General features: G+C 39.4%; 1 protein-coding gene across 1 annotated transcript; it reads right to left on the bottom strand.

The window, feature by feature from the left end:
• Nucleotides 1–31,613: 31,613 nt before the first annotated feature.
• On the bottom strand, nt 31,614–120,122 carry si:dkey-26i13.8 (kinesin-like protein KIF19). The gene is made up of 20 exons (XM_051933626.1): nt 119,293–120,122; nt 108,246–108,326; nt 106,651–106,761; nt 101,098–101,185; nt 99,602–99,738; nt 98,096–98,221; nt 90,249–90,443; nt 85,788–85,940; nt 82,764–82,886; nt 81,586–81,745; nt 77,104–77,278; nt 68,381–68,582; nt 62,526–62,796; nt 62,301–62,422; nt 59,145–59,308; nt 57,005–57,104; nt 54,918–55,439; nt 53,130–53,295; nt 40,241–40,360; nt 31,614–32,531 (listed from the first exon to the last, which is right to left on the bottom strand). The coding sequence occupies exons 1-20, from the start codon at nt 119,332–119,334 to the stop codon at nt 32,395–32,397; spliced, it is 3,195 nt and encodes a 1,064-aa protein (XP_051789586.1). The 5' UTR covers nt 119,335–120,122; the 3' UTR covers nt 31,614–32,394.
• Nucleotides 120,123–144,179: the final 24,057 nt, after the last annotated feature.

Here is a 144,179-nt window from a genome sequence, read left to right on the forward strand (position 1 = left end):
GGACTCCAAATTTCATTCTAAGAGTTATTTTGAGGTTAATACAGCAACGGAAAACTGTTCAGCTTCCGGAAAATTCTCGTCTGTTTTCATCTGGGCCTGTTTCAGGAATGGGCCTAATGCTGCAGCATCAATAGCACCCACCTTAATCTGGCCATATCCAGACTAGTGCACAAATAACACAGCATAGTGGGAGCACATACATATTAAACTGTAGTGGGCCTAGAACTAAGTTTTGCAGCAGGTCCTGGGAAACGGGTACCATAAGGGGTTTCTGAGGAACCAATGCAACCATCAAATGCTTGCCTGAGAATCTTAATCTTAAGAATCTAAACCATTCTAGAACAGTGCCCCCAATATATATATATGCGGCTTCAAGGCAGTACAGCATGACAAACTGTGTGAAATGCAGCTAACGTCACAAGTATGATCGCAGCCCCTAAGTTAACATTTTTCAACAGACCACTAGCCACTTTGACCAGGGATGTCTCTGTGCTGTGACCAAGTTGAAAACCATACTGGAATGGTTCAAAAACATAACTGAAATGCATGTGAGACTGCAGTTATTCAGCCACTACACATTGTAGGTGAGAAATAACCCTGTAAGTAGATACACGTTTGGAGTTAAGGCCAACCTTATTTACAATTAGTTCAACCACAGTCATTTTTGAAATAGATGGTACAAAGAAATTATGCTGTTGACTATATTAACAATAAGAGGAGAGAGCACAGGAAGACAATACTTTATCAGTGATGCACATACAGGATTTATTGGAAAGGAAGTTGCCTTACAACCATTAATCCCCTTGCTAATTTGATTTATATCAACAGGATGAAAAGTAGAAAAAATAATCGCATGCTTATTAACAGACAACAACATCTCAGACAATGAGTTATGAAGTTGGTAGTATTGCCAACTCCTGACTCACTTATTTTCAAATTATGAGCCACATTCCTTCGTGTAAAGAAGAAAAGAAATTTAGAACAAAACTGAGGAATGGAAATAGTAACTACTCTAAGTTTATTAAAAATAGAAAATAAAGTATTTCCTATTACCAGATACAATCACATCTGAAATATAGAAGATTCTTGTAGTGCTTGCAGTGCCTCTCTGCACATTCATTAGTGTGTCCTCAATGTCTGTCAATGTACCTCAAAGTCAGCTGTTTGCTTCGACCAGTGGTTTTCAAACTGGGGGTCACCATGCTGTACTTAGAGTTTATTGCAGCCAAGGTGGATGTTTTTAAAAAAATGTTAAGTCAGATTTTTAAGATTGTCTTTTAATTATCTCACATAGGTGTTAAATAAGTATAACTCACAATTTTATTTATGAACATTAAAATCTCTGAAGGCATCATAAGACAAAGGCTTGCAAGTAACTCAGATAGTTCGGTTAACAAGGAGTAGCACTTAGCATTACAGTAAAGTACAACAAAATAACAGGAGGTGGTCCACAAAGTTTAAAAGCTAGATATTCAGATGAGGTAACAGCATAACCGGGAATTTCCTTAATTAGAACCTTCTTAAGAAATATAACGGCCAAACCACCACCACATGCAGTAGCTTGTGGTTTTCCTACTGAATACAGTAATAACATAGTGGAGTAGTCTGATTAAGCAAGAAAAGTTCATTTGTCTTACCTCAATACCAGAAAGTGTCGGGAAATGTTAAAAGTAAATTACATTTACTTATTTTTCTTCTCTGTAACATCACAGGAGTTTACTTAATTACATAATTGAGAGAAACTTGAATTTGATTGGCTAGCAGTAGATCAGCCTGTCATTTTAAACTTATATTGTCACTAAAAAGCAATAGGAATTGTGAAACATCAGAAAGTAAAGGAGTTGGCTGATGGCACAATGTAAAAAAATACAAAACTTAATATGTTATTTTGAAAGCCATCGATACTGCTGTCTTTCCCTTGTGTGCACTAACAATCTGAATTGAAAAGAAAAAAATTAAATGAAGCAAAGGCATAGTAAGTCACAATTTATTTCAGTACAGTAATCCCTCGCTACTTCGCGGTTCACTTTTCGCGGATTCACGACTTCGCGGGTTTTTAAATACAAGTGATTGCCCGCCTATCACGGAAGTTATGTTCCAGACCCATCAGCAACAGGAGAAAATCCGCGATATAGAAAGACTATATAAATAAACATTTTTTATAGTTTAAGCCTTAAAATACCCATCCCACATGCTTTAAACACATGTAAACTTATAAAACACACTTTGTTAACACATATGATATGTGGATGTCCGGCTAAGGATATGAGTAACATCTCACTATTATAAAACATTTTAACTTCACGCAAGACAAGACAGTGAGACAGGAAAATTGGTGATGTACACCTAAAAGCCTGATTGTACAGGCTTTTAAATTATTGACACGCAGAGCGACAAGCAGCACAAAGCCAGCACAAAGTCCACTTCTCCTTAGCGTTCATTCAGCTCCCCACCCCCTTGACAATGCGAACTGGCAGGAGCTTACTGCGCTTCCAGGGAGGGGGGTTTGAGCGAACGTGCGTTCAGCCCTCACACACCCACACACACACACACACACTCCTCCTCATCCTTCCGAACGCGCAGAGCGACAAGCAGGCATTTTGGCAGAAGCAGCACAAAGTCCATTTCTGCTCTGCTGAGAGTTCAGCTGCCCCCCTTCACAAAGCGAGTGCAGACACATTGACGTCTGATCGCTGCGTGCAGTGTGCAGTGTTGGTCTGCAGTGTTTAAGAATGCAGAAAGTGTTTAAGAGCATAGGAAGTGTTTATTAGAGTGTGGGAAAGGTTAACAAGAGAGTGAGAAAGGTTTATAAGAGTGTGGGAAGGGTTTATAAAACCTTAAAATATGTATAAATAATAAAATAAATATAGGTCGCTACTTCGCGGATTTTCACCTATCGCGGGTGGCTCTGGAACGTAACCCCCGCGATAGGTGAGGGATTACGTATATTGTTTCAATTCAATTCCATGCAGGTATGTGTGCCAGTGTGCAACTTACTGGTTCATCCTTCTTGCCTTGTGCAGAATGCTGCCAGGACAGACTCTAAAGTAATTTGATTAAGTAAATGTAACAATGGATAGATGGACAAAAAACTGCTTTGGAAATATGCTGGTACAGTCATTTTTTACAACATCAAACAATGAGTGAGGCAGGTCCAGAGGAGGCTAGTATGTGCTTACTCAACATCATAAATTCTAAGTATGAAGGGGTGTACTTAAGACTGTCTATGTTTGTTTCAACTCATTTTCACCTTGTAGTCACTTTGATACTGGCTTCTCTTTGTCACATCTGTCCATAATATTTAGTTCCAGAATTAAGCTGGCTCATTGCTGTACTCTTTTTTTTGATGTTCAGTTTATATTTGGCTGTGCAGCCTTCATAATGATACTATTTATGTCTTCTGAATAGCAGATTGTGATAACAGCACCTCCATACTGTGAAGGTAGTGTCACCAATAGCATCTAAATCTAACATTAAAAAAGGTGGTAAAATTATGGAAAGTGAAATGGGATGAGAAATTCCCATTTTTACAAAAGTAGAAGATCTGGTCAATTGTGGATAAGTCACTGGGATTAATTTTTCCTTCTCATTGATCACCCGAGAGAATTATTTTACCTAGGCTATTGAAATAATTTATTTGCAGTGTTGAGTATGGGAAGTTCAGTTCGTTTTATTAACAGAAAGACCAGAGTATTACAACTTACTTTACAGTCTTCGGCTAAGGTCTTGGAGTCCTTATGCAGGAAGTTCCTCACTTCATTAAGGATGTGAGCAACTAGCCTAACTTTGACTGTTGCAAACATGTGTCAAAGTGGAGATGTACAGTTTTACAGTTTCCTCTGCAGAACACAGTAAAGAGTAGGAGAGAGAAACAGAGGATATCAAGTTGGAATTATGCTGTGGCAGAAAGGACTTTCATTGGATGGTAGGAAATTGTAGTACAAGAAAGGGAGAAATGGGAAAAGTGAGGTAGCATGGAAGAAATATGTAATATGGTTTTGGCTTGTAAGGTCTGCAGAGGAGATGTCAGTAAGGACAGTTCCTCGAGAAATAAGCTGATCTGTCTGGCAGCATGAGTAAGAGAGAAAGTGAGTCATTTGACTGGGTCGATTAGAGAAATGGAGTATAAGAATATTCCAAGTCAGAACGGAAGAAGGTAATCGACATGGATGTGGAACTCCTAAAGGGCCAGAATGTTATCTGTGTTGATATACACTACAGGAAGGACTCCTAAATGGTAGATGAAATGTAGCACTGCAGACTACTAGATGGCAGATCTCAGAAAAGGAAAAATACAGAGCAACAAGAAACTTAGAAGAAGCATGTTCAAAACAGCTACATGGTGAGAAAGAGACAAAGAAAAGTAGTTCAATGGAAAAATTTAAAGTAGATAGCAGCTATATCTTCAAGATCATTGGGGCATGAAATAAACACCACCATTTGTTTTGAGGGCTCAAATTACCATGCATGATATCTGACTGATCCTCTCTCATCTCAGTGCTTATTACAATACTTTTCACCAGAGCTAGAGGTGCCCCAGAAAAGATATATACACTTTAATTGTCATCTGCAACAATTAATACGGTGTAAAAGATCAGACTAACAAAGATAAACAGTTGGGGCACCACCTTGGTGAGTCTGTATAATTGAATGATTTGAAAAATAACAAAAGCATGCAACAAGTGCAGAGATGCCTTTTCAGATGCAAGTTCAATGATGAATTGGAAACAAGGTAGCCAGTTTCCAGGTTAAATGGTTGTATGACGGAAGAGGCAGGTACAGGTAGATGGACAACAGAAGTGATGACAGGGATGAAGTGGCTGTCAATATTTCTTTCTAGAGGGAGGAGAAGAGAAGGCAGTAAGTAGAACATAGCTCCAACCCCTGATCAGGCAATTACCATCACCAAAGCATTTAAGCTGTCTCCCATAAGCACAGGAATGACAATGGACAAATGGACGGGTGCCACATTTAGACTTTAGTAGCTACACATTAGGACAAGCAGCATTGATGTGGGAATCCCAAAAGGCCGGTACACACTACAGGAAGTCCTTCTACGGTAGATGAAGGTGCAACAGAAGATGTTAGATATCAGTAAGGGAGAAAGACAAAGCAACAGCATAGAATGATTGATCATGCTGATTAACAGTAGTTTACACCAGTCCTTTGGAGGATACATTCACATCTACACCCACTCACACTGGGCCCATTTGCAGTTGCGAATTAAACTAACTTGTAAGGCTGGAAATGTGGCATGAAATCTAGATAGACAAAAATATTAACATTCCTCACATGTTGTTTAGAACAATAACCTCAATGTCCATCACATCTGTGAAAATGTTTGCAGAATGTACTGTTTTGGTGGAGTGTTTATGTATGACTGCTGACACACTATTGTTCCTTCTCTTTTCTTTCTTTTTAACGAACAAAACACATGACAAAAAACAACCGAAACAGAAAAAACAAAGCAAGTGCTATAGTATGTTCTGAAAACAATCCATAAAACAGAACACAGAATTTACCTTTCACATATCCCAGAAAGCTATGCAATAAGAGGCCCCCATCTAAAGTGATTCTTCACATGAAATGAAACAGCAAAAAAATGAAACAGGGTCAGCACAGGCCTGATGTGATTATTTACATTTATATTAACAAATTCTGTAAATTTTCTGAACAGTTCCTCATAAACAAAATGTGATTTTTTTTTTCTAGTTTGAAATGATATAAGAAAGACTGATTAGGATTCTGACAGTTGAGCAAAATCAATCTTTGTGGAACAAGTACAGTAAAGGATATTACGACAGATTTTTCCCATCTGGTGTTACTCCAAATATTGGTGATAAGGCATTGGGAGGGAATTTAAATTAAATGCTGTGCATGAGCTTTGCAAAAATGTTTGCCCATAATGGACTGAGCGTAGAACATTCCCAAGATATGTGACCTAGTGACATGGCCGCTCTGTGACATCGGTCACAGATTAGATCTTGCCCTGGATTCATTTATTTATATGTGACTGTGGCACTTTTTCTTATTCAGTCTCCCTTCTTTCATTCTTCATTTTCCAGTTTTTGCAGTTCACTTTTAAACAGTCACTTCTGGTTTCACTCCCAGCTAAAGTGCCTAAAACAGGCAAATTCAAATACCCAAAATACATATTCAGAATATTCAAATATTTATAATACATTTTGAAAGAGATCTTTTGATTATGTATTCTTGTCAGAACCTAAGATTTTGTTCCTTGCTGGAAGGCATTACAATCTGCAACCTCTTCAACATTGTATAATGTTGTTCCTCACAGGAAGCAAACTTGAACCCTCAACCCCACCCCAGTTACAGGTTTATGGAGTCATCAACTATTATGTTGCCTGGTTCTTTGCAAAAGTTTCAGATTGTGTACATTTTCAAACAATTTTACTGCATTATTGTTTTAGTGCTTAATTTATAGCAGAATGAAGTGGTTAACATTCTGTCTGAAGATTAATACATTTAGCATTTCCTAACTCTATGCCTAGTTTTAATATTCTTAAAATAATATTTTTGTGTTTTGTATACTGATATAATCTGGCACACATTTAAAGGAATACTCCACACAAAATGATATTTTACGTACATGTTACCCTATGTAGTTACCCTTTGTAATGGTGGCCGAGAATAAATTTTAATCTCATGTTTTCATGCAGAATGGAGATAACAAATTTTAGGATACAGTAGAAACCAATAGTAGTCAATGCTGTACAATGACAAACGATCTGAAAAATATCCTTGGAAAAAAAAAATCTCACATTATATTGTGTTGCATAATCCACATCCAGTCGTATGATGAAAACGTGTAAAATGCGTGCCTTTTTGCTCAAATATTGTTAAGTAGATGCTTACTGAGTGACTCATGCACATCATAAACAGGAAACTAAAATTTTGTGGAAGTCACGTTTTGTATTGGAGACAGGATTCTTGACCAATGAATGAATTGGACAAGGTGGTCTTCAATTCAAAAAATCAAAACTTTTGTCTGCAATGAACCTTTCTTTTCACAATTAGGTTTTTGTGTCTGTCTGCTACAAAGTTGTTATCTGAGTGTAGACTGCTGGTCACAGATGGCACATTTACCTATTTAAAATTATACAGTATCTACAACACAATAAAGTGTACAGAAGCTAGAGAGGTTTGAATACTTTCTGAATCCACTGTTTATTTGTCACTTTTAACAGGTCTCAGTGATGTGCATGATTATACCCAGCAGCCATACCACATGCACTTCAGAAAAGGTAATCTATGGTCAGACTTGAATGGGGAACCAATCAGGAAAAGCTTGGATTGTTGCTAGAAGAAGTGTTGACGAGGCCATCAGGGGGTGCTTACCCTGGGGTCTGAATGTGGTTTCAAATGCCTCAGTGCAGTGTCGGGGACACTGTGCTGTAAAAATGACACCATTCTTCAGGTGAAACATAAAACCGAGGTCCTGACTCTCTGTGGTCATAAAAGATCTCTAGGCATCCTTCGTAAACAGTAGGGTGTATCCCGATGTCCTGGCTAAATTGCCCAACTTAGCCTAGTCTTTCTGGTCCCCTAATCTTCCCCGGTCTCTACTTAGCCAACTATCTTTCACCCTTTCACCACTTAACAGTTAATTGTGTGGTGAGCGTACTGGTGCAAAAATGGCTGCCTTCGCATCATCCAGGTGGATGCTGTACATTAGTGGTGGTTGAAGTGGCCTCCCACTCACTGTGTAAAGCATTCTGAGTGGTGAGAAAAGCACTGTATAAATGTGATTAATTATTATGCTACAAAAATAAATATTATATATTCATCCATTGCATTTAACACATACAAAGTGATTATTCCAGTTATATAAAGCATCACCCAGAGTTTAGCCGTTATTGTTTTCCCCTCCTGGACTTCTTCCAAAACTTTAGCTAAGCTACAGGAAAAAAGATGACGTTGATACCACAGTTTATATCACAAAGTGTGGATAACATAATGGGACAAGCTGGCCCAAATGACTTTATATACGCGCAAACAATAAACATGGAGTTTAAAACCTTCCATGTGTTTCTATCTACGGTGGATTCAGAAAGCATTCAGACCCCTTTACTTTTTTCACATTTTGCTATGTTGCAGCCTTGTGCTAAAATCATTTTAATTCATTTTTCTCTACATCATTACCCAAGAATGACAAAAGATAAACAGAATTTTAAAAAATGTTGCTAATTAATTAAAAATAAAAGAGTGAAATAATCAAATTGACACAGCTATTTAGGCCTTTCACCCTGTACGGAGTTGAAGCCCCAATGGCAGCAATTCCAGTCAGAGGTCTTCTTTGTTCTGCCGTGATAAGCTTTGCATACCTGGATTTGAGGATTTTCTGCCATTCTTCTCTGCAGATCCTCTCGAGCTCTGTCAGGATGAATGGAGACCATTGGTGGGCAGCATATTTTTCAGGTCATTCTAGAGATGTTTGATTTTGTTTAAGTCCTGGCTCTGGCTGATCCTCTCATGGATATTCACAGAATTGTCCTAAGGCCAGTCCTGTGTTGTCTTTGCTTTGTGTTTAGCGTCATTGTCCTGTTGGATGGTGAATCTTTGGCGCAATCTGATATCCAGAACACTATGAAGCAGGTCTTCAAAAAGGATATCTCTGTACTTTGCTCCATTTAATCTTCCTTGAACGCTATCTATTCTCCCAACCCCTGCTGCTGTATAAACAACCCTACATCATTTTGCTGCTACCACAATGCTTCACTGTTGGTATGGTATTGCATAGGTGAATAGCAGTGCCTGGCTTCTTCCAGACATGACTTCAATCTTGATTTCATCAGAGCAGAGAGTGTTGTTTCTTGCAGTCTGAGAGCCCTTTAGGAGCATTTTTGTAAACTCCAAGTGGGCTTCCATATGTCTTTACTGAGGAGAGGCTTCTATCTGGTCACTCTATCATAAAGCCCAGGTCAGTGCAGTGCTACTGTAATAGTTGTTCATCTAGAAGTTTCTCCTGTCTTCACCCAGGTTTAGCAGCTCAGCTAGAGTGACCATCAGGTGTTTCTTCATCACCTCTCTTACCATGGCCCTTCTCAGTTTGGCAGGGCTGTCAGCTCTAAGAAGAGTCATGGCTGTTCCATACATTTCCCATTTAAGAATTACAGAGGCCACTGTGCTCTTGGGATCCTTCAATACTACAAAAAATATTTGTAGTCTTTTCCAGGTCTATGCCTTGACACAGTCCTGTTTCTATGCTCTTCAGGCAGTTCCCTCAATGTTGTGGTTTGTCTTTTTTCTCTGATACACATTGTCAACAATGGGACCTTCTATAGGCCAGTTTGTGCCTTTTCTTATGTGCAATCAAATGAATTGACCACTGCTGGACTCCAAGGAAGGTGTAGAAACATCTTAGTGGTGACCAATAAAATGGGATTCACCTGTGCCGGATTCCAAGTGTCACAGCAAAGGGTCTGAATACTTGTGTCAAAATGAAATTTCAGGTTTTAATTTTTATTACATTTGAAAAAATGTAAAAAAAAAAATCATGTTCTTGCTTTGTTATTCTAAGGTATTGACAGTTATTTGATGAGGGAAAAAAAATAATTTAAATGATTTTAGCACAAGGCTGCAGAATAAATAAAGGGGTCTGAATATTTTCTGAATCTATCCAATATCAAGATTTGAAAGGTTAAACAAATCTACAGCAAATAATTTTCTGTAATATTTGTACACATTCACTGTCACCAGCCCTGCAAGCAGGTCCTCCAACTTACAGGGAAAACTTGGGGGTTGATGGCAGGACTGGCACTCCAGCCACCGTAAAAAAACACACACTGTTTCAATGTGGTGCTGAGGTGTCACTCATGGCACTTGGGTGCCAATCCAGGTGGTTCGCCATGTGGTGGTTGCGGCAATGCGTTATCAGCGTATGCTCCCTACCAAATGTCACACATACAGGGCCACTTTAGGCTCAACAATTAAACTAAATGCCCAAATCATTGATATGCATGGGAAACCCACAGTAACACAGAAAAAAAATACAAACCCACATCAACAGTGACTGAGCCCAAGACTCAAATCCAGTTTCTTTCACCCTTTGTTACCAGAAGAGCCCGTTAGGTAGTTAGAAGTAAAGATCAATGGGAATCACTTTGTAATATTATAATTTTAAAATCCTCGCTAGCCACAGCATTAGTAAATGAATAAAGAAATGAACAATGATTTATGTTGAGGGTGTTTTGTGTTTTGTTTTCCTGGGGACTCGGAGGTGGACTTCCCAATCTCTGGGACTGAGGTCACCGAGGTGGTCAGAAAACTCCTTGGTGGCAGGGCCCCGGGGGTGGATGAGATACGCCCGGAGTTCCTCAAGGCTCTGTATGTTGTAGGACTGTCTTGGTCGACACGTCTCTGCAACATCGCATGGACATCAGGGACAGTGCCTCTGGATTGGCAGACCGGGGTGGTGGTCCCCCTCTTTAAGAAGGGGGACCGGAGGGTGTGTTCCAACTACAGAAGGATCACACTCCTCAGCCTCCCTGGAAAAGTCTATTCGGGGGTTCTGGAGAGGAGGGTCCATCGGATAGTCGAACCTCGGATTCAGGAGGAACAGTGTGGTTTTTGTCCTGGTCGCGGAACAATGGACCAGCTCTACACCCTTAGCAGAGTCCTGGAGTGTGCATGGGAGTTTGCCCAACCAGTCTACATGTGTTTTGTGGACTTGGAAAAGGCGTTCGACCGTGTCCCTCGGGGAATCCTGTGGGGTTGCTCCGGGAGTATGGGGTACTGGACCCCCTGATAAGGGCTGTTCGGTCCCTGTACAACTGGTGTCAGAGCTTGGTCTGCATTGCTGGCAGTAAGTCGAACCCGTTTCCAGTGAGAGTTGGACTCCGCCAGGGCTGCCCTTTGTCAACGATTCTGTTCATAACTTTTATGGACAGAATTTCTGGGCGCAGCCAGGGTGTTGAGGGGGTCCGGCTTGGTGGACTCAGGATTGGGTCACTGCTTTTTGCAGATGATGTTGTCCTGTTTGCTTCATCAGGCTGTGATCTTCAGCTCTCTCTGGATCGGATCGCAGCTGAGTGTGAAGCGGCTGGGATGGGAATCAGCACCTCCAAATCCGAGACCATGGTCCTCAGCCGGAAAAGGGTGGAGTGCCCTCTCAGAGTTGGGAGCGAGATCCTGCCTCAAGTGGAGGAGTTCAAGTATCAACGGGGTCTTGTTCACAAGTGAGGGAAGAATGGAGCGTGAGATCGACAGGCGGATCGGTGCGGTGTCCGCAGTGATGCGGGCTCTGCATCAGTCTGTCGTGGTCAAAAAGGAGCTGAGCCGTAAGGCAAAGCTCTCAATTTACCAGTCGATCTATGTTCCTACCCTCACCTATGGTCATGAGCTATGGGTGGTGACCGGAAGAACGAGATCACGAATACAAGCGGCTGAAATGAGTTTCCTCCGCAGGGTGTCTGGGCTTTCCCTTAAAGATAGGGTGAGAAGCTCAGTCATTCGGGAGGGGCTCAGAGTAGACCTGCTGCTCCTCCGCATCGAGAGGAGTCAGATGAGGTGGCTCGGGCATCTGATCAGGATGCCTCCTGGACTCCTCCCTGGTGAGGTGTTCCGGACACGTTCAACCGGGAGGAGGCCCCGGGGAAGACCCAGGACACGCTGGAGGGACTATGTCTCCCGGCTGGCCTGGGAACACCTCGGGATTCTCCTGGAAGAGCTAGAAGAAGTGGCCGGGGAGAGGGAAGTCTGGGTATCTCTGCTCAAGCTGCTGCCCCAGCGACCCGACCTCGGATAAGCAGAAGAGGATGGATGGATGGATGGATGGATGGATGGATGGATGGATGGATGGATGGATGGATGGTATTTACAACTGTAACTGCTTCTCAGTGCAGTGTGGTGTCTCAATCCCATGGCATTTTTTATTTTTTGTATACTGCATTTTTATTTGTTTTTGAGAAAATCTTCTCTTTAATGACATCATATTCCCATCTGCCACATTGTCAGCAGTTGTTAATGCTTTAAAGGCCTCTTTGGCATGAAGCAATGCTCGTTGTATAATGATGTAAGGTAACCACCTACTATTTATTATTGGTAAAAACTAAGCAGGGCAGATTTCACGTCTTGCAAAGTCAGGTTTTTGGCAGAACAAATAAACACATTGGAGTTAGTTTTTACTTTCCATGTAATTATTTTCAGACCTATTTTGTCTCAGTTATTCATTCTACACTTTAAATTTTATGGTATTTTGTTTTTTTTTACTCAGTTATTCAACACTGATTGCATAATGCCTATTTCTCTTCATATAACACTAACATTTTTGATTTTCTCATATGAAATTTCCAGTGGTCATACTTTGCTGAATGAACGTTAAAATAGATTACATAAATGGTTAGTAATATGGATTGCTGAGTAGAAAGGATGCCGTTATTAGTTACTGACATCAGCTTTACCCATTTCAGAATGACAGGCCCATCATGCAAACGTCAGTGTAGCGTAAGGCAGATGTGCTTTAGCTTTGCTTCAGTTTGTTCCAACAAATGCCATGAAGAAAATTCACATTCTGACTCAGCAAGCAGGTTGAAATTGTTTTTGCAAACTGAACACTTCCTTGATTTTAAATGTATGTTTTCAAAATATTTAATCAGATAAACAGATGACTGAAGAAGGGGTGGTGTCATGGACAGGAAAAAACAAGACATAATCACATTGTGAAATGGAAAGAGAAAGTTCAGCAAAGCTCAAGGAATATACAAACCTCAATTGTTTGAAAGCACTATTTGATTTTTTTTAGCTACTGTCAATCTTAGATGCATACTTGATCACAGCGTTGGAAACTACAGGGGACAGAAACACACATACACACAAACACACACACACTCTGTGATAGTGACACTTAACTTACCGCAGTGTTGGTATTAGTTGTGCTTGAATTTCTAATGGGGAAGCCACAGAGGGTGTGTCACAAATCTCAAAGTTACTGCTACAGTATGAATTCCCTATTTGCATTTCAGTCTTTGTTCGAAAGTGACGAAATACACTACTTTGAATTTGTTCAGCAAAGACTCTAGCCTAGGGGTGGGCAAAGTTGTTCCTGGAGGACAGTAGTTGCTGAGGGTTTTGGCTCCAGCCCAGGTACTTAATAAGAAGCACTTATTGCTCAAGTAACACTTCTGCTTTATTTTAGTTGTCTCACTCGTTAAGATTTTGAACTCTTACTGCTTATTTTAGTTTTAAACAGCTGTATTCTCAGTTTTTAATTGCCCCTTATTAGCAATAATGCAAATGATAAAAGAGACCAGCAGTTCTCCATTTAACTTGTTTCCATTTACACCTGTGTGGATTTATTGTTCACTATTTGATTTAATTAAATACCTGGAAGGAAAGTGAAGAGAGAAAAGTGAAGGACTGAGTATTACTCATTCGTTTTAGATTTCAAATCATTTGGATGATATCCCTAGAAAGGAAAAAAAATCTATGAGAATGACCTGACATAGACAGAGTTAAAGCACTAACAAGTCATGAAATGTAATTATTGGCAAGGATTGTTTTCTAATTAAGCAATTGGGTTAGAACAAAAACCTGCAGCCACTGCAGCCCTCCAGGACTGAGTTTGCCCACCCCTGCTCTAGCCCATACTGTGCTGTATGAAAATGGAAGAGCAAGGTGTAGTGTCCGAGAAGGAATCATGGCATGTTGACATGCAATGACAATTCTACGATGAACTGTCCAAAGTGCAAGCCAATGCTGCAAAAAACAGTGTTTTCTTAACCAAAACTACTTACCAGAAGTTTGTGAGCGATGTGATAAAGGCCAAGATGATTACTAAGTAGGAACCATGGGACTCTTGGCTGCTGAATCGCTATAATGTGATGTTAGTGGAAAACAAAAGTAAACTGATTTATCCTGTTAAAGAAGGAGTTAGTGCTATCCAGTTCTACATCACGGACTCTGAGTTATATAACGTACTTCAAGACGCTCATTTGGCCATTGGCCACGGAGGAAGTGACAGAATTTTGAAAGAACTTTCACCCAAATACAAGAATGCTACTCGTCATGGTAATTAAGCGCAATTTAAAATAACTTTTTTTCCTTCCTTGTTGAAAGAAGTAGGTTCATATTTTATTTTCGCTTGTTTTTCTTTTTCATATACTGTACGTCTTTTCAATAAAAGCCTTTTCATGACTCTCTTTTAATACTTTGCCAAAATAGCATTTGCCATTCCATATAATGCCTAGGTATTACATACAATGCCTAGTGAAAGTATATATAATATTAAAATAATTCGGATATTTCATACTTTGCCCCAAAACGCCAGGAATTCTATATATTGCCTAGGCATTCTATACAATGCCTGCTTTCCATACATTGCCGGTAACATATACGCAAATTTCACAGTATTCCCACTGATTGCCCATTTCAAGAATACACTTTCCTGTAAAATTGTGTTTTGCAATGATAATTAGCAAAACCCAAGTCTCTAGGAAAATTAGGAAATTCATCTAATAAAGCAATGTTTTCTCGTGGGCAATTGCATATAGAACAGAGTAAGGAGCCGCAGCGACCTGAAAATATTACTTATTATTTAACTGGCACCTTTATCCAAGGCAACCTAAAACATTTTGAGAGTCACAACTGGTTACGGACACAGTGTCAGTAGTTAGATTTGAACCCAAAGCCTCAAGGTTTGAAGTCTTAGGTTGAAAGCCGTAACCACAACACACTGCCTGCCAATAAAATTAGCCATTGGTTAAAAAAAATTGCAAATATGGTGTATATAAAAGTAATTACACCTGATTAACAGATGGCACTGTGTATAGCTGAGACCCATGGGCACATGAAATTTACCGGGCAAAGCCAGATAAGACAGGTAGTGGTAAAATAATTTGTAAATTTATATCCAAAAAGTAAAATAACCTTTATATACACTCACCGGCCACTTTATTAGGTACACCTGGGCCCAGTTGTTCAAACTATTTAATCGGGATAAAAATGATCTGGATTTTGAAATCCCTTGTTTTGCTATCCAGGATCTGATAATTCATTTTACTTTCATGCTGGTTTTTCAAAGCAACACTAGACTGGATCACTGTTATCCAGATACAGAATATTCAGGATTACCAAATCCGGTTTACTAGTGCTTTAAATGGAACACACAGTGTGGCCTACTGGCTATGTAAAGAACAACAGGTGGACCAAAAATACCAGTAGCCAAATAGCCATCATGTGTGTTACTTGGAAGAAACAGAAAACACCACAATAAACAAGTATTTTTCCATTTCATTTATAAACAGCCAGATTCCATTTCCATCTCACAAGAATAAATGAATGAATGACTGAAAGAATAAAATATTTCCCCACATATGCACTGTGGTTATTTTTATATAATTGTAAAACAAAAAAGTCCAATAGTCAACAAAATAAGGAACATTTACAGTTCCTCATTGGTACAGAGACCAGCTCTTTCAATTTCTGCTTTTAGGAGTTGGATTTCCATTCTGACTTTAGTTTGTTGTAGTTGGGTAAGGAGGGGTTGTTCCTTTGCCAGAAGAATCTGCACTTCTGCTCTTTCAGTTTTTCTTGTAAGAAGCACCTCGTATGCATCACCATCCAGGTTTGGAGAACGCTTATGCTTTCTTTTTAAAGGTTCTGTGACAGCAGCTGGCACTATCTGTGAGAATCCACCTTCTTCCTCAACCACTTGACTGAGATTGAGGACATATATTTCCTCTTCATTAGGAGGACCAGGCCCACCCTCCTCTGTAACTGTGGGCTCACCATCGACTTCAACACCATCAATTCCATGCAGAGCTTCTGATTTGTCACCACCAATAATGTCAAGGACAATGTCAGTATACTCACCCCTCTTGAAAGGCTTGTTACCCGTTGTGGGGTTTTTGTCCTCAGCAAGGTCCTTTGTTGCCTTGGCTTTAAGGTTCTTCCATCTTAATATGACTTGTTTTGTGGTCCTTTTTCTGACTAGCCCCTATAGCATTCACATTCTTAAGTGATGTCCTCCCAAATGTTCTGTTTGCATTTCTTGGTCACTTCTCTCCCCTTTAATGAACTGAAGTGTCCTACTATGGAGGAATAATGGCACCTAACACCCTCCAACAGTGCATGGTTTTCTGCCACTGTGAAATTGGGCCCTTTTGAGTCCATGGTTCCATCTCTTTTGTGTAGCTAACACTGATTTTATAGGCCCTGTGCTTGATTGGGGTAATTCAACACATGACAAACCAGTCAGCTCGTTGTTGCTTAATTGGTGTGTGACCAAATAAAATCACCAATTTCTTATACACCTCGGTCATAGGTTTACAGAGGCATTGGCATGGCAGGTGTTGTCCACAGGTTGGGAAGGAGAAAATACCGTGAAAGAATGCATGCTGAGCGTGCCAAACCACTTGCGCAATACACTACAGAGGAACTGTAGGCCCGTTTTCGCTTTGGGAGGGATGATATCAAGTACATTGCAGACCTTGTCAGGCCAAAGTTACAGCACAAAACCAAAAGGAGTCATGCTCTGTCTGTGGAGGAACAGTGCCTAATTGCACTGCGCTTTTATGCCTCTGGGACTTTCTACCAGGTTGTTGGTGACAATATGGGAGTGGACTAATCAACTGTTAGTAATGTGGTGAAAGCTGTCTCAGTTGGCCAGTCTGGTCAATGAATTTGTTTCATTTCCCAAGGATGACCAGATGGCACAAACTAAGCGAAGTTTCTTTCTTTTGGGGAACATGCCTAATACTATTGGTGTTATTGATTGTACTCATGTGCACATTCAAGCACCTCATGAAAGGGAGTGGCAGTATGTGAACCGAAAAGGGAGGCACAGCATCAATGTCCAACTTGTGGCCAACGCCACTTCATCATCACAAACTGTGTTGTCAAGTGGCCAGGGTCTGTTCATGATGCACGTATCCTGAGGGAGAGCGCACTATACAGAAAGCTCCAGTCCAACCGACCAAATGGCATAATATTGGGAGACAGTGCTTATCCACTCCTACCATGGCTGATGACCCCTTTTCCAATTGCAAACACACCCGAGCAGGCAGGCTTCAACTCTGCACATTGCAAAACAACGTGCGCAATTGAGCGCTTAAATGGAGTCCTGAAGAGGCACTTTGCATGCCTTAACTATTTGCGGGTGGAACCCAAGGTGGCATGCAATATAATACTAGCCTGTATTGTCTTGTATAACATTGCCACCAGGCGTAATGTTCCTCTTGATGACATATATGATAGACCTGAGCCTGATGAAGTGCAACCAGAGCAACCTCCAATGTTCACTCCAAATGAGGGCCAGACTGGACGTGTGATCAGGGATGCAATTGTAAGACATTACTTCTGACTGATGACTTGAGTAATAGTAATTGTCATTTTCATTAAAATACAATGGACAGTAGAGCTTTTTGAGCTTTGAGATTTTGTTTGAGTATTGATATTTCACAGGGATTTTTTTCCTTTGACTATGCCAAAAGGCTTCATGTCTTATTCCCTACTTTATTTACATTGTCACTGTCCTAGTTCAACAATTGTACAAAATATAAATAGATGTATACATCACCTGCAAACATAGCTTTTTTGATCAATTTTCAAGTTTTATTTTATTGTGTGCCAGAAATCCACACTGAATCCACCTCTGTGTTGGGATCAGGATTATCCTGATTTTTGGGATCAAATGTGTCCCAATTCATACACAAACATTTGAACATCACAAAAGACTGTTTGATCCTGATTAAAACTGAGATTGGATTAGGTGATCTGACCTGATTCCAGAATCCCTCTTTTCCCTTTGAACAACCCATTTTCAAGATTCAATCCACTCTGTTATCCCAAATCCTATTGGATTACTTTTGAACAACTGGGCCCTGTTCAACTGCTTCTAAATGCAAATATCTAATCAGTCAATCACATGGCAGTAACTCAATGCATTTCGACCTGTAGACATTGTCAAGACGACATGCTGAAGTTCAAACTGAGTATCAGAATGGGGAAGAAAGGTGATTTAAGTGCTTTGAATGTGACATGGTTCTTGTTACCTGACACACTGGTCTGAGTATTTCAAAAACTGCTGATCTGCTGGGATTTTCATGTACAACCATCTCTAGGGTTTACAGAGAATTATCTGAGAAAGGGAAAATATCTAGTGAGCAGCAGTTGTCTGGACAAAAATGTCTTGTTGATGCCAGAGTTCAGGCAAGAATGGCCAGACTGGTTCTAGCTAATAGATAGGCAGCACTAACTGAAATAACCAGAACAGCAACTCTGAATTCACGGGGTGCCACTCCTGTCAACTAAGAAAGGGCAACAAGGATACAATTCACACAGGGTCACCCAAATTTGACAATAGAAGATTGGAAAAATGTTGCCTGGTCTGTTTAGTCTCAATTTAACCTCTAGTGTGATGCCTAAAAATGCAATGTGCAAGCTCTGATGAAAAAAATGGATCTAGACCACTCTGTTATGTCTAACTTTAGGCCTATTTCCAAGCTACATTTTTTTGTCCAAACTCTTGGAAAAAGTCATCTACGCCCAACTGAAGTCCTTCCTGGACAAACATGCAATTCTGGAAGTGTTCCAGTCTGGGTTTAAAACTCACCACAGCGCTGAGTCCTCTCTGCTAAGGGTTTTTAATGATATTCTTTTAACAGTGGACTCTGGTGAATGTGTACTACTTATGCTTCTGGATTTGACAGCTGCCTTTGACACTATAGACCATGAGATCCTCATCTCCAGGCTAGAGCAGTGGGTAGGCATCGCAGGTTCAGCTCTCCAATGGTTTAGGTCCTATCTCTCAGATAGACGTTTTTGTGTCAGCATTAATGATTTTACTTCCACCTTTGTTGCCCTCCCCTGGGGAGGGATACCACAGGGCTCCATCCTGGGACCTCTTCTGTTCTCCTTGTACTTGCTGCCACTCAGCGCTATTTTCTGGAAACACAGTATTTCCTTTCATCTTTATGCAGATGACTGTCAGGTTTATTTCCCTCTGAAGCGCCCTGGTCCATGTTCTGTCCAGCCCCTGCTTGATTGCCTTATTGATATAAGGAGTTGGATGGCATGAAATTTTCTAAATTTTAATGAGAACAAGACAGAAGTCATGCTATTTAGACCCAATGGCACCAGCGGGATCCCTGCATCGACCTTTCCACTGTGGCTCAATTTGAGAAATCCATGATCATAAATTTAGGTGTGAAAATGGATTACACATTAAAACTTGACAGCCATGTGAATGAAGTGGTAAAATCTTGCTTTTTCCAGTTGAGGCGGCTGTCAAAAATCAAGCCTGTTTTGTCTTAAAGCAACCTTGAAACAGTGATACATGCTTTTATAACCTCTCGTCTAGATTACTGCAATGCGCTTCTTTTTGGAATTATCCAGGCCTCCGTTGCTCACCTACAGCTGGTGCCAAATGCCGCAGCTCGATTTTTAACAGGCCCAAGAAAGAATGAGCATGTTACCCCGATTTTGGTTTCCCTTCACTGGCTTCCAGTTCGTTTTCAAGTCCATTTTAAGATCCTTGTATTTGTTTTAAAATCCTTTTAATGGTTGTTCCCCATTTTATTTGTCGGAACTGCTGCACCCTTATGTACCGTCTCGCTCTCTCAGGTCAGCAGACAAGATGCTTTTACGTGTTCCTAAGGCACAGGCTTTTTCAGTTGCAACTCCAAAACTCTGGAACGATTTGCTGTTGCATGTTAGGCAGGCTCCGTCACTTGCTGTCTTTAAATCTTATTTAAAAATGCACTTTTACTCCCTGCCCTTTAACCCAGTATAATATGTTGACTATCTGTGTACTTTTTATTATGAATCTTTTCAGCTCTTATGTGTTTCTGTTTCTTTTACCCTTTGGTTATTGTTTGTCTGATATGTTGGGTTTTTATTGTACAGCACTTTGGCCAGCCTTGATGTTGTCTTTAAAGGGCTTTATAAATAAATAAAATAAATAAATACATTTCTGCTGTAACATTCGAATGGTAGGGTCAAAATTTGGCATCAACAACAAGAAAACATGGATCCATCCTGCCTTATATCAACAGTTCAGGCTAGTGGTGGTGGTGTAATGGTGTGGGAGATATTTTCTTGGCACACTTTGGGCCCCTTAGGACCAATTGAGCACTGTTTAAATTCCAAGACCTACCTGAGAATTGTTACTGACAATGTTCATTCCTTTATGACTGCAGCATACCCATCTTCTGATGGCTACTTCCAGCAGGATAATGCGCCATGTAACAAACTTCAAATCATCTTAAACTGGTTTCTTGAACATAACAATGAGTTCACTGCACACAAATGGCCTCCACAGTCACCAGATCTCAATCCAATAGAGCACATTTGGGATGAGGTGGAACAGGAGATTAGCATTGTGCATATGCAGCTGGTAAATCTGCAGAACCTTTGTGATGCTATCATGTCAATATGGACAAAAATCATTGGCAAATGCTTCCAGCACCTTGTTGAATCTGTGCCACGAAGAACTGCAGCAGTTCTGAAGGTAAAAGGTGGTCCACCCCGGTATTAGCAAGGTGTACCTAATAAAGAGGCCAGTGAGTGTATATACTGTATACATATATATATATATATATATATATATATATATATATATATACTGTATACATATCCTCTTTAATAAAATCCCTTTGTGCGTCCAGGTGTCCGTGTGTGTGCGTCTCCTGGTGAAGTGCGCATGCGCGGGGCACGGTGCGATGTGTGATATTAATGTCAGAGAAAGTTAGAGGCGTTTTACGGAAATACAAACCAGTATTACTGCGAGAGGAAATTAAAGGTACACAATACAGTGACGCATATTACAGCCACATACAAGCCAGTATTACTGTCAGAGGAGATTAAAGGCATTTTACCAATGCGCATGCCTGTATTACCGCCAGAGAAAATTAAAGGTATATTACGGATGTACAAGCCAGCGGACATACAAGACGGTATTACTGTCACAGAAAATTAAAGACACACAATACACGGCGGCAGCCCATGAAGAACGCTCAGCTCAGCAAGTAAACATCAACAAAAGAAAGGCTGAAAGAAAGAAAAATACGACCAACAAAAAGAATGAGGTCAAAGTCCCTTGCCATTTAATATAGACTGTTCCTACTAATGTTTATGCACTACTGTTCTAGCGCCCGTTATTGTAACGGGCTAAATGACTAGTATATATATATTCAGTATGTATATATATATATATATATATATATATATATATATATATATATATATATATATATATATATATATATAAATGAATGGAAGAGAAGGTCTGTGATACGGTTTGCATATTTGCAGCTGGAGATCCACGAAGGGAGAAAAAACGAATCACGTATCATAAAATAGTTTTTTTATTCCTGAGCTTTCAGCCCCTATCAGGGGTCTTCATCAGAGGATAATGCTTAGACTTACAAGAATCAAAGGCAATATATAGCAACACATTCAGTGGGGGGGGGGTGGGGGTGGGTGGAGGTGACTAAGTCAGTATGATCAAGGGGGGGGGGGGTTGTATAGTTTAATTATTGTGTACATGTCCTTCTTAAGTTGGCATATGCTGGATTTATGTCCAATATATATATATATATATATATATATATATATATATATATATATATATATATATATATATATATATATATATATATATATATATATATATAATATATATATGATGTGGTAGCTAGGAGGGCTCTTCTCACACATTTCTTAGTTGTCAACGTCTTACTTTGTAAGTTAGCTACTTTTCAAAATGCATAATAGGCATTGTCTGCTTTAATGTGTCATTATGGATTAAAGCTGGTTGTTACAAATTTTAACCACTAACCTTAAAAGCCATCTTCCTAGAAACTTGCTATTGTGATCATAAATTTCTAGGCTGGAAAGAGGATGATGTGTACAGGCTGGAACATATACTTATGTAGTCAGTGTCTGGCAGACTGCCCTAAGTGAGATGGTGTTACAATGGCTGAACTGAATGAATAGGGACTGGGAGGTGGTGATGTTATTTTTCATGTTTTACCAACTGTGTCATTCTTTAACAGAACTTGGAACATTTTGCGAAATTATACAGCTGACTCCTTCATTTTCCTGGATATCACAGCTTCCTTTCAGATCTCAATGATGTCCATGGTAGGTTAATTGGTGACCTACAATTGGCCCAGTTATGAGTGAGTGTGACCTCTAGCAACTTATAAGGCTACTGGACTTAGCTCTGTCCTTAACCTTGCAATGGATAAAGTGACTTCAGAATAAAAGATGGATGGATGATTAGAGTGAAGAGAGCAGTGACAGTTCTGCATTAAGGTCCAGTAGGCACAACAGCCCTACCAGATGTTGCGCAAAAACATCCCTTGGTAATCTTATTACTAAAATGTTTATAATATCTCTCAGCCTTATCTTCTTAAGCATTTTTACAATTTTTGCATTATATGCTCAATGTAATTATTTATCTACAAAAGTATTCCTTCTTGTAGTATGTGAAATTGTCTTTATGACAGATGCAAGGCAAGGCTGAGGGGCTGGCTGGAGCAATTTACCCTACAGTGTTTTCTATACTCTAAGGTGCGTATGCGCATGTCCGACTTGAATTTTCCAGTATGGCGATGGGGTTTGAGGGTCACTGTCTGTAATAAAACAAACAAAAAGTATTGTTTGATTTTTTTTTTTAATTGCGCATTTGCACTTTCTGGTTTGAGCTTTTCCAAGTCAAGACCATGCAGCTCAAGCCAGGGAAGAGGTACAAAAAATCCAACACCATTTGTTTCCTTAAAGATAGCCAAAATAACTTGAAACTAAATGAAGAAGGAATGCATCATTCACAAGACATTATGCTGCATCCTGATTTATACCTGCCAGTAAGGAAGCCCACAATAAATTTGAAAAGGAAGCCTTTGTGTGCTCTTTCCACTTAGTGGAAAAGAAGCCAGCAGTATGATGCTCCTGTTTCAAAGAGGCACAGATTCTTGGTACGGAAATAGCAGGGATGAATGTAAAAAATCATATTTGTAATGGTTTGTTGGCGTTATCTTACCAGCAAATACATGGCTGTACAGTAGTTAGCACTGCTACCAAATTTTCCAGTGTGTGTAGTCTCATATCCATTCCATTTTATTTTGGCTTATCCTGTTTAATTCTAAGCTTGAGATGTTGCAGTTTCAGTCTGAGGATTTAATAGTGAATAGATTTTCCTGAGAAGTGGGTGGTTGTGAGGCTCTCAGTTTATTTAGCGTTTGAATCTATGCAACTGTATTTTGTCAGATCATGATAATGTCATGTAATGTCATATATATTACAATGTGCTGATGCTAATTCAGACAAACCAGGCTCCAGCATCCCAGTGTTTGACTGATATTTTGTGATATAAAAATTGTGTGAACTAGTGTGTAAAACTGATCTATATATACTGTACTAGGGGGCTTACCCCCTGCTCGCTTCGCTCGCCAACCCCCCTGGCCTGCGCTACACGCTAGCCATTTCATGTCTCTGCCGCTCGTGTTGTGAAGAGGGGGGCTGAACGCAGCCCAGGGAGATGTGGTCGCTCTTCCAAAACCCCCTCTTAAACGGTAATACAATGGGAAACAAATACAATTTTTTTTTTAACCTCCTCTTTGCTCAATCACTTGCTGGCTTGCTGCTGCTGCTGCCATGCTGCGTTATCTGCATCTCGCGCAGCACTTCAAACATTTAAAAGCCTGTACAGCAGCTGTCTTTGTCATCTACTCATTGTCTTTTATTTCCAGCCCCAGGCGTGGTTAAATCTGTGGCACAAAGTCTTGTCACGCGAAACCCGAGTTCTTGATATTTTAGTTTATAATTTAAAAAAGTGAATAAGAATCTGAAAATCTAACAACATCACATTAAAGTTCTATAAATTCTGAAAAGAATTATACCAAACATATATATGTAGGTTTTAAAATAAGCCTGATTTAAAGCGTGACAAAAAATGTGACATAAAAACGTCACATGAAATCATTGCACAAAATCGATGCACTTTCAGGCTTAGGATTTTATATACTGTATATATAGAGTAGATATTAAATTGCTAAGCAATGTAGAAGGCAATTAAGTGATGAAAAATGAGAAAGTATAAGAAGACAAGATGGTGAAATACATAGACAAGCAAGAAGTAACCAAGAATATAAAATTTTAAGTACCGGCAAACTGGTGGCCATAAAGGGCGGCAAAGTGACTTCTGGTCATATGTTTATAAAATAAGGCATTTCTTTACAACACCACAATGAATGAGAACTTGTAATGATTCATTAACATTCAAATCAAATGAATGAGAATCGACAGACAGACAGACAGACAGACAGACAGACAGACAGACAGACAGACAGACAGACAGACAGACAGACAGACAGACAGACAGACAGATAGATAGATAGATAGATAGATAGATAGATAGATAGATAGATAGATAGATAGATAGATAGATAGATACTATATTAATCCCCAAAGGGAAATTCACATTAGACTGGTTCTCGGGCAGTAATTCATTTGTGAATCAAACAAATCGAGACTCATGATTCAGGTGGTTCTTGCGCATGCCCTTTAAACATTTACCAGCTAAACCAAAGACTCTAAGGACATCCTGCAGGACACACATGCGCTTTAGCACTTCCATTGCGCTCCATTCAATGAGGTTCATATGATTCAATGAAAAGATTCATTCAAAAAGAATGAATTCTTTCAAATCATCCATCACTAGGCGCACAGGCATGCAAAACAAAATCCAGTATACAGAATGCACGAAAGAGACAGAAATGTATGGTGACAATCGAGAAGATCATTGAATAGTCAAAACCTCTGGCTGTATCAAACCATTGCTTTTATATTCGTGTGTCAGTGTTTCTTTGAAGGCTTCTACTTACTTCTAAGTTACATCAGCAATGTGATAAATATTAAGCTTTATTTTTTAAAGTTGAAAACAAAAGAATGTGTTTCCAAAACAGAAATGTTCCACTTGCTCTAGATAAGTCACCAGATGTAACAAAATAAAATACATTAGGACTTTTTGAGGAACTGAAAAGCATACACAGTATCAACATCTCCTTATCTTTAACTTGATTAACATTTGCACTTTATTTTAGGACCATAGTTCTGTGTGTTTCATTAGTGCTACAAAAAAATTACAACACATATCTAGTTGAAAAAATTCTTGACAGAAAATAAACAAACAAGAGAGCAGCCCCTGAAAGCAACAGAAAGGTCAAAGCCAGATGACTGAGTGAGTAGCTGGCTGAGAGAGCGCGAGGATAACTGTGTGCTCCTGCTGTCAGTCCTCATCAGACTGACTTTAACCACAGCCCAGCAAGAGTCGCAGCTGCTCGGCATCTCCTCCAAGCTCTTTCTGGTAGCAGCCCCTTTATGTAGCGATGCAGGTGTTCAGTCTGTGGCATCACAGTATAGGAATTTTAATTCCTTAATAATCAATAAGACGGCCACCCAGGAGGATACCATAATAATGTGGGATTGATCCAATAATTCATCAAGGCTCCTACTTTATTTACCTTACCTTTCTCTGTTGTAGGAGGTGGGTCTATGGCCTTCCGACATATATCAAGATAACTGAGGCACACTTGTTTTTAAGAAACAGAATAATACAATTTATTGATAAACATAAGAAGCATAGAAATATAATAACTTCATATATATGGTTACATATAAGACTGGACTACACAAACGGACTACACAAACACACATATAACATATAGGCTGACCAAGTCTTTATAGATGATGTCTGATGCTGTGTGGAGTTCAAGTGGAAGATTCTTCATGCATTGGAGGGCAATCATTCTCTTTGCCACATGACCCTTGCCAGTGCTGTGCTGCTGCTTGCCTTGACACTTCATAGGCAAAAAGGCATTGCACATTCTGTCCCAAGAGTTTAGATGCTGAAGTTCCCTTCTTGGAGTCATGACTTCTCAGTCTCATTAGACTACTGACACATAGCTTTGGCTTGACAGACTCGGTTTCAGCTTCTGGTTCACAAAGAGAAGAGTTTCTTGAATTCGGCTCTCCAAGCAAGAGGCTCATAGCTTTTCTGTTCAGAGATCAGATTCTGATGTTTTCAGTGATTTTGGAGAGTTCTCCATACCATAGAGAATCCCAGAACTTCTCTTAACTTGCCATTTTCTTGTCTCCTTTCACTTAATTAAAGTGATGGGGTGCATGTTATTTTAAAGGAAGGCTGAACCTTCTCCTGATTGGATTAAACTCACTTCCAGTTACAAAATTAGTATCTTCTAATAGGTGGGTTCTTCTTTCTATCTTAGTTGTCATCCCTTAAATTATATGTCTTTGTCCTTGCTTGAGTCTGTTTCATGCCTTCTGCCTCAAGAGGTCTTTTGAGAGAAGTCAGGTCACCTCTGATTTACATCTTTGTTGTCAGATGATGTTCAGGCAGATCCTTATACAAGCTGGAGTTCAGGCCCCTAGTCTGGAATGCAAGTAGGGGTTTTGTGAAGTTGGATGCCTATATCCCTGTTAATTCTGATTTTTAACAGGCCTGAGGCCTCATGTATAAACGGTGCGTACGCATAAAAATGTTGCATACTCCCGTTTCCACACTCAAATCGCGATGTATAAAACCTAAACTTGGCATAAAGCCACACACATTTTCACGGTAGCTCAAACCCTGGTGTACGCAAGTTCTCCGCTCGTTTTTGTAAACTGGAGGCACCCAGCGTCAAAGCAGTGCTTTTGCTCCAGTGTGGTTTTTCTTTCTTTTTAGATCCATATCCCTGATGCGGCTATTATATATACACTGAAATTAACCGCATATTGTTCATTAGTATAAGGCATCTGATTGCAATTAACCTGTAACAATATAATGGTCCACGGAATGGCCAAACTATTCCAAATACCATAGCTGCTTTAGCGTTGTTACTATCACTGCACCTTCTTCTACTTTCAACTGCTCCCATTAGGGGTTGCCACAGCGGATCATCTTTTTCCATATTTTTCTCACTGCACCACTCGGAGCAGCTGATCGGAAGGAGAATTATAGGAATACAGCATCAAGCACACGCTGCCTCAGCCATGCTACGTATTTGAACTGCTCTCATGCAACAAATGCTTCTGAGGCTTTCCTGTACGGACCTTGCAGTTCAGAAACAGTTTCATCCCACGAACTATAAACTTAAATTAAATGATTTAAAGATGAAGTTTATGATGTTCTACTTTAATGACAAAATACAGTAAACTATGTGATTGATGTGGAAATTTCGAGATTAAAGTTGTCATTTCGAGATTTTTTCTCACTGTGTCCCTATTTTTTTTTTTTCTCTGTATCCTAATAAGTTTTCATATGACACTCAGACGGTGGGCTACAACTCGCCTTTTCATAGCGATTTTGATATCTGACCGCTTCTTTTTTATTTCGGGCACCGTGCGACTTTGTGAACTTGAACTTTCGAGTTTCTCTGACACTCTGTCACTCGATCAACTTCCTTTTGTTGATTATATCACTGTTTAAACCAACAAATAGTAAGTTTTTCCTTGCCTCCACTTGGTATTCGCTGAAATTCTTCTATTTTCCCCCGTGCTTTTGCCATTGTCTTTTCACAGAAGGCTGCACTTCAGGGCTATTTATATTGATTTGCATATTCAAAGAAGCGTAATTCTGGGAGGAGTTGGGGCGGGACAGCAGGCGCGTGCACGTACGTTACTTTTCACGCTGACCAGGATTTATGGAGCGGAAGAACGTAGAAGTTGGTGAACGCACAGATTTATGCATCTGGATTTTTTTGTGCGTATGAACATTTCCGCATTTGTCCGTACGCCATGTTATAGTATGAATTCTATGCACGCCGTTATGCATGAGGCCCCTGGTGTGCCACAAAACAGAATGGGCAGTGCCAACTTTGTCCTACAACAGCCTTCCCTGATTAACAGCCATAACATCTTATAGCTATTACTTTCATCCAACCTCACCCTACTGAATATATAAATGGTTCATTATTAAACATTTCTCAGGACCACAGGTTGGTTTGTTTGTGGTATCGGTACATGCAAGCTATGAACAGCTTAACTAGTTTAAAGCATTTATTTAATGCAGACCCAGTGGGAACAAATAAACATACCAGACAACAGCATTAGGAACCTGACAGCCATTTTGCAAACAGGAAATTGGCTCATCTCAGTATGTTTAGATAACTCAGCCACTTCTGCTTTCATTCAAACTCTCCAGACCACACGGTAATCACAATGAGGCCTTAATACAGCAGTGCCAGTACAGTTATGGAGCCAGAAGTTATGGTTTTAGAAATTAAGGTCCACAGAAACTAAGCACTAAGCAGCATGTCTGTAGATGCTAAAAATAAAAAAGTCAAACCTGGAAATGTCAGAGCTTGGAATGTTAGATTTCTTGCTAAGTAAAATGCTTTCTTACACTCACAATATGCAGTTTTTAAACTAAATTGTATTCACTTGGTTTGCAATGGAATTTCTACTGTAAGAGAAAAGAAAGAAAGTGCTTGAAACTGCCTGCCTGTTAAACTATGATACCCTGACTTCATTTTTACCAGGATATTTTAGATATAAAAATGAGATAATATATAACATTTAACTTTGGGTTTTGTTCTGTGAAAACAGTTTACATATGAGAGGTTTTGTTTCTTATACATAGGAATTTTAATATATTTAACATGTTTGGGACTTTACATAATACTTATTTCAGAGGTGTGCTTCTGGAGTAACCCATTTATCTTAAGCTGATTGATGAAAATTAAAATATATTCAAATGTGTTATGTAAATTAACCTAACTGATTAAAGAAGCTTTTCTGTTAAGTTTTCAGCCTGCCATGACACATTGAAGAAGGTACAAGGAGGCACAAACTATAGATGCAAATAAAGGACAGCCATGTTTGAATTTCACATATAACGATAGTTCAAGACTCTTCTTTATTTAGTATTTTCCGTAACACTACCTCGTAGTATGCTCAAAACAATCTGTGAATTTAACAGGTGCTTCATATCACTGTACATAAAACCAGAAAAAAGCTGAGACTTTAATCATGCCGATCTGGAGAACAAAGGGTATCAAATGCCTAAGGTCCTTGCCAGGGAGTCAAAAAAAATCTATTGTCAAACCCAAAACAGAGCCAGAGGAGAAAGTCAGAAAACAAAGCAAAGTCAGAACCAAAAAAAAAATACACTAGATTTAAATTGCAAGGGAAAAGGTTTGAAACTGTTTAAAGTTTATTCACAAATTTGGATGATCTGAAGGTCAAGTTCTTAGTCTTTTGTATGTGTAGTGAAGTATGCAGCCCAAGATGTCATTTCATTGAACTGAAGGCCCAACTCTCCCCCTCAACCAATGGTTAAAATTCCTGTCTTCAATTCAAAAGTGCGACCCCATGTGAAGGGACATTGCTGGAGTTTTCAACTTCTTAACTATGAGTTTGTCATTCTCACTTTTGATGCCTCCTGTTTTTTCTCTAGCACTCAAAAGAAAAAGTCTGATCTTGCATTTCTCTGCTGGTGTTCAGTCAAGGGGGCTCCAATCTTTGTTGAGACACTGCCATGTTACCCTTTTCAGGTCTCAGTCTTCTTTGATATTGTTTTCTTTGTATTTTTGGTTCTTGATTGTGTTCGTCTGAATCATGTTTCAGCCAGGGGTTCAGCATCATGTTTGAGGTTTCTTTTGTACATTTTTCATTCTTTAATTTATGTGCATTATTTTTGTTTTTGACTTTGTTTATATACATAAGATGCTTGTTATGTTCCATGTGTTTTGTGGATGGCCCTGCCCGCTATAAATCCAGAGGGTCCACCATACTGTAGTTCCTAGCGATTCATTATGAATGCATTCTGGGAGTTCTTGTGCTTTTTCCATAATTTGATATTTTATTGGGATTTTGACCTACTTGCTCAGTTTTTGAGTATGTTTCTGTATCACTATAGTGGAACTTTGAATGCATTGGGTTGCCTTAGTATTTCTGGGCAATTCCTTTGCTCCTTGGGCTCTGCAGAGCTTCATTGTATTGAAGAGCATTTTGTGAAGAATAAATATTTTAATTTATAAAGATTCTTCGAGGCCCATTTGAATCTAGCTGGGGATCTAGTGGGCATTATTGGAAGTGCTTTTGATACCTTTGGGACTTATAGACAGACACTTGTCTGTAACGGAATTTCATTTCTTCATATGTGACATCAAGATACATTCAAATATAAAAAACTTTATGCTCCACCCAATATTGTGGAATTCAGAGTTACAAATAATTTAAATATCAAACATGTATAAAATATATGATTTTACATATGGGTGGCTCCAGCTGGCTTGTAAGTAAAAGGGAAGATTAAGATTAATTACTAAATACCTCACATTACAGGATAACCTGGGAAGATGATGGATTCAGACCTGTCTAAAATCAGGACACCTTCTTACCCAATGGACCAAAATCAAGCCCGTTATCCCGACCCTAAGATAAATCTCACAAGCCTTTCTGCCATATCCTTCTTCTCACATCTGAAATGCTGAGAATATGAGTACCAGAAAACACGCCATTGATATTGTGTAAGAATCCTGTAAAAATGAAAGGAAAAAGAATTAACAAGAAAAAAGAGCAGCAACCCCTTTATAATGGAAAACATGTTGAAATTACCAATGTCGCATCTTTAATTAAAGGTTTTAATATATGGATTGCATAAGTGTGCAATAACATTGGTTACAAGATCTTATTAAAAGTAAAAAAAAAAAAAACCTGACTTGAGCTTTAAATCAACAAAATCTAAAATTTCAATAAGCACTTCTAGACTTTTGGTGTGCATTGAATTCAAAGATATTCAATACTAGCCATGTACCCAAAGTGGAATAAAGTGAGGGTATGGTCACTAAATAAAGTTCCCAAAAGGAAAATGATCCGAACAAAAGCTAGCCTACAGACGTCTACTGTACAAATTAGGGATCTGCTCAACATTTGGTGGAGAGTAACTGCAGGTTCAGTTGTGGATTTGCATACCAGGCAAATACACATTCAGATTTATACAGCATATTACATGACTATTATTATTATAGAAGAAAGAATTCAATCTAGTAAATTACATTTATTCAAATTAACCCCTGTATTCATGGTTCTGGCTATTCACAGTATTTATAATGTTTCAATAGCTGCCCCAATTCAGTTTGTTATTTTATTTCCTAATGTACAGTATTTGTACTTTCATATTTGTAAATGTATGTACTGTATGTGCATCGAGCCTCCACAGCCAACTAAGGCCATCTAGAATCACCAACTAACCCAACACACACACACACACACATCTTTCAGAACATAATGACAAAATCCCATGCAGACACAGAGAGAACACAAAAATACAACACAGACAACAACCAAGCATTGGACTTGAACCGAGGACAGTGGATCCATGACACCACGTCATTTTCCACAAATGTAAGATCTTTTCCCAGGGAGCTCTCAGGGATTATTAATTTTGAGCAGACACCTTTGAATATTTCACTTTATTTTTTATTTAGTGATGTTAACTAAAAGAGTAACACAAGCATGGCACTACTGTACTTCCCAGTAAAATGTTAGGATCAATGGAAACAAAGAAATGAAGTTTATATAAATCTTTCTATAGTGCCTTTCATATCTATCTGTCTTTCCAGCATTGAAATTATGACAGTGAGCATGGAGTATTTCATTGTGTTTATTCAGTAAGTGCATGTTTCTTTTTTTACATTTTAAGAGTGTTATTTATACATATTATACAAATCTTAAAATATATATATTAAAAATGTACAGACATAGAAAAAGATGCATCATAATAGAAAACCAATATAGTACATTACAGTTTCTATAGAATAGTGCAGGCTGAATAACAGATCCATTCCTATATTTACATACAGTATCTTTATAAAATATTGTAAATGTCTGTAGCAGTAAATTAGCAGCATACATATGCTTTCTGTACTGAAAAGATTTCCAATTCAATTCTAACAACTGACGCATTATACCCCCTGTTATTAAAAATATAAAACCGACAATCATTAATAGTTCTTTTCAGTTACATTTTCATAAAGGGTGTCTTTTAAATAATAGAGCATTGGTGTTGCATTTTTAAAATTTGAATTCTTAAATGATTGCAGTACTATGGACTTGAATCAGTTTGTGTGCAACTACTCTGTAGAAGAGAGGAGTTAAATAATGTGCTGAAGTGAATGGACAGCATTTTAAACAAAGGTTTGTATCTAAGTTTGGCAAATAAAAATTGTAGTGACAAGTGAATGTAACACTAGTAATAAGAAATAACAAGAACTGCATAATGATTACTGATTATATGACTAACTGCCCTACGTCTGAGACACCCTATGTACAGCATTAGTTTATAAGATGCAGGAGTTAAACCTTTCAAAATAAACTTACAAAATGGTCATTCCTTTAATTACGCTGTTTGTGTGCAGTTGGGACAGCTCACTTCTTGTTCTTGGTGTGAAGTTTACTGTTGTGTTCGGGTCCTGCTCTGCGGTTTCTCATCAGTTCGTTGTGTGGTCTTTTTGAATTTCCAGGGTTTGGCAACAGATGGTTTGTGTTGTAGGCTTCTGTGGGTCCTAATCAATATTAAGAACAATTAAATAAATAGTAACACAGGCACGACCAGCATAAGTCTACAAGGTAGTTTAAATTCATTATCGTGAAGTTATTTTCTCCATAGCATTTTAACTCTTCATCTCATAGATGGTCTTGGAAATAGCTGATGAGACCTTTAAAATAACATTTCACTGAAGAGGTTGCACTGCACGATTCTCAGTTGAAGATGTGTACTGTTCACACAAATGAATCACTAAAAGCCAAAAAAATGTAAAGAGAATAAAGTGTCCAAAAGTTGTGGTTTTGGTTTGATTGGTGGAACAGCACTTGCCACTAAACATGATATTTAAACTGGCAGTGCTACCCTGTTTGAGTACAGACACCTTTCATATTACTGCTTTGAATCATTTTGTCACAGTTAGGGAACAGTGTGTTGATGACTTTAAAAATATCTGGAGAATAATAACAGCAAAATCTCAGCTAATAATCTATTGCAATATGTCACGTATACTGTATATCACAGAAGGACCACTGGTTAATATTTGAAGATGTGCGTAAATTGATAGACTGCAAGTAGTAACAAGCCATCTAATTTAATAATTTGTCTTGTCTTTAATAAGCAGTTTGATGTGTGCCAAGCACGTATTTTTCCAAAAACAAAGATGCAATATTAGCAGTAAAATGTTGCAGACTAAAATTTAATTAATTTCAATTCAACTTACTATCATTGAGGATATTTCCTCTTATGAGGCCAGCACGCTATAAAATAATTCCAAACCTATTATAAAAAAATACTTGGTATGTGCAAAATAAACACGTTATGTTGAAACATCAGCAGAGAGTCCCGCTAGCTAAAACCAGGGTGGGGCTCCTTACCACACACAGGGCTTCTCTTTCATGTGTCACCCTATATTATTTATATATATATATATATATGCTACCGGCAACGTATGAAAGGTAGGCATTGTAGAGAATGCCTAGGCAATATATAGAATGCCTGGCGTTTTTGGGCAAAGTATGAAATATCTGAATTATTTTAATATTATATATACTTTCCCGAGGCATTGTATGTAATACCCAGGCATTATATAGAATGACAAATGCTATTTAGGCAAAGTATTAAAAGAGAGTCATGAAAAGGCTTTTATTGAAAAGACGTATATGAAAATGAAAGACATACAAAATAAAGTATAGGACTTTCTTATTGAGGAAAACAAGAGAAAATAAAATATGAACCTACTTGATGCAACAAGGAAGGAAAGAGTTTTATTTTAAATTGCACTTAATTGTCTTTCTTACAAAAACATTAGAAATGTCATTAGCTGGAGTATTTTATACTTTGCCGGTTTGTCTTTTGGCATTGCATAGAATGCCTAGGAAATGTGTGACATATTAATCGTTTCATACTTTAACGTCCAATTTTTGGCATTCTATATATTGCCTAGGCATTCTATACAATTCCTGCCTTTCATACATTGCCGGTAACATCCATCCATCCATCCATCCATTTTCCAACCCGCTGAATCCGAACACAGGGTCACAGGGGTCTGCTGGAGCCAATCCCAGCCAACACAGGGCACAAGGCAGGGAACCAATCCTGGGCAGGGTGCCAACCCACCGCAGGGCACACACACACACACACACCCACACACCAAGCACACATTAGGGCCAATTTAGAATCACCAATCCACCTAACCAGCATGTCTTTGGACTGTGGGAGGAAACCCACGCAGACACGGGGAGAACATGCAAACTCCACGCAGGGAGGACCTGGGAAGCGAACGGGTCTCCTAACTGCGAGGCAGCAGCGCTACCACTGTGCCACCGTGCCGCCCGCCGGTAACACATATATATATATATATATATATATATATATATATATATATTGTCACACACGTGCGCATGAGAGGCAGCTAAAGGGCTCGAGGGAAGGAAGTTCTGAGGCATGCCGGGATGTGGCAGAGTGCACTGATACTTTTTTTCCCTTGCCTGTAGACCATTCCCGGGAGATCTCACCTGGCTCTCATGACGTCATTTCCGGGACCGAGCCAATGGAAGAAGACCTTACCGGCTCCGGCCCCTGTGATGTCACCTCCGGGCTTGAACCAATGACCGATGATCCTGAGCCAGACCCATACGACCTCACTTCCTGTCTTCCCCTTTAAAAGTCTAACCGTTTCCCTTATGAATCAGTCTTGTTGTTGACTCTGTTGTATGCACATCAGTGCTCTATATTTGCATTTTCAACGTTGCAGCCAGGATACCATATTATACGGGTGGCTGCCCCAATCCTTTATCAGTGTGTGATGTCTCATTCTTGTGACACTGGCGTAGTCGGCAGGATGGAGAAGTCCCGGGAGAGAAGGGGACAGGATGTGCAACATACCCAGGTGGGAGCGTACTGGGACCGAGTTTTCAGGCGGGGAGGGTGTTCCACGTTTCGGTGTGACCCGGTACAGGCTCTGCCCGCAGCATGCTCCACTAGGCAACCTAGGCAGGTTGGCGGGTGTGCAGGAGGGGCTCACAGACATGGGCTGCTTCGGAAGGGCGAGGCCGGGGGCACTGTTTATGCTCTCTTGGAGGAGAGTGCCCGCCTCCCTGTGAAGCCAGAACCCCATTTCCCACCTAGGGATGCCCCAGACTGGCAGGTGAGTGACCTGGAAAACTGGAGGTTCGACCCTGAGAGGCCGACCTCACAACAAGCCTGGTCCCTATGAGCAAAGGTAAGGCAGTGGCTACGGCCACAGGAACTGAAGCCTTGGCAGGTGATAGAGAAGGTGGCCTGCTTCATATTATTACAAACGCTACCCCAGGATTTCACCCAGCCGGTCTGGGGTAGACAATATAAAAATATGATAGAGCTCATAGAAAGATGTAGGGGGGCCTCACAATCTGGGGGAGCTGAACCGTCACCTAGGTCAAACTCAACCGGAGTGTGTCCCGAGACCTAGCCCCTCCCTGTACAAACCAGAGCTTGTGCCGACGTCCCCGGAGCGGCGGACACGCAAACCGCTTGGGAACGAGGTGGACTGCAGGTGGAGGGGGAAGAGGGCTTGGTGTGCTCTGACAAACCTGTTGACGCTCCCACACACTGACGTGGTGATCGTTAACGGCTTTAAAACGACAGCTCTATTCGATACCGGCAGCAACATTTCCATTGTGGCTCACCGTTTTGTGCTACCGCGACAGTGGTTGAAAGCTAAGGCCGGTATAACCAGTGTCCACGGGGAAACCCGCTGGTACAAGACTGCCGCTTGTGTCATCAGCTACGGAGGATCAGTACAGAAAGTGACCGTGGCAATCCTTCCCGATCCTCCGTTCCCAGTGGTACTTGGGCATGACTGGCCTAACATTAAAAGCGGTAAGACACATACCACTCCCGGGGTTCACTTGGGCCTAGTTGTGGATGGGGATGAGCCATCTCAAGCTGCCTCCACGCCGTGTAATCAGCCGGCAGAGAGAGATGAAGCGGCCGGCCTGAGTGACGTGGCAACCCCCAGGCCATCGCGTGCTGATACGTCTTCCACACACGCCGCGATGGAGCGGGTGGAAACCACGCCCCTTGAGGTCGACTCAGACCCTCTCTCCATGCTACGGTTTCAATTTAGAGAGACGCCGGCCTCTTTTAAAAGAGAGCAGTGGAATGATGATTCCCTGAAGTTTGCAAAAAATGCAGTGGTGCTAGTCAACGGCCCGCGCACTAATCAGTCCATGCCACAGGGTCCTTACTTTGTTGTAGAAAATGACCTTCTTTATCGGGTAGCGATGCATGAGGGGCAGGAGAGACGGCTACTGCTAATCCCACGAACCATCCGGCGGCAGGTCTGCGAGTTAGCATACGCCCATCTCCTAGGTGGCCACTTGGGCACCGAAAAAACCCTGGAGTGGATTAAGCTCCGTTTCTACTGGCCGGGAATCAATGAGGAAGTTCGTCGCTTTTGCACTTCCTGCCCGGAGTGTCAATTGCGACAAATTCCAAGAAGGGACCGTGCTCCTCTCGTTCCTATTCCCCTGATTGATGTTCCCTTCCATCGAATTGGGGTCGATATAGTCGGACCCTTAGAGCCCTCAGCCCGAGGACACAAATACATCCTGGTCCTCGTGGATTACGCTACCAAATACCCCAAAGCTGTTCCGTTGCGCTCAGCTACCTCTAAAGCCATTGCACAGGAGTTACTAGGGGTCTTTTCGCGCGTGGGTATCCCCAAGGAAGTCTTGACGGGCCAGGGGACACCATTCACCTCGGAGACGTTCAAGGAGAATGCAAAGTTACTGAAAATAAAGCACTTAAAGACCGCGGTGTATCATCCTCAAACCGACGGTCTAGTGGAGAGATTTAATCAGACTCTCAAACAGATGCTACGTAAGGTGGTCAGCGAGGATGGAAGGAACTGGGATCAGCTCCTCCCCCTCGTCCTTTTTGCCTATCGGGAAGTCCCACAAGCCTCCACGGGGTTCTCCCCTTTTGAGTTACTGTATGGGCGACAACCCCGGGGCATATTAGATATTCTAAAGGAAGGATGAGAAGAAGAGGCTCTTCCCACTACAAATATATTGGAATAAATCGCGCAGTTACGCGATAGATTTGGAAAGATTAGACCCCTCCTTAAAAGTCACATGGAAGCGGCACAAGCAGCACAGGTCCGTTGTTACAACCGTGGCATGTCTCTCCGGGAGTTCCAACCGGGAGATCGAGTCATGGTTCTAGTGCCTACCTCCCACTCTAAGTTGCTTGCCCATTGGCAAGGCCCCTACGAAGTTAAGGAGAGGAAGGGCCTCGTCGACTATTTGGTGAGTCAACCCAATCGTCGGCCGAGGGAGCGGGTTTATCATATCAACCTGCTGAAACCGTGGAAGGACAGGGAGCCCGATCCCTCCTCCGGCCAGCACCGCTCACTCTTCGCTCACACTACTAACCTTAACTTTGGTACGGATTTAAGTCCTAGACAACGGCAGGAGCTGGAAACAGTTATCCGGGCCGTTCGGGAGGTAGTCAGTGAAAACCCTGGAAGGACCTCTCTGATTGAACACAACATAGTGACAGAGCCCGGGGTTATTGTCTGAGAACGCCCGTATCGTCTTCCTGAGGCAAAAAGGGCTGAAATGGAGCTTGAGATTAAGCGCATGCTGGATCTAGGTGTGATTGAGGAAAGTTATAGTCCCTGGTCCAGTCCCATTGTGCTAGTCGGGAAGCCTGACGGAAGTTGGAGGTTTTGCAATGACTTCCGTCGGCTTAATCAAGTCTCCCGATTTGATGCCTATCCAATGCCGCGAGTGGACGACCTCCTCGAGAGGCTTGGGCAGGCTCGATACTTGACCACACTTGACATGACAAAGGGGTACTGGCAGGTTCCTTTAATGGACTCCGCGAAGGAAAAAACCGCGTTTAGCACCCCTAGCGGACACTGGCAGTATCGTGTCCTTCCATTTGGGTTACACGGGGCTCCAGCAACCTTCCAGCATCTGGTGGACAAAGTGCTCCGACCTCACAACTCATACAGTGCTGCCTACCTCGATGACGTAGTCATCTATTCCAGCACATGGAAGGAGCACGTACAGCAGGTTCGAGCGGTATTGCGGGCACTTGGTGAGGCCGGGCTCCGGATTAACCCCAAGAAATGTTTCTTTGGATTAAGCGAAGCCAAATATTTAGGCTACCTGGTGGGTCGGGGTACCGTGAGGTCACAGTGCTCAAAAGTAGATGCCATTTTGAAATGGCCCCGTCCGCGAACCAAGCGGCAAGTCCAAGCCTTTCTCGGGTTAGCGGGGTACTACCGCCGGTTCGTACCCCGATTCTCGGAGAGAGCGGCGCCCTTGACGGATTTAACAAAGAAGAGGGCCCCGAACATAGTGGTATGGACTGAAAAGACTGGCGCTGCATTTAGTGACTTGAAGCAGGCCCTTACGTCCGCACCCATTCTGAAAGCACCTAACTTTTCTCTGCCTTTCATCCTCCAGACGGACGCTTTGGACACAGGCCTGGGGGCTGTGCTGAGCCAAAGCGTCGAACACCCCGTCATGTTCCTGAGCCGGAAACTGTTGGACCAGGAGACCAGGTATGCAGCGGTGGAAAGGGAGGCCTTGGCGATTAAGTGGGCGATTACTCAGCTTAGGTACTACCTGTTGGGCCGGGAATTCACCCTTGTCACGGACCATGCACCCCTACAGTGGATGGCCCTGCACAAGGAGTCGAATCCGCGGGTCACCAGGTGGTTTCTTGACCTACAGCCGTACAAGTTTTCGCTCATCCATCGTCGGGGTCATCTCCATGCCAACACTGATGCTCTTTCTCGGGTTCACGACCTCTCGGTTGGGTCTGCCCGACCCGATGGGTCTGGGCTAAGGGGGGGCCTTGTCACACACGTGCGCATGGGAGGCAGCTAAAGGGCTCGAGGGAAGGAAGTTCTGAGGCATGCTGGGATGTGGCAGAGTGCACTGATTCTTTTTTTCCCTTGCCTGTAGACCATTCCCGGGAGATCTCACCTGGCTCTCATGACGTCACTTCCGGGACCGAGCCAATGGAAGAAGACCTTACCGGCTCCAGCCCCTGTGATGTCACCTCCGGGCTTGAACCAATGACCGATGATCCTGAGCCAGACCCATACGACCTCACTTCCTGTCTTCCCCTTTAAAAGTCTAACCGTTTCCCTTATGAATCAGTCTTGTTGTTGACTCTGTTGTATGCACATCAGTGCTCTATATTTGCATTTTCAACGTTGCAGCCAGGATACCATATTATACGGGTGGCTGCCCCAATCCTTTATCAGTGTGTGATGTCTCATTCTTGTGACAATATATATATATATATATATAATTTATTATGAAGAAAATGAAGAATATCTTGTTCAAAGATGTAAATTCCCATTCCAGAACTAGGCAAAAAATAGGCCAGAAATGTGCACAATAAACATAAAATTATCCACTCTGTAGAGCAAAATTTCTGGAATACATTTGCTCAAAATCAAAATTTATCATTTTCCAATGCTAATAACTGAGGTGAGGTGTTTTTGAATTATGGTTTCCACAGACTTCTATCCCAACAAGAAAGACAGATCTCACTGAGAAGACAGTCAAACTCTGTTCAAGGATACCTAAACTGTGTAGTTTTATTAAAGTCCTGACTCCATCAATAAGCTACATATACTTAGGGTATGTGTGAGGAAGAGTAAAAACAGCAGGTCTGGAGCACCCTAATACCATCACAAGAAAGAATGCCCTACGCTATAGTCCTGAAATCCTTAGAATCACATGGCACACTTTCAAAAATTGAAGGCTTTGTACAAGTAGCATTGCATAAATAATAAAATAAAAACTAAGATTCAAACTTCATACAGACAGCAGCAGAGCTGGAAACTCAGCTCAAGTCCCTTATATTCTGAGACAATTTCACTTCCATTCTACAATATCAAACATAATTTCCTTATACAATATAACAGCTCATAATGTTTTGTTTGTTTAAGCAGTGTGGATATAATTAAAATAAGAACCTATAATTAATCTAAAGTAAAACTAGGGTAGTTAGTTATGTTAGATGACATAATATTTAAGATATATTTAATATTTAATTATTTCTGGCATCATTCAAGGATAAGGGTCTGCTTAAGTTATTTTTAAATTATGAATCAAGCTTAAAAAAACAACAATTCTTCTAAAATAGAAAAGATTGGAATTTCAAATGTGAAACATTCAGAAGCCAGGCAAAGTATTTTGGAAATAATAAAATACACACCTTTGTTAATACCTCTGAATCGCTTTTGGACAATGTGTCCTTTTTTTCCTTCCGCATTATTCTGATAGATATTGGATGGAGGCGTATCTCTTACTTGAAGGATCTGCAAATGAGATTCACCTAAAAAAAAAACAACAACTACTCACAATAATTCATTTAAGCACTCAAGCAGGGCAATGATTTGGCTGTTTCACAATACTTGCGCCCCAGACTGTTTAAATAATGTAACCTGTAGGGCTACCATTCCTTCCACATTCCAAAGAGATTTTGACAAGTCACTTGGCTCATCTACTGTAAATAGCAAGCGTGGGTGTGCCCTGTAAGGGACTGGCATCTCAGCCACAGCAACAAATTGTGCTGCTAGGAAAAACTTTGGATTCCATTAACTTTAAAATGGCCCTGACATGTTGGTGGGTGGGGGATTGGGCAGCAGGGGGTCAATGGATGGGTGAATATTAAAAATATACTTTCATAATGGGCATTAAAAAAAAAAAAATATATATATATATATATATATATATATATATATATATATATATATATATATATATATATATATATATATAAAAGGCAATTAAGGAAAAATATTATCAAATAATGCCTAAGTAGGCACATATCACTGCCCCCCAAAGGTCACGTGAAAAGACAATTTCCTCTTGGAAATTAACAAAGTATATCAAATCAAAATCAAAAATATGATGACTATATATTGTGCAGTAAGAACAGTATGGTACTTTGTTCAACTACATTCAGCAAAAATTGATTTATCTAAGGTAATCATTTTTCAAATAATTGCCATTTATCCCAGTGGTAACTCAGTGATTCGTAGCACAGCACGACACTTGAGGTGTTTCACTAATGCAGAGATTGAGTAGCCAATTCCAAATTAAGCCTCGATGTTCATCTACTGCTAAATTCTCTCAATTTTCAAGAGTGCCTGCCCAACTTGACCACTAAAGCAGCAGGGACCACATATACAATGTTTATATCTTTATTATATCTTAATTAATGAAAGTTAATATACTATTCAGACTCGAAATATTCAAACACATGCAGATCTAGTGAAAGTAGTATTAGCTATCCTATATTAAAATCTGTTGATAAATCCATACATTGGGGGAGTTGAGGTGTGAGTCATTTTTATTTTATTTTTTTTATAGCAGCTGAATAGAACAGCAAAAGACTGAGCAACCTATGCAGCTGGCTGACAATCTATTCCTTTACCCCCCAAGGCACTTAGAATGGCATTTCTTCAGACTTTTAATCTATCAGAATATACTTTTTAATAATCACATTTTATAGGTTTAAAAAATAAATGGTCAGGACCAGTCATATGCTATCTGGGTGTCATTAAACACAAGGCAAGAACCAGCCATGGTCCATTAATATGAACATTTACAACAGCATTTACAGTATATACCACATTTTCTTTTTCCAGAAAAAAATAATTAGTGGCATCATTTCTAATAACTGGAAGTAAAATAATTTGAATTAACAAAAATACTGTATTCCAGTTATTTTTGTTATTGATTGCTATTCACTACACTGGCATGTGTGATCTTCTGACTCCATCCTTATCACTGACTCTTAGACCTGCTACAACATCTCTCAGAGAACACACATTCACTTTTGTGCCCTCCAGCACAGTGGGACTGTGTTCCTGGGCTAATCTTTCAGGCTTCATTAATCTTCACATTCACTCTCACATGTATACCAACTCTGATGCATTGCTTTTTGGATGTGTTATTCGCACATTTAATTCTTATAGAAATGGCTCTGCTATAATACAGATACTGAAGCTATGATGTTGTCTGCTAGTTCTACATGTCAATTAATTCCTATAAACACTAGGATTATATATTATTACGGGCGGAGTGGTGGCTCTGAGGCTAAGGATCTGCGCTGGTATCCCGAAGGTTGCCGGTTCGAATCCCCGTCACTGCCAAAAGAGATCCTACTCTGCTGGGCCCTTGAGCAAGGCCTTTAACCTGTAATTGCTCCAGGGGGCGCTGTACAATGGCTGACCCTGCGCTCTGACCCCAAGGGGTATGCGAAAAAAACTAACAAACACTGTTGTAAGTCGCTCTGGATAAGAGCGTCTGCTAAATGATGTAAATGTATTATATTCTGATTTGATGTTGTGACTTAGCTTGCTTTTCAAGAGTCTTATAATTTTGTTACAAAGTTACTTACATTGTATTTTTGTTCTTCATTTTTATAACATCTTTTAATGGTGCTCACTGTGAATGGCACTCAGGTATAGGATTTAAAATTGTTTAATTGATTATGGACGTGTAATGGTCCCACAATAATACGGGACTTCAATTACAATTTACTTTAATAGCATTTTTACTGTCTTTGTATTTACATAGTATTTTCGTATGGTTTATTATGACAAACATAAAATCAGGGATACTATTCTGCCCATTTATCTTTTAAGTCATATTACTACTACATATTATGTATTATTATATTTCAGAAACAGAATCGACATGCCTCATGTACTACAGTAGTAGCCCTGCAGGGGAGGGCAGCTAAACTTTGACTCTAAATATTGTATATACTTGCAGATAAGTTCTCCCACGGATAAGTCGGGACTTGATTTGATCGTATAATTTCTGGTATTTTGTAATGTCAGGCGTATAATTTGAATGCGGAAAACTCACGCTATTAGATTATGATATGCTAACACCCACCTAAAAGAGTAACCATGGAGCACACTGCCTTTTTCTTCTATGTATTGTGTCTACATGACCACACAGTAATACCCGAACTATTCTGAAGCAAATAGTTTGAACTGATTTGTGTTTTTTGTATCTCACACCTTCATACACCTTTATCGTAAGAGAATCCCTTATCTACGATGGAGCATTCGATCAGAAGAAAATATGAAGCTGGTTTCTTTTATTGCAGTAGCGAAAGAAATTGGTAACTGCGCTGTTGCGACAAAATTCGATGTGTCTGAAAAACTGATGCGAGATTGGAGGAGGCAGGAAGATGTTAAAAAAAAAAAATTAAGTGTTGCTTTTTTGAGCTGATGTATAAGTCGGGTAGGATTTTATAATCGATTTTTCCGGTTTCAAGATCCAACTTATACATGAGTATATACGGTAATCCAAAGGACTTCAGCTCCCACTGAGGTTTATTTTCTCCAATAATATTATCATTTTTTATTGGCCAAAGATTTTATTTGATTAATTTTCTGTTATGGTGATTTTTCCTACATTTCTTTCATATTTTTTAATTATTGTTTCACTGTAAATAGTAGAATGTAATTTATCTCAATATTACTGTTCATTTCTCCATTCTGTTTTATATCTATGTGGGTGATCTAAGCCAGTTTTAAGTACAGATCACTAGGTCACAGTAAATTGAACCAAACTGAAATATCAGAACTCTGCACTGCCTTGTATGACCAGGTACAAACATGTGAGGGTGACCTGTATTAGTCTGGCATCCTGTTCAAGTGACCCAGAACTGGATTAAAAAAGGGATGGATTGTTGGAGAATTTGTTGTGACTTTTAAAGAAACAATGGATGGCACAAGTACATTACAAAATAGCAAAGCCTTACCATGCCAGTTGATAGAAATCTAGGCAACAAGCAAAGGAAGTGATAAAGCATCTTCTATTTTTGCAACACACTGTAATCTGTGGGTCTGATCTTGACAAAGGAGCATATTCACAGAGAAAGAAAAACAATATTTATTTTTATTTTCTTACTTGGTGTTCTGCAACAATAGTTAAATTACACAATCATACATTTTTTTTTTTGGATTTAGGGCTGAATTCTAAATCTTTTTTTGTTTTTGTTTCTACAGAGAAGTTTCAGAGTTTCAGATTATCTGTAAGCATCTTGAAGTAAGTTGAGTGCTCAGCAGTGAGCTCTAAACTTCATGGTTGCCAGTTCATTTTCTACCTCCAAGTTAATGTGTGACTCTAAATGATTGTGTTCTTGCCTTTGCTCTATTTTTAGAATCAGCATATAAAGAATTATGCTATAACTATGTACTTGTACCTGTGAATTATACAGTATGTATTATAGGAATGAGCCATACAGCATTACGTTTATTTGTATTGAAACTGTGCAGTATATTGGCAAGAAAAAAATCGGCTTTCTGACTCATGAAATCTCATGACATCTGGTACAAAGATCAGTAATAGCCAATCATGACTTAAGGGTATTGACAGTTTGCTAATAAGCAGATGTTGTATTTTAGTCATCAACTGGGAACAAAAGAAAGCAATTTCTGCAAAAACCAATCAATGTGTCTGTACTGGAAAAGTAGGTCATATTGACCTACTTCTAATGTGCTCAGATTAACATATAAAGACAGAGGCTTCATTAGCAGAGGCAATCAGAAGCTGTTATGGGAAAGTAGGTCACCTTAATTTTGGATCTGCTAACATTTTATGCTATGGAATGTCAGAAACATTCTTTGCTGTTTTATACTGCTGAATACTGCTACGCATTTAACATTCTATTATAATCAAATTTCTTGTTTCCTGCCTTGTACACAATTGCTGTCCCGGTCAGCTCTAGCTGCCTGTAACCCTGACTTGGCAAACTGAATTTGGCAGAATTGAGAATGCTAGGTTACGTTAGGCAGTAATAGGCTATATTATGCTATGTTAGGCCACACTGTATTATACTAGGCTGTGGTAGGCTCTATTTGTGAATGTTAGGCTATGCTATGGAGATGCCGTTGTAAACTGTGTTCTGAGATTTTTCAGGTAAGGAGGACAGACGTTTCAAAGTACCAGAGAGTGCACCAGAAAGTGGCAACATGTTGCATGTTCATTAGCACATGTAAGTAAAAACTTAACTGTATTCTATACATGTGACAATGATGAACCACTAAACCAGTGTTATGTTATGTTAGAAATGCTGGATATATATCAAGTTAATCCAGCATTTGGGACTGCCAACATTGTTGGCCAAATCAAGATTAGGAAGAACAATGAAACAGCAGACAAAATACAAGGGAGAGAAAAAAAACACACCAACGGATAAGGTAGAAAATAGCAAACCTATGCCCGTTGGGGGCCTTCTCGTCTACTTTTAACATTGCTTTTAGAGAATATAATCAATACTATCATTTCTCCTCCTCCACTACATTACCAGCTCCAACTTTGTCTGACTTTGGAGTTGGAGGCCCTCTTAAGTTATGCTTTAGAGTACCTCTGGCACAGAGAAGACTTCAGAGTCACAATCCTTTCCACAGAGACTGAGGCAAATGATAAACTTCTACTAAGCCTGTGTAGCAGGGAAATGTTTCTTCCCACTAGTGGTCATGAAGAATACAACACCTCTAGGGCTTACCCTGAGTCAAACACCTGCCTGTGCGGCACCCAAGTTGGGAAAGAGTCTGTCTGCCAGGATGTTTACTGCCATAGCCTTTTTTCTATCCACCTGTTTCCCATAAAATCACATTCCTAAAAAGTGAAATAAGGGCTGAATGGTATTTCACAGAATTATTCCAAAGGAAAAACACAGCCAAGTCTAAACTTCATGAAGCTGATTACTTTTACTTGGGCTTGTTCCCTACCTTTAACATAATGCTGTCCGGATGGGCACAAACTCCCCATTAAAACCAGTCTTTCTGATACTCATTATTTTCATCTTGAGCCATAAACAAGTAGAAATTAGTAACAGACTTTGAAAAAAAATGGTAATGGGACATTTTAGTAGTTTTCTATTAAATGTGAGTACACGATTATCAATTACTGGAATGAATGCATACAAAATACTATCATAATCCACACATCTGGTTGCATTCGGCATGCTTCTTGGATTAGATGGTCTCACAAATACATTAGCAGACATTAAAGCATTATACTAGAGCTTTACTCCATCCTTTGTTTTCTGAGAAAAAACTGAGTAATCAAACAAGAATCTGTCATTGGTAAAAAGTAAACAAGTACAGCGGGGGAAATAAGTATTAAACACATCAACATTTTATTTCAGTGAACATTGGTAATAACTCAAGAAATCCACAAATATGAAGAATCCAGCAGACCCCTATGACCCTGTCTTAGGATATAGTGGGTTGGGAAATGACTGACTGACTGACTGACTGACTGACTGACTGACTGACTGACTGACTAAAGAATTCACAACATTAAAGGCCATAAATAAAGGAATGTGAAATAAAGTGGAATGACACAGGCAAAAAGAATTGCACACACTAAGGAAAAGCAGTACATCAAGGCAAGGAACCGGCTGAAAACTACAAGTAGTTACAAAGTAATTCTACCTCCTATCTGCGCAAATTGATATCAGTTGGGTTAGTACATATTGATGGGTTGTAAAAAGGTGTTTTGCTACCAAGGTGTCACCCAAGAAACATCTCTTGATGGGTAAAAGCAAAGAGCTCTCCCAAGATCTTCACAACCTGATTGTTGCAAACCATATCAATGGAACTGGTTACAGACTTACTGCATTTCAGAACTTCCGAATTTTCTAGTAAGCACCATTGGGGTCATTATCTGCAACTGCGAGAAACATCACTCCACCATCAACCACCACTCACAGCAGCTCCTTGCAAGATTTCTGACCAGAGACTCAGAAGGATGGTCAGAAGAGTAGCCCAAGATCCAAGGTCCACTCAGAAAGAGCTCCAGAAAGACTTGGAGGCAGCAGGTACAATTTTTGCAGAGAAAACAAAAGGAAATATGGGCACTCACCCTGCAAGACTCCATTACTGGAGAAAAGGCCAGTTGAAGCTCATTTAAAGTTTTCTACACAACATTTGGACAGGTCTATAAAATACTGGGAGAATGTAGCCTGGTCAGATGAGACCAAAGTTGAACTTTTTGGCTGTCATACTACACATTAAGTTTGATGGAGAAATAGCACTTCACATCACCGGAAAAACACTATACAGTTTGGGGGTGGAAGCATTTACATTTGCTCATTTGGCTGATGCCTTTATCCAAGGAGATTTACAACATTTATGACACAATTGGTTATATTTTTTCAGTTGGAGCACAGGCAGATTAAGTGACTTGTTCATGGTCACACAATGTCATTAGCAGGATTTGAACCCACAACATCAGGGTTTAAAATCCAAAGCCTTAACTACTACACCACACTGACTGCCCTAAGCATCATGGTGTGGGTCTGTTTCTCATCTCATGGTACTAGAGGTCAGGTCAGGTCCAGGTTGGGAAGCATACACGGGTACAGTGTGTTACCACACCATCCACATGACAAAACAGCTTGGGATCCTGGTTGGCAACCCCCCAGGGAGACACGCGGTCCAGTCCCACCCTCTGGAAATGACCCTCTATCAGCTGCAGCCAAGTGTTACATGGGAGTCCCCTTGGCCTGGTCCAGCCACTTGGGTCCTCAACAGTGAGGATCCTGTGAGTCGGATCACGCGCGGGGAATCACACCCCATGGCCTTAGTGCTGTAACTGACGCTCCCTCACAATGCAGGCAAAGTGCCTCATTCAGGAATCCATAATCAACTGCTCATTCGACACAAAGTCAAACCAGCGGTGTCCAAGGATTTAAAGAGACACAGTACGAAAGGAGTCCAGTCTTCGTTTCAGGTCACTGGATAGCATCCATGTCTCACAATCATATAGCAAGACAGGAAGCACCAGGACTCAAAAAACTTGGACCTTCATCCTTTTGCATAGATATCGGGACTGTCACACACCACTTTCCAGCGACCTCATGACCCCCCCATGCTCTCCCAATCCATCTACTGACTTCATAAAATGAGTCACCAGAGACATGAATGTCACTGCTGATGTAAGTAAACCTTTCGACAAGGTCGACAATCTCTCCGCAGACACACACACTGCTGATGGCTTTGCCTAAGAGGTCATTAAAGGCCTGGATCTTGGTTTTTATCCAGGACAATTGCAAGCCCAGACACTCAGACTCCTCAATCATTCTCTTGAGAGCCCTGATCTGAGCCTCCATTGACTCCGCGAAGATCACAGCATCGTCGGCAAAGTCAAGATCAGTGAATCTTTCTTTGCCAACAGATTCCCCACAGCTGCTGGACCCCATGATCTTGCCCAACAACCAGTCCATGCAAGCACTGAAGAAAGTAGGAGCAAGAACACACCCCTGACGAACCCCAGAATAAACTGGGAAAAACACAGAGGTTCTTCCTCCACTCTGCACAGCACTCACAGTACCAGTGTACAGGCCAGCCATGATATGGTACCAAGAGTTTATTGAAATGAATCTGCTGCCATCCACCAGGATGATGAGGATGAGTCATGGATGGACCTTCCAGCAGGACAACAATCCAAAACATACAGCAAGGGAAACTCTCAATTGGTTTAAGAGAAAGAAAATAAAGTTGTTAGAATGGCCTGGTCAGTCAACTGACTAAAGTCCAATTAAACATTTGTGGAAAGAACTAAAGTTCGGGGTTCACAAGATGGCCCCCCAGGATCTTCATGATTTAAAGACAATCACTTTAGAAGAATGGGTCAAAAGCACACCTGAGCACTGTAGGTGATTGGCTTCTTCATACAGTAAGTGCCTTGAAAATGTTATTACAAAGGCTTCTACACTTCTTCTTCTTCTTCTTTCGGCTGCTCCCGTTAGAGGTTGCCACAGCGGATCATCTTTTTCCGTATCTTTCTGTCCTCTGCATCTTGTTCTGTTACACCCATCACCTGCATGTCCTCTCTCACCACATCCATAAACCTTCACTTAGGCCTTCCTCTTTTCCTCTTCCTTGGCAGCTCCATCTTTAACATCCTTCTTCCAATATACCCAGCATCTCTCCTCTGCACATGTCCAAACCAATGCAATCTCGCCTCTCTGACTTTGTCTCCCAGCCGTCCAACTTGAGCTGACCCTCTAATGTACTCATTTATAATCCTATCCATCCTCGTCACACCCAATGCAAATCTTAGCATCTTTAACTCTGCAACCTCCAGCTCTGTCTCCTGCTTTATGGTCAGTGCCACCGTCTCTAACCCACATAATATAGCTGGTCTCACTACCGTCCTGTAGACCTTCCCTTTCACTCTTGCTGATACCCGTCTGTCACAAATTACTCCTGACACTCTTCTCCACCCATTCCACCCTGCCTGCACTCTCTTTTTCACCTCTCTTCCACAATCCCCATTACTCTGTACTGTTGATACCAAGTATTTAAACTCACCCACATTCGCCAGCTCTACTCCCTGCATCCTCACCATATCTCTGACCTCCCTCTCATTCACACACATGTATTCTGTCTTGGTTCATAGTCCATGGGGACTCCGGTCTAATCTCGTCTGTCAACCTGTCCATCACCACTGCAAATAAGAAAGGGCTCAGAACTGATCCCTGATGTAATCCCACTTCCACGTTGAATACATCTGTTGCTCCTACTGCAGACCTCACCACTGTCACACTTCCCTCGTATGTATACTGTACAACTCTTACATACTTCTCTGCTTCTCCCGACTTCCTCATACAATACCACAGCTCCTCTCGAGGCACCCTGTCATATGCTTTCTCCAGGTTCACAAAGACGCAATGCAACTCCTTCTGGCCTTCTCTAAACTTCACCATCAACATCCTCAGAGCAAACATTGCATCTGTGGTGCTCTTTCTTGGCATGAAACCATATTGCTGTTCGCTAATCATCACCTCACTTCTTAACCTAGCTTCCACTACTCTTTCCAATAACTTCATGCTGTAGCTCATCAATTTTATTCCCCTGTAGTTACTGCAGTCCTGCACATCCCCCTTATTCTTAAATATCGGCACCAGTTCACTTCTTCTCCAGGTATCCTCTCACTTTCCAAGATTCCATTAAACAATCTGGTTAAAAACTCCACTGCCATCTCTTCTAAACACCTCCATGCTTCCATAGGTATGTCATCTGGGCCAACAGCCTTTCCATTTTTCATCCTCTTCATAGCTGTCCTTACTTCCTCCTTGCTAATCCGTTGCACTTCCTGATTCACTATCTTCACATAATCCAACCTTTTCTCTCTCTCATTCTCTTCATTCATCAGCATCTCAAAGTACTCTTTCCATCTGCTTAACACGCTCTCCTCGCTTGTGAGTACGTCTTGTGAGTACATCTTTATCCTTTATCACCCTAACCTGCTGCACATCTTTCTCAGCTCTGTCCCTCTGTCTAGCCAATTGGTACAGGTCCTTTTCTCCCTCCTTAGTGTCCAACCTCTCATACAACTCATCATACTCCTTTTCTTTAGCCTTCACCACCTCTCTCTTCACCTTGCGCCTTATCTCCTTGTACTCTTGTCTACTTTATGCATCTCTCTGACTATCCCATTTCTTCTTTGCCATCCTCTTCCTCTGTATACTCTCCTGCATTTCCTCATTCCACCACCAGGTCTCCTTTTCCTCCTTCCTCTATCCAGATGTCACGACAAGCACCCTTCTTGCTGTCACCCTTACTACATCTGCTGTAGTTTCCCAGCTGTCTGGTAACTCTTCACTGCCACCCAGTGCCTGTGTCGCCTCCTCCCTAAACTCAACCTTGCAGTCTTCCTTTTTCAACTTTCACCATTTGATCCTTGGCTCTGCCCTCACTCTCTTCCTCTTCTTGATCTCCAACGTCATCCTACAGACCATCATCCTATGCTGCTTAACTACACTTTCCCCTGCCACCACTTTGCAGTCTTCAATCTCCTTCAGACTACTTACTCTTGTACGTAACCCTATGTTCCTCCCTCTTCTTAAAATATGTATTCACCACAGCCATGTCCATCCTTTTGGCAAAATCCACTATCCTCTGACCTTCTTCATTCCTCTCCTTGACACCATACCTACCCATCACCTCCTTGTCTCCACTGTTCCCTTCACCAACATGCTCATTGAAATCCGCTCCGATCAACACTTTCTGTCCCTTGGGAACACTGTTCATCACTTCATCCAACTCACTCCAAAAATCTTCTTTCTCACCCATTGCACACCCAACTTGCGGTGCATATGCACTAACAACATTTATCATCACACCTACAATTTCCAGCTTCATAATCATTACTCTGCCTGACACTCTTTTCACCTCAAAAACACTCTTGACATACTGTTCCTTCAGAATAACTCCTACCCCATTTCTCCTCCCATCCACACCATGATAGAACAATTTGAATCCACCTCCAATACACCTGGCCTTATTCCCCTTCCATTTAGTCTCTTGCACGCACAATATATCAACCTTCATCATATCTGCTAACTCTCTCCCCTTACCAGTCATACTGCCAACATTTAAAGTTCCTACCCTCAGTTCCACTCTCTTTACTTTCCTCCTCTCCTCCTGCCTCAGGACAAAGGCTTCTACACTAAGTATTAAATTAGTGTGTTCAATACTTTTTCCCTGTGCCATTCCACTTTATCATGCATAGCTTTATTTGTGGTCTTTAATGTTGTGAATTCTTTATATTTATCTATTTCTTGAGTTAATACCAATATCTGGTGAGAATTTCATGTGAATAGCCTCAATGCAAATATACAGTATTTACTGAAAAAATGTTGACACATTCAATAATTATTTCCCCAACCATATCCAAAGGCATGATTGTGCTTGTTGTGTATATTATTGATAAGACTACAAAAAATGAGATGATATTGTGCTGTTTTCAGGCTCATTTGCTTATATACTCGTGGATAAGTTCTCCTGTAGATAAGTCGGACTTGATTTTATCATATAATTTCTGGTATTTTATAATGTCGGTCGTATAAGTCGAATGCGAGAAAACTCACACTATTGGTCCAATAGATTATGATATGCTAATGCCCACCTGAGAGAGTAACCACAGAGTACACTGCCTCATTTTTTATGTGGGTGTGGCAATGCTCTGTATCAGCACGGGCTCCTAACCTCTCTCTCTCTCTCTCTCGTGCCTACGTGACCACACAGTAATACCCAAACTATTCCGAAGCAACGCTTGTATTTATTTGTGTTTTTTTTATCTCACACCCTCATACACCTTTATCATATCTCCGATGGAGCGTTTGATCAGAAGAAAATATGAAGCTGATTTTAAATTGAATGTTGTTGAAGCAGCGAAAGAAATTGGTAACTGCACTGCTGCAACAAAATTCGATGTATCTGAGAAATTAATGTGAGATTAGAGGAGGCAGGAAGATTTTAAGAAGAAAAATTTAAGTGTCGCATTTTTGAACGGGCGTATAAGTCGGGTTCTGATTTTATGATAGATTTTTCAGGTTTCAAGACCCGACTTATATGCGAGCATATACGGTAAGTAATGGATAAGTTGCCTTATTGTCTCTTCCACAAATTTTTTAAAAGTCTACAGGGTTTTCTTTTAGTATTTTGACCAGATTCTGAAGGCACCATCTTGTGCGAAGACATGTTTTTTGATTTTTTACTGAGTGCACTTAATAAGTAAGAAAGTTTCTGTTGGATCAACTATATTGATACCTTCAAGAATTTGAAGACATAGATTAGGCCTGCATGTAGCCTCTCTCCTCTAGACTAAAGAGGTTCAGTTCCCTTAGCATGAAAGAAGAGGGCAACTTATAGAGCGGGCATACCCATAACTGCTCTTAAATGTCCAGCTTCTAGTGTTCTTATGTCTTATCTTTAGCATAATAACCACAAGTTTGCATGTGTATCATTACAGCATCATTCAGTTAACTGCTTAGTAAGTGGGAACAAGATTTATGAGAACAAAGAGATTTTAATTCTTTAGCAGAAATCCCCATCAAGGGAGAGGAAACAGTATGTACAAAATTTACATCTATCAAAATCCCAATGGACTGTCGTGAAAATGTACCAAGGTCACTAGATGAAACCAGAGTTTACCTTGTTGAAGTTTAACGATTGCATGTTACATTATCATTCCTCCAAAAATATCACAAAATATACTGAAAGTAACAAGAGCATTTGGTACTACTGGACAAAACAACATGTAATTTTCTTACATACCTGAATGCTGGTTGTTTGGATTACTGGACTTTCCACTGGGTGAGGCTGTTGGCACACCAATGAGTTTTGATGGCAGATAGGGACTGTTGTTTTGCAAAGTCTGCAGAAGTTTATTGTTAGAAGTGATCTCTTGAATGTGAGGTCCAGAGGAGTGCCTCTTTGGTTTCTAAAGATGTGGCAATAAGAAAATATATGCTTTATTACCAATAGAATTTCCTTATCTCATGAGTTTTTTTAATTAATAATTTACGCACTTTAACTTTCTCTACCAACTAGAAATAACAATCACTAATTATGCATAAATGCTTTTCTCTCATGCTTTCAATTTTGTGATTGCGTATATAATAAAATACACTATAGTGCACTGCTGAGGCTTACTGTCAAACAACGTTTGGACCGCTGCCGTTCACATCATGCATATATGCTGCCCTAATTCTGAACCCTCTGTATAAGGACAGCATCAAAATGAAACTATCTAATAGATTAGCTGTTATCACTGCTGCTTTATGGATTCCAAGCTCTGGCCTTAAATTCTGCACCTGGTTGTTGTCTGTGTAGACTTTATACCTGCTTTCTGCACCTGCGTGTGTTTTAGTCCCACATCCCTAAAAAATGCAGGTCATGTCAACTTGTGACGCTATGCTGACCTTGTGTGAGTGTAATGAAGGCTTCACAACCTTAGGACCCTAAGTTGGATTAAGGGAGTTTGAAGAATGTGATGTTCTGTTACAGTAAAATAAATGGCAGATATTGTCAGAATGCTTGTATTATATTTCTTTCAGGAAAACAGTAAGACACAAAATAAAAATACGGTTTTTAAATAAGAATAAAATGTAAAATAGCTGACATGAACTCTGAGACAAAGGTTACATCATGAATATCATAACCAGATCTGTCCCAAAATATTTTTTTTGTTTGAATGTTTTTCCATAACTATAACTGATTTCAAATCCTTGTTAAAAAAATTAAAAAGAAAGCATTTATTCAATTTCATGAAAATTGGCCATCTGGTAAAAGAAGATATTACTTCATTGAGATCTTAAGACAGGAATTTAGACTGTATTGATCACATAATATATTAGGACATTCAGGGATGTGGGGGGAAAGCTAGGAAATAATCTTAAATAAGATGCTAGTCCATTACAAGGCCCACTTTGGATCACTCAAATGGGGTCAGGTCAGTTCAGTAGTTGTGTTGGTATTGTCACATGTACAGAGTTCAACTTGAGTCATCAATGAATCTAACATGTATGCTGTTGGGAACACAGGAAAAAATACCAGGATATTCTTGGACAAACCCACAGAGAAAAGGGGGGCATCCAAACTCTGAGCAGAAAAAGGCTTGGAATAGGATCCACAAGGCAGCAGTGCAATCCACTCCACCACAATGAGTAGCAGTCAGATTATTCAAGATAGTGTCTTGTCAAGCCATTATAAATTTTATAAAGAAACTGAAGATAGAGTGATGGACTTGAGAGTATGGTGTTATCAAGATAGGCTCTGCTATTCTCACTCTTATAGTCGACTACAGAGTTAAAGAAAAGGAGTTAATAGATGAATAAAAAATACTTTTTGAAATAAATTAATAACATTTCTTCTCTGCCAGAAAGCATTAAATTAAAATATACAAGTCAAATCTTTTGTACTAACATGCTAAATGTTATGTCCCAAATAAGCTTACACTTTGAGTTATCACTAATAAAGAAGGCACAAGGCAGTTGAGTTTTGTCATCTAAACAAATGTTTTGCCTTAGTGACCAAGCTCATGACATCTTTAATTACACTTACCCTTTGCACATTGACTTCAAAAGATGTTGAGCGTTTTTTCCATGGCTTTCTTTCAACAGTCTCGCCCTTGTTATATGCTTTCCTTCTTTCTTTCTTAATGTTTGACTGTGAGCTGGCAATGGGCCGGATGAAAGTTTTTCTGGTGTCAAGATCCTTTGAGTACCCAACAGTAAGATTTTCAGCGCTGACTGATGGCTTTATTGCGGTGCTGGGAATTCTGTTGGGCTCAGACACGGCTCTCTCCAGGGATTCTTCCTCTACGCCTTCTAGAGAATACATGGATATTAGGCTTTTGCCGTGCCTTACAGGGACTCCAACTGTTGAGTCAATGGACTGGATGAGGGATCGTCTTTTTGCTGCGATAACGGAAATGCTTTTAGTGTCAGTGACAATGTCTTTCATTGTTTCCGGACTCATATATTGACCTTTCAAAATGAGATCCAGTTGGCTATTTGTTGTGTCCAATGGAATTTTAAGCTGTCGACTCCCACTGTGCTCCTTTATGTTTAAAGAATGTTTTTTCTAGAATATAAAAAGACAGATTTTTTTTTTATCTGTTAAAGATCCTAACTTTTTAACTTTAATTTTTAAGAAACGTTACACTCGCATCAGAGCATTAACAAGCAAAAAGCCAAAGTTAGCTCATGAAGTCAACAGTTACCAAGCAAACAAAATACTGCTTATTATACATGTTTTTGAGAAATCAGTATTTTTGCCGAATATTGTTATTATTGTAGATGGGTGAACAAATTCAGTCCTGTAGGGCCACAGTGCCTGCAGGTGTTTGTTTACAGCCAATTTCTGCTGCTGAAGCAGTTAAGGCTCACACAACAGTTTAGTTAAACCCCGTTTTAAGATTCCCAACTCTGAATTGTTTCTTTTAATGCCAAATGGTTACGTTCTTCATTTTTTATTACCTATGATTTTCTTAACCAGCTGTCGATTAACAATAAGATTCTAACAGCAAAGGAACCAGCAGCTCACCATCTACCCTGGTCCCATTTATGACTGCATGTTTCTTATGAAGCATCTGTTTTAAAAAACTACTCATAAAGAAATAGAGGAGAAAAAAAAAGTTTGGTCATCAAATGATTTGGATGATATAATTTTAGGACAATCTACAATTTAAGAAAGTGATGAATTACCGTATATACTTGTGGATAAGTTCTCCCGCAGATAAGTCAGGACTTGATTTTACAGTATAATTTCTGGTATTTTATAATGTTGCTCGTATAAGTCGAATGCGGAAAACTCACACTATTGGTACAAGGGACTATGATATGCTAACACCCACCCGAGAGAGTAACCACAGAGCACACGGCCTTTTTTTTTCCTGTAGCAATGCGTGCTCCTAACCTCTCTCTCTCTGTCTCTATTGTGCCTACGTGACCACACAGTAACACCCAAACTATTCCGAAGCGACGTTTGCACTGTTTTGTGTTTTTTGTATCTCATACCCTCATACACTTTTATCGTAAGAGCATCCCTTATCTGCAATGAAGCGTTTGGTCAGAAGAAACTATGAAGCTGGTTTTAAATTAAACGTTGTCGAAGTAGTGCTAGAAATTGGTAACTGCGCTGCTGCAACAAAATTCGATGTGTCTGAGAAACTGAAGTGAGATTGGAGAAGGCAAGAAGATGATAAAAAAAACAAGTGTCGCATTTTGTGATTTTATGATTAATTTTTCAGGTTTCAAGACCTAACTTATATGTGAGTATATATGGTACCTGCTTCTAATTAACCAACTGGGCTGAGACAAAAACCTGCAGCCACTGTATCTCTCTAGGACAGAAGTTGAGGACCCTGGTTGAAAATTATTGTTATCTTCATTACATGCTTCTAAGCAGCTACTGTTGCATACACAGGCACTGTGGCACATTGGCTACAGTACTGGACTTTAAATCACCAAGGCTTGCTGGTTTCAGTCCTCATGTCTGACTCACATATAACGTTTATGTCAGTTATATGGCAATTATTAAAAAAAACAAAACAATTGTGTCCTGATTTTGTAAGTTACCTTGGAGAAAGGCATCTGCATGTAATACATAAGGTTCTAGGATCATAACAAGAAAATGATAATAACAACCTGTAATATTGGAACTCTTGGCATTGTTGTAGAAGGAGGAGTGACAATCTGTCCACGTCGTATTTTATGTGACTTGGAGGTGGATTTAAAAAGTTTCTCACTGGAGGGTGAAAAAACAAATCAGCTGTGTAACACAAATCAAATTTATAAATAAAGTTTAACAGGAAAACACATAAATAACCTACTAAGGTTTAACAATAAAAAGTTACATTGATGGCTTATGGCAGGGCTCATACATCCATCTTATTTTCTTATCTAGATTATTTGTTTAGATAAATATTCCTAATTAATTTACCGTCACTGAATTATACTTCTATTTTAGATTGCACCAAGTTGAAAATATATTTGAATCAAAAACAGTGAATACCATAACATTTTTCAACCTGTTTACTACAATTCAGAGTCATATGGTGGTCAGAGCCTATCCTGGCATACTGGACATAAGGCAGGAAATAGGATTGGGCGAGGTGCCAGAGCTTCACTGGGTACATTTAGAGCTTCCAGTTAGCCTAACCTGCACATCAGGGATATTAAAATTAGAGAACCCAGAGGTAAACCCATGCAGACACTGGGGAAACATGCAAACTCAGTAAATAAAATATATAATGTGAAAGTAAATTATCCCATAGTTGTGTGTAATTCAATTCAGGATTGTAGGGGCCTTCGCCTATCTTGGAAACATTAGGCACAAGGCAGAAAATGACACTGGACAAGGTGTCAGTCCATTGCAGTGCCCAGTCATCTAGTCGCCCACATTTTCACATACACTTAGGGCCTAACACGCATGTTTTTGGAGAAGTGGGAGGAGAACACACACACACATGGCACATGCACACACAGGGTAAATGTATGAAGTATAAAAATGTAGGCAGTTTTAATAAATCTTGACTCATAGGAGACTCTGTCTGTAGTTAAAGGGCCTACAGAGTGCAGAAGACACACTAAAGTTCCAGGGGATGTCTTATTTGAGAGAGGTACATGCTAATGAAATGAGAGACCTTCTGTAATCAGTGTGCATTACAGTATAAAGGCACCTCAGAATAGGTGCCACCACAAAGGGGGAGGATGGCTTTATTCTCTTCTATCTTCAGAAGACAAGTCCGAACTGAAATGTGGTGGTTCTGTTAACCCTATAAATGGCTTCTGGCATCTTCAGAGGACAAGTCCGATCTGAAATGTGATGGTTCTGTTAACCCTATAAATGGCTTCTGGCTGGAAAGGAGGTAACCATTAGATAACAAACCAATGCCATTTAGTAGCTTCACACTTCATTAACTTAAGTGTTACGTATGTGGCTAATAACACAACCACATAGATGTAACATGTCTTTAAGTGAAGTCCAATTAAGTCTTATTTGGGGGCTAAGAACAGGAGGTAGCTCACCGACATGAGGATAATACAAGAATTAGAAAGAGCAGAGGCTGAGTTGTGGCCATTCTACCCAGTCTGAAAGTTAAGCAAGGCCTAGTGGAAAATATTAAATGTGCTTGCTTATTTTGATTAGATTTTAGGGTCTCTTCTCAATGTCATTCCATAAATCCATCCAACCATATGTGCTTTTAGAAACACAACGAAGAAAAACATAAAAGTTAGAGTTTTCTTTCCCCTGCTATCTGGAGTGTTTTGAAGGCTGTCATACTTGCAAGGAGGTAGTTTATCTTTTTAAACAGGTGAAATGATAATACTGGTCCTCATAAAGAATATTAATCTTTTTTGATGAAAGTTGTCTTATAAAGCAATCTTTGATAATGCAATATTGTATTGTAAATTATGTTCTGAGATTTTTCAGGTAAGGAAGGCAGAATTCTTCAAGATAAGGATATTACCCGCACTAATTATTGTGGCAAACACCAGAAAGACATTGCATGTAGATTAGCATATGCACATGAAAATATGCTAATCAATATCACCATGCATGAGAATGATGACCTTATAAAACTTATAAACTTATATTTGAATGCAGTAATTTATTTAAGAGAAAACCAAAATATCTGGCTTGAATGAATGGAGACCAGATTTATACATTTAAATATAACTGAATTCTAATGCTGTCAGAATAAACAGTAAAAGCTAATATTCAAGTAATACAGGTATAATGGAAGTATACAAAATGGACCATCCTAACTTTTCTTGTAGTTACCTTTCTTGATCAGGAGTTATTGCAGGCAGAAAGCTCTTATATTGTGGATGAAGCAACTTTCTGTTATCATGCACAGCTGACCTGGGTGTGAAATCTTCCTTATTTAGTTCCACAAGAAAATCAGACAGATTTAATTGTCTTGCCACATTAAGAATTGAGCCATCCTAAAGAAAGAAACATTTGAGAATTTGCAGTTAAGTCATTTCCAAATGTGATTTTCAGTATTTTGAAATCTGTCTAATTTAATACATGGTTGCCGGGCTAGAGCCTATCCTGAATGGATAGGGTGCAAGACAAGGAATAGCCCACTCTTCAGGATCTACTCACATGCAGTCTCACACATACAAATACTCTGTCGTAAACTAACATAACACTAATATCTTTATAGTAGTATGCAGGAGACAGACATTAGGAGAACATGCAAATTTCACACAGACTGCAACTGGAGGAAGGATTTGAACCCTGGAGGTTTGCTCTGTGAGCCAGCACTACTAATCAAAAAAATCTATGGTAGAAAACATGAAGAATGTTACATAACAGAAAAAAAGAAATTTAAACTTAAAAATGCAGTATGATAACTAAAAAGTTGCAACTCCCTCTATGCAGTCGATCAAATATATGAACTACTAAAACTAGCAAAATGCTGACTGTGTTAATTTACAGATGACAAACCATGTACTGTATATGCTTGCCCAGTACACCCTAGTATTGCAGGTCCCATCTGTCCTATAAAGCACTACAATGTCCCACAGCTTTGTCTCTCTCCATCAGGCTTCTGCTGTTCCTAGAGCAACATTAAAGCTGTTGTGCATCTTAAACAAATTAGCTTTAAAGTCAGCCTCCGACATCAAGAAACAGGAAGTACACGAAAAGATATGCAAAATATCTCATCTGAAAGAAAAACACTTTTCATTCATTGTTCAAAAAATTGTGAGCAAAATTTGTTATTATTTAAATTTCTAATGTGAGCAGGCTTTTAAAACTGCCATTAAAGGTGCTTTGTGATATCAGGGGCTGAATGGTTGATGGCAAATGATGGACCTGGAATGACAATTTGAGGATGATCCAGAAACAATAGTAGCCCAACAGTATTAGATCAACCTCCATTGTCTGCATGGAGTTTACAGATTTCCACTGTGACTGCGTGGATGTTCTCATTTTCCTGCCACATCCTCATAGATACGCAAATGAGGTTAACTGGTGACTCTAAAATGACCTCAGTGTGAGTGAGTGTGGGTCTGTGTATATACAGTATATACAGAAAATATCTTTATATATATCTTTATATATAATACGCTACCGTGGATGTTCGTTTGTCTGTCCAGGATTTTAAATCACCTGTAGCTCGCAACCCGTTTGACCTATTGACCTGAAATCTGGTACACATATAGTATGTGACCTCTACTGTCTGCTTTCAGGGTGATGATTGACCTCCAAGGTTATTCCTCTTTATATTTTTATTTTATTTTATTGTAGAATCAACTCTCAGCAGCGTGCAGCAGGGCGGCCGTGCGTTCTCATCCCTACCACCTTCGCTGTCACTTCCTCTACCTCTTCATATCTTAAATCATTCTTGAGGCAGATTGAAGACTTAAGTGCCAGCTTAAGTGAAAAATTAAGGAAAATGTACTAAGTAACTGCAACACAAACACTGACTTAATCAGTTTTAATGCGAAAAGATTCAGACAAATGAAGGGAAGAAGCGGGCCGCTAGGGTGAAGAAAAGAAGAGCTGCTCACAAAACATCAAGCGCATCAACCTCTGAGCAAACAAATGCTAAACGTACAGAGAGAGAAGATGAAAACTAGGAATGCTCAAGTCAAGTGTATTCACTGCATAGTGCACCATTACTGTTACCAATATAATAGGCGTCCCCCAAAAACATGAGACACCAAACTGAACTTAGTATGTTAAAGGGTGCATGTACTTTAAAAATAATAACACTACTAATAATAATGAGAATAAAGCTAAACAGACACATGAAATACATAGGCAACATACTAGTGGAGAGAGAGAGCGAAGAAGATAGATAGATAGATAGATAGATAGATAGATAGATAGATAGATAGATAGATAGATAGATAGATAGATAGATAGATAGATAGATAGATAGATAGATAGATAGATAGATAGATAGATAGATAGATAGATAGATAGATAGATAGATAGTGTACTTTATTTGTCCCTGTGGGAAATTTAATGAATATCACCCTTCTGCAACTGTAAAACTCTCCCAAAATCAAGAATGTAACTCATCCCAAACTAACCGTGAGGAATAACTAGGCCACACCCTCTACTCTTCTGGGTTTATCCAATCAGTTCATCGGCTTTTGTTCTGACAGGGTGATGAATTTTCAAAAACACTTGTCTTCAGACCAGATGAAATGCATTAAAAAGTAAAAGTACTCTTCTGCCATACTGTGATTAATTCGAAATATTTGTCTGATTAACTCAGAAAATGTTCTTTCCTAACGTTATTTGTTCCCCAAGGAAAATTTGGTATCTTTGCGTTTCATTACCCAAAGGAGTCCAGTTTGACACCGAAGAGCAATATCTGGCCAACAATACCACAGAGCAAGTATCCTGATTGAAACACCTTGAAGACACATTTATGCATTGTAATTCTGGCTGAGAGCCTGTTGGTTGTCAGCTCTTGCACACACAGGAGCCCATACCGACTTCAGATAAAATCAAACTGGAATGATTTTGTCATGTTTTGTTGCAAAGAGCTATCGCTGAGTCATGAAAGATATCGCATTACATCATGCGGCAACACTTTTCACAACTTGCTAAGATTTTGTAATTGAAGACTACAGCTGAAAATCACCAGAAAAGTTATGTAGTATGACAGGAGTGAATTTTTGAATTGAAACTGATCTCCAATGCATGACCATGCTGTGTAGAGGCCTGGAGTCTTGTGTGGGGCTGTTTCCTCCCTTGCAATGCAATGCTGCCATCAGACTATTTCAGGATTGTTAGATTCACAGTTTCTAATGTGGAGTCATACAATGGGTATACTGGAAAAGTGTGTGATTTCTCTGTGATTTAATACAAATTAAGTTGCTGTGCAATACTCAAAGAAAGGCATGCATGGGTGGGGTTGGGTAGGGTAGAAGGGGTAAGATGAAACAAATATTTTAAATAAATGGAAATTACTCTCAAGGCACTGGATCTGACATTATGAAGAGTCAACATTCGATCAAGATTCCTTTCATCCATTTCTCGAAAATATAACACATAAAGGTCCTTCAGTTGTTGAGGCACATCCATATGATGCTCTATAAATACAAAAGATAAAAGTTTATTTTGCATGAACCATTAAGTGAAAGCAGGTAATTGACTAAGAGCTCAGATGCTAGACATATCATTCAGTCACCTTACCCTCAATCAGAGTTTTTTGCTGTTGTATAATTTCATCGCATAGTGTCCTGTGCTGATCATAGAGCTGAATAACAAAGTCTTTTTGTCCCAAGACGTTTTCTTTGTACAGCACTAAAGACTTTATCTCAGTATTTTCCACTTCAAGTTCATGAACTTTACAGAGCAAGGTAAGAATTTCTCTCTGCTCTTCACTGCTTATTTGTCTTGGCAGTAGCTCTTCCATTTTTGAGGCCTTCAGTTTTGTGTTTGCCAGTTTTTCCTCCAAATCCATCTGTAGAAGATAATTTTAATAAAAATAAATTGCATTAAGGAGTACTGTAATCATACTAGTTCACAATGTCAATTTTTCTAATGTATAATTAAATGAATTACAAATGACATATACATGTTTAACCTAAAGATTTTTATCAAAGAGCCAACTTAAAGGAATTCCTCATTCAAAATTAAAATTTGACTTAAGATGGGGATGTTTGGATTATATTCATTTCAGGCCAGAAATCTATTTTTTGTTTATTTTTGTTCTTTTGGAGATGCTCAGTTGATTGAAATGTGCCCATGTGATTGACTCCCCATTTTAGGGTAAGCTGCTGCCTTGTGTTGTACTATTAATTTGGGTTTGACCCTTTTGGTTAGGTGTTCAAACAAAAAAACAACAGAATTGGGAAAGACGCTGAATTTGTTTTGGCCAAAAGACACCGGGACCTCATCTGCATCCCAGTCCTCTGTCTAGTCTGCATTCCTGAGTGGACGAAAGATATGAGTATGGTTTGAGTTGATAAATTGAACTAAGGTCAGTCTATAGCCTGAAACATCTGAAGGCCTGCATTCAGCTAGTCTAATGAATAGCAGTGGTGTTAATCAATTTGAAGTTTCTTTACTTTGCAGACCAAGAGGCACCTAGAAGGACATCACAAGCCGACCTCTTACCTATTCTTATGGGCACACTCAGGTACTTATGAGGTTAAATGAGGTAAGTGTTGTGGTTTGGTTGACCTGCTAGAAAAGTGTGGATTAGAAAGAAATATAAAACCCAGAAACTATGTTGAGAATCTTAAAAATCTTAAAAAACCATTTTCTTTTTTCTCAGGTAGGGAGCATAAGCCAGAATAACCCAGCCATTCCAAAGGGAGACACATGAAGTACGGGCAAGAGTGGATACCACTGGACCAACCCCTTCCGATTACTTGATCTAGAGAGATGACTTCTGGTCACTCTACACAGAGGTTATTTTATGCATACACACTAGGCACCAGCCCCACATAACCCACGGAAAAAAAGATCAAGTACAAATTTTGATTTCCCCCATCCAGCGAGGGTAGCGTGACATACTAGCCTCAAAAAATGAATAAAAACAGGGACTTGAATAAGAAATGTCTTTATTTATCATAAGCATGGAATAGCTGAGGAGTGAATTTTCTTGATGGTGTTCCGTGGATCCTAAAGCTATCAAACAGACTATAAACTATACCGGGAAATAAACCCTGATCCAAATAGCAGAAGCTCCACCTTCTCTTCAACCTAGCACAGCTATATTCCACATTAGCCGAGTGGCACAATGATTCATACTTTTCCCAATTAATTTTGCAGAGGAAACAGCAATCTGAGAAAGACTACAACAAGAACTCAGGCAAAAAAGTATGTAACAAAAAAAAAAAAAGAAAAGAAGTGCAAAGTTTTATCTCCTGAATACAGTGCAAAAGCAAGGTCAGTTCACACTCGCCATCTTATTGAAGGCATGGTATGGGTAAACAGCTTGTTGTGGTAAAGTGAGGTCTGTGGCTGATTGGTGTCTTCTAAATAAATAATTTCCAGACTTGCGTCTTCAGGTGGGGGAGTGGTAGCATGGCGGAAGTGGATCACGTGCGCGATACGGGACCGAACGGCCCTGAACTTAATGCACAGCTGCAGGATCACTGCCACAGCTGTGCCACATCCACATTTTAAAAGAGAAGAGCGAGTGCGAGGGAGGAGAATCGAGAGGAATAGGCTGAAGAGAGGAGAAAGGAGGTTAAAAGATGGAGAAAGACAAAAGGCAGGAGCTAGGATGAGATCCAGAGCAAGTGAGCGCAAGACAGCCAGGAGGAAGTCTCTCGGAACTTGTTGACAGTGCTTGGGGCTTGATGGCCAATTCAGCTTAGTGACCTGGGTAGCTGGAGTGGCTGAAATGCTGCTTGGCTGTAGCGACTCGCCGGAGGGAGGCAACACGGCTGCAGAGGAAGGAGAAGCTGAGACAGATGTTCTGCGGGTGATGACTTGGACCACAAGGAAACAAGCCTGGCAGCGGGAGTTAGATGGGGTGCCTTGTGGGAAGCTGTTTAGGCACCTCCTTGGTTGCAAGGACCCACTTTGGGATAAGCCAAGGAGACATCTGTTTTAATAGAATACACTAGGACTCTTTCCTGACGTTTCCTGCCTGAGTTTTAACGTTGTTTTTAATGGATTTTCTACTTATTGGATTTTAATCTCCACAGACAGTTTCTTTTAATTAGATCATTTATTTATTTAGAACGTTGCACACCACTCTGGGACACTGTTTTGTTTAGCTGGCTTTTAAAAAAAGCACTGTTCACCCTTTCACCATCCCTTTGCTTTTGGTGTGTTTGTCCTCATCTGCCACACTCATCTGGTTACGTTATCGACAGCCATATTCAAGAGGCTCCCAAAATGGCAGAAACAGCATGGAGCCGAACCGCACCGTCACACTTGTCCTTTGCCAAACTAAATTACAACTCTCCTGTACATAGCTAGTAAGCTGTCACTCAAAATACTTTCTGTTTTGTTCAACTGTTACTGTGTAAAAAGATCAATAATAACTGGCATGTAAACATCTAGTTTGAGAACTGAAAATTTTCTAAACAGAAACCAAGAGTACCTTGTGTCACAGCATAACATCTAATTTCTGTCAAACAGACACAGCAGTGTACTACAGCAAGAGAGGGAGCAGTAATGTCACACAAAAAAAAATGAAGGAGCTTGCAACACCAAGAAAATAAACCCCAAGTTTTCGAGAACATTTTTTAATGAATGTACAGTACATCAGCCTCATCTATATTATGTTTTCCTGTCTACTTCACAACTCATTTGAACATATTCAAATACATAATAAATGTATTGCCATTTGTAATAATAGTACAATGTGATTGCTAATATTACTCACACAGATGAGTAACACTTCTATAAATACAACCATAGTCAGTGAACACACCATCACGCTTAAAACTAAACATCAGACAATATATACAGCATGTGAGAAACAATCATGCAGTTGTCGTAGTTGTTGAGTAGCCTTATAATCCGTGAATAACAACTGGTCCTGAATCTGATATGCACTAATGACCCTGAGGAGTGACTGTGCAGAATACCTGAGGCTTTTAATAATACACACAGCTTGTTTTTCTAAGGCAGCATGTGATATACAACATATGTCATGAAGCTGCACTTCAGTAATATTCTAGGCTGACATCCAAACACTCTGCACTGCTTTACAATCTTGAACCAAGCAGGTGCCATGTAGCCAGAGAGGATGGACTCCGCTATCACAAGTTGGTGAGCATAAACGGAGACATCCACACTTCGAAATGTGCTGTATCTGTTATGATTTCCCAGAATCAGAATGTCAAAACCATTAAAAGTCTTCCAAACCCAAAGAACACATACTAAACAACTGAATCTATGTATTTAAATAGAAATTAAATTTAAGAACAAACACAACTAAACATAATATGATTTCAAGTAACTAATTTAAAGCAAAACTTCAAAAAGAAAAAAAAAGTGTCAATGAAACCAAAGATAATACCCAGAAAATCTAAAATCTTCTGACATAAGAACATCAAACTATTACTAAACGTCTCATCTGAGATGAGCAAGGGGTAACAGAATAAACAATATGTCTCTCTATTATAAAAGGAAATCCTGGGACAAGACTTTGTCAGAGATAATTTCAACTGCCGCGAGAGATAATTTCAGGTCCCACGAGACAAGACTTTTTACAAAGAGATTTTGACAAGTCCCGCCTTCCTCTCAAACATTTACAACCACATCCACGGTCCAATCACTTCTCATCTGTGTGAATGCTATTGTCAGACACAGTTCCTGTGCTCTCAGCTCCAAGCGGGGTTGGAAATAAAAGACAAACAGTAGAAGACAAAGTAGAAGTCGTAAAGAGGTTCAAAAGCATTGGCGCGATACACATGCAGAGCCTAAAATTCAAAAGTCTCAAAAAACTGATAGTAAAGATCGCATTAGTGCTAACAAACGAAAATTATTACTCCGTGAAATAACGGAACAGCGAAAAGAGATAGAATATATTGACATAGGTGATATGACAGAAGTATGTGAGTGCGGCTTTGACATCATGGACCATAAGGTGCACATTAATTCAGTGTAAGCAGGAACACTCAATAAAACGGAATAAAAAAAATCAAGTGACAATGAGATAGGAAGAAGGCAGATTCACCAGCATTTGTGTGTCAGGTTTTATCCATCCAGATCAGACATTTTCCAGTTCCATTGTCTCAAAACACCACTCACATCTAAATGTTATTCCCAGTTTCAAATAAAAACTAACAGCGTCAGATCCCTGGAGGGGCGGTAGTATGTATCGTGACTAAGAGAATAAAAGTGAAAAAAAAAAAGCTAACTTTTACAAGTACTATAAATTTACACTGGCTGTTACAGACGCAAATCAAATGTATGTGTTTATTGTTATAATATTAACAATAAGAGCAGCTCACTACTCAAAACGGTAAACATACGAGGCAGTCTGGATCGAACCAGAGGATTCTTGATTACAAGTCAGCAATTCTTACCGCTGCACCACGAAAACTACTGTGTCATCCTTGAACCTTTTATGAAAGTGTTTATTTGATCTTTGGACTTCAGGCTTCACACATTATATAGTTTATGTCTACATTTTGTCATTTATTACTAAAATATGAAAAACTTTTCTGTTTTAACGATGTGTTTACACAGATTATTGTAGAAACGGAATACACATGAAATGCATGTGCTCCAAATAACGATCTATTATTTCCCTATACACTTCTAGGTACTTGACTGCCAGATAATCAAGGCTGGAACTGGGAGAACTTTGTGCCCATTCTATGAAACTGGGTTGATGGAATAGTAGGCTGCTTGCTGCTTGTCTTGATTGGCACATTTGTAAGACAAAAGAAGCTGACAGAGAGGTGCAAAGGGATTTAAGGTGGGACGGATTTACGAGTTTTTTCGCTGGATTTGGTAATTCTAGTGTTAATGCACCCTATAAACTGCAGCACCTGAGTGTCCTTCTCCAAGATGTGGCTGCAGCCACTGCACTCCGGCGTGTGAACACAATGAAGGGTTAGGTATTAGGGAGACGATCTCCCTTACTAGCAGTAAATGTCTTTTCAGGATGGGGAATCTTTTTATGAGTATAATATTTATAAGTCTCACAAGTACAAAATGCTTACATTGAAATTATAGTAGTTAGTTAATAGCTGGATGAGTTACTTTTATGTCTGTTTTGTAGACCATGCGTAAAAGAAGTGTTATACAAAAGTACTGATAATGAAAAGTACAGGTTATGTCAAAAACAAAGTATGAATAAACCAGGGTCCACATAAAATGTTTTTTGGAACAAAATTAAATATGCTTTTTGTAATGCATCTTACAAGGCCATTATTATATTGAAATGTCCTGTATATGCGACATAATGTGTTCTAGTAGGCTACTGTGTGTGCTGGGCGTGTGAACTGCAAAGTAATCCAATAAAGATGAAGAAAATCAGTGTATTCCCTGTTATCAGCTGTGTTATTGAATGTTAAAACTGTAATAACATTGTTCATTTTTTAAATGTTAAGGAGCCCACTTTTTACCTTTAATGCTGTAGTCTTTCTTTGCTCTGCCAGGAGCATTGAAATTTCTTCTCTCGCTGCTGTTACTTCTTGCGGTTCTGTTTGCTCAGATTCCTTTTCAGCTATGCCTTCGTTTTCTAGAACCTCCTTGTCCTTCTCTGCCTTTTGGCTTCCTCTGTCCTCCCGCCATTTCCGGGCTCTGTGGGCCTTCTCTCGCTCCCAGCTGCACACGAAAAACATAATGTGGCATTACGTGATAGGATTTTAAATGTGATTTAAGATTAACAAGCCTTAACTCATTAAGCAACATATGGGATTGATTTGGTTTCTGATTGGACTGACTTTTTTGCTTTAATTTTAAACTTTGTTTAAAGTAATCTGTCCTCGATTGTTAGCAACTATTTTTTTGTAATGCATGCTTTTGAAAGTGAATGACACCAAAACAAAAACATATCATGAAAGGAGTTTTATCGAGATGTCATAAAACAGTTCTTGTATTTGTCCAGTTAATATAAGAAAAAATACTTTAGATGCCAAATGGTAATCACCTGAAGACATAAAACAATTACATCTGAAAATAAGTCACTGCCATATCAGTCTGAACTTTTGCTTTGCAACACCTTCCACATTAGTTCATTTATGACAGAGCTAAGCAGCCAAGAAAAATAAACGTAAAGAACAGTTGCAAACTCTGAACGTTTAGTAGTTTGGCTTCAACTTATTGTATTACAAGACTGTGTGATTCATGTTTTCATCATTCTTCCCACATTCCAAAAACATCCTTGTTTGTTCGATTGGCTTTTGTTCAGTTGGCCCAGTATGAGTGAGTGTGGGAGCGTGATGGCTTCATACCACATCATGATTAGTGTCGGTCTTGTGCCCAATATAGCCAAGATGGACCCTTTATTAGATCAAGAGGGTTAGAAAAATAAACGAATAATTAATGCCACAAATAAACATTTTTTATGGTGCCCTGAATCCGTGAGGAATTTGCTTGCCTACAAATATATAGTCTGGCGTGCAGCTTTAAACCACAGTATCTGGGAACATGAGAGTTGAATCGGAGTGAAAGCCAATGACTGAGTACACAAGTCAGCAGTTAAAACACTTCAGTCAATTCACAAAAATTCCTGCTGTACTTCTTAAAAAATGGCAGTTTACATTTTGCTGTTATTTTATCATTTTCACGCACATTTTGATTTTGCTACAAAGAGATTTTTCATCTTAGACTTAAAATAATCAACAACGTAAATGGCCACAGTTCGATAGATAGATAGATAGATAGATAGATAGATAGATAGATAGATAGATAGATAGATAGGTAGGTAGGTAGGTAGGTAGGTAGGTAGGTAGGTAGGTAGGTAGGTAGGTAGGTAGGTAGGTAGGTAGGTAGGTAGATAGATAGATAGATAGATAGATAGATAGATAGATAGATAGATAGATAGATAGATAGATAGATAGATAGATAGATAGATAGATAGATAGATAGATAGATACTTTATTAATCCCAATGGGAAATTCACAGCTTTATTTTTTCACAGCTTTTTAATTCATTAGCTTAGTTATCTCTGATATGAACTCGCAGCCATTTCACAAGTGAGTGGCCGCTGCCATCTAGTGTACATGTAACAATCTGTAAAAAACTTAGGGTGTTTATCACCACCAAGGACACAGAAATGCCTACAATCAAAGGTGAGGGGCTAGTAGCACACAGATTCAGGCAATGAAAAGTGTCAGGACTGACAGATTATGGAAGAAAATATTACTCATTAATGGAAGAAAATATTACTCAGAGGATCTTTTAAAACAACTCAGAAAAGATGAGCTTTACTTTTCTTTCTCTTGCTAATCATACTGGATGGGGGACATATTAACATGATTATGGACACTACTTTATGTTAGATCTGCAGGGGTTCTCTCAATATTTTACTGGGAAATTAGCCTTTAGACAGCCTCATTTTAAATAAACTGTTATTACTTTATATAGCATTAACATAAATTTTGAAAAATAGTCACCCTTGGAAAAGTTTTCTAAAGTAACATGACTGGGCAGAAAAGGATACACTGCACAACTGTAGTCATGTGTGTTTGTTTCTACCCTCTGGTTTTTATCATTTTTCATTTCCAGATATCTGGTCTTCAGTTATTTTAAACGTATTGTTTTGACGTCACTTTGGGAACAGCTTTTCCACAAGCACTACCATTTTGCTTTCATTCTCGTGGTCATGTTGTTTTTGCCAACAGCACTAAGCGTTGTGATGTGTTATTATTCAGTCTCTATAAAAGACAAATAGTTGGCGATATATAATTAATTCAAGGTAGTATAAGGACCTTTTGCCTAAGCTGTCATCACTTCATGTTTGGTTACTGTTTCTAACTTCACCATTTGCTTTCAGTCTGTTTTTCTTGGTAATTTGACCTGACCCTAGAATAGAATACTCACTTACCTTGTCCCTATTCAGTTTCATTTTCTGGTTGTACTGCTTTGTCTCTAGACATCTTATCTCAAAGATTATAATGATCATTTTGTTGATTCAGAAGTTTGTTTTCAACATTTTTACCTTTATGATTCTGAATTATTAATAATGTTATCTCATTTGACACCGTTTTGCTTACCACTTCTTCTTACTATGGCCATCATTTTGTGGTTGTTTTTCATGGCCGCAGCTATACTGTTTATAAATATTATAAAACTAGCTGTGTGTGGTCAAAAACAACCTGAAGAACCCCTAGCAGTTTTACTACATTGGTGAACTTGCAGAGGCGTCAGCTTTGTGGGCCGGGACAGGTCACATCTTGTCTGAGATGGACGTGTAGTCGAGTGACAAAAATTGAGCGGGACAGAATGAAACCTGTCTCAGGCAAATGTATGGTAGCTCATGTGAACGTACAACGTGCATGTACCACAAAGCGGAGTTTGTCAGCTTGGGTTGAATGAAAAGTGAGGTTCATGCAATTGCCGAAAAAATGTAAAAGTGCATGCATTTGCTATCTCACCAAGTGCAAGTCAAACTTGTATAAACTTCTACAACTTCCGTAAAATTCACACCAACTCTCGTGGCTGTGGTTGAGCATGAGCAGAGCAGACTGCTCCATACACAAACACACAAACATGCACACACACACACGTCTTTCATAGTGAGAACTTAGGCAAACACCGAAAAAATGTAAAAGTGCATTCAGGCGCCATCTAGTGGATGTGGCTAAGCATGAGCAGCGCGGATTGCTACTTACACACACACATATACACAAAGGTCTTTCATTTATATGTCTAATATGATAGCAGCATGGAGCAGACATCTTTGTCCAAGTCTTTGGATAAAAACAAACCAAGAGCTGTATGATTCTTTGATTTTTGTCACTGAAACTTTTATTCTGCTGAAGAAGGAAAACATGGCAGGCTTAAACAATAAGGGGCCAGGATAGGAAGATGTAGCCAGGAAATAAGCCAGTTGTCTAAATGAGGAAATCAATGGAATGGCATGCCAAAGCCAAAACATTACATTATTTAAAGTCAGAAGCTAAAGAACAAGAACCAAAAAATGATGATGACATATACCATGAGTTCTACTGTGAATCTACTAATGAGTATTCACATCTTAACTGTTGAAACTCAAAATGGTGTCACAGGAAAAATATAAACAAATGATTAAATTAAATAACAAGAGAAATAACAAAATAATACAAAAAATAACAAGATGACTTAAAACAAACAGAATAGGGGAAACAAATTATTACAAGGAAGAAAAATTTCTAAAGCCAAATAGAGATTATAAAAAAAACAGAATCATAACAGATTCTAACTTTTTGTTTTTGCCTTAGATTTTGAGTTTGGACATTTTTGGCATGAATTTTGGCAGGTTTTCTATGCTGTTCTTTTTTATCTTGCAACTTTTGAATTACCCTAGTTCATTGGCCTGTCCTTTTAAAGAGAAGCCTTTATGTTATTTTGTCACAATAATAATAATGTACTGTGAGACATTAAACAGCCTTGGACAGAGAGGTCATTCATACATATACTCATACTGGTTAACAGCAAAAGCGCTGTGAAAAGGCTGTCTGTTGTTATGGCCCTGCCTTTGTCCAGTCTGATAGCGGTCACTGGACATCATATCTTTGATTGCCGGTACAACACATAGTTCTGAGCAGGCATCAGCCACAGCGCTGCTCTTGTCAAAAAGAAAGGAGATAAATGCCATCAACTCAGAGAGGGAGAGACAAGTTTGTTGTACCACGTGAACATCACTGAGAGAATAAAACTGAATAATAAAAGATCAAGCGCTACCTTTTACAAGTAGCTAAAATTTACACCAAGTGTTACAGACTCAAATGTATGTTTTTATTATATTATAGTAACTAGCAAAATACCCGCACTTCACAGCGGAGAAGTAGTGTGTTAAAGAGGTTATGTAAACATATATATACATATACATATATATATATATATATATATACATATCTACATATACACATATCTACATATACATATATATACATATACATATATATACATATATACATATATATATATATATATATATACACATCCACATATATATACATATATACAGTATATATACACATATCAACATATATATACACACACATATACACATATACATATATACATGCATACTGTACATAGTGCGTTGTAACACGGGCTGTGATTGTTACATGGGAGGGAGACGACAAATCAAAGCTTCCCGCTTTCTAATCGGGCCTGTGATTGGTGCTTTGACTGATGCCCAGATCCCACAGTATTTCCCCTTAGGAGAGGCGTTAGGCAAGTGTAATTGAATAGTGATGCTGCAAGTTTAGCTTTACACCTGTTTTTAAGGCTTATTGACTGAAAGGGGCTTTCATGAAAAAACTTAGGTCTTTGATACAGGATACACCCTCCACAAGTTAAGGAAGTAAAAATAAAGGTATATATTTCTGTTTTATTTAAACCTTTTAAGTTTGTATGCGGGCGGCATGGTGGCGCAGTGAAAGGTGCCAGTTAGGAGACCCGGGTTCGCTTCCCTGCGTGGAGTTTGAATGTTCTCCTCGTGTCTGTCTGGGTTTCCTCCGGATACTCCGGTTTCCTCCCACAGTCCAAAGACATGCAGGTTAGGTGCATTTGCGATTCTAAATTGTCCCTGGTGTGTGGGTGTGTGCACCCTGCGGTGGGCTGGCACCTTTCCCGGGGTTTATTTCCTGCCTTGTGCCCTGTGTTGGCAGGGATTGGCTCCTGTATTTAGGATATAGCGGGTTGGATAATGGATGGATGGACATTTGTATGCATAGCCCCATTTGCCCATTTTCGTTTTTTTTCTTTCTTCAGTAATATTTCAGCAAACCCGGAGCTTGTCAGTTCAAATCCTGGTACTGACACCACTGTGTGACCCTGAGGAAGTCACTTCACCTGCCTGTGCTGCAAAAAACAAAAGTAATGTAACAAATTGTACCTCAGATGTTGCAAGTTGCTGGAATAAAGGCATAAGTAAAATAGATAAATATGGATTATACACATAGGAACTATTCATTTATTTTCAGTTAAGTCATCTGCAGCAAACCTTTATAAATGAGGGTTTCTCCTTTTTAGATAGTGCAAACTGTGTCTTCTTCATTGAGGTTTTCTCTTGGAGAGCTTTTTTCATTTCATTGAAAATTAAAGCAGCAGCTGCCAAAATATGTAGCTTTCTTATTAATTTTTCAACATTGTGTAAAATAACTTTATAAAGTAACATAAAAGGTTTAAATACTGGTTATCCTTTTACACTAAAATATTACTAAAGAGATACAAAAAAAGTAAAATGCATATGTTCTTTTTCTTTAAGGAGATTAAATATTACTGAAGAAAGAAAAAAAAAACTAAAACAGCCAAATGGGGCTATGCATACAAACTTAAAAGGTTTAAATAAAACAGAAATATATAACCTTATTTTTACTTCCTTAACTTGTGGAGGGTGTATCCTGTAGCAAAGCCCTAACTTTTTTCGTGAAAGCCCGTTTCAGTCAATAAGTCTTAAAAACAGGTGTAAAGATATTGACAATAAGCTACGCAAACCCACCAAGACATGGAATCATTTAAATCAAGTATCATTACATCTTCCTTTCTTAAAGAGAAGTAAGGCAGTACTTATAAGCTTAGTAATGTTATACATTTCAAATGCTACTTTGATAAACTTTATCACTTCAAACAACTGAACAATCCAGAACATTTCAGGCATACATCCAGCATTCAAACTATATATAAAAAGCACAACTGTTAAAGGAATTCAGCATTTCTTAATTGAAAATGTTCCTGTAATCCTCAACATGTCTCAATGAGTCGTTCTGGTGGTTTTACTTGACGTTTTGATCTTCTGGTTAATTGTGTTTGCAGTTGAGATGTTCTTTCCTGATTTATACTTGTTTTCTCGTTAATATTTGTTTCACTGGTGTTAGTGTTCTGATTAGAGGTTATTGGTCCTTTGATGTCTCGACGGTTTCTTCTTAGAACAGCTCCTATTACGCAATTCCGTCACATACTGGTCTATTGTTTCGCCGCTTTTCTGGAAACATGTAAAAAACTTGTGCCGCTCAAACGTCACATTGCGCTTTGGGTTGCAATACGCTTCGAATTTTTCAACTATTTTGTTCAATTTCATATTGTCTCCATCTTCTTCAAACTGAAAATTGTTATAAACCTCTAGCGCCTCTTTGCCAATTACATGTAGAAGCATAGATGCTTTCATTTTTTCACTTTTCCTATCTGCTTCAATCACAGCAAGATACAACTCGAATCTCTGTTTAAATCTTTTCCAATTTTCAGCTACATTTCCCTTTAACTGGAGATTTGGTGGGGGCTGTAATCCTTCCATATTTTTTTTCTCTTTTGCTAGAACGTCTTAGCGCTTTCTGACCACATTTTCGGATTACTCACAGACACGAGACTCGTTCAAAAGCTGAACCTCTTCTTCACATTCCTCTTCCAATCCGCCACTTCTGACATCATGTAGTGATCTTGTTAGGTTCGTAGTTTAATCAATACACAGGATTGAAAGATATAATAACTTTTTAATAGACAGACCTTAGAGACATTTACTGTACATGTTACTACTCGTTCTTTAGTTCACGCCCATTCTCCTACTTGCATCGGCATTCACAGGCATTACTAATCATTCTGTAAGTATCCCTTAATAGACGTTACTAATCAACTATCATTACAAAATCCAACATGGTTTGTGCCCTTCAGAATGAAAACAGTTTGCATTTACTTTTTTAATAAAAGGTGAGCTTTTAAGCCTGAGAAATCACCCCGTAAATGCACACATTTAATTGCACATGTGTTAATATGTATGCTTACACAGTATTAAACCCACCAAGACATGGAATCGTTTAAATCAAGGCACTGCGCTACCTTCTTCCAGATCGGCCCCAAGGCGTTTCACGTGATTACGTAGGAGGTGTGATGACGCGATACGCGACTCCGCCCCTGTCCATTACAGTATATGGACAAAAAAAAGAGGTTCCAGTTATGACCGTTATGCTTTGAATTTCGAAATGAAACCTGCCTAACTTTTGTAAGTAAGCTGTAAGGAATGAGCCTGCCAAATTTCAGCCTTCCACCTACACGGGAAGTTGGAGAATTAGTGATGAGTGAGTGAATGAGTGAGTGAGTCAGTCAGTCAGTCAGTCAGTCAGTCAGTCAGTCAGTCAGTCAGTCAGTCAGTCAGTCAGTCAGTCAGTCAGTCAGTCAGTCAGTGAGGGCTTTGCCTTTTATTAGTATAGATAATAATAATAATAGCAGCTCACTACTCAAAACACAGAGTGCCCAGTCTCGAACCCGGGACCTTCGGGTTATAAGGCAGCAGTTCTTACCTCTGCAGCATTCAAGAATACATGTAAACTCCCTGTCGATTGACGTTCGAGATTGGGTTTTTAACTCATTGACAGCCATATCAAATGTTTTTTTTTTTCTTTGATTATATTCTTGATTAAAAGCGCACGTGTTTATTTGATATTTGGACTAAAGTCTTTACACAATATACACTTCACATCATTAGTATAACATGGAAAAAGTTTCTGCTTTAGTTATGTGTTCAGCATTTCTTGTCTGGCATTTCCTTTCATCCTACACTTGTCCAGATCTTTGTAGACATGGAATACACATGAAATGCATGTATTCCAACTAACGATATACTGTATTATTTACCCTATACAACTCCAGGCACCCCACACGCAGATAAGGAGCTTTGGCTTGAGCTGGGAGAGTTAAGCTCCGTCAAAGGGGGGATTGGATAGCAGGCTGCTTGCTGCTTGTGCTGATCGACACATTTACAAAACAAAAGACACTGATGGAGAGTTGCGAAGGGATTTAAGGTGGGCCGAGATTACAAGTTTTTTCATAGGCTTCAGGAATTCTAGTGTTAAATATTTTTAAGAGTTTATACATTAAAGCAGTTCTTTTCATCAAGTTCTCAGATAGATGGCTGTGTTTCACAGTTTCTATGACAGAATTTTGATTTCAACCTCACTCACTGACTTTATGTAGGTACATATTCTCCCAGGTCTGCATAGGGTTTTTCAAAGGTATTCCAGTCACTGCCTAAAAATATATTTAGATTAAGTGGCAAATTCCATTGTGAGCCATTGTGTTCCATTGACCCATTGTGAGCGAGTATAAGCTCCTACCTTTCCCTCTGGCTGTTCCTGAACATTTGTCTACAAAAAACACATGCCAACAATGGATTCCAAAAAAGCTTTTAACATCCACTTACTCTGCAATTGTTAAAAGGTGCCTAGATGTGTCAATGTGTAGCTGCATGTTCGAGTTCTCCAACTCCATGAGACTGCGGCGAATTTCCATCTGCTCTCTGAACGCATTTATCAGTTGTTCCTTTACTCGACCCATCTCCTTACGGCTGTACTGGTCTGAGTCCTGCTGCACTTCAGCTATAAGAAAAACAGTCTGTTAATGGAAATAAAGACATTTATTGTACTTTAGAACACTTTATACTGGAAAATCTACTAAATAGCTAGAAACAGGCAGTTAGTCTTAAACAGCTGAATGTCAGTCTCGTACATTAGAAAGCTTTGTCATATTTACAAGCAAAACAAATTATGATGTAGAAGAAACACCTACATATAACTGCATGTTTGACATGGACACACAAAATGTACTCAAGAACAAATCAGGCAATATGAATCTTTTTCTAGTAAGTGTGTCTTATTTAGACATCACTTGGTACATGCAGGTTTATGTCACTTGGTATAGTGTGTGTGCTCAGGGTTGTGGTGAATATTGTCTGTGTGCTTGCTCGTTTTTGAAATGTAACATGACTGATGAAATACCAAAGCTGAAAAGTGTTTTCATAAAAAAATGTAACACTTGTACACAGTGATAGTTCTCAACTGCCTGACTCTACTTAAAGCAGTAATGGTGGTTAGTGATGCTGACTCACAGAACTGAAATCCTGGGTTCAAACCACCTGATCATTGTCTGTGTATAATGTCTGGGTGGGCTATACTGCAGGTTTGTCAGTTTTTCCCCTGTATCCAGGTCACTTAAATCGGTAATTGTAAAAAGATGATGTGTGGGTGTTTGTATGAGTGGGCCGTGAGACACACTGTCACCTTGTCTAGGGCTGCTTCCTGCCTTGTGCCCAATGTTGCCAGAATAGGCTGAGGCCTTCCTATGAATCTATATTGGATTATCAGGTTTCAAAATGGTATGATATGAGCTATGATTACTGCTTATATAAAATATTTTATTTTGTAAATTTGTAACTTAGATACTCAATGCTTTGTCAAATAACATTTTTGTGTTTGTGTTTACAGTGTAAAGTGCTTTTCTGAGTCTGCTCTCTATACTATACAGTAAGTCTCTTATTGGTTATCCAAGGGCTGAGATAGCTACCTAATGATTTACAGCAATGGACAAATCCTACTATATAATGTGTTTGAGACAAGCCCCTAATGGGACAAAATGTGTACTGGAATGTGCTAGATGGCTACTTTACTCGATCAGGAACAGAAATCCTCAAAACAGATTCACAAACAACGGACCTCAGATGTTTCATTGTGACCATGGAAAAGGGAAATCATTCTTGATATAGAACTAGGAAACTCACAGCTTAACTTTATTTAAATGTGCTATATAAATAAAATGTTATTATTATTTATTAACTAAAGGAGGAGTCATTTGAGGTGGTTCGGGCATCTGGTTAGGATGCTCCCTGGACGCCTCCCTGGGGAGGTGTTCCGGGCATGCCCCACAGGGAGAAGGCCACGGGGCAGACCCAGGACACGCTGGAGGGATTATATCTCCCGGCTGGCCTGGGAACACCTCGGGGTCCTCCCAGAGGAGCTGGAGGAGGTGGCCGGGGAGAGGGAGGTCTGGGTTTCCCTGCTTAGGCTGCTGCCCCCGCGACCCAACCTCAGACAAGTGATGGATGGATGGATGGATGGATGGATGGATGGATGGATGGATGGATGGATGGATGGATGGATGGATGGATGGATAAATGAACATTCTGTGACAGGAGATGCCTGGCCCAGTGCCAATATGATCCAGAACGAACAGTGCTAAAATCCAAGTTGTTATAAAAGAAATACAATCTTGTGAGACATACAAGGGAGGAATAATCAAAAGGAAAATATATGTTATCAAAAGAAGCAGAAGACAAAACCAGCCCTACCTGTCTCAATATATAAGTTGGGACAGTTTGCTCATTTGCCTGCCATTTAAGCCAAAGTACCCTGAGTATAAGACTGCCAAACTGACCTCCTATTCTTCCCCAGATCTACTGTATTACATCACAGCAACTTGAACCTTTGCTCCATTTCACCAACTCCAAAGACAATGGAACACCAGCAAGGCTTACCTCTAAATATCACCTTAACGTCACATAGGCAGCAAAATCCTGGAATCAAACCGAGGGTCAGAAGCATCATCTGAAAATCCTTACAACTGTCCTTCTTGAGCTTCTTCTAACAGATACTGGCATCTCTGAGCTCCAGTTTATAAATAAAGAGCCAGGTGTTCTTGTGGCACTAACCTTGCCTAACATCTGAAAAATTCTACAGAACCCCAACTATTCCACATGTGAACTCCAACTACTGCCTGAATGTTTCAAGAATCTCTACTATCCTTCTGTCCATTCTCCATGAACTTTCTCTTGTTTCACTGTGCATGGAGAAATTACTTCTGCAGTCCTTGTTGAAAACAAGTAGCATATCCCCCTCTGGTGGTGTTTTACCGCCAGATATTTATCAACTGCAGTAGGTGCAAAATGCACAGTACTCTAATTTGTTTTTAATGCTCTGAACAATTTTCTCCTTCTTATATTTTGGAGAGTTTGTCCTCACAGATTTCTATTTGTAATCTTAGATCCTCTAACACTGGAATGCTTTTATTATTATTATTATTATTATTATTATTATTATTATTATTATTATTATTATTATTGTTCTGATTGAGGAAACTGCAGGGGGATAACACTGCTCTTGTTGCCTGGTAAGGTCCTTGCTAGGGTCATCCTCAATAGGATCCATGATCATTTCCTTGCCTACCAGTGACTGGAGCTGTCTTGTTTTATGCCTAAGAAGTCTACCATTGACCACATCCTGGTACTGAAGATTCTCATCTAGTGCAAATGCATCTCTGCTTTTCTCAATTTTCTACTTAATCTACTTTTGTTGATTTTCATAAAGCATTCGATTCAGTTAACTGAGCTGCCCTATGGGACATCCTGAGACTTTGTGGGATCCCCCAAAGTCGCTGGAAATCATTGCTGGCCTGTACAATGATACTGTGAGTTCTGTGCAGAGTGGAGACAGAACCTCTGCGTTTTTCCCAGTTGATTCTGGGGTTCGTCAAGGGTGTGTTTTGCTCTTACTCTCTTCAGTGCTTGCATGGACTGAGAGTTGGGCAGGGTTCTGGGGTCCAGCAGCTATGGGGAAAGATGCAATGATCTTGACTTTGCCGATGATGCTGTGATCTTTGCGGAGTCAATGGAGGCTCTGATTGGGGAATCTCGAGAGACTGAGTGAGGAATCTGAGTATCTGGGCTTGTGAGTGTCCTGGATAAAAACCAGGATCCAGGCCTTTAATGACCTCTTATGCACAGCCATCAGCAGTGTATCTGTCTGCAGAGAGAGTGTCAACCTCGGCAGTAACAATTCACGTCTCTGGTGACTCTTCCTGTAGAGTCAGCAGATGGATTGGGAGAGCATGGGGGGTCATGAGGTTGCAGGAAAGCAGTGTGTGGCACTCCCAATATCTCCGCAAAAGGACGAAGGTCCAAGTCTTTACAGTGTTGGTGCTCCCTGTTCTGCTATATGGTTGTGAGACATGGACGCTATCCAATGACCTAAGATGAAGACTGGACTCCTTCAGTATTGTGTCCCTTCAGAGAATCCTTGAGTACCACTGGTTTCACTTTGTGTTGATCGAGCGGTTGCTCGTGGAGTCCCAAATGAGGCACATCACCTGCATTGTGAGGGAGCGTCAGTTACAGCACTACGGCTATGTGGCATGACTCCTCAAGGGTGATCCGGCTCACAGGATCCTCAATATTGAGGACCCAAGTGACTGGACAGGGCCAAGGGGATGCCCACATAACATAGAGATGGTAATTTACGGATGGTGGGACTGGACCAAATGTCTGCCTGGAGTCTACCAACCGGGATCCCAAGCTGTTTCGTCATGTGGTGGGTGCGGCAATGTGCTGTACCAGTGCATGCTCCCCATCCTGACTATTGTTCTGAGAGCCAAGAAGGAAAGAACTGGTGTTATGTTTTACCGACAGATACATACCCTGGTTCAGAGTTGCATATTAATAGGAATGCTTGCTTGTATTTAAAAGTAAGATTTGAATTAACTGCACCAATTATTTGTTTAATTAAATATTTCATTTTCTTCTAAAGTTAATTGCTTAAACTTTTGTAAGCTCTCATTGGACATGATTAATGTAATTATGTGGCCTCCAGAAACTATTTTTAATTAATCTCCTGGATTCACCACATAATTACTGAAATTGCAGCTCTCCAGGGATCACATCTGCTACTCAGGCCTTACTGAATACAGCCGTATGAAAGTTCTGTCAATAATGACAGCTACCCCTGAACACAAATACATAATTTGAAAGTATGTAATAATTTCTTGTTGATTTTAAAACATTTGTTTGCACTTCGTATTTGCTTGGACTCAGTACCTATTAATCACATGTACTTGAAAAATACAAATTCATAGGATGCACCTTGTATATCTCTAATATTTGCCTTTTCCCCTTTTTTCATCTGGTTCTGTCCCTGCTCATCAATCTTGGCTTTTAGTCTCTCAATCTCTTTTCGAAGGTCTGCAATGATGCTGGTGTACTGGGCAATGTGGTAAGAGACATTTAACAAATTGCGTTTCACCTGTTATAAAAACATAAACAAAAGGGAAAACTGAAGCAAAAATGTGTTAACCCAAGTTATTTTACATCAAGTTACATTAGATAATATGAAGGCGCAGTGCTTAGTGCTGCTGTCTCACTGATCCATTATTCGGGGTTCAGATTCTGTGCCTTGTTTCTGCTTGTGTAGAGTTTCAACATTCTTCCATGTCTGTGCGGGTTTTCCTGTGGATACTCTGGTTTTCCTCTCTATCCAGAAACACAGGTTAGATTAACTGGCAGCTGTAATTTGACCCCATGATGTTGTTTGGTGTGTGGAAGGGACTCTGTATTGAACTAATGCCTTTTTAAAGGGCTGATTCCTCTCTTGTGCCTATTGCTGCCAGAACTGGCATCGGTGCCCTGTGACCCTAAATTGGATTACACAAATTTAATTATATACAATTTAGTTTTGTAGAAATCATTCAGTCTCATTTAAAATGTCATTTTATGTGTATGTTGTAACTGTAATTGCTAAATGTTAATGTAAAATGCAATATTGGTATGAACATACTATATGAGAAGACTTATAATATAGTAAGAATGAAATTTCCATTTGCATAACATAACTCAATATTCTCAAAGCCACTTAACCTAAACTAGGGATGTGGGGAGCTGGAGCCTATCTCAGGAATATCGGGCTCCAGGCAGGGACCACTGCAGCGCCCATTTGTGTACAGCCACATTGGGCCAACATCGCCAAGTTAACCAAACACATACTATATGTCTTAGAAATTATGGGAGGAAAACCAGCACAAACACAGGAACAACTTGCCAACTCAATACAGAAAAGAACAAGATTTGAACCCAGGATGCTGGATCCATGACATGACAATGCTATTATTTGCATGTATTTATACACATCATTAGTGCGTTAGAGAAAGGGCAATGAATTATGAAAAGAAACTATAAACAAATATAGTTATTCTTCCTTTAGTGGTCAAAATTTGCCACAATGTAAAATTAATGAATTATTAGAAACAAAATCAGCTTTTGCTTACCCTTGTTTTGATGTTTTTTGCACGGTCTGCATAGATAAGGGTAGTTCTAGATTCTTCAAAATATGAACTAGCAGGGCTTATATGGGCAATCATGACAGTTCTGCTGTTCCCACCTAAAGAATCCTACAGAGCATATAGAAAATGCATAATATAAGCCAGACATTCAATGTTTATACTATATAACTTCTTTCATACTGAAAATTTTAGAAAATTAACAGTTGCTGTTATTCTTTCCTTTTTTATTCACCTTCCCTTGATCTTTATATAACTTTGATATATAAGTGCTTTGGATATGTGTCTTTAAAAGTAAGAAAAGTGAATACAAGGCATATAAAAAATTGTTCTTAACATTAGATCATAAAATTTTGCACATTGTCTCTTGGCAAGTTAATACAGGCACATCTTAGAACTTTCTCAGTGGACTTCTTAAGTCTGAATATCAGGTGTCAGAAAAGTTGCCATTTGAGAGTATAGGTTATTCATATGTACAGATGACAGATAAAATAACAAACACTTATCCATATATTACAGTCAAGTATCTAATACGGAGTAAGGTCCCTCTTTGTGTTCAGTAAAGCTAAAGTTCATCTTAGACTTCTGTTACACAAGTCCTGAGGTCCGACTAGTGAGATATTTTACCATTCCAGGAGATGAAAAGCCTCCAGGTCTTTCAGGGAATGAAAGAGGTGTAAATCTACTTCAAAATCTATGCTAGCAAACTTAACATAAAGGTTCAATAATCTGGTGATTAGGAAGGCGTTTGAGTACACCCTGGTATTCAATGAAACCACTCTTGAATAATTTTAGAGGTGTGATTGGGGGGGTACCATCAACATGGAATAGGAAGACATTATAAAGGAATAGAATTTGCATGATAGGTTGTGAAAGCAGAGGTGGATGAATAAAGTAAAAGAAGACTGTGTAACGGTCGTCTGGAATATGTGTGTATCACTGTGAGTTTGTACCTTTCCCCATTCCTGTAATTAATGGAAAGGCTTAATTTGTAAGGCCGGCCAATGGTACAGGGGGAGGGGAGGCACCTGACTTGGAGGGCCAACAGACTGTAAGGGGAGGAGCCAAGAGTATGTACATAAATGGGTGGCGGGAAAAAGGAGAAGGGAAGCGCAGAGCCAAGAGAGAAGTGGAGGCCATCACAGGAAAAGGCAAGAGGGAAAGGACTGACACAGCATGGAAATGTCAGGTGAACCCTGGTTCATTTCAAGATGAATTATTTTTACTTTCTGGTGAAAGGTATTCGGGAGAGGACCTGACGGGCAAGCACAGGAACTGTTAATCTATATGTTTCCCAGAAATGGAGATATGGTCAGCGCCTCACTCCCCACCGCAGACTGAGCTAGACATTCCGTACAGATAATATTTAAAAGACTACGAAAACCCTTTTTTTTTTCTTTTGCTCAAATATCTGTATTAGTAGCGTATGTATTTAAGTGTTTTGTGCCATGATTTGTGTTGGGTGAGAAGCGCTGCAGCGCGATATTATGTATATAGGGGTTTTTTGTTACAGTAAGTATGTGTATCATCTTCCAATAATCATTTTTTACTTAACCCTGCTTTCACTGGTGTGTCTCTATACTTGGGGTGGTATAGTAGGAAAGTAGTGTTGGTCACTCGCGCCCCGGATTATTTTTTATCTTTTTCATTTGCTGCCGCTCTAGGAAGGCAGCGCATATTATAATCGTGCCAGTTCTAAGAGTGGTACAACTGGAGGCAACAGGGTGTGGCTGCTGAGGAGATGCAGGACCAAGCTATACAGAGAGAGTTGATCAGGCACATAGACGATATCTAGAAGTGTGAAGAGATGATGAAGAAGAAGAAGAAGATGACAGGTTACACATTTATATGACCATGCAGAACAATCATCAGACCTAATAAGTCCAATGGATGCCCATAACATTATGGGTCCTGTACCATGTTTAACTGTTGGCAATGGGCATTGTGAGTTGAAGGTCATTTCACCAAACAAACCTCATCTGAATGTATGGAAACATCCAAGAAATGACACACATTACTTGTCCCATTGCTCTGGGTCCAGGGGTTTTGTTATTCTTAAACCAGTTTATAAATTGTGGCATAGCCCTGGAGACATGCCCTGCCATAAATTCCAGCTTTGTGAAGTTCCTGATTTTGTTGAGACTGGATTACAGGGCCACAGATTTCATTCTTTTGTAAGTTCTGAGGCTTTACTTTTGTGGAATTTATCTACCATCCTGTGACATGCCTATCAGTAAGCTTCTTCTTGCAAACAATGTTTCCCTTCGTTGGTGGACTTTGCCCACATTGGCACATGCAGTCGTTATTTTTTGACTGTTCTCCTTAACATAGTTTTGCAATTTTTGTGACACCTGTAATTTTTTGTACTGACTATTTACACTCTTTAGGACTCTGTTGTTCACCTCGTGTTGCTTTGAACACTTACATATCAAGCTACTAATTGAGAGATCCCTTTAATGGCTAACATTTATAGCTAATTGGAAATCAACCTAATAACACTGATCTTGGCAGCTGCATTTGGAATAGGGACTCAGTTACTTCAAAGTAAGCCCCTTTCACATGCGGTCTTTTTGTTATTGATGTGAACTGCCGTTCAGAACCTATTGTGCTTATACTTGTAACTGTTGGAATCAGCTCAGGCTTCTTTGAATGGTATAAGCAGTTTATGTAAAGGATAAAAGTTTATAAATGATAGAATTTATCTGTTCAAATAATAACCTGGAGTAAATAATATTTAACACTGCTTGGAAAACATCTGGCAATCTATGCTGTGTTGATAAAGCATAAACCAGTGAGAAACATCTAATGAAAGAACAATTTAACAATATTTAGTGGGCTCTATGGAAGAGGTGGTTTATTATAACTGTCAGGTATCAGACAAGACTGGTGCTTGACATGCCACTTAATAATAGTATTCACCTTCAGATACAAGTAGTGATCAGTGTACCTGCTGGACAGTGAAAGTTAAATTTGTAGCAGCATCTGCACACATGAGAATAAAAAATTATTTACCTTGAGTAGTCGAGTAAGCTTGCTGTCTCTGTAGTTTACATAGTGCACTCGGTTACTTCCTTTCTCACTAAGAGCATTGATACAGTTCCCCAAAGCAAGCAGTGAACGGTTGATGTGTGCACCTTCCTTCATCCTTTTTCCTCGATTTTGAGTCTATAAATGAAGAGTGCCAACATCACACTGTTAGGTGTGATCACTGCTAACACAGAATAATAATGAAAGTAACAGTTTGAATAAAAAAATGACCTTAAAAACAACCTTAATAAAATAAGTGGTTGATAAGCAGAACAGATTATGATGTCACAGTGGCATCCATGAAGGAAGAATGTAAATATTACAATATGTTTATGTTACATTTGTTTAATTAGAAGAAGGTTTTTTTTCTGAAGCAGTGTACACCTCACAATCTCACTTGTAATTGTACTTCATGTACTGGTGCTCAGATTAACAATCTTGTTCAGGGGTCACATGGTACGTCAGCAGTTCAGACTAAACCAGCATCCTGCTCTGCAGTCTCATGCCTTCATCATTACGTCACTCTACGTTATTGAGGAGAAAACTGTAGAACTGGAAATCAATAGCAGCAAATCGTACAACCTGATTTTAGCAGCATTGCGAAAGATTCAACAGTTATTTGACTGACAGTGCTAAGCATTAAGCAAACAATTATCCAACAAGGTGAGATAGCTTATGCTCTTTCTTAGAATTTTACATACAGTGGAACCTCGGGTCATGAATGTCTCGGACCTCGTACAAATCGGGTTACGACCAAAAAGTTCGCCAGACTTTTGCATCTGTTCACGACCACACACTCGGGTGACGAACAAGCCTGTTTCCCTTCCGGTTCGTACGCACCAATGATTTCCGCACGTGTTCAGTCTCTCCCTGTGCATTCGCTGTGAACTCTTTGTGCTCTATTTCATTTCCCTTCCAGTTCGTATGCGCCGGTGATTTACGCACATGTTCAGTCTCTCCCTGTACAGTAGTACATTGTTCTCGGTCAGACGTGCATCGCACAGAGGGACTTTACCTCAAAACTGTAATCTCCTCTCCACCCAGTTCCTCCTCACTTCCTTCATGCCAGAACTCGACTCATGCAAGGTCAGATTTGTAGAAATTATGGATTTTTCAAATGTTCTTTTTTTTTACTGTGCTTAAAACTCATTAAAAAAAGTGTTTACAGCGATCGGTTCATAAGGCTATTAGCGTGAATTCCAGCAATGTTACTTTCTTGGTTGTTTATGGTTGGTTTTTAAATAAAGTTTGGATTTGTTCAAATGTTCTTTTTTTTCCTGTGCTTAAAACTCATTAAAAAAAAGTGTTTACAGTGAACGGTTCGTAAGGCTGTAGCGTGAACTCTTACAATGTTAGTTTTCTCTGTTCAAGGTTTTCTCAGTGTTATTCAATGTTTTTACATTTAGTTTACTATTGCATTGTGCATTCTATGGTATAATTAACTATTTTTGTGCTTAAAAATCTTTAAAAAAATATATATTTACATTCAGCTTGTACGGTCCGGAACGGATTAATTGTATTTACATACAATCCTATGGGGGAAACTGCTTCGGGTCATGACCAAATCGGGTTGCGAACAGAGTTTTGGAACGAATTACGGTCGTGACCTGAAGTTCCACTGTATTCTGAAAACACAGTTTTTCTGCTACTCTCCTTGCTGAAAACACAGGCTAAGGCTACAATTGCAATTTGAACTTCAGTCCAAACAAGAGGGTCACTGCAGCATATCTTTTTTTTTTTTTAAGGGAATAATTTGCTAATTTAAAAGTTATTTTGAGTCATCTCTTCTATGAAGAGCAAAATCTGCTTTAATTAGCATGAATCAATTTTTAAAAATTGCCTTAATATATAGCAAAAACAGCAACTTCCCAGAGCTGGGGTCTCAAACTCGGTTCCTGAAGCACTGAAAGTTTTCATTTCAGCCACTTTCTTAATTAGTAGCCAGCTATTGCTGCTAATGGGACGTACTTTATTTAATTGGTTTAAATTGAATTGTTTTTAACATGCCAATCCTCCAATTACCATGTATGCTCGTGTATAAGTCGGGTCTTGAAATCTGAAAAATCCATCATAAAATCAGACCCCCACTTATACGCCAATCACGCACCAGTTTCTCAGACACATCGAATTTTGTTGCAGCAGTGCAGTTACCAATTTCTTTTGCCACTTCAATGACTTTTAATTTAAAACCAGCTTCATATTTTCTTCTGATCGAACACTCCATCGTAGATAAGGGATGCTCTTACGATAAAAGTGTATGAGGGTGTGAGATACAAAAAACATAAAACAGTGCAAACGTCGCTTCAGAATAGTTTGGGTATTACTGTGTGGTCATGTAGACACAATACATAGAAAAAAGGCCGTTTGCTCTGTGGTTATTCTCTCAGGCGGGTGTTAGTATATCATAATCTCTTGGACCAACAGCGTGAGCGTTCCACATTCAACTTATACGACCGACATTATAAAATACCAGAAATTATACTGTAAAATAAAGACCCGACTTATCTGCGGGAGAACTTAAATGCGAGCTTATACGGTATTTATTTATTTTTTTAACCAGCTGCAATGAATGAATACTGGGATGCTCTATGTGGAAAGTAGAAAAATATTTAAATGATTTTAGAAAATAGAATAGTATGAGAAACATCTGATTAACATCAAGAAGTGGCTTCAAATGATACAACTAAATGCACAGAAAAGTCACTGTGGCCCTCCAGGACCTGAGTTTGAGACAGAAGCCTAAAATGCATCCATTAGCCATAGACTGTTATGTAAATACCTGACCAAAGATTTGATTTCTCTTATTAGACCTGGCACAGTTCAGAAGATATTTTTAAATCATACTGACATTGAATATCTGAAAGACCTCACACATAATGACAGATTTCACTAAGCATTTTACTACATATTTTACTGCAACTATAATTTGCATGTGGCCAAAAAATTGACCATATTATTTCCCATCTGTCTTCAGTTAGTAGAAAACACACACTATAAAAGATTAACGCATGTCCACGAAGAATATAACATGTTAACTGATTCACAGTCTCATTTTGGAGAGCCCTTATTCTCCAAATATGGTTCCTCACAAAATTCCTCAAGAGCAAAAACATGACTTCAAAACAAGCGCGCTGGACCACAGGCACATTAAAATTGCCAGGACAGTCTGTGTATCTGAGTTAAAAAGCAAAAGCAAAAATCAATAGTCCATCTTGTTCAGGAGAAAGAAGCTCACTTCTTTACCTCCATGGTGATTTAACTTCTTCCATCTCTCTCTCATTGGCTATTAGCTTTTTACACATCACATCATACAATATAATGCAAATAAAAATGTAATTGTTCAAACCCATATTACAGGATTTGGAGTCATAAATATTTAACATATTCAGTATTTACAATTTTAAATTATGGTGGCTCTGACTGGCTTGTGAGTAAAGATTAATCTCTACGCACCTCACATTATAAGAGAATCTAGCAAGATAATTATTTTGGACCTGCCTGAACTAGGACACCCTTTGTAAAAGCTGGAAGGGCTGAATCAGAGCCCAGATCATGAGTAGAATTATAATATATCCAATACAGTCATCACTTTAGGAGCTGCTTATATGCCAGCACAGTAATGCAAGACGTTTATCTGGCCTTACTATATATCATATTATCTGAGGATTTACAGACCTTATGCTGAAATAGGGACCATTGAGAGGCATACTGTGCCCACTTATGCCACTTTTGACCATTTAACAATGAAGCTGAGTAAATAAATGGCCTACTATAGTATGTGTTTGTTCATTACTTGACTGTAACGCTTACATGGATGTTTAGGGTTATTTATCTGCATTCACTATTAGAAAAGGGCATATACTGTAGATTATGAAGAAAATTTTTAATTAGTCTTTTTTAGCATATGTTTGACACTTCTAATCTGTTTCATATCAGTCACAGTAAACTGAATTCTTACTATTAAAAATGAATCACGATAAATGGAGATTTGTGCCCAAGAAATGCAAAACAAGTATGCTGTTGAAAGTTACAAGGACAACAGCATACTTTCTGTAGCCAGTATTCTGAAAAGAAGCCTAATTTCAGTTCACTGTGAATTAATTAGAAGCACTGCAGAAAAAGATGAATAACCACTTTGTTGTTGCTCTCTAAGTCTCATTAAGATCAAATAAAGGGTATGTTACATTTTTTCCACATAGTATAATGGGATAGTGTTACAAACAGAATGTTGTGCATGGAAATACTTAAATCTAAGCAATAAAAAAGAAAGGCATTTTAGTATTGTCTTTGCTCATTTTTAAGAACCAAAATAGGTGCCCGCATTAAAATGTTACTTCATAGCTTTTCCACGCTAGATTTATCCAGTCATCTTTACTAACCATATTATAAAGAGTAATAGTACAAGTCAGCATGCTGCAAGCATCACTAATGATTAACTTTTCTAACCTGAGACGCTCTTTCAGTTCCTGCCAGGTCAATCATGAAGAGTCTTCCTATCCGCACTTCTTCATTAATATTTTTTATCCGACTCTTCTGCTTTACAGTGACTTGCAACACAGCATGGGAGCGAGATGACGTTTTATTAGCAGCAGTTGGCTCCTGCGTCCGTTCCCTGTTTCCTTTGGTCAAGAGTTCCATAATCTGAAAGAAAAAGATTTTTAATAACCATCAGTGCCCACAAATAAAAAGGTAAAGGATCAGGTTAATACATTGTATTCAGGCAGTTTTATACATAGGTGCTATTTATGGTAATGGGGGATATTGGGTCAATTATATCCCTTTAGCAGCCCTAAAGGAAAGATGCTAGAGAAAAATTGTGATGATAGAATTGAGTTGAAAATCCATGGCAGATACATCTGCAACTATAAATTGCTCCTGGCTGCTAAAGGATGATAAATTAGACTGGACTGCCAATACTGATGCTCTGTGTAAGAAAGGACAGAGCCGGTTATACTTCCTGAGAAGGCTGGCGTCCTTCAACATCTGCAATAAGATGCTGCAGATGTTCTATCAGAAGGTTGTGGCGAGCGCCCTCTTCTATGCAGTGGTGTGCTGGGGAGGCAGCATAAAGAAGAAGGACGCCTCACGCCTGGACAAACTGGTGAGGAAGGCAGGCTCTATTGTTGGCATGGAGCTGGATAGCTTGACATCTGTGGCAGAGCAATGGGCACTCAGCAGGCTCCTATCAATTATGGAGAATCCACTGCATCCACTAAACAGTGTTATCTCCAGACAGAGGAGCAGCTTCAGCGACAGACTGCTGTCACTGACCTGCTCCACTGACAGACTGAGGAGATCATTCCTCCCCCAAACTATGCGACTCTTCAGTTCCACCCGGGGGGGTAAACGTTAACATTATACAAAGTTATTGTCTGTTTTTACCTGCATTGTTAACACTCTTTAATTTAATATTGTTTTTTTTGTATCAGTATGCTGCTGCTGGAGTAAATGTGTGAATTTCCCCTTGGGATTAATAAAGTATCTATCTATCTATCTATCTATCTATCTATCTATCTATCTATCTATCTATCTATCTATCTATCTATCTATCTAAAGTCAGATCTGTACTTAACCTGTCAGAATAACAGGTAACATACTGGTAACAGCAAAATCATAATCTTATTGAAGAAGGGCCACAAACAGCTTCAGCACTTTAAAGTAAATCCAAGAAATAAACTGACTATCCCAACATAATCACAGAATCCAAAGCAACTGAATTGTAATATTCATCTTTAATCACTGAGCTTTTTTAAATAAACCCAATATCATCATCTTCTCCACGCACAATGTCAGAATGTATTTCAGACTGAAAGCTGACCATTGAGAAAAGCCAAGAGTGAACGTGAAGACCATCAATGAATCAATTAATAGATGGTAGTGAACAACAGGTTAGGATACCACATTTATACATCAAATGAAAATGTTGGTAAGCAAAGAAAACGCTGGAGGCACTGGCACTATTTGTCATGGAAAGGCACCTGACATCTCATTACAATCACTAATTAAATATACACTGGTAGAAACTGGGGTAATAGACGGTCACTGGGGTTTACCACTGCAGCCGCATTACAAGCACCCTGATAGCATTGACCGGTTATGGCTTATTCATGTTGAGTCCCAAGTGGTTGATAATGTGTAAAGATAAACATTTGCATACTTGAACATGTTGACCTTCCGGGTAAGTTTTCAGGCAAATTGGGTCTAATTTTTTTTTTTTTGTGGATATTACTCATTTTAATTTTCTAAATATTTTAAAATCATTTTGAAGGCTGATTTTAAAGAAACCTAGGAATTGACCTGGAATATTTACCCTCATGGCAAAATACAATTTCTTAATTTAGTAGCAACCTAAAGCATATCCTTACATAATGAAAAACTAATGTAGCATTTGAGAATAATGGTGCAAATTGAAACTATATGTATAAATTCATCCATTCATACGTCTATCTATTTTCTAACCTAGATGGGATGCCACGTCCAGCACTGGGCACACTCATCTGCTTGCCCACACTGGACCAGTTTAGAATTACCAATTAACTTAACATCTATGGCACCTGGACGGGGCTCATGCCCAGCCGGGACACCCAGGAAGACAGGAGGAGGGCTCATTCCTTCTCCAGACCGTGAGGAGGCGTCTGCCCTGGTTGTATTGGGGACCACGGGTACAGGGTTTGGAAGCTCAACCCTGTAGGGGCCCGTGGTCACCGCCAGGGGGCGTCCCCCTGCCTGAAGGACCCTGGACCCTAGTACTTCCACCACACCAGGAAGTGCTGGGAGGAAGAAGAGAGGGAACACCCGGAGTGCTTCCGGGAGGACAGCCGGCATTCCGCCACACTGGGGCGTGTCAGCAGTATTGCCGGTGCAAACCTGGAACACATCCGGGTACGGATAAAAGGGGCCGCCTCCCTTCATTCGAGGCTGGAGTCAGGTGGAAGCAGGACAAGGTGCAAGAAAGAGAGAAGGAGGCGGTCCGAAGAGGCAGAGTGGTTGGCCCGGACTTTGGGGAAGATTGGGGTTTGTGGCATTTATGGACATTAGTAAATAATAGGTATTGTAAATAAACGTGTGTTGGGTGACATGAGTGTGTCTGCCTGTCTGTGTCCGAGCCAGTCTCCACACATCCATCCATAATCCAACCTGCTATATCTTAACTACAGGGTCATGGGGGTCTGCTGGAGCCAATCCCAGCCAACACAGGGCACAAGGCAGGAAGCAAACCCCGGGCAGGGCGCCAGCCCACACCCCCACACACCAAGCACAATTTAGGATCGCCAATGCACCTAACCTGCATGTCTTTGCACTGAGGGAAGGAAACCGGAGTACCCAGAGGAAACCCACATAGACATGGGGAGAACATGCAAACTCCACGCAGTTCGGGAAGCGAACCCAGGTCTCCTTACTGCAAGGCAGCAGCATTACCCACTGTGCCACTGTGCTGCCCTAACTTAACATGACATTCAAATCAATCAGATGAATGAAGAAGCCCATCTACAGGCAGGGAGAATGTTAAACTCTACAAGAATTGCCCAAGCCAGGATTTCAACTGAGAGTTTTGAACCTGTAAAACAGCTCTAGTAAAGCCAACAGCTCTTATTGTAACATTCAATTTGTGAAGGTGTGACTCTATGGTAAGTAATTTTACATGCAATTTTAAAAAAATGGCTCATGAGATAATTCTATACCATATGTAAATATGATAAATGTGTTCCTTTACAGCATAACAGCACAATGACACATGCTGAGCAGCGATTACTAATGTGAGGAGGGCTGGGTGGGGCAGATACAGCAGCAACTGTCGTATGTCATGTGGCCAAGATATTTACTCAGCAGAATTCTGTGCTGAAAGCAATTCATGGATGGGGACCATATGTTGGTGCTATGCATTTTCCATCATTCCTTAACCCCTGCATTCATATTGCAATGACTGGTGACCTCTAAACAAATATATTTTTTCTGTATTGCTCTATCCTTATTATAATAATGTTCAATAGCTCATCTCATTCTCAAAACTGCTTAATCCATTTAAGAAATATAGGGCATTGGAGCCTTGACAGCACTGGGCGCCAGGCAGAAAACAGCCCTTGACAGTTTGCCAGGCTGCCAAGTCCACTCACACACAAACACACACCCACACCCACACTCAGCCAGTTTGGAATCACTAAATAGGTTGAAGTGCACATTTATGGAGGTTGTGGAGAGTAAACCAAACTACCCAGCAGAAAAAACTCACACACACAGGGAGAACAAAGAAACTTCACAAAGAAAATGACAGAAAGCACAACTCCTTGGATGCAGAATGTTTAACCGGGTTTTCAGAATCAGACCCTTTGTGTTATCAGATTAAATTACCGGTATTAATTTTGAGATTTTAATTGATAGTTGACTCCTAAGCCTTTCTAAATATTTAGATATTGAGGCCACCAAAAATGAACGAATGATATAATACCACTCTGCACTTCTGGCTAATTCGCATCTGTGCATTAAGTGGTGTACAGAGTACAGATGATAGCCTTCAGAACAGCAGGAATGTATGATATGGGCTGATCTTCTTTCATGACAAGGTAATGCCAACCCTTAAAAAACTGAACTACTGTGAGTACTGGGCTGCAATGGTGAATAACAACAACATTTATTTATATAGCACATTTTCATTCAACAATGACAAAGAAAAAGTTACAAGTCTCTCGCCAAGCCCCGTGTTTGGTTTTCCAGATGCACACTCAGATTTTTTTTTCTTTGCATTGTTGCTATTTCATTAGTTTCACTTTTATTTCAGAACTTCTGTAAAAACAATATTTGGAATTTTGTAGTCCCAATATGCTGAATCTTTTAAATGAGGTCAGTGAGACATGTGTGTAATGACTTTGTACCATAATTCAGGATAGGTTTCTCTGTTTGGAATTTCAGCACAGACAAATCGGTCTACATCATCAGTAGTTAATAACTTTTTTTGCAAAGTAACCAATAAATGCATGTGAGGTAAACCCTGTTTATGAAATTCTCTGACTTAAACTTCAAAGCCTTACAATATTTACATACTTCTGACATATCACCTGTGTCCATATATTCGATCTCTATTCTCTTTTTTTTTTGCGCTAATGCGATGTTTACTTTCATTTTTTGACACTGTCGTTTTTTTCTGCTTTCATATTCTGTATCTTGCTCCGCATGCGTTTGGCCCTTTTGTTTTGTAACCTCTTTATGATGTTTTACTTTGTTTTCTATCTGTCTTTTATTTCTGACCTCGCTTTGTCCTGCTTTTTTTTCAATGACACCTGGTCCGTGGTGATTATTTTCCCTTTTTCGAGTAATAATTTCCATTTGTTTGTGCTACTGCGATCTTCACTTTCTTATTTTTATACTTTCTAATTTTCCTACTTTCATAGGACGTGCTTTGTTTCAATTCCACTTGTTACGGGCTGATAATTACTTTCCTTATTTTCTGAATTTATACCTAGATTATTTTTTCTTTTTTGCTCTTTTTTCTCTCCAACACTTTTGAGTCTCTTTTCTCCACGCTGCTTTCTTCTTCGCTTAGTCGTCGACGTTTCATTTATAACATATTTTCCTTATACTCTTTATATGCGCTGAGACCCTGGATCTGTGTGTGCTCAAATCCTTCACACGACTGAATATTTTGCTGCCCCATTGTCTTATTTGATATTGATTGTAAGTAGGGCGTGTCTTGCAAGAATCTCATGTTCTACGTCATCGCAAGACTGTCCTGAGTCAATGTCTTGGCACAAAGTCTCATGTTTAAGGTCCTCGCGGGTCTTTTAAGTGTCTTCCGTGATCTTAATATGAAGATCACGTCTGGACACCCTACTGTTTCTCTGCAGGATTTTTTCTTTATAATAGAAACACAAGTAACAATAAGTTACTAATAAGAATAAGTAAATGAAGACTTCTAAAAGCTCTGTTCTGTGTTTTTTTTTTGCATTTTTCTAGAATGGTCTAAATGCGCTTCAGCACTATCAGTGAAAAACAATACTTAGTGATATTTTTGTGATCGTCTTTATCTTATGCTGTTGCAATTCTTTCTTTGCTAGGAGAAGTGTCTCTCATAATGAAGATGTCCTTACCCACAGACCATGTATAGTAACTCTGAAGTAGGTAGACAACGACATTCACATACCACTGACTTTTCTACCTGTTTTATCATTGCATTAGTTAATATATTTTTGTCTGAAATGATTTAACCAGGAATAAAAACACTGTACATTTTTAATATTTATGTATTTATATCTTAATTTATCTGTCCATTTTCTAGAGTGCTTGTTGTATGAAAGTCATGGTGCAACATGCTACACAGGGCAGAAAAGAATGGCCTGGTTCTGCCTAGGTCTGTTTTCAGGGGATTGAGCATCGAATCCTTCCAACAGGCAAGCATATTCAGACCACCTCAGCCAGCTTTTTCTGATACAAAATGGTAGTGGTTGTACTTGGAGGACCTCGTGGACTATCAAGCTTCTCCACTTGTAAGCTTATGGAGCAACGTCAATCTGAAATATGCACCCAACTATCATACCCCTTTGGTCACAGCCAATAAATAAAGACTGGACATGATAAACTAATCCAGTACAGTGAATGATAAACTGAAGCATCAGCTTCAGTCCAACAGCCCTCTAACAAGGGGTAGTGGTAGGCCCATATCTGAAAAGAAGAACCAATGCTTATTTGTGAGAGGTATCTGAATTAGAGGTGCAGATTGTTATCCTGACCAAGTCATGCTTCTCAAGGAGACAAATGAAACCTCAGTTAGATGGGGCAAGTAATACACAATAATATTCATTCTGCAGATACCGCCCTCAAGGAGCAAAATGATAGCATCTCCAAGGTTTATGTGCAGCTTGGTACTTTATCCATAAAAACTGTCACTAAAAACAACACTCACCCTTTTTTTTTTCTTTTGTTTTACATATGCATTTATGCGTCAACCCTTGAGATTAATTTAAAAGCCTTGATACATTAAAATAACATAAAGCAAAATTACTGCAAGATTCCAGAATTTACGGTCTTGATCTTTCTCTGGGTCACTCCTTTTTATCAGAACTGAACTCATCTGCTCTCCTGCTCTGACCTTATCTAATCGTATCTGATGCAATCTGCATCCCTTCTCAATTTGTGCAGGATTGAGTTGTTAATGTAACAATAGCAGAGACACCTGTGACGCTTCTCGGCAGAAACTTTCATTTTAAAATAAATGTGTCAGGATGGCTGTCTTGGTAAAACCAAAATAGTATGCACTCACTGCAATGAACAGCTGGCCATGCTAACCTCTGCAGAGTTCGATAAATATCCTGAGCTTCCAAACCTCTGCTAATGTATCATAGCATTGTTGTTTTGTAATTATTGTAGTGATGATAAAGTGCTACGTCATTAAGCTAACTATGAATACTGAAAGGGCATATCCTTGTGTGTGTGTTATTTGCAAGGAGATCAGTTTCTGAGATTTTTAATTCCTGTGTTTTTAATGCTGTTTTTAGGGTTATTTGATGTAATTGATCACTTCTCCAAGCCATGCATTAAAAAGGCTGAGAACGCTGTGCTGCCTAAACCTGTAATATAACAACAGTTGCCTCAACAACAAAGGTCCTTCTTTTTCTAGGCATTCTAGAGCTCCTGCAACGATAATCGTTCAAAATACCCATGACGAGTAATCACACAGGCATTTCAATGTTGTGCTACGCAATGTTATTTATTTCATAAAATAGAAACCAAATATTAAAAATAAAAAAACAACCAAACTTATTTTCTTACAACCTGACAATAGACTTGGAATGTTGTAATTCAGCTGGTTTGTTATTTATGCAAACATTTCAAAACCAGTCTGTCATGTTCTTGTTCCATGCTGTATTGTGCAGCTGCCTTTTTCCTTTTTCATATTCGGCACAGAAAGAGATCTACTCTGGCATCTGAAAATGTGAACAAACTTGTGTGCCTTAGCAACTGGTTGAATGTTAAGAAGGAAAAATAATGATGACAGTGGCCTTAAGCAATGTTACAGACATGTCCAAAATATTGTGTTTTGTTTTTGATAATTTTGACAATAAATGGAATTTCTGAAATCCTCAGAGAATTATTTCAAGTACATCATGCTACTGACATTATTATACAGTATTTACTGTACAGTTGATTTGATGATGTAGTTCAAAGGATATAATAATGAACCTTGTGAAATATGCACCGTAATGTGTGATTAAACATGTTTAATTTCATGACCAAAGTGTGATTAATTGTGATTAAAAAATATAATCTATTGACAGCCCTACATACAATACATTTAATTTTACCTCTTCAGCATTATTTGTGGAGACTTCTGTGATTCCTGCTATTTGGATTCCACCTTTAGCATCTTCTCTTAAATCCAGGAAACCAGATGCAGGGTTCAGTAAGTCACGAATTACTTCATTATAAATCTTAAAAAAGGGACACAAGGTGCAATATTAAGAGATGTTCTCCTTGATTTATTAAACACATAGTGATTGGATTTTCAAGTAGAACTGTCAAGAGGTGATCCAGACAAAAGCTTATGTCCAAACCTGACAGCTGACCGGGAGAAGAAAGGAACATTACCCTTGTAAGAGGGAGACAGAGAGATCTGGATAACACAGTGAGTAACCTAGAGGATCATAAGGGGGTGGACACCATGTTGGACTATTTGGACTAATATGGCTAAATCAGGGGAATTGATCAAACTTCTCAAATGCAGTAAATATTAGGGACATCAAGCCAGGCCTTGATGCATCCTCCATACCATTCAATGGCTGTGACATTTCTCCAAAAAAGAATCATTTGGGTCCTCTTTCCTACTGGCAAAGACAGATAGCCCAGAATAGGCATGGCAGCTTTGCCATTTATTATGACTTCAGAGGCAATATCATGTGCCAGAGGGTGCTATGACCTGATTTCCACTATCCTACGGTTAATGTAAACTACTCCACCATAAAAATTATTCTACAGCTTGATCTAATAGATTTAACAGTAGCTCTGGATCAGAGGTTAGTGAGATGAGTTGGTTGGTGGACTGAAAACTCAGTGCTGCGAAGGAAGAGAGCAGAGTTGGGACATAAATTGAACAAGAGTTCAGACATTACATTTTAAGGAGACGAGAAACTGAAAGGCAAACACAGTCGTCTTGGCAACTCCTATGTAGCAAGACCCAGTGGGGCTGCAGGATTTACTTTGTTTTATTGCTCATCCATCTGTTACATTTTTTCTCCCTATATTTAGGGGCAGGCAGGAATTGGCCTAGAATAGGGCACCGGTCCACCGCAGCGCCCAGTTAAACATGCACGCAAGATCAATTTATGGCCTACAATTAACCTAATTAGCATGTCTTTGGTGAAGAGGGAAGAAAGTCAAGATACCTGAAGGAAAACCCACACAAGGATAAGGAGAACATGTAAACTCCACACTGACATCATCTAGGCACAGGAGTCAAAGCCAGATACTGGATCAATGAGGGAGCAGTGCTATCCACTTCACCATCCAAAGCTGTACATACATTTGTCATTACCGCACTTTTTTTGATAACGTTTAAGTTTTTTGAAATGAATCTGGGTGGGAGGGATGCCTACACAGTGGATGGAGGAATGGAAGACTAATTACGATAAGATGTCACCTTTATCAGTCAGTCAGTCATTACCCAACCCGCTACATCCTAACATAGGGTCACGGAGGTCTTCTGCAGCCTGTCACCTTTATAATAACCCATATTCAGAATTACAATTAGATGAACATTTCATATTCAGCATGTGATTTGCTATACAGTATAATTCACAAGAAAGTATTTTTACCTCTAAGTAGGACATTGAAACGTCATAAGCCATGTGATCACTGCTGGCTTCGATAGAGTTAAAGAGATCATTTAAGGTACGCACATAGATGCCAGGTTCAGAGTCTATTCCTAACATGGTGTAAGTCTTTCCTGCACCTGTTTAAGAAAACAGATCAAAATGTATTAGTGAGTTTAAATTTTGAAAAGAGGTTGAAGGACCTCCAAAAAATAATGTTTGAAAAACTGAGCCTATGTCACCAAAACTAAGGCTAAGAGAGATTTGTTGAGCTCTCTTTTTCCATTACTGTAACAGGGAGAAAGAGTCAGCCATGGCATAGTCCTGTGCAAAGCAAAAAGTACCCCTGAACTACAGGCACACCAAAGTACAGTACACTTTACTCTTATCACTGTATATCTGGCTGACATCGTAATCCAAGGTGACTTATAAGGTCAGGATTCAGTGCAAGCGTTTATACACTTTTTGCTTTACCATTAAAGCCCAGTAGAGTTTATTGTGCTTTGAAGTCCTTTATACCATACTGCTCGCCTGACTTTCTTATATCAGGTACTGCTATGCACACCTTTGGGATGTGGAAGAAAACCCAAGCATCCTGAGAAATCCCACCCAGAAACTGAGGGAATGCAGGAAACTTAGTTGTAAGGAGCTGCAAGGAACTAGCATTATGAATGTGCCACTCTGCCACCCTGCTCTAATATCTATTTCAGATAAGTAAAATTTTAATTTATTCTGAATTATTGTGCAAATGTGCAATGCATATTATAAATATTTGTCAGGGTCATGCAGGTCTCTTTCACTGCAGAAATTTAAGGATACACCAGGAAAGAATTTTGTGATTATACAGCCTTTTACCCATTTGATTTTACGCCCTTAGTTTTGAAGAGCTGTAAACAGAAAATATCCCTGCCTACACCTCTCACTCTCCGTCCATTCCACCTTAACTAGTTGAATTCACTGCAAGACAACTAGAGGTTGCTATTTGTTAGCGAGTCAGCATAAGAATAATTACTCCATCCTGGGAGTGCCTTTACTAACTCTTGTATAAAAGACAAATGTGAGCCTCTTTATGGCGATTAAACAAGGTTACCCACTTCTACCCCAACCTTTTATGCTATGTTGTCTTTGCTTATTTTTATATTTATTACACATACACAGTATGTACTACATTTACACTAAAGGTTAAAAGATTTACAAAAACTTCATTTTTTCCTGTTTTTATTAAAATTTTTCTGGTTCAAGTAAACTGCATTTTGATATCTGTAAACGTTTATGTGGCTGGCCATTTGTCCCTTTTAAATTGATTTCTGATTGTAAATTTGTCCATTATAATCAACTATGCATATGTTTGAAAATGTGCCATGGGATACCCACAATTGGATACTGCTGTGATCACAATATTACCAGCATATTCTCTGACTCCATACAATACAATAATGGACTAAACGAGTTCAACAAATGGATGGGTAGGTAGAGTTATGGCATAAATAATGGCCTACCTGTTGGTCCATAGGCAAAAACGGTTGCATTGTAACCAGACAACACTCCTTCAATGAGGTTTTTAGTGGTAGCAACATAAACATCATCCTGTAGAAATATAAACCATATGACTTGTTAATATATGTTAACTTGTTTCAATCTAAACGTACATATATCACTGCTATAGTCATATGAAAAAGTTTGGGAACCCCTCTTAATTCTTTGGATTTTTATTTATCATTGCCTGAGCTTTCAAAGTAGCAACTTCCTTTTAATATATGACATGCCTTATGGAAACAGTCGTATTTCAGCAGTGACATTAAGTTTATTGGATTAACACAGAATTTGCAATATGCATCATAACAAAATTAGACAGGTGCATAAATTTGGGCACCCCAACAGAGATATGACATCAATACTTAGTTGAGCCTCCTTTTGCAAATATAACAACCTCTAGATGCCTCCTATAGCCTTTGAGGAGTGTCTGGATTCTAGATGGTGGTATTTTTGACCATTCTTCCATACAAAATCTCTCCAGTTCAGTTAAATTTAATGACTACCGAGCATGGACAGCCTGCTTCAAATCATCCCATAGATTTTCAGTGATATTCAAGTCAGGGGACTGTGACGGCCATTCCAGAACATTGTATTTCTCCTCTGCATGAATGCCTTTGTAGATTTCAAACTAGATTTTGGGTCATTGTCTTGTTGGAATAGCCAACCCCTGCAGAACTTCAACTTTGTCACTGATGCTTGAACATTATCCTGTCCATTGTCTTTTGAGTGCCTGGCTCTTAAACTAATAACGGAATCAGGTCCTGTCTCACTCATTGTTCTTTATCGTCCCCCAAAATACAATGCATCCTTCTTATCCGATCTGATTGAACTTTTGACCCACCTAAGCTCTTACTCTCAGAGAATTATCCTTCTTGGTGATTTCAACATCCATATTGACACCCCCACATCTAAACTGAGAAATGAATTCCTGTCCTTACTGGACTGTTTTGACTTGACACAACATGTTGGTTTTCCAACCCATTCTGGCGGTCATATATTGGACCTGATCTGCACTTCTGGACTATCTGTTGCCAACATTTACAGCACTGATTTGGGACTCTCTGACCATAAAGCAGTATTTTTCACTGTCTCATTACCTTTCCCACCTCTTACCTGTAAACGACAAATTTCTTACAGAAACCTTAAAAATATCTGTCCCTCTATCCTTTCTGGATCCATTTCTGATCTTTTACTGTCTGCACCTATTCCACCAACACTAGATAGTTTTGTTGATCACTATAACTCAGCCCTTCATTCAGCATTAGATAAAACAGCTCCTTTAAAACATAAGGAGGTTTCCTTTAAACGCTCAGCTCCTTGGTATAACTCAGAATTGCGATCTATGAAAGCAGCTGGCCGACGCCTTGAGAGAATGTCACATAAGACTGGCCTCACCGTGCACATCCAGGCTTTCTCTGACCCCCAAAGAGTTTACAGAGAAGCACTAACTTCTGCCAAGAACACCCATTATGGCAGAATAATAGAAAGTGGCCATGATAACCCAAGGGTTTTGTTCTCTGTAGTTAATAAACTACTCGAACCAGCATCTGGTCCAACTACCTCTTCTACTGAAGTCTGTGAGGAATTCCTCCACTTTTTCCGTAACATAATTAAAGATCTAAATAATTCAACTAACATAAATATATCATCTGTTTATATCTCTCCCTGTTTTCCCACTCCATCCAGCTCCTTCTCTAAGTTCTCACCAGTCACTTCTACGTTTGTTAATAACCTGCTTTGTAAGATGAGGCTGACTACTTGTGTACTGGACCCCATCCCCAGCACACTACTTAAATCCTGCCTTCATGCCATAATCCCGACTGTTACAACAATAATAAACTCATCCCTTGACACTGGCTCCGTGCCACTCACTTTTAAAATTGCTTCTGTAACCACAATGTTAAAAAAGTCTGGCCTTGATGCTGACAATCTTAACAATTTCCGGCCTATTTCCCACTTACCTTTCCTGTCAAAAGTTCTTGAGCGTGTTGTAGCTTCCCAACTCACCAATTACCTAACTTCTAATAATTTGATGGAACCCTTTCAGTCTGGTTTCAGGGCGCGGCACAGCTGTGAAACTGCTCTGCTACGGGTAACCAATGATTTGCTTATGGCAGCAGACTCTGGACAAACTAGCATATTAATTCTGTTAGACCTCAGTGCAGCATTTGACACTGTTAGACATGACATCCTACTGTCCAGAATGGAGAACATGCTGGGTATCTCTGGCACTGCCCTCCAGTGGTTCAAGTCATATCTGACTGATAGGCAAGAGTTTGTTAGTCTTGGCAACAGCAGATCCAACTCCGTGCCAGTCACACAAGGAGTTCCTCAGGGCTCTGTCCTTGGTCCTCTGCTTTTCTGTATTTATATGCTTCCCCTTGGCCATATTATCCGTAGTTATGGACTGGGTTATCATTTTTATGCAGATGATACTCAGCTCTACTTCAATGTTAAAAGTGGAACTTCATCAGAGCTTTCTCAGCTTACAACCTGCCTTAGTGAAATTAAAACCTGGATGGAGCAGAACTCTTTAAAATTAAATTGCAATAAAACTGAACTCCTGCAAATAGGGACTAAAATGCAACTTAATAAAATGAGCTCCTTCCCAGTCTGCCTCTACTGTAAAGAATCTTGGTGTCATTTTTGATTCCTCCCTCACTTATTCCGCCCACATAAATCACATTAAGAAACTTTCTTACTTTCACCTCCATAACATATCCCGTGTTCGCTCCTTCCTCTCCTTCTCTAATGCTGAGAAACTTGTCCATGCTTTTATCACATCCCGCATCGATTATTGTAGTTCCCTACTGGCAGGTGCCCCTTCTAATCTTATATCACAGCTCCAGCTTATTCAAAACTCAGCTGCAAGAGTCCTTACTCGAACCAGCAGCAGCGAGCACATAACACCCATCCTGCTCCGTCTTCACTGGCTCCCTGTGTCTTACAGAATCGAATATAAAATCCTACTAATAACCTACAAAGCTTTAATAACCTCGCACCAAACTACATCAGTGACCTTCTCCATCACTATGTGCCTGCCCGCCCACTAAGGTCCTCTGATTCTGGTAATCTTGTTGTGCCCCTCACTAATCTACACTCTATGGGTGACAGGGCCTTCAGCTGTATAACGCCCAGACTCTGGAATGACCTACCAAAATTAATCAGGTCAGCTGACTCCATGAATTCTTTTAAAAAACAACTCAAAACTCATCTGTTCAGAAGGCTTTTAGCTCTACTTGACTTTATTACCCTTCTCTCAGTTTACTTCTCTGTCAAGTTGCTAATGTAACCTGTATGTGTGTGTGCTAGACCATCAATTATGTTGTCTGTTTTTTCAGAATTTACTGTCTTAATCTTCTTTATTTATTTATCTGGTTTGTACAATGCTATATACTGTATATTCTGCCGTTCTTTATTATATTCTGCAAGTGCCTTGAGCATGGGAAAGGCGCTATATAAATAAAATGTATTATTATTATTATTATTAAGAAATTGTTGATATTGGGTTGAATTCATCCGACCCTTGACTTTAACAAGGTCCCCAGTCCCTGAACTAGCCGCACAGCCCCACAGCATGATGGAACCTCCACCAAATTTAAAAGTAAGCAGCAGGTGTTTAACTTGGAATGTGGTGTTCTTCTTCCACCATGCGAAGTGCTTTTTGTTACAACCACATAACTCAATTTTTGTCTCATCAGTCCAAAGCACTTTGTTCCAAAATGAATCTGGTTTGTCTGTGGCGTAAGTGCAGAAAGGGCTTCTTTCTCATCACCCTGCCATACAGATGGTCTTTGTGCAAATTGCGCTGAATTGTAGAACGATGTACAGATACACCATCTGCAGCAAGATGTTCTTGCAGGTCTTTGGAGGCGATCTGTGGGTTGTCTGTAACCATTCTCACAATCCTGAGCATATGCCACTCCTGTATTTTTCTTGGCCTGCCAGACCTGCTGGGTTTAACAGCAACTGTGCCTGTGGCCTTCCATTTCCTAATTACATTCCTTACAGTTGAAACTGACAGTTTAAACCTCTGAGATAGCTTTTTGTAGCCTTTCCCTAAACCATGATACTGAACAATCTTTGTTTTCAGATCTTTTGAGAGTTGCTTTGAGGATCCCATGCTGTCACTCTTCAGAGGAGAGTCAAAGGGAAGCACAACTTGCAATTGACCACCTTAAATACCTTTTCTCATGATTGGACACACCTGTCTATGAAGTTCAAGGCTTAACGAGCTAATCCAACCAATTTGGTGTTGCAAGTAATCAGCATTGAGCAGTGACAGGCATTCAAGTCAGCAAAATTACAAGGGGACCCACATTTTTGCACAGCCAGTTTTTCACATTTGATTTAATTTCATACAACTAAATACTGCTTCACTAAAAATCTTTGTTCAGAAAACACCCCAGTACTCAGATGTTCCTAGGAAATGAAAGACATACCTCTGTTATCTTTTTTTGTTGAAAGTAGAGTCAATTATTATGCAGGCTGAGAGGGGTTCCCAAACTTTTTCATATGACTGTATTTATTTTTGAATGTCTGAATGGGCAGTTACAATGTCTGCTTGGTAGGTCACTTTGACCAAATTATAGCATATAGTTGCACAATTATTTGCTCCATGCCACTTCAGTCTGTCTGTCATGCTTCACATTTCAAAGAAAAATGCAAAGCTTGTCTGGGACCATATGCTGTACCATGTTATTTAGGAGGTCCTCTATACTCTTCCCAGCCTCCATTTTCTTAGTTTGCCTCAACAACAAAAACTGGGCAACCCTGGCACCTGCTGGCATATATCATTTGTCGATGCCACTATCTACAGTCCATCCAGGGGTTCCAGTATAACATGGCTTAACACTGTTTGGCAGTGTCCTTCATTTTCTGGTAGTGTGATATAGTGCATTCATATTATGAACCCATCATTTACTTTCTATCCCTTGCTGGGCTCTTTTCTTGCTTTATGCAATTCACTGCTACCTAACAATCCCTGCCCAGCAGGCTTCCCAGCACAGTATCCAGTGTCTGACTCAACTGGAATGAATTTCACATAAATTTAATCTTTTAAATTGAATTTATCACCAAATGTAACTTTCTCTGAAATGTTAGTGCAGGATTTCCACTCCTATTTTTGAAAATGAATATATTCACCTGTCAAACTTGCCTTATCCAGTTCAGGGTTTTTAAGGTGCCAGAGGTGCAAAACAAGAACAAATGATGGACAGGCCGGACACATTCACTCACATACGGTCAATTTAGATGCACTAATCAACCAAACCCTCACATCTTTGGGACGTGATAGGAAAACCAATTTACTCAAAGAAAAGACTCAAAGACCCCCAGAGACAATGATCTGACAGAGAATAAGAACCCAGGACTCGAGCTGTGAGGCAGCAGTACTAACCACTATGCCAAAAAAGCAGTCCATTCCAAGCAATTGTGAAATATCTAGACATTTTCTGCTTTCTAGTAATACCATATTCAGGTTTTTTTCCTTGACCGAATAACATTGAGCTAGTTACCTGTGTTGCAGTATGATCAAAGGCCACATCAAACACAAATGTTTTCTCCCGGGACCTGTTTGCTCTAAGTATGTCATCAGGGTCTTCTGAAGGATCCAAAATAACTACCATCTGTAAGCAGAGTTTATAGTTCATAAGCCTGATTTCAGAAACACAGTCAGCATTAACAGACATGGCTGAATTACACAACTCAGAATGAAGGTAGAAGGATGAACCCCTGATGGAACAGTGATCTGCAGTACCCAAGAAGTGACCTTAAAGATTGGTTTGCAAAGGGCTGCGCCGAGTCTTTCTAAGAAAATTTACTCAATAATGTTTTTCTTTCCGTTGTTTTCCTTTTCTTTAGATTGCTTATTGCTCCCAGTAGAATAAGACCTCACATTTCTAAATCCATGACATACAATGTGCCTCACAGGACTCCCTGGAAAAAACTCTTTCTTTTTGCCTTAGGTGTCCTTCGCTGAGTTTGGCTTGTTTAGTGAATGTGTATGCTTAGAAGGCATTAGGCCTCTTTGTTTGAATTTTTTCCTTCTATAGCGAGTCTAATTTGTAAGTGGAATTTTTGGCAGTCATTTCAATTCATGCAGGGGTTTATCCCTTTTATTGGGTTTAAAAGAATTTCTGAGTTTTCTTCATGTGTTTCTGCTTGGTTTTTGATACATGTTTTAATTCTTCACTTTGTTATTTGGCTCTCATTTTTCGCTTGTGATGTCATTGTAACTTATTACCATATTTTATTTAATTTTTTTGTATTCTTTCTGCAGGAGTAGATTGGCTTCTGCCATGTTTCTGTTCCCTTTGCTGAGTATTAATTTGTGGAGTTTAATTCTCTATTTGGTTTTGGTATATATTTGGAGTTTTTTTTGTTTTTTCTGTCCTCCCTGGCCATCGGACCTTACTTTTATTCTATGTTAATTAGTGTTCCCTTATTTTAATTCTTATTTGTTTTGTCTTTTTTTCTCTTTCTTCATCGTGTAAAGCACTTTGAGCTGCATTATTTGTATGAAAATGTGCTATATAAATAAATGTTGTTGCTGTGCATTTAATTTACAATTTAGTAGGATAAATATTATCAACTAGCCATGTGCGCCCAACTACATTGTGCGTGTTAAAGTTGTCTATGAAGGGCTCCCTGTTTAAAGGTGGCTGCCAGTCGTGAACTGGGCCCTTCATCGCACAGCATTATGATTTTTTATAAGGGAAACAAAATTAGAAAACAAAACCCTTGGACATTGATTCGATAGGAACGGACTACTCGGAATCACTGTCCGAACAGTAATTATGTGGTGGTGAAGGAGCATTTCTGCTTCTCTCCGTTCACAGTCCGTCTCGTTTTCATGACCCTGTCGTTTCCTGTCACAATCTCGATCCTACCTGGTACTACATAGGTGGACCTAATAAAGTAGCCACTGAAGTATAAACAAGCACCTACAACAAAACACCAACAACACTGACATTGCAGTTGTTCAGTTTAAGACTGGTGTATGGCTGGCTATTATGTGGATATTTTCCTATTCCAGTTCCAACATTCAGTATCCCTTAAATGCAATGGCCAGTTGATACATAAATCAGGACATGTATGCACATCTGTATACCTGGTCATCCACTTTGTGGGCTACAATAGAGGCACCCTCTTCTATTTCAGCATCATTGATAGGACGAATTCGAAGAGCCACCTAGGAATTAAAAAAAAAACAAAGAAAGAATAAACTTTTCTGAGCTTGGGTCATTAAGCAATGTAGCCCAGTGAGTAAGGTGCTGAGCATGGAGACAGAGTTATACTTGAAACTCTCAAAAGTGCTCAGGTAACCAAATCTTATGGGTCTTGTTTGTTTGTTGCTATTCTTATGCATTTAAACTGGAGAAATCAAAAACAGAATTCATATTATTCCCCCATGCCATCTCAAACCCAATGTAAAGGTAGAGTTGCAGACTCTTACCAATACTTCTGCCTATCCATCCATTTACTAATTCATTTAATCCAATTTTAAGGACTTGGATAACCAGAACATATCCTAACAGCAACCAGCACAAGGCAAGAACCAACTGTGAACTGAACTGTCCATCACAGGGAACACTCACATACTCTCCACACACAGCCAATTAATATAAATCAAAATGCACAGTGTGTGTGTGTGTGTGTGTGTGTGTGTATGTGATGTTGGTGTCATCCATCCATTTTCTAAACTTGCTTATCCAGTTGCAGGGAAGCTGGACTCTATCCCAGAAAACATCAAGCTAAAGGCAGGTACAATCCCAGTCTATTACAGGGTGAACACCCAAAAACACACTACAGACAATTCAGCTGTAATAATCTTTTAAAGTAATAAAAGTATTGAAAAAAAATCTGACAAAATGAGGCAACACGGCGGCACACTTGCATCAATTATTTCAGTTTATTTTTGTACTGTGCTCTGCTTAGAGTATGAGCAAAACATCCATCCATCCATCCATTTTCCAACCCACTGAATCCGAACACAGGGTCACAGGGGTCTGCTGGAGCCAATCCCAGTCAACACAGGGCACAAGGCAGGAACCAATCCCGGGCAGGGTGCCAACCCACTGCAGGACACATACAAACACACCCACCCACACACCAAGCACACACTAGGGCCAATTTAGAATCACCAATCCACCTAACCAGCATGTCTTAGGACTGTGGGAGGAAACCCACGCAGACACGGGGAGAACATGCAAACTCCACGCAGGGAGGACCCGGGAAGCGAACCCAGGTCCCCAGGTCTCCTTACTGCGAGGCAGCAGCGCTACCCACTGCGCCACCGTGCCGCCCTGAGCAAAACATTCAAGTACTATATCACTCAGTATATACTGTACAAACATGGATGCTAAAAGTACATTAAACACACTAAAACAGAGCAGTTTAAAAGTGATTAACATAACCAAACCACAACATTATAAAGCTCAACAGTCCCGGAACAGCATCTCCACATGTGCATGGTCTGTGTGGCAGTAGCATATTCTTTTCATTCCATGTGGGTATTTCTCCAATTCCACTGGACTTTCTACAATAGCAGGCATCTCCATATTTGGTCCAGATAAAAATGAGAATGCCCTTCATTGAACTGGCACCCGACCAAGGACTGGTTCCTCTCTTGCTGTCAAACTGGACTCTGACTTTTGTCATAGCAACTATTATTGACTTTAAAACTACCTATAGCTAACAGTAATGTAATTTTGCTTAATTCTGGTAATGACTGTTCTATTATTTAATGTATTATCTTTGTGCTTCTAGTGTTGTCTTTTATTTTTTTGTAAAACGCTTTGAGCTACACTGTATAAAAATTTGCTGTATAAAAAAGGGTGTTGCACCATGTTAGTCATTATGAATGTAATGAGAAGTCAAGTGCTTCGAAGTGCTTCAAGGACAACAAGAACCGCATCCCCCTTGTTGTCACCTATAACCCACATTTTGAAGCACTTCAAAAAATCATTAAAGAACTTCAGCCAATGCTACACAATGACGAAACACTGAAAAACCTGCAGCAGCTCATTGTCCGAAGCTCCCTAAGTGAACCAACAGAAAACGGCACAACTCCCTGCCTACAGAAAAGATGCAAAACGTGTGCTCACATTTATAATACAGACCGTGGAGTTATACCACACTGCCAACTAGAACATTGCATAAAGGGATCATTTTCCTGAAGATCATCTAATGTGGTGTACCTCATTCTCTGTATGAAATGTCCTGACCCTGCACTCTATGTGGGAGAAACTGGACAAACACTCCGTCAGAGAATGAATTTACACTGGCTCCACATCAGGCATGGCCACACGGATGTTCCTGTTGCAGCTCACTTCAACAGCCATGGACACTGTGCCCACAGTGCTTATGGGCAACTTCAGAACACAGCAAGAGACAAAAGACTGAGAAGTGAAACTCATGCTAAAATTTAACACATTACAACATGGTTTGAATAGAGACAAGAGTTTTATAACAAGATATGAGGATTGTTTGCATCTCTCAGACTGACATTGACAACCTGTCTACAGACCCACATTGTATTGAAAAACTCATCAGAAACCCCAAATGACTTTTCTGGACAGTTATCTTATCCAAATATCTTGACCATACATTGTTCTCCTCTCTTGGTAAATGAATCTTAGGCTGAATAACTCTATTAATTTTTTACATTTAAGATGTCTCACTTAAAGGTTTTCCAATGTTGTTTCTTGTCCTGGTGTCTATATAAACACTGGGAACTCCAGTTTCTGTATTATATCTTACCTGAAGAAGGGACCTGAGTTGTCTCGAAAGCTTGCATATTGTAATCATTTTTAGTTAGCCAATAAAACTTCTCACTATATAAAAAAAAATATTGTTGCTGTTGTTGCATTTTTGAACCAAATGAAGCAGGTCAACGTAATGGTTGGACAGACAGGCATGTAAAAATGTCCCTGTCGTAGAACGATGGGTCTGTGTATACTGGACATACAGTCATGTGAAAAGTTGCCATAAGTACTGTACACTCCATGAAATGTGTCGTTCTTTTTTAATATCTGTGGACATATCAAGATTTGATCTCCATTTAAAACACTAAGGGGCTCCGCTCCCTGCTCGCTTCGCTCAACCACCCCTGGGTTTGCTTAACCGGATATACAATTTAAAGAGATTGTTATTTTCATGGGAATTGTTACATACTCTTTCGATTCTATGTTGCATTGCTTCTCCATGATCATAAATATACACCTGACCGAATTGTGGTTTCTTCTAAATTAAACTTGTCGTAGCTTTAATTGTTGCGGGACCACAGATTCTCATGGCGTATGGTCCATTATTGTGTAAATCTACGTTTTGAGCATTGAATGATGCGAACGCGAAAAGATTATTGTAGACTTGGATATTTTGCCTGTAGTGTTTGTGGATTTCATTTTTACCAAACAACAAAACTTTTAATTCTCGCAGATAGGCCTCTTCATTTGGAGGCAACACTACTTTTCCCTGATGGCAACACGAATTAGACGATCTACAAGTCTCCAACTTAAACTTTAAAGCCTTACAATATCTATACTTCTGACATATCACCTAAGAGCATATATTCGATCTCTTCTGTTGTTCCGTTATTTCACTGAGTAATAATTTCCGTTTGTTTGTGCTAATGTGATCTTTACTTTCTTTTTTTTGATACTTTCGAATTTTACTACTTTCATATTCTTAAGCTTGCTTTGCATGAGTATCATGGCAATGTTTTTGAACGTCTTTATGAAGTCTTTTATTTCTGACCCCGATTGGACCTACGAGGTTTTCAATTCCACTTGGTCCAGGCTGATTATTACTTTCCTAATTTTCAGAATTTGCACATAGATTATTATTGTTCTTTTTTGCATTGTTTTCTCTCCAGAGCTTTTGGGTCTCTTTTAGATGTGCTGCTCTTTCTTCTTTGCTTAGATGTTGACGTGCCATCTAGAACGTATAAAAGTTTTAAGAGCTGAGAGCGCATGAAGTGTGTCTGCCAAAATCATTCCAACAACTGAGACGTTTGATGTCCGTGATCTTGTTTTAAATTGGTTGTTCTCGCCGGACGTCAAAGTGTCTTTCCGAGAAGGTCATGTCTCGACCCAAGATTTTTTTTTATATAATAGAGAGATATCTATAGATAAAGGGGATATGACATAACAAACATCATGCCATATTCACATTTTGTACTCTTTTTGTCTGCATTGCATATTATAAATTATAAATTCATTTTAATAAACAAAAAGGCAAATTTTGCATGTGGAAAAAGTAAATGCACCACTAGATTAATCACTGTTTCAAATGCCTAAAATTAGACTCGGGTGCATCAGATCAGATGTAAATGATTAGAGCAACATTAGTTGTCTAACAAAGACTTATTTAAATTTCAGACATTTAGTTTGGTTTACTCTTTGTTGTTGAAGCATGTGCTATCACCAGGCTTAGATCTAAAGAGCTCTCAGAGACCTTTAGAAAGGAGGTTACAGATGATGTCTGGAAAGGGAATTTTTAATATCAACCATTCTACTGTCTGAAGATTATCTACCAGTATAAAAAATGTAAACGGCTGTCAACCTGTCCAGGGCGGGCCACCTCAGCAAGAACAGAATGCAAGATGTTGAAAGACATCTCCAAGAAGCTCAGAATCTAGATCTAGGATCTAGAGGTAGCTCTAGCACTGTTGATGTCAAAGTGCATGTGTCTACCATTAGAAAGACCCTGCACAAATTACATCTACACGAGAGGTTTGCCAGGCGGAAACCTTTGCCGTCCAGAAAAAACATCAGGGCAAAACAAAAGTTTGCCCATTGTTGTGATGTGAAATTTTGCATACAAGTTGACGAATATTTTGTATGTCCTTATTTGTAACTTTGGCAAAGCAATGTAATATTAGTGTTACATTAGTGAGAAGCATTCTTGTTTACCCCTCCTTTTAGGAATGAGTGTCTTTGAATTTTACGATAGGATTTGGGGGGAAGTGCCTCAAACAAGTTTGGTAAGTGTTTCTCTGCAGGACTCTCTCTCAGCTCCCACAAGAAATGCCAGGCTGCCTAACTGCCAAGCTTTACCTTAACATATGGTTTTGGGGGGTGGCAGGTGCTAAGATGTTCTCTGCCCCATTGGTCTGAAGTATGGCTGTTTGGAATTGGCTTGTATCAAAAGCTTTTAAGTACCATGGCGCCCTATTGGCTGTAGGGTTTGGACAGTAAAACCTAGAAATTTGCTTGCTTTACCTCACTCTCTCTCTCTCTTACCAAACTGATGAAAGACCATCTCACACCATGAACTGAAAAAGACAACACAATGAAGAGCACGGCTGGGCAGCCATATTGAGACAGGCATGTGGCCTGTTCTGGAGAAAGCTGACCACAAAATGAGAACTTAACTAGAGACATTTAAAGTAACTAACAAGTCTGTGTGCCACCTAAAACTACACCTCAACATTTATCAGGTTGTATAACTTAACTCCTGCTTGTCTTTTACTACACCTAATTGCCTGAAGTTATAGATGTAGAAGGGAAGGTGGGTAGAAGTAATGAAGTTCAATACCTTATAAACAGTGCTAAGTCTGGGAGATTTGAGGCATTCTGACAACGGCTACATATTAATAATACAAAAGGGGAAAGTAGAGTAAAATATTACCCTACCAAGACAAAACACCCATGAACACCTAGGTAAAGATCAGGATGTTTGGAAAACGTGCCCTGGACAGATGAGACAAAGATAGAGTTTTTTGTCCATAGTGAAGTTTGTTTTTCTTTTTTCACTTTATCTAAAGACACTGTTTTTTTGAAGACTGAATCTTCAATCTTGAAGAAAATCTTAAGAGAAGACTTTTGCCAAGAGATTTTTTTCAAGTTCCACCCTCCTCTCAACCATTTTCAACCACGGACACAGTTCCTGCGCTCTCAGCTCTTATACATTTTACTGTTTTCCTCACTTTAAGTTCCCAATAAAAGAAGACGTATTATGTCCAAATCTTATTGAAGAATTGCATCCCGAAGGGTTATCAACAGAAGAAATGAGTACATGGGCAATCCTAGCACCGAGAAATGATGAAGTAACACGGAAATTGTCGATCGGCTACACGGCAAATTGGTTAAATGCATACCAATAGACTATGCTGAAACAGTTGGTGGTGATGATGCGGAAGATGAAAACATCAATTTGCAATATCCCGAAGAATATCTACAACTGTTAACACCGTCCGGTCTTCCACCACACAAATTACTGTTGAAAGAAGGATGTATCATAATGTTATTGCGTAATTTATGTCTGAGTGATGGGCTATGCAATAGGACAAGATTAATTGTATTCAAAATTGGTCGAACAATTCTGACATGTCAAATTTTAACAGGCGACAAGAAAGGTAATGTAGTACATCATCCGCGGATAACATTAGACACCAAAGGAGATCTTGATATGCCATTTGTATTAAAACGTTTGCAGTTTCCCCGTTAGAATAGCTTTTGCTATAACAATTAACAAATCACAGGGACAAACATTCGAAAGAGTCGGTTTATTTATTAGAGAGAAAGAAACGATATTCACTCACGGGCAGTTATATATTGCATTGTCACGATGTAAGTCCAAACACGGAATCAAAATTCAATGCGATATTGATGAGAAGTAAATTTAAAAAATTGTTTTTACTGAAGTTTAACAGTACTAGGGTGTTGTACCGTGTTAGCTAGTATGAATGTAGAGAAAAGCCAAGCAAAATGACACCTTTTATTGGCTAACTAAAAAGATTACAATATGCAAGCTTTCGAGAGAACTCAGGCCCCTTGTTCTCCATCTTGCCTGAAGAAGGTCCTGAGTTGCCTCGAAAGCTTGCATATTGTAATCTTTGTGGTTAGCCAATAAAAGGTGTCATTTTGCTTGGCTTTTCTCTGAAGTTTTACAGTAAAAGTGTAACTTTAAAAAGTATTTGTGTGTTAATTTCAAAGCCAAACAGAACGAAAATGTATAAAGCAACGAATACCTGTAACGCAACATGAAACATAGTTTTCTTTCAATTTATTACGTTCCACTATTTTTTACTATGGTTAATTACTCGCTGTAATGTAAAATAGTTCTATTATGCATATGTAACAATTCTCACGAAAATAACAATCTGTTTCAATTGTACACCCGCATCCCCATACGTGAGCGGCAGATCCGTGAAGTGGCTAGCACGTCGCGCCCGCCCAGGGTTTGGTGAGCGAAGTGAGCAGGGGGGATAGCCCCCAAGTTAAAAAAAGACAAAAAAAAAATTCATGAGGTGCATTTACTTTTTCACATGAATGTAAATTTCGAAGGCGGCACGGTGGCGCAGTGGTAGCGCTGCTGCCTCGCAGGTAGGAGACCAGGGTTCGCTTCCCGGGTCCTCCCTGCGTGGAGTTTGCATGTCCTCCTCGTGTCTGCGTGGGTTTCCTCCCACAGTCTAAAGACATGCAGGTTAGGTGGATTGGTGATTCTAAATTGGCCCAAGTGTGTGCTTGGTGTGTGGGTATCCTGCGGTGGGTTGGCACCCTGCCCGGGATTGGTTCCTGCCCTGTGTTGGCTGGGATTGTCTCCAGCAGACCCCCGTGACCCTGTGTTCGGATTCAACGGGTTGGAAAATGGATGGATGTAAATTTCCAAATAATGTGACACACTGCACAGACAAAACAGGAAGGGTTAAACCGAAATTAGGGGAAAACCCTGAAAAGAACTGTTATTTGTGGAGCTAAAAGAACTTTCTCATTTTTTAAATTTTCTTGAAAAACTAAAATGTACTGTATTTCTGCTCAGAAGGGCTGTCAGGAAGCTAGGCAATATGTAAATGTTTGAGTGAGCTTTTTATGTACATGATGTGATACAACTGCTAAACAGAGTGACTCTCAAATGTCAGGCACTTTATTATAGGCGACAATGAGTAGGCATAAATTCATGCAATAAAGCAGTCTCACGGGAGCCATTAGATTTATGTGTGTGTATAATCTCATAGGTAAACCCCCGTGATTAAGCAGCTGCTCACAAGACATGTATGTCCCCATGGCACATCATGAGCCAAGACTTTGAACACAAACAGAAAAGGCTTCAAGAACTTGTAATGACTGTTAAAGAGGTGGCTTCATGTATGTTTTTAAGTAGAAAATTGTATATTTCCCGTCACCATACAGGATATACAGTATACTATGTTGCAAAAAACCACCCAAACAGGCCGTTGATATTAATAGTGCCATCAGATTGCATTTCTCAGGCAAACTGCACACATTTAGAAAAGGCCGTAACATGAATCTCAAAACACTATGTGTTATCTATACCCTTTTCTATATATTTACAAGGGACAATAGTCCATCACAGAACACACTCACAAACAAAATCATACTGAAACAATCTAGACATGTCAGTCATCATGACACACACATTTTTTTGATATGGAGGACAAATTAAAAAACAAAAAGACATACAGACACTGGACAGACTCCAAAGAGACAGTAATCGGGTTCAGTTTTGAACCTGTGTCCTTAAAGAAGTAGAAGTAGCATTGCACTGTAGTGGGGCACAGCTGTAGAACATCAGGTTCAAATCCTGCTGAACAGAAGCTGCAAGTTCTCTCATCCCAAAGATGTGAAGGTTGGGACTCTAAACTGGCCCTTTGGTAGTCGGTTCCTGCCTTGAACTAGATGATGCCGGAGGTGATCATGACCCTGAAACTGGACTAAGTGGGTTAAGTAAATGGACAGATGTATAAGATTTACATTATTTCAAAGTTTCAGGAGTCTATTAGTCCTAGAGTTTGACAGTAACAGATCCTGTCTTTGTCACAGCTCAGGATTCAATACTACAACAAATTACATTATTCATCATAATCAAAAGCAACACATACAGTGGTGTGAAAAACTATTTGCCCCCTTCCTGATTTCTTATTCTTTTGCATGTTTGTCACACAAAATGTTTCTGATCATCAAACACATTTAACCATTAGTCAAATATAACACAAGTAAACACAAAATGCAGTTTGTAAATGGTGGTTTTTATTATTTAGGGAGAAAAAAAAAATCCAAACCTACATGGCCCTGTGTGAAAAAGTAATTGCCCCCTTGTTAAAAAATAACCTAACTGTGGTGTATCACACCTGAGTTCAATTTCCGTAGCCACCCCCAGGCCTGATTACTGCCACACCTGTTTCAATCAAGAAATCACTTAAATAGGAGCTGCCTGACACAGAGAAGTAGACCAAAAGCACCTCAAAAGCTAGACATCATGCCAAGATCCAAAGAAATTCAGGAACAAATGAGAACAGAAGTAATTGAGATCTATCAGTCTGGTAAAGGTTATAAAGCCATTTCTAAAGCTTTGGGACTCCAGCGAACCACAGTGAGAGCCATTATCCACAAATGGCAAAAACATGGAACAGTGGTGAACCTTCCCAGGAGTGGCCGGCCGACCAAAATTACCCCAAGAACGCAGAGACGACTCATCCGAGAGGTCACAAAAGACCCCAGGACAACGTCTAAAGAACTGCAGGCCTCACTTGCCTCAATTAAGGTCAGTGTTCACGACTCCACCATAAGAAAGAGACTGGGCAAAAACGGCCTGCATGGCAGATGTCCAAGACGCAAACCACTGTTAAGCAAAAAGAACATTAGGGCTCGTCTCAATTTTGCTAAGAAACATCTCAGTGATTGCCAAGACTTTTGGGAAAATACCTTGTGGACTGATGAGACAAAAGTTGAACTTTTTGGAAGGCAAATGTCCCGTTACATCTGGCGTAAAAGGAACACAGCATTTCAGAAAAAGAACATCATACCAACAGTAAAATATGGTGGTGGTAGTGTGATGGTCTGGGGTTGTTTTGCTGCTTCAGGACCTGGAAGGCTTGCTGTGATAGATGGAACCATGAATTCTACTGTCTACCAAAAAATCCTGAAGGAGAATGTCCGGCCATCTGTTCGTCAACTCAAGCTGAAGCGATCTTGGGTGCTGCAACAGGACAATGACCCAAAACACACCAGCAAATCCACCTCCTGAATGGCTGAAGAAAAACAAAATGAAGACTTTGGAGTGGCCTAGTCAAAGTCCTGACCTGAATCCAATTGAGATGCTATGGCATGACCTTAAAAAGGCGGTTCATGCTAGAAAACCCTCAAATAAAGCTGAATTACAACCATTTTGCAAAGATGAGTGGGCCAAAATTCCTCCAGAGCGCTGTAAAAGACTCATTGCAAGTTATCGCAAACGCTTGATTGCAGTTATTGCTGCTAAGGGTGGCCCAACCAGTTATTAGGTTCAGGGGGCAATTACTTTTTCACACAGGGCCATGTAGGTTTGGATTTTTTTTTTCTCCCTAAATAATAAAAACCACCATTTAAAAACTGCATTTTGTGTTTACTTGTGTTATATTTGACTAATGGTTAAATGTGTTTGATGATCAGAAACATTTTGTGTGACAAACATGCAAAAGAATAAGAAATCAGGAAGGGGGCAAATAGTTTTTCACACCACTGTATTAAGCTAGATAACATGGCAAAACTGCCAAACAACCATGTAATCTTTTTGGGAGGAAAAAAAAAACGACTTAGCAAGAAATTATACAAGTTTCAAGCAGGCAGTCCAGTCAAAGACAGCACGAATGCTACTCTTTATTTGTTTTTGACCAGTTTTCCAAGAGTCTGAAGTCAAAGATGGCCCCCAATTGGGTAGGCGACAAGGGCTTACAACTGTCAGGTCTTTGCAAGTATCCTTCATGACATGTAACTACAGCGTGGTTTCTTCCATCCAGATTCCAGATCAAAAAGCAAAGCTTTAATGTGGTAGTCTTTTCTCATTCGTTCCAAGAATGTGTCTCTGCCATCACGGGGGGCGAAATTAAGACACCGTGTCTTGCAAGGTCCTTGTCTTTCCTCTCCACTAACTCACTAACTCAACCTCAACTAAAAAACTTCCATGATTTTTGAGAGAATACCCACAGACAGAGAGAACATGCAAATAAACACAGATAACATTTAGCTCTTAAAACTAAAGTTAAAAGCAAGGGGAAATGGAGTCATGATAGGACTGAAGATAATTAGAACAGAACTTCTGACAGGGATCAAATTTGAATTATCTTTTAATTTCCATACATTGCTATACACAACATTTCTACACACTCATTCTGACAACATCATAAAATATCTGCAAGATGTAGGCTTTCTTACCATGAGCTGGTGGCCCTTCGCCTCTGCCACAAGATCCTTCATGACCTCCGTGTCACTGCATGTGCCTTCTGCAGGTGTTCACTCTTTGTTTGTTTCTCCACGTATGCCCACATGCACATGCTCGCGGTAAGGGCGTGGGTTCCCTATGGTCCAGTTACCCAATCCTAACATCTCAAGGGAGAAATGCCTTCATTGAAATGATGTTATTATCATTTTTACATGTTTTACGTATTATTCCTATTAAAAATAAAGCCCTACTCTGTGTCAACACGGACGGCTACGTCTGGTCAGCGGATACCGTTGTTTTTTGTCCTGTTGCCCAGCGTACGAGTAATTTTATTCTTGCTGTTTGTTTAGACACTGATGAGATCACTCCTTTTCCCTGAAGGATTTGTAACCAGGCTACCGAACAACAGCGTCACTAAATATATCAAATTAAAAAATGTGCACCAGCTCTTACTTCGCTGGAATATTAGCGTAAGGCTCGAATATATGTCTGGAGTGCCCTGCCCAGCCCCTGACACATACCAGCCGTAGTGCCATGTCGTGAAGCGTTTTTACTTAATTCTGTACAAACCGTATAGTGCATTACGGACTCACATTTGAACGCGTGATTAAGACAGTAATGCAAAAAAAATAAAATAAAAATAACACCCTCCCCTTACACTTTTCTTTGAACTATATGCGATTTAAAACCACGGATCTGCTGTGCATAACAACCCAAACCAAAAGAAGACAAAGGCGCTTACGTCTGGCTAATGTATAGCACGGCTAAAAACTGGTTCTTTGGGTGAACTTTTCTGGGATCCGTCCTTGAATTCACACGGATTACCTTCAAGGTGCAGGAGTGCATCCATGGAGACGGGAACGCCGCGGCGCAGAGGAACTGGGATATCACTCTGCCAAGGGCCTTATGGGAATTGAAGTCCGGGAATGGTTAGCGCGCTGTTCTGCCATTTTCGCTACACTATCAAAAACTGCGCATCCAAAGCCGGAAAAGCATTGCAGGCGAATGCGGTTCCCTTTTAGATTTTGCTGCCTTCAAAAGCAGAAATGAAAAATGTGTCGAGTTAGAAATCAAAATATAAAAACGGTTTAATTAATGAAGTTAATACTAGGAAAAAAGAGATTAAAATCTACATTTTTAAACTGTGTTTGAAATATTCACATTTTATTATAGGATATTATCCTCAAACCTGCTTAATTAAATTCATTGCAGTGTAAGGATGGAGCCTACCCGGCAGCATGGCAAGCAAAGTAGGAATCGGCGCAGAACAAGGATACCTGTCCATCACAACACCAGCTCCTGTACACATCCACAGGGGGGTCCATTTAGAATCCCAAAACATCTTAGGAGGAAAATTTATACAGACACAGAGAACATGAAGTCTTCCGTGGGCAACATCTGGGCCCGAGATTCGAACACTGAAGCTGTAAGACTGCTGTGATACCCACTACTCCACCATGCGACTCTGGTGCCTATCTACAACACCAACAACTGGAAAATCCTGCAACTGCAAGAGACCGGAATTGCACTGGTAACAGAAGCAGAAAAGGCTGCAGATGTGAAGGATATTTAGGACTAGCTATAATGAAGAAATGTCCATGGAAAAAAGAACGTGGCCAACACGAAAGTTACTGTATGGTAATTCAACAAACGTGACAAAATGAACAAGTAAGAAAATGTACAAATGGTGTAGCATTCAGGGACTTGGTTAGCTGGTTTAAAAGTGGGAACATTCCAAAAATTTCAAGTCACTTCCTCAGTCTGTACCCATTTTTGTAGCATCCATCCATCCATCTTCGTAACCCGCTTATTAAGGGTGGGCCGTTGGGCACCTGGAGCCTACGGGTGCAAGACCATCATAGGGTGAATGCACACAGGGAGAACAGACTGCACGTAGCTCTAGTTATTACAAGGCAGAAATGTTAACACTGTGCCAGCATATTTTTCCAACAGTGAATCATATTGAAAAAAATAATGTAAATAACTGCCTCGCAGTTAGGAGACTCGGGGTTGCTTCGTGGGTCCTCCCTGCGTGGAGTCTGCATGTTCTCCCCGTGTCTGCGTGGGTTTCCTCCCACAGTCCAGAGACATGTAGGTTAGGTGCATTGGCGATCCTAAATTGTGCTTGGTGTGTGTGCCCTGTGCGTACGTACGTACGTACACACGTACGTACGTACACACACACACACGTACGTACGTACGTACACACACACACGTACGTACACACACACACGTACATACGTACGTACCTACACACACGTTCGTATACACACACACACGTATGTACGTACGTACGTACACACACGTACGTACACACACACACACGTACGTACACACACACGTACGTACGTACGTACACACACACGTACGTACACACACATATACACACGTACACACACACGTACGTACGTACGTACACACACACGTACGTACGTACAGACACACACACGTACGTACACACACACACACGTACGTACACACACATATACACACGTACACACACACATACGTACGTACACACACACGTACGTACACACACACATGTACGTACACACACACACGTACGTACGTACACACACACGTACGTACACACACACACACGTACACATACACACACATACGTACGTACGTACACACACACATACGTACGTGCGTACGTACACACACACGTACACACACACACACGTACGTACGTACACACACACACGTACGTACGTACACACACAACCACGTACGTACACACACGTACACACACACGTACGTACGTACGTACGTACACACACACGTACGTACGTACGTACACACACACGTACGTACGTACACACACACACACGTACACATACACACACGTACGTACGTATGTACACACACACATACGTACGTGCGTACGTACACACACACGTACGTACACACACGTACGTACACACACACACGTACGTACACACACACACGTACGTACACACACATATACACACGTACACACACACGTATGTACGTACGTACACACACACGTACATACGTACACACATGCACGTACGTACGTACGTACACACACACACGTACGTACACAAACACGTACGTACGTACGTTCGTACACACACGTACGTACACACACACACACGTACGTACGTACACACACACACACGTACGTACGTACGTACGTACACACACACACGTACGTACACACACACGTACGTACACACACACACACGTACGTACACACACACGTACGTACGTACGTACACACACACGTACGTACGTACACACACACACGTACGTACACACACACGTACGTACGTACGTACGTACACACACACACGTACACATACACACACGTACGTACGTACACACACACATACGTACGTACGTACACACACACGTACGTACACACACACACGTACGTACGTACGTACACACACACATACGTAAGTACGTACACACACACGTACGTACACACACGTACACACACACACGTACGTATGTACGTACACACACGTACGTACAAACACACACGTTCGTACGTACACACACACATACGTACGTACGTACACACACACGTACGTACACACACGTACACACACACACGTACGTATGTACGTACACACACGTACGTACACACACACACACGTACGTACACACACACACGTATGTACGTACGTACGTACACACACACACGTACGTACACACACATATACACACTTACACACACGTACACATACACACACACACGTACGTACGTACGTACACACACACGTACGTACACACACGTACGTACATACGTACGTACACACACACATATGTACGTACACACACACACACGTACGTACGTACGTACGTACACACACACACACGTATGTACACACACACACGTACACATACACACACACGTACGTACGTACGTACACACACACGTACGTACGTACGGACACACACACGTACGTACGTACGGACACACACACATACGTACACACACATATACACACTTACACACACACACACGTACACATACACACACACGTACGTACGTACACACACACACACGTATGTACACACACACACGTACATACGTAATTGTTGGATTATTTTGGTTATGAGGAGGACAGTAGTCCAAAGAAATTTGTTGAACCGTCATATTGGGTGCCGGCAGAGCATAAGATTTCTGAGCAGACATTACAGCTAATCGAGAAAGATAAGAAGAGTTTGAATTGGAATCGGGCTCTTAGGGAGGAATCAGATAATCTTACAAAAGATGAAAGAGATTCATTGAAGTACTTGAGGAGTAATCAGAACATTGTAATAAAGCCCGTTGATAAAGGTTCAGTAGAGGTGATTATGGATAGGACTCAATATTTACGAGAGGCTCGACGTCAGCTGAGTAATAGATTTTATTATCGACCGATTGAAAAGTCTATTCAGGATAAAAATTAAAAACAAATACAGAAAATAGTAACCGCACTGTATACAGATGGCTTTATCACAGGGAAACAAAAGAAATATTTGAATGGACCAGAGGATCCATCGGTGCGTAAATTCTATCTGTTACCCAAAGTTCATAAGCAATCACAATTATGGACGGTGCCACATATGATTCCTCCGGGTAGACCAATTGTCTCGGATTGTTCCTCTGAGTCCTATCGAGTAGCGGAGTATATTGACCACTATATTAATCCGTTGTCCCAAAGGCATAACAGTTTTGTAAAAGATACCTACCATTTTTTGGACTTGATTCGGAGTCAGATATTCCCAACTAGAGCATTCCTGTTTACAATGGATGTAGAATCCTTGTATACAAATATTGAAACAGGATTGGGATTAAGGGCGGTTAGGGCAGTTTTTCAGAAATGGCCAGATGGCAACAGGCCCGATGAATACCTGATAAAATTACTGCAGCTAAGTCTTCTGAACAATGATTTTGAGTTCAATGGGAGATTTTATTTGCAGATATATGGTACAGCCATGGGGAAGAAGTTCGCCCCGGCTTATGCAAATATTTATATGTCCGAATGGGAACAAGAAGCATTTGGCAAATGCCATAGGCTTCCAGTCCTATACTTACGATTCTTGGACGATATATTTGGTGTATGGACACATACAAGGCAGGAATTTGATCAATTCCTCTATGTGTTGAATAGTACCCACCCTGCAATAAAACTAAAAGCTGAGGTTAGTTTTGACAAGGTCGTGTTTTTGGACACACAGATTTACTTCCAGCAACGGTCAGTAGAGGAGAAAATATTGGCCTCTAGAGTCCACTTTAAGACTACAAACACTCACGCACTGTTATATAAATCTAGTTTTCACCCACGGCATACTTTCAAGGGTATTATCAAGTCACAGCTTATTAGGTTTTTCAGGATTAATACGGAGGTACAATATGCTTTGCAAGCCACACATATTTTGTTTAGAGCTCTTAGAAAGAGAGGGTACACAAGGCGGTACCTCAGGGAGATTAAGATGGAAGTGATGGCGGAATATAAAAGATATATTAGACGGCCAAATAATTACTCGAATAAAAATACTGGTAGGCCGCAACTCCCGAGTAATTTTTCAGGAGAAATAAGTGATTGTTCTTGGCTTACCGAAATAGGGTCAGACATTACAATAGAGCAATATAATAACAATGGGAATATTAATCGAAGGTGTAGTGGAGGGAAGGACTCATTGTGGATGGAGGAATTTTGTTCATATCTTGGCCAATTTCGACATAGGAGTGGAATAATAGGAATTTGGCAGAAAATTGATTCTCTTTTTCTCTTTCGGCCTCTCTCCTTTTCACCTTATTTGCCTCTCTGGGATGCCTTTCTGTTGCAAAATAAAACTGAAAATAGGGATAACTATTTTCAGTCTTTGGGTATAATAAATAAAAGCTTTTCTGGTGTGGGTGTATTGGATTTGGAGATATATCCGAGTGAAGGTTATACTGTAATGGAAGGAGCATTGGGTGGATTTGGATTAAGTGGAGGTGGTGGACAGTTTGTTAAACCCCTGGATATATTTTTAATGCCGGTTGAAATCAGGGAATCACAAATTACGGTCCAGATCGAGTGGCAGGTATTACAACAAAATCTAGGAAACTACCCTAGGTGGCAGATAGGGGAGCTTTTTCCACTATGAGAGATGGAATTTAGTAGAGAGCAGGAGGTGATTACCATGGGATTACACAATTTCAATGAGTGGAATGTAGGACAAACAATTTCACACTTGCGTGAGGAACAATCGTTGGCGGGGCAGTGGGTTATAGAGCAGTGCATCAGTTTTGACCCTAATTTTGGGGAGGGTCATTCTCGGGATTGGAGATGGAACGGTAGGCCTGATCCACACACAGACTCTAATCTTAACAATCGGGGGGATAGGCAGAGGATGGAGGGTCAGGAGGGGGACTACATGGATGATCCGGTCTCACAATCAGACCTGGAGTTTAACCTTAATCCTAATCCAGAATTTGGCCCTAACCCTAATCCCAATCTTAACCTATGGGATGGGGACCCCTACACTAACCCTAATCCTAACTTTAACCCTGAGGAATTGGACCCCTATACTTACCCTAATCCTAATCTTAACCCTAGGGAATGGGGCCCCTATATTAACCCTAATCCTAATTTTAATCCTGAGAAATTGAACCCCTATACTTACCCTTATCCTAATCTTAACCCTGAGGAATTGGACCCCTATACTAACCCTAATCCTAATCTTAACCCTGAGAAATTAGGCCCCTATTCCAACCCTAATCCTAAATTTAACCCTGGGGAATTGGACCCCTATACTAACCCTAATCTTAACCCTGAGGAATTGTACCTCTATACTAACCCTAAGACTAATTTTAACCCTGAAGAATTGGACCCCTATACTAACCCTAATCCTAATCTTAACCCTGAGGAATTTGACCCCCATACTAACCCGATATATAGCCCGGTTTTGAACCCTAGCTCTAAAACTAACCCTAATCAAGGAATACATAGTATAAGTACACAGAGACTAGGGTCCCTTCAATTCCCGTTATTGATTGTTTTGGAATAACAGTGGAAATAAAACTGGAAGGGATCTTAATAGTCAAGCAAAAGATGAGGGGGTGGTTGGACGAAACATCAGGAGTATCTGGAGCTCAGAACGGGAATTGTATAAGATGCAGATGGAGGGGAATAGGTTGGGATTGATGTTCAACGGAAGGGGAAAATGGATGGAGAGGCAGGGTTGTCCAGTGGAGATATGGCAGAGGAGGATGACAGTGATGACAGGGGGTGAGAGGTGTAATTGGGAAGAGGAGCTTCAATATTTACAGTTGAATTGGGAACAGGTGGTAGCAGTGATTTTTGCTGATATTGAGTTTTGGTGGCAGCAGAGTAAATTGAGACAGGAGGAGGGTGAATATGAGAGAGAAGGGGATGTGGAAAAAGAACATGAGAGTAGGCGACTGATTCCAGTAGTGATGACATTTTCAAGGAAGGCACAGCAGGTATTTAAAGTGGTAAGGAGTAATTTTGAGCAGGCACAACAGGAAGACGATGACTTGAGGGGCTGCAAATTGGTGGCGGCTTTCCGGAAGAATGGGAATTTAAAAGATCTGTTAGTGAGAGCATCATGCACGGTTAAAAAAAGAAATAAATGTGCATGGCGGGTTCCGTGGAAAAATAAAAAAATGGTTGGAAATCCGATCTCAGGGAAAGAGAGACCCATTTTTCAGGTATTGTCCCTTACCACCAAAAATTGTATTTATGGAATTCAGTGTGGAAATTGTGGGCTATTGTATATTGGTGAAACAAAGAATACGGTTAGGGCCAGGTTTGTTCAACATCTACGGTTCATAGATAACCAACAGAAACCGACAGTCCTATATACACATTTTGCCCAACGTGGACATAGTCCGGTCATGTTTCCAATAGCTCATGAAGTATATTGGAATAAGACTCGTAGATTAAAAATTGAGAAAGACTGGATTGATTTTTTACAAACAAGGGCACCTGAAGGGTTAAATGAAAAATAGAATAAATAAACAGTATTCATTAGGGAATAGACTAAATTAAAATCTAATTTAATATACATAGGTTAGTGAACCAGTGCGTGCCAGCAAGGCTGGCAGTCCCCTACCCTAACGCCTAAGGTTTAGGAGTTGATCGATACTGATACCTCCGAAATGAAAATTAGTCATTGTGACGACTTGGCCTTCATCCCTGTTGACTTTGACAGAGAGACTCTCATTTTAGCTGATAATACACTTGCCAATTTCCAGCATGGGACACATAATAATGTCCATTTGATCACTGTCAATAAAATGACTTTGACTTCTTTATTACGACATCTCAATAAAAGCCCAAATACTCTGCGGGTAAAGAGAGTCGTGGTCCTAGCTGGGTATTGGGATGTCGTGCAGGCCGCAACTGCGGCCAAATTACAAATTCAGTGGGCTAAAGTGCTCCCTACTTTGAGGAGCATTTTTACTTATGCTCAAGTTTTTTTGGCTCAGGTTCCACTCACGGCTGATCCTGTGGTGAACAGAAAAATATTCAACTTTAATGAGCAGCTCTTGAGGTGTGACATGACGAGAGTGATCCTCACTCCCAGATTTAAACTGTATAGGGAGGTGGATCGCCCGGATCGCCTAGGCTCAGAGTCTGCTCATGAATTAGTGAGTTATTGGTTGAATAAAACTTTGGGCGACTTTTAGTGTGCTGTCTGGAGGGGGTGTGGGAATTTGTCTGTTTTTTATGTGTATATAGGCATAGGATTCGGCTTATTTACCCTTGATTAAGGAATAGCGTGGATCGTATGATTTTATCTTGAGTTGTATTTAGTGTGGTTTCCATTGTTTAGAATAGTATGCCTTCTCTGGAATTTGGTTTTTTTTGGTGAGGGCTGTGAAGAGGGTCCTGCCCTCGCCCAAATCCTTACCTTAACCCCAGGGGGGAGGGGTCCCTAACCTTAAGATAGTGGTGTGGGGGCCCTAACTTTAAGATAGTGGAGTTGGGGCCTAAGCTTAAGAGAGTGTGGGGGGACCTTAAACCTAGAATAGGGAGGTAGCCCTCGCCTAAACCCTTATCTTAACCGTGGGGGGTGGGAGCCCTAACCTTAAAATAGTGAGGTGGGGCCCTAACCTTAAGATAGTGGGGCTAGACCCTAAACTTAAGATAGTGGGGGGGGCCCTAAGTCTAAAATAGTGGGGGAGCCCTAACCCTTATTTTAACCCCAAGGGGGGTGGGAACCCTAAGCTTAAGAAGGTGAGGTGGGGCCCGGACCCTAAGATAGTGGGGTGGGGCCCTTACTCTAAGACAGTAGGGGGCATTTTTATTTTGTAATATAGTAGATGGGGATTGGATTGTGATTTAGTAATTTAGGACAGAGAGTGATGAAGGGCAGAATGGTGGAAGGTTAAATGGACAGAATTTATAGGTCAGTATATTTTGAGATTTAATGTTCATTGAAGAGTTTGAGGTGATCTTGGGTAAACGGGTTATGATGTTCCTGGTATATCTAGTTTAACTACTAAATTTTAAATTAGGTCATTTGTATTGAAGTTTGATCTAAGATGATCAATGACCCAGAGCAGATGGAGGGTCATTGGATAAAAATAAGAATTTTAAAAACATATTTTACAAATACAACATTTTTTTGTTAGTAGTGTGGATTGGATAATGATGGAATTGATTACAAACGACCAGGGATTACTTTTAGACTTTAGATTGAATAAGGGTCCCCTACGAAATGAATATATTATTCATGTCCATACTAAGTGTACCCATGCATTTTTCTGGCCTTCGGGCTTCTATCCCCTACCATAAACCTAACCCTAACCCTAACCCTAATTAACAACAGATTCTATTGATCTTTTTAGGAAGAAGGTGTTCCAACAGGTGTTGCAGCAAAATGCATTGCAGAGTCCTTCCAATCCAAGTGCACGGGAACAACAGGAGGTGCACTCGACTATACAGCCGGAGGGTTTAGTAACAGTGCAGGATTCTCCATCGGCTGGACAGGGGATAGACGTCAGGGACAGGACTCCTGTGAGGGGTAAGTGCTCTTCTCTTCCAGACACTGGCATAATACGGGGCACATCTTCACGGGACAGCATAGATTGTTCTTCTCCTGTTCTTTCAACAGGAATAACTGTGAGGCCCAGATCAAAACTTTCACTTAAATCAAAATCCAAAAAGAAACAGGTGGTGCAAATGATGAATGATAATAGTTTTGTCATATCTGATGCACACATTCAAACTAGGTCAAAAACTAAAATTACAGATCAGATAATAATTGATGATCAGAAAGAAGGGGCACTCAAAAGTCCCTATGTTGTCCTGGGGGATGTCACTCTGGCTCAAAGGAGTTGGGAAATAAGAAGAGGGTGGCAGTTTATTGGCTCTCGGGAATGGAAAATTGAAAATTTATCAAGTTGTCTTGAAAAAATAGGGGTCCAGAAACGCGTAGAAAGATTGTCGTTCTGGCGGGTTTGTTGACCCTGTTGCAAAACCCTGTAGATGAGTTTGACAAGTTTGTCACTCAAATGATTAGGGTGATCAAGACATTTTTCCCGGAGGCACGCTGCTACATCTCTTTGATTCCCCCGGCTCCTAAAGATAAGTGTAATCCCTTGATTAGGCATTTTAATGCGGTCTTATGTAAGCATAAACAGGATGTCGATGGCATATTGCCAAACGGCTCCTTGGGATTATATTGGCATTTGAGTGAGCCTGGCTGTCTGGAGGAGATCAGCATCACCCGTTTACATGACTCTTGGTGAAGTAAAATTTAGACTGTCCTGCCCCTCACCCCTAATACTAAACTTAAGGTGGGTGGGGGTGGGCAGTAGTTATAGAGTAGATATCCCTGATGTTAATCAGTGATTGAGCATCTAATCTTAAATTGTATAAGGGGTGCCTAATCTTAAGATTGTCTGTCTTAGAGTTTGTTCTTTTGTTACTTGGCATTTGGAGGAGGCTCCGATTTTGGACTGGCCTGCCCCTCACCCCTAGGACTAAACTTAAAGTGAGTGGGGGTAGGCAGTTGAGTTTGATTGGGGTCCCTAATGTTAAGTTTGTAACTGGGTGCCTAAGCCTAAGATAGTGTAGGGGCACGCAGTGTTAACAATAGTAAATCTCTAGTTGGGGGCATTTCATTTTGGTGGCATTCACTAACTTAAAATTAAGGTGGAGCCATTTAAGGTGAGGTCTGTGAGTCCATATTTTATTAAGATCTAAGATTTGATAGAGAAGGTTTCTCCTAAGGGTGCTAGTTTTGAGATTTGTTTTGATATAGCTCGATAGATATACTAGAATATTTATTATTAAATACCGGAGACAAAGGCTTGTATTGAGTGTGCCATAGTAAGTCTGTTTAAGTTTATTGTTACAAGCGAGGGCTCCAATTCTGGACACATAACTGAATCAATCAGGTGTGCACAGATTTTTGGAATCTTTTTTTAACTTTATATGGTATAGAGGAATATAACAGACTAGAGGCATGAGTAAGAGCCATTTGGGACAAGGTATGTTTTAATAGATTTAAGTTTAAAATATGTGCTCCTCTAGTAAATTTAAAGTGTGTAGACACGACTGTATGAAGTGTACCAGTGCTCATTTACCCTTTGGGGTAAATATAATCTCTATTAACCCTAACCCTAACCCTAACCCTTGGAGTTTTATGATGATATCGGGTCGTGGCGGCCGCAGTTTGAGCATCCACTGGTAATAATTTCCGATAGTACACTGGCTAATTTAAATAGTAACCCATTTAAAAATGTCCAGATTATTTCTATTTATAATTTGACCTTATCCCAACTAGCAAAAAGATTAAAAGACATTCCACCATTTGTAGGTTTGTCGAAGGTCATTATGATGGTGGGTTACTGGGATGTGGTTCGGCAGAGGGTACCCAAATCCAAATGTCCCACATTATCAAATATTTTCAACGGAAATATGGTACAATCCAAATTTATTTTCCTCAGATCCTACTCACATGAGATCCAGATTTTAATAAAAAGATTATTGCCTTTAATAGCCTAGTTCTGGGAGCAGATATGAAGAGAGCATTGTTGGCCCCTTCCAGTCCTATTTTTAGAGACTCGGAATATCCGGAGCGTCTGACTACTTCTGCTGCCCGGGAGCTGGTACATTATTGGCTGGACAAATTAAATGAATAGGATTGGATTGCTGTTCCGAAAGGTTGACTGGTTATGTTGTCTTAGTGAGTATGTTATTGTTATAGTCTACCCTTATTCCCTCCCTTATCTTAACCCCTTTGACTCAGGCCCTGAGGTTAAAAACTATTGAGTTGCCCAGGTCCCTGATGTTAAAGTATGTGTTTCTCTGTTTAGATAGTCTACCCCTACCCCACCCCTTACCTTAACCCCTTTGACTCGGGCCCTGAGGTTAAAAACTGTCTAGTTGCCCAGGTCCCTGATGTTAAAGTGTGTGTGGCTGTGTTTTGATAGTTTACCCCTATCCCACCCCTTATCTTAACCCCTTTAAACAGGGGCCTGAGGTTAAGGATGGATTCATTGCTCAGGTCCCTGATGTTAAAGGTTTGTTTCCAGTCTATTGTGTATGGTTGATTTGTTGTATGTTTAGTGTTTTTTATAGTTTCTTTTGGACAGGGAATACATGATGGCCAACAGGGAGTAAGAAAGAGATACATATTTATTTATTTATTTAAATATTTATCTATTTATTTGGATATTTATTTATTTATCTATTCTATTTAATATCTATTTAATTTTAGTGTAAAGGGTTTTAGGAAAAATTGTTTTTTTAGGTATATTTATATAATCTGTTCTTTTTATATCTATTTTTAAATAAATTTTAGGAGTCCATATTTATTACTAATTTTTAAACATTGTATTTTTGATTAATGGGGGGAATTATTTATGGTTTTAACCCTCTTTTAATAAACAAAAAAATTTTTCAAATGATGACTTGGTAATGTTATTGGACAGTTTCTGAATTAATGGATAGATGGTTTAGAACGGATTCTTTAAGATTTTATTTATAAAAATAATGTTACAATTGTTACGATGGAGGAGGATTATAAAATAAAAAATTTATAAATGAGATGAGTGTGCCCATGCGTACGATATAGCCTTAGGGCTAATATCCCCTACCCTAATCCTGACCTGGCTAGTGCCCCGTCTCATATTTGATCCTCACCCATTTAGTCTCTCTTTCTTTATTTTTTAACGTGACGATAAAATTTATCGAGCTAAAGGCATAGGGGAGGGGGAGGTTGATTAACTTCCTCGGGCCTGGTTAGTCTGTGTAATTGAAATTAGGGAGTTTACTTATATTTATTGCACATTTAACCGAGTTAGGGAATGGAAGGAGGGACCTATTCAATTGAGAATTTTTTTAAATACTATTTAACCCACACTATTTTAATTTATTAGTGTCTTATTATCCTGAGGTTAGGCTATTATTTAATTCTTTTTTAAGTATTTATTAATGGGCCTAGTTGAGAAATTACCTACACAATGAGCTTACTCTAATTTACATGATTGATTAGATCATGTAGTTAGGGTGGATAATTACCACCTGTTGCCACAGGGTGGGGTATAAAGCCTACTTTTTTTCCAGTTAGTTAGTACTCCTCTGAAGAAAAGATGGTAGTCCTGAAATGTCAGGAGATTCATCTATTTCAAATTTATTTCCTAGGAAAAGTAGAGAAGTCTGTTTCAAAAAAGTTTTTTTGTACTTACCTTTTAACTTTTTCATGTTTTTTAATTTTAAATTTTCAATTAAAGATATTTTTTAACAGTGTTTTTAGGTAAGATAATCTACCTATTTTTTTTCTAGCATGATCCTGGCTAGTAAGTATTTTTGAAGGTTTTTTCCCTTTTTATCAGTGCACTTTAATATCTGTTTTATTTGATATGTTTGTTTGTTCACATTTTTACACAATATATTTTATAGTTCACATTTACTATCTCAAATAAAATAACAATTGCACATTTAGTACTTGCCTTCTAGCAGTGTGGGTCCTCCTGGATGTTCCATAAAAGTACCTGGTAAGGAAAAAGCAAAATATATTTTTTCATACTTACCTGTTCCATTTTTTTATGATTTCTGGGCTTTTGTTGTGTTAACCTGTGGCAGGGTGATTTAATATTGCTCATTGTTTGTCTCATTGTGGAAGTTTGGTGTTCTTACATGGCCTCTTTTTTTAGTCTTTTAAAATTAGGATTTTCCCTGTTTTTTTTTTTTTTTTTTTTTTTTTCTTTTCTTTAGTATGACAACCCCTAAATTGGAGAAGATCTACTTTAAATTATTACAAGCGATTCATCATTTAGAGATTGTCAAGAGTGTGACACCTCCGAAAGGTATGGCCAAGCAGGTAGAGAGACTTGCCTCATTTATTAAGCCAGCTTCACCAAATACAACCTCTGATAAAATTAAATTACAGGTCAGTGGTTGGATAATGTATTGGTGGTATTAAAAGAACATTACCAACAGGTGATAAATTCTTGGTGTAAACTACCACCTCAAAATGAGTTAGCACAATTTAAGGCCATTTCCTTGGCAAAAAGAAAATATAGATCTAAATTGACTCCTACCCCTCGTTTCCTTTCGTGAATGTTTTGTCTAATTCTAGACAGTCCCCTGGAGCAGTCATCTATTCTTAATTCGCAAGACCGGGGTTCCTCTTCACGGCCCGAATTGGTGCAGGTTTCGGAGAGTGGAGTACAAATGCCCACAATTACATCCTCTTGCCTCCTCGGGTGGTGGAACAGGTACCCTGTAAAAATAAGGTTTTTTCTGGTTCACCAGTTTTCAATTTCTCTTACTGCATCTGATCTAGTGGGTTCTGACAAATCACAAATTGTTTCTTCCCCTAGGGTTGCTCTCACTGCGTCAGCCACACTTGAGACTAAAAGGGTTTTGGCAAAGGAGATATTTTCACCCATTATAAATAAGGTAGAGTTACCATTACAAGAGGAAAAGGTGATTGCCACATCTTTAAAAAATTGATAAAATAGATGGGGCCAAATCTGATTCTCTTCTTGGACCCTTGGAGTTTTATGATATCGGGTTGTGGCAGCCGCAGTTTGAGCATCCACTGGTGGTAATTTCCGATAGTACACTGGCTAATTTAAATAGTAACCCATTTAAAAATGTCCAGATTATTTCTATTGATAATTTGACCTTATCCCAACTAGCAAAAAGATTAAAAGACATTCCACCATTTGTAGGTTTGTCGAAGGTCATTATGATGGTGGGTTACTGGGATGTGGTTCGGCAGAGGGTACCCAAATCCAAATGTCCCACATTATCAAATATTTTCAACGGAAATATGGTACAATCCAAATTTTCCTCAGATCCCACTCACATGAGATCCAGATTTTAATAAAAAGATTATTGCCTTTAATAGCCTAGTTCTGGGAGCAGATATGAAGAGAGCATTGTTGGCCCCGTCCGGTCCTATTTTTAGAGACTCGGAATATCGGGAGCGTCTGACTACTTCTGCTGCCCGGGAGCTGGTACATTATTGGCTGGACAAATTAAATGAATAGGATTGGATTGCTGCTCCGAAAGGTTGACTGGTTATGTTGTCTTAGTGAGTATGTTATTGTTAGTCTACCCTTATTCCCTCCCTTATCTTAACCCCTTTGACTCGGGCCCTGAGGTTAAAAACCTGTTTATTTGCCCAGGTCCCTGATAAAGTGTGTGTGGCTGTGTTTTGATAGTTTACCCCTATCCCACCCCTTAACCCCTTTAAACAGGGGCCTGAGGTTAAGGATGGATTCATTGCTCAGGTCCCTGATGTTAAAGGTTTGTTTCCAGTCTATTGTGTATGGTTGATTTGTTGTATGTTTAGTGTTTTTTATAGTTTCTTTTGGACAGGGAATACATGATGGCCAACAGGGAGTAAGAAAGATACATTTTATTTATTTAAATATTTATCTATTTATTTGGATATTTTTATCTATTCTATTTATTTTTAGTGTAAAGGGTTTTAGGAAAAATTGGTTTTTAGGTATTTTATATAATGTTTTTATCTTTAAATTTTTAGGAGTCCATATTTATTACTAATTTTTAAACATTGTATTTTTGATTAATGGGGGGAATTTATGGTTTTAACCCTCTTTTAATAAACTTTTCAAATGATGACTTGGTAATGTTGTTGGACAGTTTCTGAATTAATGAATAGATGGTTTAGAACGGATTCTTTAAGATTTTATTTATAAAAATGTTACAATTGTTAGGATGGAGGAGGATTATAAAATTTATAAATGAGATGAGTGTGCCCATGCGTACGATATAGCCTTAGGGCTAATAACCCTTTTTCCCCCTGATTAGGGTAGGGGATAATTCAGGACTTCAAAAATCATTTGAAAAAGGGTTAATTCAGGACTGCAAAACTCGGGGGTAAAAGGGTTAATGTTCATTCACCCCAGCCAGTTAAGTTATATTTATTACTAAAGGTCAAGTCCATTTGTAAAATCTGTCTTTTTATTGTTTTTGTGGTTTGACTAAAAGTTTAGTTTGTCTCATTAAATTTTTTTTTTCCAGTTTTTCCACATTTTGAAGGGTAAATCATATTTATTTGAATTGATACTTTTTTATTTTATTAATTTAACTGTTAGTTGATCCGTAACGGGAGTATCTGAAAACAGAAGAAAAATGAGAATAAACATGAGCTGTTTTGGTTGTGACTTTAATGAATATAATGAAATGTACAAATATTATGAATATTGTTTCTAAAGCAGGTGATTTTTTTTTATCTTTTTCCAGAATTATAAAAAAAAAACTTTAAACACAATCTTCTTTTTTGAAGAACTTGGCAATTGAAAAGTATACCTGTAAAGTTTCGGAACACTAATATGGAGTTTTCTGTTCAAATAAATTCTATCACACAGTCAGGTAGAGGTCATTGAATCCATCTTGAACTAGTTTCATAGTATGAATAAGTATGTGTATGTAATGAATTATTATGAACAATTTCTAAAATTTTTTTTTTAACAGCAGCACAATTTAAATAACCATTCAAAGGTCTGATGTCATATTCAGTATTAAAATAGTTATCTACTAGTTTTCTTTACATTAATAAAAAAAACCTTTTAAATTTACAGTAAACATGGTAAAGATATTTTTTGCATTAAGGGTTTTGGTAAAAATAGACTGTTTAATTCACAGTTAAATTTACATTTCTAATCTGTATATTATATAAAGAATAGTCTAACAGTCCTGTGGTGTTGTATGGATGTTATCATCCATTTGGCTCTCGGAACGTTTCTGTTTTGCTCCATTAAAGCAACCAACTTTTTTTTATTCTGAAAAATCTAATTGTCATTTTAATGTCTGTTTTTGTTAAGTATCCCTATTACTGACTGAGAATGGAAGGCATGGATGCAGGTACACGGCAATGGGACCATGAGAAATGGTGTGCAGGCGCCTACAGCGCGTGTCTCATAAACCGAAAGCGAAGTGTGATTCACCACGAATGAAGGGCCCAAAAACAAAAGAGCGCAACTAACATAAATAAGACATGAAACAACACCGTGCCCATAGCTAACAACTAACGACACAGCCACACAAAAAAGAGGAGCCTTTGCTGCACCCCAGAGTCAAACGGAAGAGGCTATGGAGGCCCCACAGGTCCATAAAGATAGTACTGAAGGCGTAGGCACCTACAACGCACTTCTGAACTAAACGTCCACACTACACAGCATGGTCCACGCACTTCTAACACACCACAAGCATAAACACGAGAGCGTACAGAAAGCACACAGATCCGGACTCCACAACATATGTGAGTCACATTACAGTGATACAATATTAAGCACTTTACACATGGACAACTGTATGTTGCCCTCTCAAGAGAGTACAGAACCCTACACGTCCACACTACGCAGCACAGTCAAAGCCGACACGGTACGGAAGGCGCCTACAATGCACTTCGAAAGCACCGCACATTCATCGATGTATTTCGGGTTACCCAACACCGGGGGTTGGCAAGCAAGCAGGGAGCAGAGCCCCCTTGTAATTTCATATTGCATTATTCTGATTGTAACAATGTTGTAGTGATAATAGAATTAAATCAACTTCATAATAATATTACATTAAGTAAATTCTGCGTTTAAAAATTTATTACATCTCCACAAAAGAAACACGGCCGATTAATTCGCTTTATCCGATTGTTTTGACACTACCTTGAATGTATTCTATGATATTTTTATGAATACAGACTATAACATTATATATAAGATAATAAGCAATATATTTTTTTTATACAAACATCCCATGTTTGTGGATTCCAATTTTTCTTTATTCATTAATGAATGCAATGTCTTTTCTTTCACAGCATTGTAGCTAACGTGTTGGTGTTACAATTGTAAAAAGAAATGAAGTTATTTTAATATATTCATAATCATAAATCTAATTTAGTTAAGTTATCAAAATCAAAGGTATGATATTTAACTTATAATATTTATTTATATATTGTAAGAGATGGTTGGGCGTTTATCCCTGCAAGTAAAACCCAGGCCACTAGATGGAGTCCTCCCGGCAGCATGGAGGTGCCCTGGATTCCCGCAGGGCATCATGGGAGACGGAGTTCTACTTCACAGCCCTGCTGGGTGCATGGACAGAAGAACTTCCGGGTCACAAACTATAATAAGTACGATGGGAAACCCAGCAAGCTGAGCTGAAGTTGGGAAGCAGTGTGACGGAGCTGCTGGGAGGAGAGGAAGATTTTCATTGTTGTTATTATTAGTGATTTATTGTATTGATTATTGTGGAGGTGGTGGTGCTTTGGAGCACTTTATTGAAGAAAATAATTATTTCTTGGTGCTTTTACCTTTAGTCTTGGACCTATTTGTCTGAGGGTTACACAGGGCAACAGCGACCCCTACTGTCACAATAGTTAAAATATTTAACCTTTAATTGATTGGAAAAGAGTTTCAATTGGAAAAGAATAATTGGAGATTAAAATACGTATCTATAGCTTTGAGTGTTCATTGACATAAATTTATGTTGACTCTTTACCAATCGCTTAATTTAGTTAATACATTATCATCATAAAACTCATTAGGTCAAATATTTAACTTTTCATTAAAAAAATGCCTCCTGTAAAATGCATTTCAAGTGGAACTGAAGCTGGACTTAAAGATCCAGAGATTCAGCCGCTAGGAAGACCCCGTCACTCCCAGACTTCCACCCTCAATTTGCCATTTGATTTTAGAGGCTACAATTTCTGGTTTGTTTGGCTGTTGCCATATCCATAAATAAATATCAAGGACGATCATGGAACATTGCTGGCCTGTTTCTCACATGGTCAACTGTAGATGGCGTCTTTGTGGGTGAGAAGTCATAAGAACTTGTATATGTTGGAAAAACTAAAAATATTAAATATAAAAAAGTGAACAATACAAGCACATCAGTGAGTTTTCATTGTTAATTACATTTTTTCAAACCTTTATTTTCACATGACACAAGTTAACTTGAAAAATAAATTTAGCAATGCAACCTTACAGTGAAATAACGAAATAAGAATAACAATGTAAGCATTAGCCTTCATCTTATTTTCAGTTTAAACATCATCAAACCAATAAGAAAAGAGGATTCTCTTTGATTTTAGGAACTTCAAGCAAAAACAAACAAAACAAAAAGTGAAAATCTCTGATAAGGAGAATGCCTGCCATGACATTAAAGAATCTTTGTGGAAAATAACCCTAAATGGGCACCATGAAATGATTATCAGCTTGTGTATTCCTTTATATTAACTTTACACATAAAATACATTTTAAAAATTGAGAAAGAATATTTATAATTAAGGTGCGTCAGTCTTTGCAAATAATAAAAGTATAATGCTAATAGAACTAAAAGAAGCGTGACACTTATGTATTAAATAAGAATGTGCTAAAGCTAACTGAACACATGTAATCTAATGCAGATAATAAAGCTATCCGGGTAAAGAATATCATTTCTTTATAACTAATGTAATGTACTGATCTAATCTTTATGTAACCCTTGATAATTTATGAGCAATGTGCGTGGAAAAGAAAGTCTAAGAAAGTGAGTGTTGTCTACAACCGCTGAGTTGCATACACCCTATAAACGTTAGGACAAAACCTGCTGTAACTGGTCTTATGTACATGTAAGTCAGCAGAAGTGTATTTCTTAATATTGTGAAAATACTAATCAGTTTTTATCTTTAAAAAACAGTGTTTACTCTGCATGTACAAATTCAGGATGTGGACAGGAGCTACAGCAATCCATGTAATAACCTCAAGATGAACTGCTATGTTTCTTTTTTTTCTTCTTGTCAACGAACCTGAGTATTAAAGGAAGTCTCGGCTTCCTACTAGCAGGCTGGAACGTGACAGGGTCTGCAGTCTGCCTCCTCTCACCAAGAATAAAAAAATTGCTTTTTATTTTAATTGGTGTTTTTGTCTCCCGTTGTTTTTCTGACTTCATTCAGCGTCCACAAAATTTAAAATGCAACTTTATACAGTACCTTATAACACATTCCTTGTTCGAAATTGAAAAAAAAAAGTCATTCATGTTCCTTATTTTTAAAAAGATAAGTTAGGGTAAAATTTGAGACTCGATGTCCTCCAAATAATAAAAAAAAAATCTTGAGAGTAAACCACAAACCTATTTGCTTCATACCTTTTACAAATAAATAAGAAAATAAATCTAACTAAAATAAAATTGAATTAAACTTAAATAAGGACTCAGACTTCCTATTTTTACAATCGCTCCTAAAATAAAGAAACAAAAAGACTCAGAAAACCCAAATAAGAACTCGTTTTTTCCTGTTTGTTCCAAGTCTTCCCCTTACAATGGTCAATACTCCACCAGTTGGCTGTCCATTGCCGGTTCTCCAGTCGCGGTCAGCAGGGTCAGCTAGTGCTTTGCGACTGATTGGGAGCCGTTTCTTGTTTTACTTGGACTTGACCTTGGTGCCCTTATCTGGATTTATGTTTCAAAAGCATCTCAAAAACAAACTCATTTGCTTTAACTTGATGCTTTTCTTGATATGTGCTGCACCATTTAAATGATTAATTGTGTTACCTTAAATAAATTCTCTCCTTTGTAAGAACTCAAGAGTGGATGTCCACTCCACTGGACAGTGAATATTGAAACAGTAAAAGCTGCCGACCATCAAGCAGAGTGCTGAGTTTAAGGTTGGAATGTGTTCGCTGTAATCTGTCAGTCGATACTCAGCGTGAACATTTTTGAAGTGTAGATTGAAGGACCTGTAGATAAATAATGTATATAAAATCACATCAACAAGCATTTTAATACTTACAGCAATACTATCTCTGTAATTAGTTTACACCAACATGTTTTGTATTTAGATTGAAAATATGATACTTACCAGAAATGATAATGCAGGGGGTGACAGCCATCTTCATCAAGGAAGGACTCTTCCATATGATGAAACATTACATCTGGACTTTCATCATAGTATGCTAGAAGAAGACAAATTGCCCCGTCCTTGACATCTTCAGAGCGGCCCTCCAACTGACTTCTGGATACTCCCAGTATGGCAGCAGCTTACATGACTTGCTTTTTCCTCCCTGTGCTGTTGGTTTTTAGGGTTCAAGATTGCAAAGAACATCTCTTTCAGATCAATCCCAGTCAGCTGTTTGAAGTCTACACCCATGTCAGTTTATTGGCATACTGTAAGAAAGGCCAGTTCTCAGAAAGCTGTTTCATGTTGGCTCCCTTATTTATCTCTTTTTTTAGACAGCATCTTCATTTTCTCCTGTTTATCCTTCTGGCTTTCTGTTATTTCAGAAGTGCCATAAATTGTAATTGGCAATTCACACACCCTATGTGTCTTGAACCACTGCCTTTTGTTCAACAGGGACAGGAATTCAGTATCAGGATCTGAAGCATGCTTGCTTTTCCTGATTTTCTGTATTTCAGGTCTTCTCACGTTGTCAACACGATTGTGGAGATGTTTAACCGGTGAATGACATCCTGGTCCAACTACATGACCTTCAATGACATCCTTCAAGGATGCTGGGCACTCGTTGACAATCTTTATGACAGTAATTTTTGGTACTTTGTTTAATAGGAGAATCACAGAAATTAATCATTTGAGAAACAATAATTCTGCACATTTCATGTCATAAACTTCGACTTGGCCTTTTCTTCCTTTCAAAACAGTGAATCAGTTCTTCAGGAAACTTGTTCCAAGGAATCTCAAAATTGTCAGCCCAGTCTGAAACACCTCTGGAACTGCTGCTTAATGGTGAAGATGAAGAACATGAAGATGAAGGACAGTAGACTGTGGAGCTTGCTGATGCTTCTGGATTTGGCAAAATAAACACCATTGCCAAACACAAATTACATGATCAACATTTTACACCTTATAAAAGCATGTGATGAGATGTACTTACTCATGGGGGTCCACACAGGAACACGTTTTCGAATACTGAAGTTCTTGAGAGCTTCTGAAGGTCTTCAGTGTATCTGCCACTGAAATTAAAACTGAAGATGAAATGTCTGGGAGCACATCAGCAATAGCACTGCTTGGACTTTTTTGTCCAGACTCTAAATCTAAAGATAAAAATAAATCCATCACTAAGTAATTGAAATGTATCTCAGAACAACTGACCACAACTAAGAGTAAGTTTTTATTTGAAAATAAAAAGAACCCATCATATAGTGCATTGTATCTTATCCATAACACCAGAAATGAATTCTTTTAATGTCACATTGCTAGAAAATATAAACAACTAGACATTAATCCCGTTACAATAACGGGCGCTAAAACAGTAGTGCATTTTCTTTGAGAATTTTCTTTACGCTCATTTTCCCGTTCCTCTATAGATCTATTTGCTCTTCTGAGTCTTTCTCTTTTAGTGTTTTTCTGACACTCATTATCTTTTTCTTCTTTTTTGGGTGGCATGTTGTTAGTAGATAGACACAGTAATATAGGCTTGTATGTCTGGAATATTTTCTGTTACAGTAATACTGGCTTGTATGTGGCTGTAATATGCATCACTGTATTGTGTGCCTTTAATTTTCTCTTTGCAGTAATACTGCTTTGTATTTCTTTAAAATGCCTGTAATTTTCTCCGACAGTAATACTGGCTTTGAAGTCTGTAATATGCGTTTAATTTTCTGTCACAACAGTGGGCAATCAGCAGATTCTCCCCAGCAACTGATGTAATGTGTGGCGTGCAGTTGATAATCGTGCTTGTGGCGTCTCTCCAGCAAGTACTGTGCAGTTCCGCAGCCAGTATTTTAATCTGTGCTGACGTGGAGCTGATTATTGTATGTGTGGCGTCTCCCCAGCAACGGATTTTATGTGCGCAACAATAAATCTACTTTTAAAACTCTTCCTATTGTAATATCATGAAAACTCGTATATTTAGGAAAACCCCTTCAACAACTGACACTTTACATTTTACCAGGCCAATCTTCTGAATCGCAAATCAGAGTGAACACTTACACAACCACAAACACTAATCCCACCTCTATGAGAAAGCTGGTCTCCGCGTCTCAATACCTGATTGGATTTTTCATGCCTTTTGTTTTAAGTCTTACCTCATTTCCAGAAATCCGATTTGCTCGATCCGCGCAATATTTTATAGGTCCTGCCCTCTCTGTCTTGTGTGACGTGTCAGGCGGACTTTGAAGCATCTGCTTTGAAGCACCGCACCGTGCCCCGCGCATGCGCACTTCACCAGAAGACACACACACAAACACATGGAAACTGGACGCACACAGGGGTTTTAATAAAGAGGATGCACATTCTTGACAGTAATATGATGCTCATTAGCTTTAGCATTTGTGTGAATCAATCACTCATCATTGCTGACTTTGTTAATTACAAATCCAAAAATTAACATGAGGTCAAAAATGATCACTTGAAATTTTTGGGTGACAAATGTTACCAAATAGTTAGAGCGATGACTCCTGTTGCAGCAGACCAATCAAATATTGGGCATTGTGGACACTTTTTCTATGGTGTCGTTTCTCGTGACTGAAGACAGAGAGATATATTTAAAGTTAGTAAAAAATCTTTTATTCAAACACATCAGGCAGAGGCAAAGTGACAGAGAAGCGCAGTCCCAGGACACCGCCCTTCATCTGCCCCCCGGCCAGGGTATTCCAAAGTTTTTATAGAGCTTTGTCTTGTGATTTTATTACACAAGTACTGCAAAACAACAACAACGGTTAGTTCCTTAAAACAATAAGAAAAAGCTAAGCTTTTTCTTATATCTCTAACTAAGCATTTTCTTACTGTCTCCAATATTAGCCAAAGACAAATGTCATGTACCCCTTGCGACCTTGTGACTTCTTCACCCTGTCTCATTTTACTTTGAGGAAGTTAACCTAGAAAACAGTTTGAATCATATAGAAACTGATTTTGTTGAGCCCTTGCACAATATATTTTTGTCAGTTCATAGCCAGAGCTTGCAAGCATTGCTGAAATGAAAGTTTTTAGTCACCAAATACACAGAGTACAAGGTGCTCAGTAGAACATCTTTCTTCTACAGCATCATAACACCGTTAGGGTACATTGCTTCTTAAAAATATCCACCTCCTTGATTGGTATCTCTATGAAGGAATAATGTCTGGATTTAAACTGAAAAAATTAATGTCATTTAATATTAATAAAATTTGCAACATATTGTCCGTTTTAATACATATTTGGCTTTAGCTGTAAAACCTCAATAAAATTCAAAGAGAGTGTAGGAGGACAACACACTGTGCTTCAGTGGAAATCCCCTTCTTCTCTGCATTATGTAAGATGATAAAAAATAAAAGTCAACTCAGTCTTCAATGTTCACACATTGCATTCTGTCAATTGCAGTTCTCGGGAGTGAGGAACTCTGCTAGGAACATTTGTGTCAATAAGTGGACACTCTCCTCTTTGATAAAAATGAGCACAAGTTCAACAAACTCCACACAGTCAACATTTCCAATGACAACAAACT

This window comes from Erpetoichthys calabaricus, chromosome 11 (assembly GCF_900747795.2).
Source record: "Erpetoichthys calabaricus chromosome 11, fErpCal1.3, whole genome shotgun sequence".
Taxonomy (NCBI): Eukaryota; Metazoa; Chordata; class Cladistia; order Polypteriformes; family Polypteridae; genus Erpetoichthys; species Erpetoichthys calabaricus.

Coding starts and splice junctions, on each gene's coding strand:
- si:dkey-26i13.8 (XM_051933626.1), bottom strand. CDS start 119,334: ATGAAGGATCTTGTGGCAGAGGCGAAGGGCCACCAGCTCATG. Junction 101,186..106,650: donor TTGATCATACTGCAACACAG/GTAACTAGCTCA, acceptor ATATTTCTACAG/GATGATGTTTATGTTGCTAC. Junction 82,887..85,787: donor AGCTTACTCGACTACTCAAG/GTAAATAATTTT, acceptor TATGCTCTGTAG/GATTCTTTAGGTGGGAACAG.